Source organism: Dreissena polymorpha, chromosome 5, assembly GCF_020536995.1.
Source record: "Dreissena polymorpha isolate Duluth1 chromosome 5, UMN_Dpol_1.0, whole genome shotgun sequence".
Taxonomy (NCBI): Eukaryota; Metazoa; Mollusca; class Bivalvia; order Myida; family Dreissenidae; genus Dreissena; species Dreissena polymorpha.
The window spans coordinates 28,674,992-28,819,170 of record NC_068359.1 but is presented as its reverse complement, the minus strand read 5'-3'; the positions used below and the strand labels follow the sequence as shown (position 1 = coordinate 28,819,170).

At 35.8% G+C, this 144,179-nt stretch overlaps 8 protein-coding genes and 1 long non-coding RNA gene across 13 annotated transcripts in view; 5 read left to right on the top strand and 4 right to left on the bottom strand.

The window, feature by feature from the left end:
• Positions 1-12,190, top strand: part of LOC127882135 (forkhead box protein D3-like) — a 12,571-nt gene extending 381 nt beyond the window's left edge. Inside the window, exons 1-4 of one of the 2 annotated variants that reach the window (XM_052430600.1) lie at positions 1-39; positions 8,716-8,961; positions 9,605-9,794; positions 10,167-12,190. The exon at positions 1-39 is cut by the window's left edge and continues 381 nt beyond it. In XM_052430600.1, the coding sequence (XP_052286560.1) occupies positions 1-39; positions 8,716-8,961; positions 9,605-9,794; positions 10,167-10,833 (1,142 nt within the window). In that variant the 3' untranslated portion in view covers positions 10,834-12,190. Of the gene's footprint in view, positions 40-3,968; positions 4,131-8,715; positions 8,962-9,604; positions 9,795-10,166 lie in introns of those variants that run through there. The other variant, XM_052430601.1, reaches the window with a different exon arrangement.
• Positions 12,191-22,616: 10,426 nt separating this feature from the next.
• LOC127882141 (uncharacterized) lies at positions 22,617-27,755 on the bottom strand. Its single transcript, XM_052430611.1, has 2 exons — positions 27,687-27,755; positions 22,617-25,208 (listed from the first exon to the last, which is right to left on the bottom strand). The coding sequence occupies exon 2, from the start codon at positions 25,113-25,115 to the stop codon at positions 24,159-24,161; it is 957 nt and encodes a 318-aa protein (XP_052286571.1). The 5' UTR covers positions 25,116-25,208; positions 27,687-27,755; the 3' UTR covers positions 22,617-24,158.
• Positions 27,756-40,718: 12,963 nt separating this feature from the next.
• LOC127882151 (uncharacterized) lies at positions 40,719-46,317 on the top strand. Its single transcript, XR_008050426.1, has 3 exons — positions 40,719-40,854; positions 41,997-42,134; positions 42,636-46,317. It is a non-coding gene; the product is annotated as an uncharacterized LOC127882151 (long non-coding RNA).
• Positions 46,318-47,312: 995 nt separating this feature from the next.
• LOC127882129 (GATOR complex protein NPRL2-like) lies at positions 47,313-114,558 on the bottom strand. 2 transcript variants are annotated; one of them, XM_052430591.1, is made up of 16 exons: positions 114,413-114,558; positions 107,497-107,588; positions 104,890-105,058; positions 103,614-103,722; positions 102,750-102,886; positions 101,679-101,776; positions 98,910-98,946; positions 92,616-92,709; positions 89,498-89,615; positions 86,600-86,757; positions 61,426-61,483; positions 58,415-58,602; positions 57,906-58,049; positions 57,497-57,641; positions 49,637-49,718; positions 47,313-48,402 (listed from the first exon to the last, which is right to left on the bottom strand). In XM_052430591.1, the coding sequence occupies exons 1-16, from the start codon at positions 114,494-114,496 to the stop codon at positions 47,740-47,742; spliced, it is 2,376 nt and encodes a 791-aa protein (XP_052286551.1). In that variant the 5' UTR covers positions 114,497-114,558; the 3' UTR covers positions 47,313-47,739. The 2 variants fall into 2 exon arrangements, with proteins under 2 accessions (XP_052286551.1, XP_052286552.1); XM_052430592.1 differs by lacking the exons at positions 47,313-48,402; positions 49,637-49,718; positions 57,497-57,641; ... (1 more) ...; positions 58,415-58,602; positions 61,426-61,483 and adding an exon at positions 81,375-83,853.
• Positions 65,946-67,667, top strand: LOC127882137 (thyrotropin-releasing hormone receptor-like). The gene is made up of 2 exons (XM_052430604.1): positions 65,946-66,094; positions 66,493-67,667. Exon 2 carries the CDS (start codon positions 66,499-66,501, stop codon positions 67,615-67,617), a length of 1,119 nt encoding a protein of 372 aa, XP_052286564.1. The 5' UTR covers positions 65,946-66,094; positions 66,493-66,498; the 3' UTR covers positions 67,618-67,667.
• Positions 70,036-81,133, top strand: LOC127882133 (plasma alpha-L-fucosidase-like). The gene is made up of 8 exons (XM_052430597.1): positions 70,036-70,432; positions 72,221-72,327; positions 72,840-72,970; positions 74,053-74,186; positions 75,869-75,966; positions 76,570-76,702; positions 77,527-77,697; positions 78,352-81,133. Exons 1-8 carry the CDS (start codon positions 70,074-70,076, stop codon positions 78,695-78,697), a joined length of 1,479 nt encoding a protein of 492 aa, XP_052286557.1. The 5' UTR covers positions 70,036-70,073; the 3' UTR covers positions 78,698-81,133.
• A 1,912-nt stretch (positions 114,559-116,470) lies between the features above and the next one.
• On the bottom strand, positions 116,471-122,633 carry LOC127882143 (E3 ubiquitin-protein ligase MARCHF11-like). Its single transcript, XM_052430612.1, has 5 exons — positions 122,455-122,633; positions 121,887-122,073; positions 120,663-120,832; positions 119,980-120,126; positions 116,471-116,936 (listed from the first exon to the last, which is right to left on the bottom strand). Exons 1-5 carry the CDS (start codon positions 122,557-122,559, stop codon positions 116,697-116,699), a joined length of 849 nt encoding a protein of 282 aa, XP_052286572.1. The 5' UTR covers positions 122,560-122,633; the 3' UTR covers positions 116,471-116,696.
• Positions 122,634-129,334: 6,701 nt separating this feature from the next.
• On the top strand, positions 129,335-132,639 carry LOC127882138 (serine protease 23-like). The gene is made up of 2 exons (XM_052430605.1): positions 129,335-129,458; positions 131,464-132,639. Exon 2 carries the CDS (start codon positions 131,490-131,492, stop codon positions 132,585-132,587), a length of 1,098 nt encoding a protein of 365 aa, XP_052286565.1. The 5' UTR covers positions 129,335-129,458; positions 131,464-131,489; the 3' UTR covers positions 132,588-132,639.
• A 9,109-nt stretch (positions 132,640-141,748) lies between these two features.
• The window catches only part of LOC127882131 (F-box only protein 7-like), a 26,002-nt gene continuing 23,571 nt past the window's right edge, over positions 141,749-144,179 (bottom strand). For 2 of the 3 annotated variants that reach the window (XM_052430594.1, XM_052430596.1), the window contains exon 14: positions 141,749-144,179. This exon is cut by the window's right edge and continues 1,216 nt beyond it. The gene's annotated coding sequence lies outside the window, so the exon portion shown is untranslated. The other variant, XM_052430595.1, reaches the window with a different exon arrangement.

Sequence of the window (144,179 nt, the reverse complement as noted above, 5' to 3'; positions counted from 1 at the left end):
CGGACATGCCCAGGAAAGTTACGTGCGACGAAATACCTGGTAAAACACACATTCTACCAACGTTTTTGGTTAAAATTTGTTAACAACAGATGTTATTCTTTGTGTTCTAAATGTAGTATATTTTATTAGAAGTAAATACATGGTGGCTTGTCTCAATTAATGGACATGGCGATTATGTTAGGTAAACAATTACCGAATGCTTTCATCTATTGCTAAAAATACAGTGTTGAAACAAGTCGTTATTGTAGTAGGTCAAATATAATATAATAACGAATAGTTTTAGCAGTCATAGGAATAGAATGAGAGGAAGGAGTAGTCGTAGCAGTAGTAGGATCAGAAGCAATATATGCAATAGTTGTATCAGTTATCAGAATAGAACAAAAAGTATCTGAAGCAGTAGTGTGAGCAGTATAAGGGAAATACAGCAGTTATAGGAATAGCAGTTGGGGTTATTTGTAGCAGCTATAGGGATAGCAGAAGAAGGTATATTATTAGGACTGGTAGCAAAAATAGTAAAAGGAGTAGAACTTTGCATTTTCATGCATAATACCATTTATAATTTAGCCGCCCAAAAATATATTACTTATTACCAAAAATATTATGTTTATATCTTATGAAAAATAACAGCAATATAATACTGTGTCAGTGGTGCTTGGGACAATGAGTTCTTTCAAGAACACATATTATTATTTACCACGATTGGCGTCTACGAATACCGGTATTGATTTCTCCGCGAAAAAAAAAAATCTTGTATATATATTGTAAAGGTGTTATAAATACGAAACGTATATGTTTGTATTTACCATTTACTAAATACTCTCTTATTTTTATGAAACATTAGTGGGATGGGTGGCGCCGGCAAATAGTGCTTGTCTGTCCGCCCGTTAATGTGTCCGTCCTTCCGCCTGTTGTTACGTCCGTCCACCTGTTGTTACGTCCGTCCGCCCGTTCTTATGTCCGTCCTCCCGTATTTTCGTCCGTTCGCCCGTCCGCCCTACCGCCAATCCCATTTTATGTGCGTCGCGTTTAATTCAGAAAGAATCTTTGCAAATGTATCAACATACATTTAAAGACGCGCGCATCCATATTTTGCTTGTGCTGTTTTCAAAATAACTGGATTATCTCTTTTGTCGCAAAATTTACATCTTACACTTATCTTAACTTGAATCGCGTTTGCATGTAACTAAAACAAACGCTGTCAGAGAGCTGAAGTTTTAACAAATAAAGTAAAATAGAAAAAAACTATAATAAATAATTAATATACCGTAATTACTCAATGTTTTCGGACACTTAAAAATAATTATTTTTATTCGTGTCCGAAAACTTAGATACAAAAAATATTCTCAAAATACAGGTGTCCGAAAACTTAGAGTCGAAAATTGAAGTGTCCGAAAATAGCGTCCATTGTATCAACGACTACCGGTCATAGCACGCGCTTGTAAACTACCATATAGAATAAATTACATTTATGTTTGCATTGCATTTTAAATAATTTTAAATGCTTAATTTATTTGACAGAAAGTTACTACAAGGTTGTACTTTGGCAAACGAGTTCAAAGAAGAGCATGTGATGTACCGATACTCGCTAGTATGAACATGAAATTAACGCAATAAAAAAGCAAACTATAAATTCTTTGTTTGTTCGTTTCCGATAGTTGTTGTCTTACACCTTTTATTGGTCGTAAAACTTGCAATACGGTCATCACACTTTGAAGCGTTTATTATTTGTAACAGCTATTTTACTGAGAATCGGCAATACCATTGCGGTAGATAATTGAACTTGTTAATTGGCACTACCCCTGATAATTGTCATAACGCTTATGCTATCGGGCGAAACCAATGTTTAATACCGGTTTACAAGGTTATTTACCCAATAATGCAAATGTAATGGTCCGTTGCCCTCAGGCATGCACCTGCCACATTTTATGATGTTAATCCGGTTGTAAAACCCCATGATCGAAGTGTCATTAGATATCGAAAACAGGACCGAAATTTGGTAAAATAGCGCAGTAAAATATACTGTCCGAAAACTTAGAGATATTAATTATGGACGAAAACTCGTGTGTCACGAAAAATAATTATTTTTGCTAAGAAAAAGGGGTGTCCGAAAACTTAGAGTGTCCGAAAACATAGAGTAATTACGGTAATATAAAAAAATAGCCAGCATTGTTCTGATATGTTCGATATTACCGGTTTATGGCCCCTATTTTTTTTACTTTAATATGTTGAAAACTGAAACAAAACAAACATATTGATCAGAATGTTATCTTGCGCATACATTTTTAGCTCGTCTATTATATATGAAATATACATGTATATAGTGGAGCTATCCTACTCACACAGGCGTCGGCGTGAGCGTCTGCGTTAGCGTTAGCGTGCAAATGTTAAAGTTTTCGTACTACCCCAATTATTTTCATTGTCCCTTGACATATTGCTTTCATATTTTGCATACTTGTTTACCAACATGACCCCAACCTATAAACAAGAGCAGACAACTCTATCAAGCATTTTGTCATAATTATTGCCCCATTTATAATTAGAATATGCATATTATTATTGATAAATCTATGTTTGCGTACTACCCCAAATATTTCCTATATCATTTGACATATTGCTTTTATATGTTGCATACTTGTTAACCAACATGACCCCAACCCATAAACAAGAGCAGACCACTGTATCAAGCATTTTGACATAATTATGTCCCCTTTTACACTTAGATAATTGAACATTTTGATAAATCTATGTTAAAGTTTGCGTACTACCCCAAATATTTCCTATATCCTTTGACATATTTCTTTTATATGTTGCATACTTGTTTACCAACATGACCCCAACCTATAAACAAGAGCAGACCACTGTATCAAGCATTTTGACATAATTATGGCCCCTTTTACACTTAGATAAATGAACATTTTGCCTAAATTGCCATAACTTCTTTATTTATGATCACATTTTATTATTACTTTGACAAAACAACACTTACCTGAATACCACAATGGATTCCATCCAAACATTACCCCACGTCCTACCCAGAATCCCCCCCCCCCAACCTCCCCCCCCCGCCCCCATAAAATATTGTGTGTTTTTTTTAAACATCATCTAATAAATTACCACACCCCACATTATATCCCCCTCTCACCCCCTACCCCCCCCCCCCCCCAAAAAAAAAAAATCGTCTAATTAATTATTGAATATGAACAATTTCCCCATGATGGCTTACGCTATACTGTCAAGCACTCGAATAGTCGAGCGCGCTGTCCTCTGACAGCCCTTGTTGATTGGGTTGTAAAATTGTGTCCTTTTAAAGCATAAAAAATACATTTTAACTTGTGTCGCGCATAACTCAAAAAGTATTACTGCTAGAGGGCTGAAACTTTACAAATGCATGTTTCTTAGGTATTTGACATAAGTGATAGCCCCTTTTTATATTACAAAGAAATATATGTAAACATTTTACTTGTGTCGCACGTAACTCAAATATTGCTTCTAGAGGGCAAAACATTTTTACCAGCATGTACATGTTCGCACCTCTATAGTTGTTTCCGTATGTTATGACGATAATGAATATTGAAAGTAGCAGCAATTCCCATTTTATAAAAAACATGCAACTAAAAAGTATTGCTGCTTGAAAGATTTAACCAGTATCCGAAGTTGCGTGCTCATTTATTTTTTACACATAAGTTATGGTTGCTGTTTTTTAAATGACATTTAAAGTGCATCGCGCGTATCAGGGTTACAGGGTTAAACATTACAACCTTATAAACCAGAAGGGAAGTGATAGTGATGTCTCGAACCTCTTATTTCGAAACAAATAGTTTTTATTTATGAGCATACAAAAACAATAAGATATTCAATTGTTTCAGGCAAATAATTTCGAAATTAATCTTTCATTTACTCATTTCGGCAATACATTTTAGACCGGTTATGTTCACTTATATTGTGTTTGAAAAAAGTTATAACAAGTAATACATCACGCGCTTATCTAGCTATGGACATGGAGTCGGTGCTTAGCGAAGCCAGACGGGCTTATCTGACGAGTAGCGAGTTTAACGGGGTCCGTTCGGACGGACAGACTGATGAGTTCTTTACGGACATGCCCAGGAAAGTTACGTGCGACGAAATACCTGGTAAAACACACATTCTACCAACGTTTTTGGTTAAAATTTGTTAACAACAGATGTTATTCTTTGTGTTCTAAATATAGTATATTTTATTATAAGTAAATACATGGTGGCTTGTCTCAATTAATGGACATGGCGATTATGTTAGGTAAACAATTACCGAATGCTTTCATCTATTGCTAAAAATACAGTGTTGAAACAAGTCGTAGTTGTAGTAGGTCAAATATAATATAATAACGAATAGTTTTAGCAGTCATAGGAACAGAATGAGAGGAAGGAGTAGTCGTAGCAGTAGTAGGATCAGAAGCAATATATGCAATAGTTGTATCAGTTATCAGAATAGAACAAAAAGTATCTGTAGCAGTAGTATGAGCAGTATAAGGGAAATACAGCAGTTATAGGAATAGCAGTTGGGTTATTTGTAGCAGCTATAGGGATAGCAGAAGAAGGTATATTATTAGGACTGGTAGCAAAAATAGTAAAAGGAGTAGAACTTTGCATTTTCATGCATAATACCATTTATAATATAGCCGCCCAAAAATATATTACTAATTACCAAAAATATTAAGTTTATATCTTATGAAAAATAACAGCAATATAATACTGTGTCAGTGGTGCTTGGGACAATGAGTTCTTTCAAGAACACATATTATTATTTACCACGATTGGCGTCTACGAATACCGGTATTGATTTCTCCGCGAAAAAAATAAAATCTTGTATATATATTGTAAAGGTGTTATAAATACGAAACTTATATGTTTGTATTTACCATTTACTGAATACTCTCTTATTTTTATGAAACATTAGTCATTGTCTGTCCGCCCGTTAATGTGTCCGTCCTTCCGCCTGTTGATACGTCCGTCCACCTGTTGTTACGTCCGTCCGCCCGTTCTTATGTCCGTCCTCCCGTATTTTCGTCCGTTCGCCCGTCCGCCCTACCGCCAATCCCATTTTATGTGCGTCGCGTTTAATTCAGAAAGAAACTTTGCAAATGTATCAACATACATTTAAAGACGCGCGCATCCATATTTTGCTTGTGCTGTTTTCAAAATAACTGGATTATCTCTTTTGTCGCAAAATTTACATCTTACATTTATCTTAACTTGAATCGCGTTTGCATGTAACTAAAACAAACGCTGTCAGAGAGCTGAAGTTTAAACAAATAAAGTAAAATAGAAAAAAAACTATAATAAATAATTAATATAATTAAAAAAAATAGCCAGCATTGTTCTGATATGTTCGATATTACCGGTTTATGGCCCCTATTTTTTTACTTTAATATGTTGAAAACTGAAACAAAACAAACATATTGATCAGAATGTTATCTTGCGCATACATTTTAAGCTCGTCTATTATATATGAAATATACATGTATATAGTGGAGCTATCCTACTCACACAGGCGTCGGCGTGAGCGTCTGCGTTAGCGTTAGCGTGCAAATGTTAAAGTTTTCGTACTACCCCAATTATTTTCATTGTCCCTTGACATATTGCTTTCATATTTTGCATACTTGTTTACCAACACGACCCCAACCTATAAACAAGAGCAGAAAACTCTATCAAGCATTTTGTCATAATTATTGCCCCATTTATACTTAGAATATGCATATTATTGATAAATCTATGTTAAAGTTTGCGAACTACCCCAAATATTTCCTATATCCTTTGACATATTGCTTTTATATGTTGCATACTTGTTAACCAACATGACCCCAACCCATAAACAAGAGCAGACCACTGTATCAAGCATTTTGACATAATTATGGCCCCTTTTACACTTAGATAATTGAACATTTTGATAAATCTATGTTAAAGTTTGCGTACTACCCCAAATATTTCCTATATCCTTTGACATATTTCTTTTATATGTTGCATACTTGTTTACCAACATGACCCCAACCTAAAAACAAGAGCAGACCACTGTATCAAGCATTTTGACATACTTATGGCCCCTTTTACACTTAGATAAATGAACATTTTGCCTAAATTGCCATAACTTCTTTATTTATGATCACATTTTATTATTACTTTGACAAAACAACACTTACCTGAATACCACAATGAATTCCATCCAAACATTACCCCACGCCCTACCCAGAATCCCCCCCCAACCCCCCCCCCCCGCCCCCCAAAAAATATTGTGTTTTTTTTAAACATCATCTAATAAATTACCACACCCCACATTATACCCCCCCTCTCACCCCCCCCCCCAAAAAAAAATTTTTTTTATTTTTATTTTTTTTCCTTTTTTTATTTTTCAAAAATCGTCTAATTAATTATTGAATATGAACAATTTCCCCATGATGGCTTACGTTATACTGTCAAGCACTCGAATAGTCGAGCGCGCTGTCCTCTGACAGCCCTTGTTGATTGGGTTGTAAAATTGTGTCCTTTTAAAGCATAAAAAATACATTTTAACTTGTGTCGCGCATAACTCAAAAAGTATTACTGCTAGAGGGCTGAAATTTACAAATGCATGTTTCTTAGGTATTTGACATAAGTGATAGCCCCTTTTTATATTACAAAGAAATATATGTAAACATTTTACTTGTGTCGCACGTAACTCAAATATTGCTGCTAGAGGGCAAAACATTTTAACCAGCATGTACATGTTCGCACCTCTATAGTTGTTTCTGTATGTTATGACGATAATGAATATTGAAAGTAGCAGCAATTCCCGTTTTATAAAAAAACATGCAACTAAAAAGTATTGCTGCTTGAAAGATTTAACCAGTATCTGAAGTTGCGTGCTCATATATTTTTAACCAGGTTTTCCGAAGGAAAAAACTGGTTATTAGATTGGCGAATGCGGGCGGGCTGGCTGGCTGGCTGGCTGGCGGGCTGGCTGGCTGGCGGGCTGGCGGGCTGGCGGAATAAGCTTGTCCGGGCCATAACTATGTCGTTCATTGTCAGATTTTAAAATCATTTGGCGCATTTGTTACCATCATTGGACGGTGTGTCGCGCGAAATAATTACGTCGATATCTCCAAGGTCAAGGTCACACTTTGAGTTCAAAGGTCAAAAATGGCCATAAATGAGCTTGTCCGAGCCATAACTATGTCGTTCATCGTCAGATTTTAAAATCATTTGGCACATTTGTTCACCATCATTGGACGGTGTGTCGCGCGAAATAATTACGTCGATATCTCCAAGGTCAAGGTCACACTTTGAGTTCAAAGGTCAAAAATGGCCATAAATGAGCTTGTCCTGGCCATAACTATGTCATTCATTGTGAGATTTTAAAATCATTTGGCACATTTGTTCACCATCATGGGACGGTGTGTCCCACGAAAGAATCACGTCAATATCTCCAATGTCAAGGTCGCCACGACTAAAAATAGATTTAAAAAAAAAAAAACTTACAAAGGGGGTTAATTTTTTTGGTCATTTCAAAAGTTCAGTTTGAGTTTTCTCCCTTTATCAGATTTTTTTTTCACAATGAAAACCTGGTTTTGTGACAATTTTGTCCCTTGTTTACACATAAGTTATGGTTGCTGTTTTATAAATGACATTTAAAGTGCATCGCGCGTATCAGGGTTACAGGGTTAAACATTACAACCTTATAAACCAGAAGGGAAGTGATAGTGATGTGCCGAACCTCTTATTTCGAAACAAATAGTTTTTATTTATGAGCATACAAAAACAATAAGATATTCAATTGTTTCAGGCAGTTTTTATTTATGAGCATACAAAAACAATAAGATATTCAATTGTTTCAGGCAAATAATTTCGAAATTAATCTTTCATTTACTCATTTCGGCAATACATTTAAGACCGGTTATGTTCACTTATATTGTGTTTGAAAAAAGTTAAAACGAGTTGTAGTGAAATAATTTATGAATGACGTCATGCCTTTTTTCCCACTGAAGGCCAGGAAACAGGGTGAGTAACGAAATTGCGACAAAAACGTTTGAAAACAGATAATGAAAAAATATTGAGAACAATTCGACGGAAAATAATGACATACTTTGTATGTTTTTTCTTGATGTATATATGAGTCGTGTTCTGAGAAAATTGAGCATAATGCATGTGCGTTAAGTGTCGTCCCAGATATGCCTGTGCAGTCCGCACAGGCTAATCAGGGACGACACTTTCTGTCTAAATTGGACTTCTGCTAAGAAGAGACTTCATTTAAACGAAAAATGTCATAAAAGCGGAAAGTGTCGTCCCTGACTAGCCTTTACGGACTGCAAAGGCTAATCTGGGACGACAAGCATTATGCCCAGTTTTCTCAGAACGCGGCTCATATATACATACGATATTGCATGTGTCGACGTGTGGATCAGTCTCGTTATTTACCTCAAGTAGCATTGCGTCCCTTGCGATAAAACTCGCCTGATATAAGTCGCGTTATGAGAAAACTGGGAATAATGCATGTGCGTAAAGAATTTCTGTTGAAAGAAAGTATCTTCTTAGCAAAAATCTATTTAAGGCGGAAAGTGTCGTCCCTGATAAGCCTGTGCGGACTGCACAGGCTAATCTGGGACGACACTTTACGCACATGCATTAAACCCTTTTCACAGAGCACGGCTCATATAAGTCCCTAAACACAAATATTGCGTTATATTTCTATGTTCAATACTTTATTCAGACAGTTCTGGAAGTTCGGACGACGTGCTTGACGAGCTTCACGACGTCAACAACAACAATAATCTTAACGAAGACGACGCTGTGGTAGTCGATGACGTCACGGGGGAGAAGTCGAAGGCGCGAAGACGGAAACGCCCGATCCCTGCCGGAAAGCCTCCGTACAGTTACATAGCGCTGATTAGTATGGCGATCGCAAACTCTCCAGAGCGGAAGTGCACCCTGAACGACATCTACAAGTTCATTACAGGTTTGTTATTTATTTAATTTAGTTTGTTTATGTGGAGTTACGAGAAAGTTACAATAAATACACTTGAAATTACAAACAGATAATAATTGAGAATAAATCGGAATTAGGATTATCTGTGATCTACCTTTGCCGTTTTACGAATACATGTACCGTAAAGAAAATAAATCATTAAAAAAGTTAAATTTGAAAAATAACTACATCGACAGATTTAAAATAAATATTTTTTTAATTTGTCTTTACTACTTATCGTTCTGGCTGTAGGATGTTTTGCCTTACTTGGTTTTGGATTCCTTGAAAAACATTTAACCAGCCCGTGATCGATTCTATCTGATTCAAACTGCACTTTTGTTTAAAATGCGTTTATATCAATAAACATTCGCGAATAAAATCTTTTCAGATAAGGAACATTGAATTTACTTGAACAAGGAAATAAAAAAATGGCTTCTCACTCATTTGATTTTCTCAATATATTTTGAAAAGTATACATGGCGATGTTTTGTTCAGATTTTGTCATTGTTAATACGTTCGTTGAAAAGTACGGTAAATAATATACCCCCTTAACCGATTGTTGACTTCATTTAATACTGACAAAATTATAGGCCCATATTGACAAAAAATTGTCAACTGTCTTGCATTGTTCCAGACCGGTTCCCATTTTACGCCAAGCACGCGAACCAGAAGGGCTGGCGTGGATCCATCCGGCACAACTTGGCGCTGAACGACTGCTTCATGAAGCTTAGCCGGAAACCAGGGATGAAGGGGCACCACTGGGGAATAGACCCAGACTACGAGGACATGTTCGATCACGGCAGTTTCCTTCGTCGCAGATACAGGTAAAACACTATTATAAACGTATTTTGGGATAATTAAGACTGTATCACTCTCATTATTGCAAACATTAATCTCCCTTTCATATCAGAACTGATCTCAGAAAATCCTCTTTAGACCACGAACATAATGATAAAGCCCTCGTTGTGTAATTAGTAACCACTTATTGCCATTAAATGGCCAGTAAAAACGGCGAAATTACATGTTTTGGAATGTAATATACTTAATAATAAAGACCGGTCTATGGGAACTAAAATGACATGTTATTTTTAAAAACTGGACTTTCATATACAGTTCAAGACTTTTTTTGTTAAAGACAATAAATAAGCAACATACGTTATCTAATGTTTCAACAAAATATTTTTCTGGTTCTACAGATTTAAGAACGGTGCGAAGAAGGAGAAGACATCGAACCCCGCAGTACCGGAAGCTCTTGGGAACCCGCACTTCGGATACGGTAGCGCGCTTGACAACGGTCATCCGATCTTCGCCGGTATTTCCGACTTTCTGCAGTCGACGACCGTCCAGAAGTCTTACAAACCGGATGTGGCGATACCAGATCGTCCTCTGAGTCACGGCGTCGACACCCCGGTGAACGCCTGGCACTACCCGTACATGGCGAACTTCTACCAGCAGCAGTACTTTCAGCAGCATCTGCACCAGGAGCAGCAGCTTCCGTATCCAGGGAAATACGATGAGTCTCTTTCGCCTTTGTCCAGGAACGAGATGTCACCCGAAAGCAGCGAGTGTACGAGTTCACCGGAACTGCACTCGTTCAACTCCGGAAACTTCCGATCTGCTTCTACGGCGTTGCCTCAACATCCGTTTCCGGTCCAGAATTCGTCACAGTTCGCTGCGTTTGGAAGCCAAAGAAGTGATGGACTTCAGGCTTCGCAGATGCCCCCTCCCGCATATCCTCTCTACCTCTGGGGAAACTGCCACGCGTTCGGTGGCAGCTACGCACCGGATGTGAAGCCCAGTGGTTATGACATTCCGGCTCAATCGACGCAGTTTTCGACCCAAGGGTTGTGGAGTGGTGTGTAGTTTCGAAGCAAGTGCGGAGTAAATAAGCAACTTACATTATCGTATTTGTTTAAAAAAATGTGAAGTTTTGAAACTATTGCATTGTTTTACAATTTGTGTATATACAATGTATATTAATTATGTTGCGTTCAAGATAACATTGATTTGTAAAGGGTTCCAATTGTTGAATGATATTTTTTAATTGTATCTGTAAGAAGGTAAAGTAACCTTAATAGTGATTATAATGAAATACTCAATTTGATTAATATCAGCACAATTGTTATTGTTTTCACATTGGACGATTATTCTTTATCAATACAAAAACATTCATCACATTATTCCTCGCAGTTTTCCAAACAGAGAATCCCCAAATCTGCGCTTTATTTTCGATTTCGTTTCGTTATCAAAGAGCATATTAAACGGGTATTCGCCTATTTATGAATGTGCTTGAGAAAACCAAATAATATGTAGGTAAAAACTAGGTGACACATGAAATTCTTTCAAAATTGCATACCGTTTAATAATTTGAAAGCAACTATCATAGGTAGATAAGGTCAGCGTTGCTTGTACCTACATATTAGTTGGGTTTTTCTAAAGTTGATGCCATCCGAATGACAACTATTTTGCTTGTTAACAGCATACCCTCCGTCTTTTATTCAATGAACAATGAATACCTTACTGAATTATTCATGGCGACATAGTATCGCTTATAAATATCCTTAGTCCTATTTCCTTTTATTTCGTTGTCCTAAAAGGAATTATAGGACACTTGGTTAATTATATTTTTTGTCTTTACGATGCTTTAAGTTCTTGTGCTTACTTTCAATGAGTAACATTTGAAACATTGACCCAATCATTTGAACAGATTTGTTAACAAATTTAAATTGATGTTTTAGTGAAAAGAAACAAATGTATGTGTACACTGGAAATGTATATGTTTTAATTAATGTTTCTGCTGTACGATAAAATGTTAATATAATATCATACAATGTTTTATTTAGCTGTTAACCCTTACAGTGCGGGAACCGAGTTGTGAAGGCCTTTGCAAACAGTTTGGATCCAGATGAGACGCCACAGAACGTGGCGTCTCATCTGGATCCAAACTGTTTGCTATTCTGATAGTATTCTTTGAAAAAAAATCGAAGAAAATGCTAATTTTAGAAATTCAGCAGACGACATTTTTGCAGACGACAAATTTCCCAGCATGCAAAGGGTTAATAAGGGTTAAAATACTGCTTCAGCGAGCACAAAAATCGAGCTGCACTGTGACTTGTAGATAACAAACGTTTTGCGGTGAATTGTATTATTATTTGAAAATTATATGGTCATGTATTGATATTATTTATGCAAACGGTGCTAAATATATGTTTAAAGTTAAGTTGTGTTTCATGTTTTATTTGCCAAACTCTGTTCAGCGGTTATCTCCCTGTAGGTTAACAATAACAGCTTTTACAGTAGAATCCGTCCAGATCACGAAGGATTTCGTTTTGGTAGCTGTAGTCTCATTTGATGTAATTCAATGTTATAGTCATTATTCGGATCACAGTAAAAACATTCTCAGCTTATCGACGTATAGTTCAAATACAATTGCCCTTAGAATCCATAAAATCTTCAGGTTTTTTTTTACTCTGCGAAAATTCTATTGCCAAAAGAGCATGTGAAAGTAAAATGTTGTTCGAATTGATTGATTCGTTCAATAAGATCCAAAGTATTGAGTAATTATTAAACATCTAAGTGCACGTTTCACATGACATTTAATAGAATAGCCATAGGCTCTGTAATGCTCATCTGAAACCCAACTACTGTTCCGAGCTGTTCTAAATCATGATAGCAATGTAATGCTGACTGCCTACCCACCCACCACAGATCTTTTCTCAACGGACTAGAGCCGTTTTCTTATTCAGTCCGGCTATCGACGGACTCTAGATGTCAATATACGCTCCGTGGGCTATCATTATGGCCCTATTCCACTACGAAAACAAGCCCACGATTCTCACATTTATTGAATCGGGAAGACTCGTGACAGTCTGCGATTTAGTTACGACAGTGGTACGATTGAGTTACGACGATTCGTGGGGTTCGGTTGAAGTCTTGCGAATAGGGTCGTCACTTCACTACAATGTATAAAAATCTACTGCGACAGTACTACAAACGATGCAGATCGGTCACGACTAAGCTAGGACCTCACCAAACGCACCCATGAATTCGGCGCCAATATCTACTGATATTGATTCTAACACGGCACGAGGCTTGTTTTCTATAGACAAAGAAGGAAATAAAGTGTGGGTTATTCTGCAATAAATTATGGGCGGAGCTTAATGTTTCGAAAATAGTTCCGAATAAATAAAGAAAATATTGCAGTAAAATGCACGTGCTTAAATCCCGCTCTTAAAGAAATGTAAAAAATGTAGCACGTATATAAATGTAATGAAACAACAAATTGTATATTCGGTGATAAGTGGCATGACCACGCCTGCTAAGAATTTGTTTGTTAAGAAACGTAATAAAGAAAACATTTATAGCATGTCAGCTTTTCAGAAGAATTAATACATGTGACGTCATTTAGTTTCTATGAGTGTTGTTCTCAATGAAAGTGACGTAATTTGCAAAATATTTATGAATGAAAACGACGTCAAATGTTTGTACAATTCAATGACGTCACTAAATAGTGAACTTTGTACTAAGAAGGGTGGAGTATTGAAAAATATAGTTCACGTCCAAAAGATTGAAGCAAATCAATCAGAATCGTTTTAGAATAGAAATAATATTTTTCTATGATGGCTTGTTGTCGAATAACCCACAGTAAGGAGTATAGATTCGTGTTATCAAAGCACTCATGCTCCGCATTCGTGATTTAATTCCTACGCATCTATACTCCTTACTGTGGGTTATTCGACAACAAAACATGATGGAAAAATATTATTTCTTTATCATTCTTTACAAAATCGTAACTGTTTCGTAACTAAATCGCGAGAATCTTAGCGGGCTCGCAACTCAATCGGGGTGAACTCTTGAGAGTCTTGACAAAGTCGTAAATGATTCGTAGACAGATCACGTGATCAACGATTCCCCGATTGAGTCACGAATAACCGTACCTAAGATTCCATTACGACGCCCAAGAACGCACTACGACACTGTTTCGAGTCAACTGCGATTAAATTCAGTCTTGGAGGTCTTGGTCAAATTTTAAACACGTTTAAAAACTGGCCGCGATTTTTTGGGAGCTTACGACTCTCCCACGACTAGCTACGAATGAGTTAGGACCCTTGCCGATTGAGTTACGAATGTCCCCGACCTCAAAATATTGGAAATCGGGACAAATCGTGGGGAATCGGGTCGTAGTGGAATGCCCTTATAATTAGAAGACATGTTCCGGGCAATTTTCATCTTGATTGGGCAAAACACGTGACTAATTGAGTGTTCACGTGGTTTCACTTAAGCCATATAACATAACTGCTTCGCTCTCAGGTTTTTCATTTGTATATTCGGCAAAAATATAATTGAAATACATGTTCTGAAAAAAAAACATTACACAAGAATGGGACTTTTTGAATATTAACAAAGCTTCACTAAAGCAAAATACTGAAAAAGGTCATGCACCCATCATGGCCATGTTTTTCAATGGACCTGATCAAACTCGGTCAATGTATTTTTAAACAAATGATCCGAACAAGTTGCACGTTGATTGGGCAAAACATGTTTAAAAGAGTTTTCTTTAGATGTGCAAGGAAAGCCGCGCCGCCCATTTAGCGGCAATGTTTTTCAACGGACCAGAACCACTTTCGAACTCGGTCGAGATATCATGAAAACAAATGTTCGGTATAAGATTAATAATCATTGGAAGCATTTCACTTCTAGATATTCACACGCATTATGTCAGCTCACATAGTGACATAGTTTTTGCTCCCCCCCGCCCCCGACCCAGTTTTAAAATCGGCAGAGAAATCGATTGGACCAATGTTCTGATCAATGTCCAGGTATATTGAGCAATAAATATGGCCTCTAGAATGTTTACAAGGTAAATGTTGTCGACGGACTATGGGCGACGAATAACTGACGAAAGATGATCATAAAAGCAAATCTCGACATGCGAAATTTCTAAGCGGGTCACGAAAATTACAGCTTCCGCTAAGAAATTCGCGACGAGTACAGTCGAGGTAAAGACTAAAGAGCAAATATTAATAAGAATTAAACGCTTATCACTTTCTTGCTGATGTCTGGAGAGTGAACGGCATTTTAACAATTGATAAAAGTAATAAGGAATATAAAACGGCGAAAATTACCTGTCGCCATCTTGTTTGTCACGTGATTACCCCCTCTGTTATATGACTATCATGATAGAGACCAGCTAAGAACAGTAGTTTGGTTTCAGATGAACATGACAGAGCCTATGCAGGGGGGGGGGGGGGAGGAACATGCTTATACGGGAGCTGACTATGTTTAAGTGAGGTTAGCTGGAACGTACTTACAACATGGCGTCGTTTTTCGTGATTTTCGCAAAGGAGAAGCGTGAATTTTCATCCGGTAATCCACTTTATATTTATATTTATTTTTTAATTAATACTCCGTTTCGGCTTTACGGTGTTGGTTACTTGGATTTCGTTCCGACCCAAATGAATTTGTTGGCGTAGCTGTTTAATCACCCGTTGGGCGCCAATGTTACAGTATTTGGTTCTTTTAGGCTGGTCTGACGGCAGGTAAAATACAACTAACTGCAAATATATATTTAAATACTAAATATTTAATGGATATCAAGAATTCCGTTCATCGTACGTATACAACATCAACAAGGCATAGCATCAACGATTGATGTTATATCTTTACCTGACGACAATGTGAACAATGTAAACATAAATAACAATAGCGACGATGGATGTTATGAATACTTGAATATAGGTCGCACAGGTAAATCAATCTAACTTACAGGTTACATAAAATACAAAATGAAACTGGCTAAAACATACAGAAACATAAAACTATGTTACTAAAGCAATTCATCTGCAAATATATATTTAAATACTATATATTTAATGGATATCAAGAATGCCGTTCATCGTACGAATACAACATCAACAAGGCATAGCATCAACGATTGATGTTATATACATACGATTGGTCAGCGCTAGACGGGAATTAGCATAACAAGGAGAGTGGACAGGTGGGCAGGTGAAGATAAATATAGATGTTAGTTTACCTGATACTGTATATGTCTACCTACGCCTGCGTACATCTACGTACATCTACGAATACGATGAACGTGACGGACGGACCTGAACTGTTTATATTAGGTGATGTAAAGTAAAACAAAATCATTTCAAGCATTTATACATTTTATTAATAAATGATTCAATTATCGACCTGTAACATATTTAACCATAAATGACCTAAATATAACGTCAAGAGAATACATTCGACTTTTTAATGGCCGATTCGAAAGAACTCCCCCATAACTTTGGCCACATAACTGCGTCGGTTTACAGCATATAGAACGTTCAGTGTAAGCAATTCCGGACTGTCCACTGTATGTTCATACGACACATAGACACAAATTTTGGCCCAGTTACAATTTTGCGTTAAAATCCTTCTAGCAGAATTTCAGGGTCAGTAATCGGTTACCAAACTGTCAGAAGACATAATCGACGATCGATAAAGTTAATAACAAAGTATTGCTTTCACGATGAAAAAACAAACACTACCAAAATCGTTTAATTATCTTACCACTAATGTTAGCCCTACTCGGTCAGCCCGTCAGAAATATCGTTCCTGAAAGTCTGAATGGGCTGCCAAATTTTGCCATTTATCTATAGATAATGAAGTATGACTTAAATTTTCTATCGGAACGTATTGTGCTTAGATGTTCCGTTTACATGACGCAATGAGAGATTTAAAGACCCGCGTCGTGCGAAACTAGGTCTTATGCTATATGCGTCAAGCATTGCTTAGCTAAGCCTGCGCATCTAGCAGTCTGGCAAGGAAATAACTAATGAAACCATGAAGCCTTGCGAGATTCGAAAATGTTTGGTTAATGTGTTTTACCTGCTGTTTTAATTCGGCTCTGTTGAAGGATTCTCTCTTGTATATTCTACATTCTACATAACTCACGAGGTTCATAAATGGGGAATGTATCTCAGTTGTCCTCTATTTTTATATAGGTTTTAAGTTTTGAAAACGAAAAGAGCAATTAATAAAACGTTCTAACAGTATGAAAAGTGTAGACGACCACACATACAATCTTTGATACGAAAGTCGAATAATGTGCATACACACTCTGTTTTTGTTTTTTTAGGAATACAGATTAACCAACGTTGACATTCAGACAATCTGTGCCTTTTCCTCGCCAATGCCCTGTCTTTAGTTTTAATGATTGTTTTGTGTACCCTTTTCCTCGCCAATGCCCTGTCTTTAGTTTTAATGATTGTTTTGTGTACCCTTTTCCTCGCCAATGCCCTGTCTTTAGTTTTAATGATTGTTTTGTGTACCCTTTTCCTCGCCAATGCCCTGTCTTTAGTTTTAATGATTGTTTTGTGTACCCTTTTCCTCGCCAATGCCCTGTCTTTAGTTTTAATGATTGTTTTGTGTACCCTTTTCCTCGCCAATGCCCTGTCTTTAGTTTTAATGATTGTTTTGTGTACCCTTTTTCACATATGATCCCTTGCCAATATGGCAATCGGCGCAAAATCGCTTTACTCTGTTTTAGAAACGGAACCAAAGAAATGAGCACATGACGGCGAAGGAGTTTCGAATCGCACTTTAAAATTATGTATAGCTACTAAACACAATAAATGTCCATTAAGTTTATATTTAATTTTAATATTTGTTGCATAACACGTTCATTACAATCCTTCAAATGTAAGCGATCAATTAAGTGAAACCCATTTACTCTTGTCTGTTACAGTGACATTGCCCTTGACCCCACTCATCTAATTCGGAATCCCGATGCGGGGCTGTCCTGGTACAAAGTATTAACACATGGAGTTAGATGAAAATATTTTAGCCCGATAATCCATAACCTCTCACTACAACTGTACAAAATGCCCTTTATTATAAAGCATTTCAAAGAAGAGTTATCAAACTTGGCTGATTCGGTCACTTTAATACTGGGAATTTGTTAAGTTTGCATAGTACCCACCAAGACTGTTCTTAGAAAGTAACTTATCGTAAAACGCGAAAGAGTCTATTTTGTATACATGAATTTTCAAATATAACAAGACCCGTGTTTGTGAAACACAATTCCCCCTAGTGCGCTTTGAAGCAGCATCGCAGCTATTTTAGAGAAAATTGTTATTAGTCCTAGGCTCATAACTTCCCCAAATATCAATGCACCAAAACAAAACTCACACTTCGTCTTTAAGCCATGTATGTTGACTCACATACCAAAATTCAGCTCAATATCTGAAAGCGTTGCGTAAAAAACCCTCCGGAAAACGGTTGTTATAGAGAAAAATTCAAAGACCAAGGCCCATTAGGGGAGATAAGCCTGGGTCATGGTTAGTTTAGGGGTCGGGAAAGGGTTAAGGTTAGGGTAAAGGCTAACCCTAACCCAAACCCGACCCCTAACCCTTACCTTAACCCTCTAACCCACATGCGCAATGCAATACCATGCCTAGCTCGTTGTCGTTGTCCTCGTCCTCTTGCCTTGTTAACACACACACACAAACATGACAATAAAACCTTTTATTGTAGTTTCACACTACATGTCAAAAAATTTCAAAATTAAAAGCATAAAAGAAACAGAAACAAACGTTGATGCAGTAACAACAAAAGACACATGAGGTTTAGTGGTAATACAGATATACATAAAGATTCCCCATCTGAAATGTGTCCTTATTCTTAATCAAGACATCACCGGAACTCCAATCGAGTCAGTCACCTGCCAAAAAACGTACGTATCCTATCTGTATACTCTTCACTGAAGTTCCACTTATGTATACCACTTGTGTTAGGTCTTATCAGATGAACATAATAATGCAATTTAGGAATACATTTTTTTTTTCATTTTAACGTGCAAACAAATGACCCCGTAGTTACATTCATGTGATTTTTTTTAAATAAAAACACTATAATGAATGGATGGGTGAATTAATCCCCATGATTTAAATTATATAGTGAAGGCTTATGAATACATGTTGGATTTCAAACTGAGTTTATGAAGATTTTAAAAAACCTACATTTAATGTTATTGCACAATATATGGGTATTCATAGTTAGGCCAAAATAATGTTATAACAAGGGCTGTTTGTAAAACATGCATGCCCCCCATATGGACTGTCAGTTGTAGTGGCAGCCATTGTGTGAATACGATTTTTGTCACTGTGACCTTGACCTTTGACCTAGTGACCTAAAATCAATAGGGGTCATCTGCCAGTCATGATCAATGTACCTATGAAGTTTCATGATCCTAGGCCTAATTATTCTTGAGTTATCATCAGGAAACCATTTTACTGTTTCGAGTCACTGTGACCTTGACCTTTGACCAAGGGACCTGAAAATTAATAGGGGTCATCTGCCAGTCATGATCAATGTACCTATGAAGTTTCATGATCCTAGGCGTAAGCATTCTTGAGTAATCATCCGGAAACCATTTTACTATTTCGAGTCACTGTGACCTTGACCTTTGACCTAGTGACCTGATAATTAATAGGGGTCATCTGCCAGTCATGATCAATGTACCTATGAAGTTTCATGATCCTAGGCGTAAGCATTCTTGAGTTATCATCTGGAAACCATTTTACTATTTCGAGTCACTATGACCTTGACCTTTGACCTAGTGACATGAAAATCAATAGGGGTCATCTGCCAGTAATGATCAATGTACCTATGAAGTTTCATGATCCTAGGCCTAAGCATTCTTGAGATTTCATCCGGAAAACCATCTGGTGGACGGACAGATGGACGGACCTAATGACATTTGCAAAACAATATATCCCAAATTTTTCGAAGGGGGCATAAAAAGCAAACAGACACCATTCAGACATGCTTACATGTAAAGATCCCAATCTGGCACAAAAAAATGTGTAACTAAAGACAGACAAAACCTTGTATGGAGGATAAAGGCCACTAAAATAATAATACCATGAATAAAATTTGCTTAACTAAATGGAATGGAAAATCAAACACACTAAAATACATATTATGTGCACATGCAGAAGTGGATGATAACTGAAAGGGTGACCAATACAAATATTTCTGGAAAATTCAAATAAAAGCTCCACAATGGCTCTGCGTTTTGCTCATTTGAACAAGTTTTGGTCATTAAGAAATAAATTCCATTCTAGTACTAAATACAATAAAACTGACAAAAAATATTATACAGAGTATAAACATTGGTAGAATGTGATTGAGAAAAAATACCACAACTCCTGCTTAAGGTTTAAGCGTAATGGAACATGTTAATTATGACACAAACAAATGCAAGTTCTTCACTCAACATTGACATAGATCTATTAAAATACATAAAATACAAAATGTAAGGCACAAAAAGACAATATTATATGACATGACATGAGCATGTATAAACAAAAAATCATAAACGAACATCATGCAACAAAAACAATACAGTAATGCCATACAAAATGAATAAAACTTGTAGAAAAAATAGTTAGACACGTCTATATAAGAAAAATAAAACAACGCATAAATGGCAGATCATTAAGAGCATATTACACAGTTAAGAACACATATGGTTTTCAAGCAAATGAAAGCGTAAAATTAAACAAATATTTCAAATAAGCATTTTTAGTACAAACGTAAACACAAGGTTAAGAGTAACAGCTAATACACTTTTTAATTATTACTTAGTATTCAAGACACCATTTGCTTTATAAATTTTGAAATAAAAAAGACTGGCAAAACTTAAGGCAAAACTTAAAAAGAACAGATGAAGAAAAACTAAATATGACAATTGACTTGAAGTATTCTTATTTGAATTCCTCGGACATGAACGTTTGTCTGTAACAGTAGGTATATTGGTGGAATTTGAATGTCAGTCTTACTAAATTAAAGTATTTTTTGTTTAATGATTTATACAAATGCTCTTAAATTATTTCAAGTACCAAATTAAATAACTCAATACTCAAATAAACAATGGGGAAATACTCAATCCTGACAAGATCCAGTTGATCTAAGGCTTGATACATGAATATTGCATTGATCTTTTAAAGAACATAAACAAATTACTTAAAAAAAAAGATTTTAGCATTTCAAGTGGTGCACAATGATAATCATGATAAATAGGATATGATATACATTAAAATGTTGACATGTGTATGTTATAATAGTTAGAAACGAACAGGACATGCAACTAGTAATTATTGCACAACAAACTCCATAAAATTAAGATTCTACTTACTGGTATATAGCCTATAGGTACTTAACAACATGACTAACAAGAGCACCGCCTTGCGGGTGCAGACCGCTCATCTATTTTCTTTTTAAAGGTGAAGGGACTCTCATTTTCAATCATTCAATCACAAAGGAGGGAGGGGTGGAGTGAAGAGGGGTGTATAGTGTGGGGGCGTGGACATTTATTACATTATCTTCCAAAAATGCGGAAAAAAAATGCGAAAAGAAAAAAAAATTCGGGGGTTGGGGGGGGATTCTTGGGTGCGATGGTTGGACGGTATTTCAAACATAAAATAATAAAAATAAATATTTGTGTTTTTTAACAGTTTCAAAAAAAAAAAATTTGGGGGGGGTGGGGGGGGGGGGTATAGTGTGAGGGTGTGGTGGTCATTTGTGAGATGATCTTAAAAAAAAAAAAAAAAAAATTAGGGGGGGGGCGAATTCGGGGGGGGGGGGGGGAGGGGGGTATTCTTGGGTGCGATGGTTGGACGGTATTTCAAACATAAAATAATAAAAATAAAAATTTGTGTTTTTTAACTGTTTCAAAAAAAATAAAAAAAATGGGGGGTGGGGTGGGGTGGGGGGGGGTATAGTATAGTGTGAGGGTGTGGTGGTCATTTGTGAGATGATCTTAAAAAAAAAAAAAAAAAAAAAAAATATTTAGGGAGGGGGAATTCGGGGGGGGGGGGGGGAGGGGGGGGGGGTATTCTTGGGTGCGATGGTTGGACGGTATTTAAAACATAAAATAATAAAAATAAATATTTGTGTTTTTTAACCGTTTCAAAAAAAATTGGGGGGGGGGCAGGGGTGGGGGGTATAGTATAGTGTGAGGGTGTGGTGGTCATTTGTGAGATGATCTTAAAAAAAAAAAAAAAAAAAAAAAAAAAAAAATAGGGGAGGGGAATTCGGGGGGGGGGGGGGGGGGGGGGAGGGAGGGGCGGGTGGCGGTATTCTTGGGTGCGATGGTATGACGGTATTTCAAACATAAAATAATAAAAATAAATATTTGTGTTTTTTAACCGTTTCAAAAAAAAAAATTGGGGGGGGGGGGTGGTGTATAGTATAGTGTGAGGGTGTGGTGGTCATTTGTGAGATGATCTTAAAAAAAAAAAAAAAAAAAATTAGGGGGGGGGATTCGAGTGGGGGGATTCGAGGGGGGAGGATATAGTATAGTGTGAGGGTGTGGTGGTCATTTGTGAGATGATCTTAAAAAAAAAAAAATTAGGGCGGGGGGATTCGGGGGGGGGGGGGGGGGGGGGGGAGGGCACGGGGGATGGTTTGGGTGGAGTCTATTGTGGTATGTCAGGTAAGAGTAGTTTTGTCAAAGTATCAATCAAATCTAATCATAAATAAAGAAGTTATGGCATTTTTAGCAAAATTAAATAATTTGACCTTGAGAGTCAAGGTCATTCAAAGGTCAAGGTAAAATTCAACTTGCCAGGTACAGTAACCTCATGATAGCATGAAAGTATTTGAAGTTTGAAAGCAAAAGCCTTGATACTTTAGAAGTAAAGTGGATCGAAACACAAAATTTATCCATATATTCAAAGTTACTAAGTCAAAAAAGGGCCATAATTCCGTAAAAATGACAACCAGAGTTATGCAACTTGTCCTTTTACTGTACCCTTATGATAGTTTGCGAGTGTTCCAAGTATGAAAGCAATATCTATGATACTTTAGGGGTAAAGTGGACCAAAACACAAAACTTAACCAAATTTTCAATTTTCTAAGTATAAAGGGCCCATAATTCCGTCCAAATGCCAGTCAGAGTTACATAACTTTGCCTGCACAGTCCCCTTATGATAGTTAATAAGTGTTGCAAGTATGAAAGCAATAGCTTTGATACTGTAGGAATAAAGTGGACCTAAACACAAAACTTAAACAAATTTTCAAATTTCTAAGTATAAAAAGGGCACATAATTCTGTCAAAATGCCAGTCAGAGTTACATTACTTTGCCTGCACAGTTCCCTTATGATAGTTAGTAAATGTTGCAAGTATGAAAGCAATAGCTTTGATACTTACGTAATAAAATGGACCTAAACACAAAACTTAACCAAAATTTTCAATTTTCTAAGTATAAAAAGGGCACATAATTCTGTCAAAATGCACGCCATAGTTATCTCACTTTGCCTGCCCATTCCCCTCATGATAGTAAGTAAGTGTACCAAGTTTGAATGCAATAGCATTGATACTTTCTGAGAAAAGTGGACCTAAACGCAAAACTTAACCAAAATTTTAAATTTTCTAAGTATAAAAAGGGCACATAATTCTGTCAAAATGCACGCCAGAGTTATCTAACTTTGCCTGCCCAGTCCTCTCATGATAGTAAGTAAGTGTACCAAGTTTGAATGCAATAGCATTGATACTTTCTGAGAAAAGTGGACCTAAACGCAAAACTTAACCGGACGCCGACGCAGACGCCGACGCTAAGGTGATGACAATAGCTCATAATTTTTTTTCAAAAAATAGATGAGCTAACAATATAGAACACATTCCTTCAAGGATGCTGGCAAGGTATATCTCAAGCAATATAAAGTGCCTCCAAATAATATGATTCAGCGCACATTTAACCAGCTGAAGCCACAATTGTTATATCATTGTTAACACAATTGCACTGATGAAACTGATACAGACAGGGAAATATACTGTACATGTACATTGTACTTTATAAGGGTTAAAGAATCCAAGCAATGTCTCTGTTCAGTTCAATCAGTTGGGTCAATTCAGTATGCGCTTCTGAAATCTGTCAATTTAATACAGATAACAATAGGACGTTTAATATTAACACATTATGTTGTTGTTGTATCTTTTTGAAGGACAATATTCTATTTCATTTTGTCAGAATATTATCTAAAAGTTTTTTAATTAAGATGAACATCACTTACACTTAACACATAAAATTTTATAAAGTAGTCCACAAGTTTTGATGAGCAGTACAGTATTGACATAAATAAATACTTTAAATCATAAAAAGAATTGCTAGTATGAGACCAACTCCAGACATTTAGACAGTGCTTCTTAACTGAGATTCTTCTCCAGCTGAAGACTGTACTCCCAGTCTTTCAACTATTTCTATTCCATCAGGGTCGTCTTGTTCGCGCCTTTCCATTTTTTCGACCCGTTTCTCGTACAAGTCGTGACACACAAGGAAAATGACAATGAGATTCTTCACAGGGAATATGGAGATGTCCTCATCCAAACCATGCCAGAGAACAAGACGGATCCCAAGCAAAGGCATATTAACGAAGAACACGAGCATCATTTTGTGCGCCATCGCAATCTGCCGGGGTACTATTTTGTGTCCGAAATGTGCCTGGCTTAGAGTCATCAAAGGCAGGGTGGGGAGTACGAGGTTGACACAAGCGATGATGAGAATTGCTGTGTCAAAATGTCCCGGGAAATCTTTGATGGCTTCCTCATCAAACATAATGTCCAGGGCGTCGATGGAATCCAATACGTCAAATACAACTGTCGCAGTAATCTCAGCTATCATGTGCTTTCTCTCTGAATTCGACTCTGCATTGTGGTGACTGAGAAGTAGTAGAAGGAACACGAATGCTGACATAGATATTGTTATTTTCAACGTGTTCGGTCCGAAGAAGTCTTCCTCGACAAGTTTGTAAGCAAAGTCTTTGTAAATGATGGCAACTCTTGTGGCAAGGATAACACTGTACATGAACCAGGAAAAATAACCTAGTGGTAAGGAGCCAGTCTGGATTGGGGATTGGTTCCTCTGAGATTTTTTAGCCAGCTGCAGATGCCTGTATGATATTATGAAGGTAACTATCATCAGAAGCATGACAGCTATGTCAGCAACAACCCAGGAATACCAGTGGACATTTTTGTGAATTACAAGGTAATAGTTCAAAACACATCCCTGCAAGAATGCCAACAAAATGCATAAAACTCTCAGCGGTATTTGGTTCATGGACTGGCACACTTTCAGGCATATTTCAGCCATGATGTAAAATTTCCGCAGTCTTGTGTTTAAAGTGTGTATTAATACTTGCTCGTATTCAATTCTTCACCGCTGCTTGTGCTTGGAGTATATCATCTGAAATTGAAACCTTAATGTTCAATACATTTAAATCCTTATTATTAACCATTTATTGTACTGATCATTACAATGTATAATCATTAATTACAGCCTGCATAACATCACACCTGATCAATCCAACAGGTTAATTTAGGGACACACTCAGATTTTAAGCCTGTATATCTTATTTGTAAACAAGCTGGATAACTTAAGAATTAAAAAAAAAGCTGGAATTGATTTCAAAAAAAATAATTACAATATCAGAGCTAAAATATGCAAGCCAATTGTATGACCCTTAAGTGAAATTTTAGCTAAAACTTAACATAAAATTGAGTACCTTGTTGAAATGATTACTATTTAAATTGAATTAAAAGGTGTTTTTTTTTAAGTTTGTAAAAAAATTGACATACATTCTAAATTAAATTTATTCAATTTTTTAAAAAGAGCAAAATAACACTCATGGCTAATAAAATGTGTTTCTTTATTGTTAATCATCAATAAGTCATAAAAATTATAAAGCAATAGTTACACTTTTAAACAATAAAACGTGTATGGCAGACATACAGTTTAAACTACATTTTAAAAACCAAAAGCCTGCATTGGTGTTGTGCAAGCTTTTGCTTCTTTATGTCCCGGGTTAGATAAACATGACAGGCACATTTGTATATTACACCTTTTTTCTTGTAAATCAGGCTCGGTTAAAAAAAGTTATCACCACTAAATTTCTAAACTTTAAACAAGATCTGTATTTGTTGATAATGCAACTGTCCATGATTATTTATGATAAAATGCATCATGACTTAGAGTGTAAATTAATAATATTTATATAAAAAAAATCCAGACAAAAATAGCCTGTTTGGCTCTGCTTCCACTCCAAAGGTCAATCTTGTTTTGAAAGTAAACCACCTGTCCAAAAATTATTGTGTATGCTTTTACGTTGTTATTTTTAATTGAAACTTTACATGTTGCAATCAAATAATGATCAAAATAATGCCTAGTTCGAAGAAGTGCCTTACCAATAAAAAAACAGGTGCTGTGATGTTGGAGATAAGCTTTCCGTCTCACACATGATCTTTTCTGCAACAACAGGTTAATTAATGATCTGATTACAAACAATGCCCTTGGGACATGTTTGCACTGGCTTAATCTATTTAAGTAAATGACTGCCATAAACTGGGTGCTAAAATAGAGCTGCTTCTGTTTAGTAGTTTGCTAAGTTCAAAGATAAAATATATCCTGTCTAAAAATTGACAATTTTGAAAAAATAACACCTTTTTTCAATATTGAAGCAATTTGAGATCAAAACTGGGGACCCTGTGACTATATAGTAATAATGTTTCTATAAAATTAAATTTTATTAAATCGCAATTTCACAACCTCGCCAGAACAGTGGGCAGGGCTTTTTTTTCACATCAATGATAGAAAAATTAAAAAGTATTTACCCTATACATATTTACTGCTGCTTAATAATAAAAAATTAAATGAAAGCAAAGTCAACGCACAATACAATTAAGACAGCTTACAATTTTTTTACAATCATGCCGGTTAAAATTCTAGAAAATTATAGCTCTGTATCAATGTTGTATTTCATTTTGAACTTCATAGAAGATGCTTTGCATAAAAGACTACACGAATAATATAACTTTTTTTGCGAGGTGTTGCGGATATATGCAATTTCACAATCATTTAAAAAATACAATTGCATTTTAGGCACTTAAAATCCCTAAATAGTCAAAATGTTTTCAAACTAAGCCAGCAACTTCATAATGAGAATAACTTTATTTATATGCCCAGGTTGAGGACCATAGGCCGTTGAATCAAAACAAGAATCTAAATGATATGTTAAATACAAAGTAAAATGAAATACATTAAAACTGATTTGAGATAAGCGTTTCTTGTGCGAATTAAAATATTTTTTGCTTGTTATGACTTTGATCCTGGGTTAAAGAGGCCACTAAATGACCATATATAATGGCCTAACGGAGGACCAATGACCGAATGTGATAATTTTTTGTGATTGCTAATACAAAATATGCATTCATCCAGATAATCCTTCAAAACGTTTTCACATGTATTAATGAATTGCACATATATTTTTCTTTCTTCAAAATGGCTGTTGTTCACAATCTTGAAGTTTGCAACCAACATTTTCACAATTTTGAGACGTTTTAGTTGTTGTTGTTTTCATTATTTTGAAAGGTTCACAAAGATTTGAAAAGATACATGTTTTGCAGAGAATTTTCATGGATAATAATATCTTACTTTAAAACCAATAACAGAGGATTTTTCATGGATAATTATATCTTACTTTAAAACCAATAACAGAGGATTTGAAAACAATTTTAAATAAATACCAAAGACCTATAGAATCTATAGGTCTTTGTAAATACGAACTGAAAATTATAACTTAAATGATTAACAAAATAACTTAATGAAGATTTTTTTCGTCAGCAAAATAAATGGAATTCTATTAACTATACGCTATTTATTGCATACCATTATTTATACAGTCGGAATTCACAACGTCGTTTATTTTGCGTGTAGATTTTCGAATTTCGATTTAAATATCATGGCATATTTTAATAAAGGGGAAGTAACTTTGTTTATTACTGGGTAGATAAATACTACACCGAATGAGCTTAATCACAGGTGAGGTTAGCATGTGGCTGTGATAATAATTAGTGGAAACATCATTTTGAATGATAAATAATCCCCTCTCTCTCTCTCTCTCTCTCTCTCTCTCTCTCTCTCTCTCTCTCTCTCTCTCTCCTCTCCTCTCCTCTCTCTCTCTTCTCTCTCTCTCTCTCTCTCTCTCTCTCCTCTGCCTCTCTCTCTCATCTCTCTCTCTCTCTCTCTCTCTCTCTCTCTCTCTCTCTCTCTCTCTCTCTCTCTCTCTAATCACAGGTGAGGTTAGCATGTGGCTGTGATAATAATTAGTGGAAACATCATTTTGAATGATAAATAATCCCCTCTCTCTCTCGCTCTCTCTCTCTCTCTCTCTCTCTCTCTCTCTCTCTCTCTCTCTCTCTCTCTCTCTCTCTCTCTCTCTCTCTCTCTCTTCTCTCTCCTCTCTCTCTCTCTCCTCTCTCTCTCTCTCTTTCTCTCTCTTCTCTCTCTCTCTCTCTCGATTCTAGCTCTAACAGAGAAACATCACACATTGGTTCGAGTCAGTCAATGCAAGTACAAGCAAAAAGGAAGGCATCGAATTTACGCTCCCAATTAAGATGCCAACATACATATCTAATAGACGATGATGATGATGATGATGAATAGGCTATATTATATTATAGCCTCGTTATTGTTGATGAATTTGGTTATTTAGGCCTAAAACAACACTACACTGGTAATATATCAAAAGCAATTAAGGCAAATAATGAACAAGCCTTAAAAGCCTACAACCATTTATCGTCCATTTTTAGCAAAGTTAAGCTGGATATCAAAACAAAACTTTCCCTGTTCGACTCCTTAGTGGTACCAATTATTTTATATGCATCTGAAATATGGGGAATTTACAACATTGATGAAGTTGACAAACTTCATTTTAAATTTTGTAAAACTATTCTTGGTGTGCGCTCACAGACTTCTAATGCCGCTGTCTTAGGCAAACTAGGCAGATTTCCTCTCTCTATTATATGCAAACAACGGGCACTTAGTTACTGGGTTAAAATAAAACAAAATCCTGAATCTCTTATGCACACTGTTTATAATGAACAATGTTATCTTTACAATGATTTTTATTAGGGATAATAATAACAATAACAAAACTCTGTGGTGTGCCTTTGTAAAACAACAATTAGAGCATCTAGGACACGGACTTTTATTCAATAATTTTATTTACAATTTTAATTATTTAAATGATATCAACCAACGTTTAAAATACCAATTTATCCAAAATTGGCACGATACAATATTTAACCAACCGAAATTAGAGTACTATAGAATGTTTAAGACTGAATTCGCGTATGATAAATATTTAGATTGCATCAATATTAAAAATCACAAACAAAATTTATCTAGATTTAGACTTAGCGCCCATAAACTTCAAATAGAAACTGGTAGATATAATAACATTCCAAGAGACCAACGCACATGTAGACTATGTAACTCAAACGTTGTTAAATCTGAATATCACTTCTTTCTTACTTGCCCAATCTATAAAGATCTACGAACAAAATATTGTATTCGATCAAACTGGCCAAATTTAATGAAATTTAAAAACATACTATCTTGTCAACATAATAAAGTCATTAAAAATGTTTCCAGATTCATAACTGATGCCATGCAACTTCGCGAGGAAAAATCACAAGCAATTGCTGCTTCTTAAATAAATAGTGTATGTAACCCTAATAATATTGTATATATACTACTTGTTTGCTCTTTTCTTTTTTTGCTGTTATTGTTAATACGTACACGTTTGTACATAATGTCTGAACACTTTCATTGTAGTTTGTGTTTGTTTATTTGCATGATTGTATTTGTATTGTACTGATGCACTTTGATTATGCTTTGTTTACTTGTATGTAAATGGTCAAAGGCGTCTTGCCGATATACCAAATAAAAAACTTGAAACTTGAAAAACTATATTACATGTATATAGGTATCACAATCAAGGTTATTGAACACACACATACACCTACAGCATACATAACCTTCCTGTCTTGAGAATATATGACAAAGGACAGTTTCGCTTCTTAATTGTGTATACAAGTACAAAAAGAAGAGAGAAATAAATAAAATAGTTATTTTTACAATCCGTCATCTTCGTTAGCATCTTCTACGGCGTTTCTGCCATCATCGGCATCATTTAAAATACATATCTGCCTACTACGGCATCTTTTTTTTCGACAGGGTCAGTTTGGACGCCTGTGACATGTTAATGAAACAACTCATTGGGCGGATATTTGGCTTACGTATCCCCAAGGGATAAATGCGTAAGTATATAACACGAAATCCAGTCGTTTATTTCAAACTTTCAAAGATATTTTGAACAAAAATCAGTCATTTTCAATGATGTTTTAGAAACTGTCACTTTTAATTAACTCGTTCACATTTCTTTAAAAACTTGAACAACGAGTCCAAAATTACCTGGTGGCGTCCTCAGTTGATGGACAATATGTTCGTAGCAATGATTTTGGCCTTACTTGCGTGATATAATTATACCGACCGAATTTATAACCTACCTGTTGTTCGCGGTTGAGTCCAACTGTCTGTCTTCGACGGCACACTCTATCATCGACATGACGCGTAGTACGGTGTGAATATGTCCGCGTAAAATAATAAAAGTTTGTGAATCAAATTACTTATTTCCTACTTTCAAGTGATTGAATTGAACATTGACATATGCATTAACTATTATTTGTTAGTAATCATAATACGTATTTAAGTCCCAACGAGGCTCACGTTACTGAGGTTTTGTCATTAAGGTTAGCCATTTTTTATGGCAGAATTGCATGTTCATAATTTGTTTAGTGCGCTGCCGAAACCTTTTTCAAGCGATTGAATTGATATTTGAAATATATGTCAAAACCGTGAAATATCGATATGCATGACACCATTTGCACGCTGTGTGATACTTTAATTCATGAGTGCAATTAAACCTTTCATAGCCATGGCTGTAAAGCCTGTGACAAAGAGCTGTGGAATATTTTCACGTTTGTGACAAAGCTGTAGTTTAGAAATCTGTTAATAATATATTCAACACTGATATTATTTATCGGTAAAAAAAACAGTTTAAGGAATTAAATGAAATTACATTTAAGTTGAAGCTGGTCATCATTTGACTTTCACCATTCTTCAAACATTAAGGTCATTGTACTTAAGAAATAATATTTTTCTATGATGGTTTGTTGTCGAATAACCCACAATACGGAGTATAGATGCGTAGGAATTAAATCACGAGTGCGAAGCACGAGTGATTTGATAACACGCATCTATACTCCTAACTGTGGGTTATTCGACAACAAACCATCATAGAAAAATATTTTTTCGATTCTAACACGATTCTGATTGATTTGGTTCAAGCTTTTGGACGTGAACTATATTTTTCAATACTCCGCCGTTCTTAGTACAAAGTTCACTATTTAGTGACGTCATTGAATTGTACAAACATATGACGTCGTTTTCATTCATAAATATTTTGAAAATGACGTCACTTTCATAGAAAACAACAATCAAAGGAACTAAATGACGTCAAGTTTATTGATGCTACTGAAAAGCTGGCATGCTATTTATGTTTTCTTAAGTACGTTTCCTAACAAATAACATTCTTTGTAGGCGTGGTTATGCCACTTATCACCATTTATACAATTTGTTGTTTCATTACATTTATATTCATGCTACATTTATAACATTTCTTTAAGTGCGGGTTTTAGCATGTGCATTTTACTGCAATATATTATTTGCTTATTCGGAACTATTTTCGAAACATTAAGCTCCGCCCATAAGTTATCGTAGAATAACCTACACTTGATTTCCTTCTTTGGATATAGAAAACAAGTCGCGTGCCGTGTTAGAATTACTAATATAATATTTCTAGCACGTCCGCAACAGTTTAATAAATCGTGATATATTTTTTTAAGTTATCATTATGACCTGAAAATCACCAAATGTCTATATCTATACATACAAAAACAGTTGACGGTATTTGGGGGGGGCATTGCAGTCCTGGACCTCGTGTTCCGTCACGCGTCTCACTTGTACCCGGTCCCGTACCCGCATCTGTGATTTCCCGGCCCCGAAACATGGCGGCACCGACAGTACAGTGCAACAGAACGGCATTGATATGTGTAAACCGCGTGATAATTGCGATGGTATGATACATATACAGAATATTGTCGTAAACTGAAGGACACACGGTTGTTTTTTTTTTATATGTAAATCCGAAAATGAACTTGTACTAAAATTAAAGCAGTTGGGTCCATTAACCATCAATAGGGACGGATATATAAGGCGGATAAATGTGCAATATACATCTGTCAAACAATATGTTGGCATTGGATAAGCTACATATAGGCATTGTAGGCTCTAGCCTCCGACTTTTCTCAGAAATTAAATTATAAATCGCACCAAAATGAAACAAATCTTGAATTCTGAGCTGTGTTGGGGTTGAAATGAACTTAAGAATTAAAGCCTGGCGGACCCGACCAGAAACAACCGGACTAACGTTCAAATGTCACGCTTTGTAAGACCTGGTATTATTATTTGACGTTTGTTATGTTTACATTATTCGTTCGTGAACGTCTTCGAAAGCGTAAATATATACTTTCTTACACAATGACTCAGCGCAATGAAACAATTTCAAAGTTTACGCTTATTGCAAACATATTAATTTCTAAGGGGTACTTTTGAGGTATGTTTTCCTGTGACGAGACCGAAATGATATTAAACTGGGTGATGCAAACACAACGATTTGGTACACAAATTGCCATTCATGCAAAATATGTAGTGTGTAATGTAGTCATAAAAGTTTATTTGCTAGTGCTATTTTGCATGAACATTTCGTTATATATATCATAATATGATTTGATTCGAGTTTGACTCATTTGTCATATATAAACGTGTTACAAAATACAACACATTTTTGCCTCCGCACCCAAAACTTTTTGGGGACGGGAAAAAAGCATACTTGTATTTTTTGAGAAATAAAAAAGATCATCTTAACTTGACTATATTAAAGGGCATACAACCAGAAACTGCCCACGTTAATGGAATTACCTTAAACTTTTGACGAACACGACGCACTATAGCACTTAATAATGAACGAACGTGTGTCCTGTCCATAAGAAACAATAATTGAATACTGCCATTTTTATAATGCATTTACTCGGTAAAACAAATAACAAACCAAATTAAATCAGTATATTGAAAACAGAAAAAACGCAATGGAAAAGGCATGAGACAATTACGAAAAAATACCCAAGCAAAAACGAATCTGGCAAATTTTGAAAATGTTATTAATCCATAATGGCGTTTTCATTTTAATTTGACTCTTTAAACTACCAGTATGTCAAATGACCCCATCTGCAGGTAGGAGTTTTAAATAGCCAATCAATGTCGAAGATGGTCTTTCTGAAACATTCAGGTTGTTAAATTCGGCATTTATTAATTTTTGTTCGAGAAAATGGGAGTAATAACACAACCCAGACACACCGGTTCCTGTTTTAAATGTGCAATATAAACAGGTAATGATTACCGTGTATGCGTTCTTTGCTTTTCACGAAATCTGAAACAACTTTAATTTAAATGTCACCAACCAGAAATGTCCATGCGTGCGCATTAGTATGAATCGTTTAAATGAATATGTTGAAACAAATGGTTCGCCGAACGCTCTGTGACCTGTGGTTAAGGCACCCTATCGCGTATGAAGATGTGTTCTTCTTCCGATCACGACGAGGGCTGTTTGTGATCTGCCTTCGACAATGAGCCTTTGTTCGTGGGGTGTGACATCTCAATGGCACCTCTTTAAAAAGTCGGTTCATATTGGCATGTTAACAGAAATCTCGTTTGCGTCGTTCTAGACATACATTGATCACATGATTTCGCTCCGTTGCGCCCTTGGTCCAAAATAGCTATTATTATACAATGATTACTACTGTTTTATGTTGTTTTGTATTGCCCATTCGGGAATATATTTTGAAACATGTATCCAATCATTGTAGATCTTAGAAAATTGATAAAAAGTACAATATGATAAAGACTACATGTGTAAAATAATAAATCACTACGGAATTTAACACTGTCTTGAAAAGCTTTTAACAAGAAAACACGTTTTGTAATATATTTTAATATAAAACTGAATGTTGTGTACCTGTATATAAATGCATGTTTACACATTATTATAGCTTTGCAATGCACGTTCATTTCAACTGTTAACTACTTTATATATAATATGATTGTGTGTAATAACCTTTGATGAAATAGGAGATGTGCACACATACTCATTGTATAGACTCGTATATTCTTTATTTCTGCCGGATATTTAATTTTGAAAACTCAAGTGGTCGCTAAACATAGACTCAAGTTTGTTTTGCCCAATTCATAAAACATATACCTCGTTTCATGTTTACATGTATCTAGTGACATTGATTTATGAAACACATCAACTTAGATATTGACATCTCAAATAGAAAAAAAATACATGCATTATTTGAACATCTTAGAACGACCATCGTTTATAAAAAAAAATATTTGTTGTTGTTGGTATAATTTAATCATTCTATATTTTATATTTAAAAAATGAGTAACTGCGTGTTCTCATTTTGATACACTCGCTGTTTAATTGCGTAGTTGAAGTTTAAATTAGCAAATCAGGTCGTTCCGCCTCGTTAAACATATCGACCATAGTTGCGGTTGTATTTCATACACTCAGTTGAATCATGAGTACAAAATATGTGCGTGTCTGTGGTTGAGAAAACAACTTTATAGCCTATATTGATTTTACACCAAATTGCATTCGCGCAAAGGAGATGGCTTTCAACCTAAGATGGATGTTGGTTGTTTTGGTAGGAACATGTGTAATATCAGTAGTTCTTTTAAGTGTCGGCGTCTTCACTGATGCATGTAATGTTCTCTCGGTTCCGATTTACGGTGGAAAACTTCACCTAGAGGTGGGGCTGTGGTCGGTCAATACCTGTTTAGAAGCTCCTGCTATGGGATTGCAAATAATATGCAGCAAAACTTCTTGGGACTCGATAACGACAATGATGAAATTAACCTCTACATCAGGTCTGGTTAAACTATCATTTGAATATGAGTTATTTTAACTTTCTTTTCAGGGGATGAACGTAAACGAAGGACCAGTGAGGTGTTAGCAAAATGTTGATGTCTATGTAGTTACAATTGTGGATTGTTGTTTATAAAAAATTAAATAGTAGCAGGTACCTCATGAAGGTAGCATGATATACATTTATTTTGATCATGACCAGTCGATCGCTAGCTTTTTTAAGAAAAACGCCGTGATCACCATGCAATTGAAGTTGTCAGCCAGTGGTCAAAGACATAGTTTGACTGAAGAAAAAACACAGCGTTTGCCATATAATATGGTTTTATGTGGTATAAATGTGTCAAAAAAGGAACTATAAATAACAATTGTGTTCGATTCGATTTAAAGTTCATATGTCCATTTAATGGTTAAATCCGTTGTGAACGCATAATTGGTGATTAAAGGACACATACATGCGCATGTAAATTGCATATTTCACACTAGAATCCGTTAAAGCTTACCAAGAATAGCGTCTGTTTTTGGTCTCCTGTCCATTTTTTGTATATTTCGGTTAACTAGGTTCTGGGTATTTTGTAACATTGCTCGAGAACTTTTTTTGTTTTGTTTATTATAAAAAAGTAATATTTAGTGCATATAAAACATGAGGGAACAAAAAACAATACAGCGCACTCAACGCTAAAAATACCAGAATTTAATATTGAAATACATGTATGTATGATGATGTGAACCCACATTATCGGCAGTTATTGATATTAAAAAATGTAAAAAAAATAATAAGAAAACATAAATACTATATATGGCGTTGAGAGTCCAAGCGAAACCAGAAATATGACAGCATAATATTTCAATATATATTTAAGTGTTGCTTAAACGACCGACAGTTCGTCAATAAAAACACAGGTATTATTGATTCTGAATGTGAGTGTGAAAGCCTATCATCCTAGTAGTTCTTATAATACAGTCGTGTTCACTAGCGCTACTACAAATACTGCAGCAACCAGAACAACGAACTACGACGACAACTAAAACTCACTTAATTTATCACTTCCTTTCAAAATAATGTTATAAGCTCGTAGTTATATTTGACCAAATGCTATATATGTCAGGTAAGATAACCGTGTGTTTCAATCGAGTTCCAAATAAACATTCACATTGAAAAACAAACCACAAGTGTGTGAAATCATTATTGTATTTTCTGACGTGTGGATTACATTTGACTTATATCCTCAGTAGACATAAAACGGGCTTAAAATAGGATTTGTTCGTGAATATGTTGAATAACTGTTATGGACAAGTCAGGTTTGTTTTCGCAAAAGCAAACGTGTTAATATGGACACAATTTAACCATTTTTGAGATTTTAAATATATTTATACATACAAAATAACTGTTTTTCTTTGCATTACAGTTACTTTCAACCTGAAGCCGAAAATCTTTCCCTTCAATAACATTTTGTGAGTGCGTTCTCCTGTTAAAAGAACAGCCATAGCCAAATGATATATTCTGCAGCGAAGCACACACTTGATTGAAATGAACAATATTTAAAAACATCTTTACTACATAGACATCGAAATCTTGCGTTAACCACTCGAATGCATTGTTTACGTCCTTCCCCTTGATTCTTAAAAATTGGCTGTGTTTATCTTTTTAGTGGGGTCAATGGTAAGTTTTAATACTGGGTTTGATGTTTATACACAACCGTTGTTTTAATGAGCAGACAAGAAAATATCAGTGGTCTTAACATATCAGTGGTCTTAAATATCAACCTGCTTGATAGGAGTTATCGTGGCGTCAGTTGTGCTTGCATCACATTACTAGTGACGGCAGTTGTGCTTGCATCACATTACTAGTGACGGCAGTTGTGCTTGCATCACATTACTAGTGACGGCAGTTGTGCTTGAATCACATATCTAGTGACGGCAGTTGTGCTTGCATCACATTACTAGTGACGGCAGTTGTGCTTGCATCACATTACTAGTGACGGCAGTTGTGCTTGCATCACATTACTAGTGACGGCAGTTGTGCTTGCATCACATTACTAGTGACGGCAGTTGTGCTTGCATCACATTACTAGTGACGGCAGTTGTGCTTGCATCACATTACTAGTGACGGCAGTTGTGCTTGCATCACATTACTAGTGACGGCAGTTGTGCTTGCATCACATTACTAGTGACGGCAGTTGTGCTTGCATCACATTACTAGTGACGGCAGTTGTGCTTGCATCACATTACTAGTGACGGCAGTTGTGCTTGCATCACATTACTAGTGACGGCAGTTGTGCATGCATCGCATTACTAGTGACGGCAGTTGTGCTTGCATCGCATTACTAGTGACGGCAGTTGTGCTTGCATCACATTACTAGTGACGGCAGTTGTGCTTGCATCACATTACTAGTGACGGCAGTTGTGCTTGCATCACATTACTAGTGACGGCAGTTGTGCTTGCATCACATTACTAGTGACGGCAGTTGTGCTTGAATCACATTACTAGTGACGGCAGTTGTGCTTGCATCACATTACTAGTGACGGCAGTTGTGCTTGCATCACATTACTAGTGACGGCAGTTGTGCTTGCATCACATTACTAGTGACGGCAGTTGTGCTTGCATCACATTACTAGTGACGGCAGTTGTGCTTGCATCACATTACTAGTGACGGCAGTTGTGCTTGCATCACATTACTAGTGACAAAAGTCACTTCACGTTCAAAAGTTTTTTTTGCTTTAATATTTCATAATGCATAAATTTGTTGAACCACATACATCAAAGGTATTTTGATAAGACGTTATTTAATCAAAACTACGCAGCCATATGTTTTGCAAACTGATTTATAAGTACTTGTATCATCTTTATTTATTTTTAAGCCAACCTGTAAGCGAACAAAACATTAATAAAAAATGCTTATTCAAGACTTCATCAAATCGATCTGATGTTTTATTACAAAATATCTGTTCAGCTATTTCACGTTTAGAAAGCTTTTGGCATAAATGTATGTTATTGATATACCATTGATCAACAGTTTTTAATTTCGTTGTCAACAAAGCACAATCTATTTTGTTGTTCTGTTTTTTAGTTGACGATTTGCCTAACGTAACGCACTATTTACATCTCCATCTTCTGGAAGTGCAGGTAAAGGCAAAACCAACCGGGGTCTTATCGTTAAGAATATTTAAGACAGCTCTCGAACTTAGCCTTAAGGTTCATGGGAGGGATAAATTTATTAAAACTTTGCTTTGTTTTTTTTCTTCATTCAATGTGGTACACTATGGTCAAACTATATATCATTTTAAAGGTAAAGACGGATAGAATAACAATTAACACATTTTTGACATTCAATATTTTTTGCTTTATTCTTTTTTTTTTTTAATCAATACATTTTTACACTGATTTACAAAATCTCAATCTAAAGTTAGGAAGGATATGCACGACCGTAAGTTGAATAAATACAAAGCTATATACATATACAAGGTCAAGTTAGCAACATTTCACAGAAAATTATTGTCGGAAAACAACAAATGAGTTATTATTCAACTGCTTTTTTTGGATAATTTTCCTAAACAAAGTTCTAAAAATAACTAAACTGAACTACTTTTTAAAAATCCAGGTATGGTGGATAATAAGAGTCACCATTCTATTTTAAGGGCTTAATAGTTTTGCTATAACCAAATGGGAAATTTTAAACCATCTCAAATTGAAAGAAATTGCAGACGACATATAAAATTGTAAATAGATAGAAAGAAATAGGTTTGGCTAGGTAGAAATCATTGTGATAAAAGGAGAAATTGCTCATCAATAACAAGGTTTTTATGAGTTTTGTGCAAACGACTCTAGAAAGCATAGTTTTACATAGAAATACACAGCATGTTTTTTTCTTTCTTCCTTCCTGAACAACTACTGTCCTTGTACCGTTTTGAATAATGTGTTCCTTTTGGCAAATCGACTCTTTTTATACATTTGTATATCGATTCTTTCTAGCCATTTTGAAAGCGTGGCACTCGCTGTGCTCCGTAGAAAAACGTGCATTACAAATCGGTCGAAATCACGTGAAGTAGTAAGAACACGTGGTATGTGTATACACATAACTGAGAAAACACATCATTTTTTGACAGTTGGGTCGCGACTAGTAAAACAACTGTTAACATTAATCAGGAAGAGATCGCGCTTAATAACAGAAATGATCACACAGAGATATAATCACTTACCCCATTTCAAATATTTTCCAGCTGAAAATTACCCCCCCCCCCACACACACACGTCTTTTTTTAGTGTATTTGTATTGTTTTTCTGGAGCCGAAGTGCATCTCACAGAATATCCATCCGACTTCCGTTGTTTTCACTTTCGTTATTAAAAACTCCGTTTAAAAGAATTATTTTTACATTTAGGTTGTTGAAGCGAATTATTATTATATATTATCAATAAAATAGTATACCGCGATGAATTGATCGTAGTTTCGTATCGATCTTTCTGTCAGTCTGTAAGCGTACTATTTTGTGCGCAATAATACAAGTGCATGCCATTCGACAACAATTGTAAACATTGGTAAAATGCTTCTTAAGTTATTTTTTGGAGTGTTTATGAGGTCTGATCATGCAGTTTGCAAACATCAACGGAAAGATTACAATTCAATGCATTTGTCATCGTCAACCGTTTGGAATGTCAATGGCGATGAGTGAGTTTTAAGCATGTTTATTTCGATTTTATTAATTTTAAAGGGGCCTTTTCACAGATTTTGGCATTTTTTTAACTTATTCATTAAATGCTTTATATTGATAAATGTAAACATTGGATTTTAAAAGCTCCAGTAAAAAATCAAGAAAAAAAAATAAAAAAAGGAAAAGAACATTGCCCGGAGCAGGTTTCGAACCAGTGACCCCTGGAGTCCTGCCAGAGTCCTGAAGTAAAACGCTTTAGCCTACTGAGCTATTCCGCCGAGTACACATTCTTGACGTATTTTATACATTATATAAGCAATCTTCGTAGTTTCACAAAATTTAACGACAAAAACAGAACTCTCCAAATTATTCAATCGTTTCGCGTTGCAACGCTTTATAATTTTTATGTTTTAAAATCGTCAAAAGATGCATATAATGGTTATATTAGAGCATGGTTAATGTTCAGTATTACTGTTTCCTCACAAATATCATAACTAAAACGAAAACTTACGAATCTGAAACAACTTTTTTCAATTTTGTCAATTTACCAAAGCGTGAAAAGATCCCTTTAAAAATGGCTGCCCCCATCGTCATCGAGTTTTGGTATTTCTAGATATGTAAACTTTTTTTACTATTTAAGCGTAACTTGCCCTCATCAATGTCGATATTATTAACTAGTTATATAATTTTCCGACGAAATACGTTGAATAAACATTATTCAGATTTTTGAAAATAATGTCTATTTTTGTGTTAAAATCGCTTTGTATTTTGATTGATTATGTCGATGGTATGAGACGTTGCTGCACAAAATTGGTAGCACTTTGAAGGAAAACCATCCTTTTAAGCAAATGTATATACATTTTCAATGTGGCACTCTTCGTTTAGTCAAATTTGAGTTCAGTGCTAGGGGTCCCACATTTTTCAAACTGAAGCCTCTACATGAACCTTAATCGTCATGTTTGTTCTAATTGTATGTCCCATTTACTCGAAATTCGTCTTCGCGCTCTCTGATAACATTTGCATGTATCAGCTTATTATAACCTGCTGTTTACTGACATGTATGGCGTGTCAATATTTGCAACATTAAATATTTGTAAATTTGCGTGACTAAGTTGCATATGCGGTATAGTTGCAATTCATATCGTTGTGTTAAAACATACAAACATTTATGTTGCAGGTTTTAGCTATACTGGGCTGGATAGCGGGTGTGTTGGGTCTACTCATGGTGTGCACGATACTGAAAGTCGCCAAGAGACCCGTCGGAATCGCGGCCTTAATCCTATTGGGAATATCTGGTACTAAATGGAGATTGTCTGATTGATATATATTATACATTTAAGACATTTTTCTACAAAACAAATTTTATTTAAAACACCGCAGTGACATCTTCCTATTGTTATAATTTTACATCAAATATGTGACGGTATATATCATAAAAAGGTCAAATATTCAATAGAGTAATGTAAAAGTCCGAATCTTATGTGTAAATATTGTCTGAACTTACCCCCGTCCGAAACTATTGTACTGTACTATTGTTGTTGCAAGTGCGTCATCTCTTAAATGCATTGTTTTAAGCGGGATATCGTTGTAAAAAATGGGTCTTAATAGTTCTACTAACCTCTGGTAAAGGCCATACTATGTTAATTGCTAAAGTGATACTCTATTTTTGCACACAACAAACAATTCCTGAACTTTAAAAAATGGCTGCAGGCGTGAATGCAGTTTACCTCATGCGCAGTAATATCTAAAAACAAATCAATGCATCTATTATAATAAATTTTCTGGATATTAACGATAACGAATATGATTGGCTGCAGCCAAATCTGCAGCATCCGAATGTTATATCAGGTGTTTTTTTTAAATTATTACTAGAGAACTTAGATGATCCGCATAGGGCTATATTGAATTTTGGCTGTCGCCAGTTGAGGTCGACACACGACAATGAACTAGACGCACGGTACGACACTCGACTATTGACACAGAATCTCCACAGTAAACAACGTCTCGCAACAGTGGGGGGGGGGAGCTTCTGAAACCCGGTTTAAACAACTAATGCTTTGCATCGATCGTTCCAAGGCAATGGTCCAGTTGTGTTCTGTTTGGTTTGTTTGTTGTGTACTTCTGTGTACTACATTTGTTTTTCGTCTGACAGTTTGGATATTGTTTGCTTGCCTTACATAAAAGACCGCAGTAAAAGTTACAGTTTGTTGCTATTTCAGCATTTGATTGTCGGACTGTCGCACCAGTACTTAGTACGTTTTAATAATAAAAAATGTATCGATGCTGATTGTCTCGTGTAATTGTTTGTTGTCGAGTGTTGTTGAAGCGACTTCAACGGGCGATGCACACTACAATGCATTTGGCACTTACAGGATTCCATGAAAACTGCACGATAACCTATGTCAGAGAAGTCAATAATTTTATTTTTCCTTTCAAGTTTTGCTGGTGATTGCTGCATTGATTGTGAAAGTTATCTACAACGACAAGTCTAATACGGCGATTGCACAGATATACGAAAAGAAAGATAAAACTGTAACACTGGACACCTCATTTCCGTGGTCCGTTCTTTTGGTCGGTGAGTAAGAGTGTTCTCCTTTTTATGTTTAATTGTTGTGTGCGATGCACTTAGTAGTTTTCGCATTATCGTTTGCTTGCAACAAGGCGACAGGCTGCAAGACTGGTCCACTTTTCTGACTTGTATTTAGTTGTAATCAATACATTTCCTCGCAGCGTGTTTGATATATACTTCATTCGTAACCTATAAAAGACATACACAATACAGCATCGATGAGAAAAGTAGATTGCAATGAAACCGTTTAATTCAAATAAGTCTTTTGCTCGGCGATAATAATGCGGATCGTATTATACGAAAAAAAAAACACATTTCTTTATATAACATTGCAAAGTGTTCTCTAAACACACATGTACATTTTCATTTTCCACCAACAAATTAAAATCCACCAACAAATTAAAATCAATTCCAACACTCTCCCCTAATTAGTACACACAATACTTACTTATGCTTATGACTATGATTGCTACAGCGTATTAATCAGGTGTCATGTGTCCTTTGCAGGTCTAGGTGCTTTTTGCAATCTTGTCGCTGTGGGAATCTTGACACAAAACATCTGCACAAGACCTAATGAGCCAGAGGAGGTCATTACGTCCACCAACGAAAATCTTTAAACATTAACATTCTTTTTTTGTGTTTTAACTCACATGGATACTACGTGCTGAGCTTGAGCATCTGTGATCACCCTTTGTCCTTCGACCTTCGTGGTGCGTAGTGCTTTGTCGTGCGTCGTGAACATTTACCAATTGCAAATTCATGTCCCATTTTAGTCCAATCATCATAAAACTTGCTCAGAACCTGTGTTTAAATGTTATCTGGGCCGAGTTCGAAAATGTTTCCAGCCCATTGTAAAACATGACCGTCAGTGACGGGGAAATTTTCCTAATAAGGCCCTAGTTAAACAAGTGAACACTCTATAGGTCACTGTTTCTGCCCAATAATAATGATTCTTTCTACCTTGAGCGGTTAAAGGCCTTTGGCCGCGTGTGTTTTTGGCGCGAATGGAACACAATGTCAGCACTATGAACAAACGAATTAACTTCTTTAGACGTTACATTTTACAACTATGTTCAGGTGTAATTCTGATACGTTTTCCTTTTTGTACGAGAATTAAAACGAGTGATCGAATCCATTTCAACGTGTACCATTTCGCAATTTCACATTTTATTCTGTATATCTGGCAATCCACCATATACAGGCAATCAAATCTATATATAATTCTTTATCATACATCCACATTGATATCTGCTTGATATCCTGTTGCCTTTTTTTTTATCACGGTCAACAGGAAGTTCATATATCAGTCATGTCTGGAGGCTACTAAGTCTTAAGTACAATGTTTTGTTTTATTGTAAAACTGAATCAGATTTATCAAAACAAACAATTTGATACCAATATGTATTACATTTAATCCACAAACAACAACAAAAACAGAAAAAAGGTATTTTACAAATAGCAATCCTCGCCGTTATTTTATTCTAAGCCTCGCCTGATATATTACAAAACGATCAGGCAGTAACCTGTTATTCTCTATGTATCTTCCTGTGTTAGAGTTAATTCGCATTGAACGGATTGGTTTGAAGAAAAATGTGGTCTAAGACAGGTGTGTATTTTATCCCTTATTCTGTTCAATGTATTCATAAATTATTTTGCATTGTAGTTGAAATCGTTAGATATTGGTGTTAAAATTGATGATGAGATTGTATGATTTATTATATGCTGATGATATTGTACTTCTGGCCGATAATGAGCAAAACCTTCAAACACTATTAAATGTATTAAATGAATGGTGTATTAGAAATAGCATGGATATCAATGTAAGAAAAAGCAATATTGTTCACTTTCGTACAAAATCAATGCCAAGATCTAATGTTGTGTTCACTGTGGTGACTAAGTGATAGAATATGCAAATCAGTATAAATATCTGGGTTTAGTTTTGAATGCGTTTTTGGATCTTGATGTTACTGCTAAGATGGTAGCTCAGAGTTTAGTAGAGTTTAAGGTTTACTTATTGCCAAAGTTAAAATAATTGGTGGTGTACCATACGATGTCTTCACTTTACGACTCAGTTGTTTGGCCAGTCATTGCTTACGGGGCGGCTATATGGGGGCATAAATCCTTTCCATGTGTTACAGCTGTCCAGAACAGGGCAATGCGGTTTTATCTAGGAGTGGGTAAATACACCCCAAACCCTGGTGTTTCTGGAGAAATGGGTTGGACTCCAGTCCCTATCCGCCAATGGAAAGTGGTGGCAAATTACTGGGCCCGTCTTTCCACTACCAATTCCTCTAGATTAAACAAGCGCATAGCACTCTGGGCTAGCACCCAATCAGAAAGATGTAAAAATTGGTTTTACTTTGTGCAAAAGCATCTATCTCATTGCAATCTTAGACATCATTACGATGTTTCTCGACCTATAACCATAGGTGTCATTGTTAAGGACATTGAACAGTTTATGTTAAATGAATATAAAGTAGATTGGCTACATAGAAGTACTAGTAACTCTAGTAATGGTGTATCAGGTAGAGGTGGAAATAAGCTTAGAAGCTACTGTACATTTCAGCAGAACTTTGGTGTTGAGAAATATTGCAAGTTAATACTCACTAAGAGTCATAGATCGGCCCTGTGTATTTAGGTGTGGCGTTGCTCCGATTCGCCTCGAGACAGGCAGGTATGAAGGTCTGCCTGCTGACAGACGCTTCTGTCCATTTTGTAGAGATAATACACTTGAAAATGAATGCCATGTATTATTAGAATGTAGCATGTATAATGATATCAGATTTAATCTTGTTGAAAAAGCTGTTGATTCTACTCCAAATTTTATGAACATGTCGAATATCGATAAGCTGAAATCCCTTTTAATCAATGAAGGATTAACAAGAATCTTAGCCAAAACCTGCTTTTTAATTTTACAAAGAAGACAGTTTTACATGTGTAAATAAGTAGTAGTGTTGCATGTTTTATGTAAATAGCAGCGATAGTATATTTATTATCTTTGATATATAATGTACTTGTATATAGTAAGATATTCTAGTCATAAAATGATAGTATATTGAGCATCTTTGTGTATAGAACCTATTATATAGGATTAAAGATGATAAATTCTCTGTAACGCGCAATTATAGTTATATAGGTTTTAATGAAATTATTTGTATGTTATATAAATGTTTCCTATTATTTTACCATCTGAAATAACTGTTTCATTAAAATACAGAAGGCCACTGTTAACTAGTCCACTTAGGATCTGATCCTAGCTGGTAGTCGCTCTTTTACATCTTTTTTACTTTGCACATTAGTGCCAAGTTTTACAATCACCAGTGTTTTATCAACTTCAATATTTTATTGCAGGTGTTTAACAAAATGTTAACAGGGGCAATTTGGTTTTTATGATGTATGTCAATGAATCATGTATTTGTAAAAAAGGAAATAGTTTTAATTGTAATATTTCATACTTAAAATGTCTATTACAAATCTATAAGATTGGCCATGTTTGTAAATTGTGTTATTTGATGTATTTAATCATTTAGATTATTGTTGTTCATCTTGGTTCCATAATTTAAATAAAGCCCAAACGAAAAAATTACAAATTATGCAAAATTGTGTACAATTAAAAATGTTAAATGTGGAAAACAGAGTGAAACAACTTAAATTAAGTTATATGCATAAAATTTATTATGGAAAATGTCCTTCATATAACTAAGAAAAATCATCAAGATCTGGTTAAAGTAATTTCATAATACCATCTGTGACAAATGCTTATTTCAAAAAGACGTTCAAATACGTTCAAATCTACAGACTTGTTTTCCCTTCCAGAGGACATCAAACAAGTGAAAAATATTGACAAATTTAAAAGAATGGTTAAGAAACATCAACAAGACAGACAAACTGAGAGAAGTGATGACATATATATGTATTATTGATATAAGAATATAACTGTGATATAGAAACAATTTGAATCTGTGATATATAGCATTTGAATTGAAATGTTTCCATATTTGAAATAATATTTATTTAGTAAAGCCTCATGTTTGGTAATTTTATACATTTTTTGTTAAGATTGGTTTTGTTTTCGGATTGAGACAAAACGGTAGGTTATTCACATGTTTTCTCTCAATCAAACACCAAAGTATATGTGTGTAAGTAAGATCATATAACAACTTGATCATTTTTTTCTCGTACTTTTAATGGACCCCATTGGAAATAAGCTTTTAGCTTAATGGATTATCCATAGGTCAAATATAGTATTTCAATTGATAACAACTAATTTTTATAACTGTTATAATATATAGATTTAATTTATTTTAATATTTATATATTATTTAATAATTACAGCTGTAAGAATGAAATTGGTGTAACTGTGTTTTTATGTTTTAATATACAGTGTATTGTGATATTTTTATATGCATTTGACCTAGAATGTAAAATAAATAAATACAAATATTGTACATGTCATGGATTAGACAATAAACTTTGAAACTCTCAAACTTTGAAACTCTATCTGGCTCTGTAAATGTAACAATAAACAAATTAATTACGAAGATAAATCGCTTCTAATTGACAATACAACACCTTTGCTGCTCAACTATTTTTAGATTACGAGTTTCTTTGTGTGTGTGTGTGTTCAATTAATAAGAAAAATGTAACACGTTTGGGGCACTACATTTTAATAGCACATTTATACGGTGAATGTAAAACCCTTATCACATCTTTCACGATGTATAGTTTTGACAGAACGAGCAATTCACTAAAACAGGACATCATATGAATAAGCAATTATAACACGAATGTTATGTTTTGGAGCCTTTGCCAGCGGTCGTGTTCATAACCCATTCCGTGCGCATGAATAAAATAAATGAAGAAATAAAGAATACTAGGTGAGCTTTCAAAATACGTTGGTACCTATGTTGCCTAACATAATGTCATTAAATAAATCCTGATTAATAAATCATGTTCAAATTACAAATTTCAAGTTATGTGAAAATCGTAAGAAACTAAACGTGTTCCAATATTAATTAATATTACGAATATGCAGGTCGTAGGATAACGCATTCTCTCTCTCTTCACTTAAGACCGTATTTAATGTAATTTTTCGGTGTTATGACGCTTATATACGGTTGACAAAAACGCAATCATGTTGGATGCGCTAACCGGATTCGCAGCTCAAGAGTCTGATAAAATACGAAGGTGACAAATATTTTATTAATTTTAGCTCGATTAAAAATAAATTGTCTCCGAAAATAGTGTGACCAAAAATAAATATTTCAGCCACAAATGACCATTGGTGGTAAGGCTTAGAATGCAAATTGGAATGAGATAACGTACCGTTTGCCAATGTGCACAAATCACCTGAGTGAACATTGAACGTACATGTACAAACACATTGGCATTGTTTGTTCTAAATAGTTTCTTGTCTAGAAAGAATGAACATCCAACTATTGTTTAATTATGTTTTATACACAAACTTGTAATTTTCAATAGTTGTAATTACAGTTCAAAAGTTTAATTACGTTAATATTGTCCTTAAAATAAGCGGCTTAAGAGCAAGTTCTCGCATCCATGCCATGCGACCGTTATAGTTTCATCGACCCTTGCCAATGCCATGCGACCGTTATAGTTTCATCGACCCTTGCCAAAGGTCTTCTTCTGTCGGCTCGATGGCGTGCATTTCCAGGCCAACATCTTCCTCCTCACTATCCTCACTCTCTTGCCCCGTCTCCTCTTGTCCACCCACCTTTGATTCTGTGCTATCCGCGGCAATGTCCGTTAGCTTCCTCGGAGGACATGCAACATTTGATTGGCCATAGCCAGCAACGTCAGAAGAAACATTTCTATTATGATCTTTAACAGCTGGCTGAACGACTTCCGCTGCGACAGGAGCATAGGCTTTTTGTGGGACCGAATATACCACGTCGTTTCTTTTGAATTCCAACGCGGCTGACGTGTCAGGATTTGTAAGTGACTGGTCTAACTCGTTGTTCATTTTCTTTTGCTGACGGGCAGGTGAGGATGGCATATCAAGGTGTTCGGAGAGCTCCAAAATGACGTTAAGATCGCTGGGGATCTTGGTCAAGACGCCCTTTTTATTCAACTTCTCTATATTGACGTATGCATTGTCATTAGGCTTAGTGCTAGACTTTCTGCGAGCTAATATCTCCTCGTAAATGCGATCGTGCTCTTGAAGGACGCTATCTAGGATCTCGGTAGGGGAAATAACTTGCTCGTAGTTTGGATTTGATGCCGAAAGGTTGGTTCCCTTGTTACCATAAAACGCCTGTAAAAAGATGCGTGGAGATTGTAAACAGATGATAAAGAAATGCAAAATAATGGCAATATCATGGTGCATGATCACGTGACGTTCTGGGGTTTACAATTAAACGTTAATTGAAGTAAGCATACAGGTAAATGGTGCTTTTTTTAACTTTTAAAAAATCTTGATAATTTCAACTAGAGCATAAAAGTTGATATGCTGCTTATGGCAATGTGAAATACATCAAAATTACTTTACTAAATAAGCCTGTGTTTTTTTGCCAAATATTCGATGTGAACACCATGTTCATGGTTATGCTGCACGCAAAGTAAAATTTTGGCACCGATTTCAGACGCATTCAATAATTTATTCTTAGATCTTAAGATATCGGCACAAACAGCAAGAACAACTGATTAAAGATTTTTGCAACTGTATTTACATAACTTGAGATATTTGCAAAAATAAAGTTTTTATCGGTGTGTTAGCATTCTGTCCAGCTCGTGTGTAAACCCCATGTGAACCCCGTTGATTCTGCAAGCTGAATATATGTATTTTACATTTATCTCTAGACGCCGATTGTGTCACGTGAATTTAGCGACAGTTATGTCTGACAATATCATGCATATTATGTTATTATTTACACTTTTGTAGTGTCGACTATAAATGAACATTTACTTAATTGCCTAGTGTGTATGCAAACACACAATAAGTTTATATAGGGAGCCATATAGTTGCAGTAAGATATATGTTTGTCTCAAGATATTTGTAACATAATACATCAAATCAACAATCGCATTTTACCTTGCTGAGGGATTTCATTGATAATTAATTAAGCTATCCAGACTGCTTTGACTAATTGTTTGCTTCATCTGTCTTATAAGAACACTCACACGCAGTCATCGGGGACAGATGGGCATTGACCAAAGAAGGCGTCGATTATTGTACGGTTTTAAATTGCAATAAGATTACTTCACATATTCCACCTAAAGTGCACGCTTTGAGGATTTTAATAAAACCGTCAATAACTAAAACGATGATAAAAGTGTTAGACTAAAGTAACATCTTATATGCATTGTGGCAGAAAAGCATCAATTTTGTTAAGTGGATTCGTCGATTTGATACATATGTAGATCATATTATATGCAAGTCTACAAATCATTTATATTCGCATAGACATTGTCCAATATTTTGATGGTACTGATTATTTACGCGCCACACAAATGACGTCATGGGTACTCTAGAAAGTGACGTCACTTACCGCGGCTATCTGGGTGATGGCGTGAAGGGCGGCTGTACGCCTGGCGTCCTGATGTGCCATCTCCATCGACTTTCTGGAGTTCCTGATATGCATTATACAAACATAAATTACTACGGTTTGTTAACCATAGACGAGGTATGTTCAAACATGGATGCATGTTTCAAGCGTTATCTCAGATGATATTGCGAAATTCACGACGAACGTGAAAGAATTTGGTAGATATAGATGCTCCATTACATTGATAACACTCTAGTAAAATTCAGTTCAGTTAATCTCCGTTTATCAAGCAAAACATTGCCTACATAAATAGTTACTTGGTGATCACAGTACGGCATTGAAATACGTTCCTATATGAATGATAGTTTTATTTATTGCATAGGGAGTACATAATTTTTTTATTAAATATATTCTATTAATGGACATAACGAAATATATTTTTGATAGTAATTTTCTGGTTTCAGACATGCACATGCGGGTTAGTTTCAATACAAGATTCCCCACATTGCCGGTGGACGTAAACAGTAACGTCTGTAAAGACGGTTGAAGAAAGAAAGACATAATTACGTCTGATGCAATATGCAATCCAGCAAAATGAATCAAATGTCGGTCACTTTTTACTGCATACAAGACAGATTGAAAAGAAAATATGGACAACAAGTCTGGCAAAAGACCTTGCATTGGAAGGTGATCATTTAATGTCAAGAAGACTAAGTACGTCACATTCTTTACAAATCATGGTTCCACCATGTAGGTTGTTGTATCTAAAAAAAAAAGTCCGTAAATGCAAAGTTTATTTGACTTGCTTAATTATTTAGTATACATACCCTGATAACGACACGGGTCGAGTGATTTTGTTTCATCTCTTTGATAACAAATTGGTATGTGTAATACGGAAACGTATATGGTACACCCCAATAATGTGGTCATGCCGGAATAATCTATATCGACTTACTGTGAAATAACATGGTATGTCGACATAGTTTTGTAGCTTTCCCCACCTTAATTTTACTCGTCATAACGACATTAAGTTGAAGTCTCGACGTAAATGTTTCCGGCTTTTCCCGAAAATATATTTGGTCGACATGATCTAAGTCGACAAATCTACATAACTTCTAGCGTCATGCTCTTGTGAAAATGACTTGCCATCATAGTTTTAGTCGACACGATGAGTTATTTTTTACGCCATGACACCTTTTTCATATCATGTCGTTGTAGAATTTTGACATCATCACATTATTGCAATATTGGTTCATGACTTCCGGCGTCGAACAAGTTTTTAGTTTCTGGTATATTCTTTCGAAACACGCAAGACCTCAGACAGTCCATTTTTACAGCAGGAATGCTTGGTATAAATGTTAAAATAACATACACTGTTTGCAAACAATAAATATTAATGTGTTCGTTGGGTTTTATGAGCATTTAGAGAGCTTAAATCTCGATTGATTCATTTAGATATTTTTCTTTATCTAATACATGCAAAACGTGTGTTTAACGACTCACAACTTTTTTATATTGCAGATTTGTGTCTTAGTGGCACTGATATATGTTGACTCATCATTAGCTGTACTTTCAGGATATGAAATTACCCAACTGTTATGAAGAATAGCCTGCACCTCCTTGCTATATAAATAGTTTGAAAAAGCAATATGTATATTTGATTGCAGATTTTAAATCTGCAGTAATCATTACGACACTTATGGAGGAGTATTTGACTTTTGAATAAGAGGAAAACAGAAAAATGTTACTACGCGTGAGACTCATTTTGCGCCTCAAAGAGGAAATATTTCTTAAGCCTATGTTTGAAAGTGGTGAGAGTGAGAGATTGGCGAATACTAACCGGTATGTGGTTCCATATTTCCATACCAGAGTAACTTAACGACTTTTTTAAAAGGTTTGAGTGAGGTGTTTTATGCGTCAAATCATTGTTTGATATCGATCTTAAATTGTAATTATTGTTTTTCACCAGTTTTATCAAGTCGTCAATATATGTGGGCGTTAAATTATGAAGAGATTTGTAAATAATTATACCTGTGAAATATTTACATCTGTTTTCAAACGAAAGCCATTGTATTTTTTGTGATTAATCATAATAATTTATATTTAAGTCATTACGTAATATTACTCTTAAAAACCTTCTTTGCAGTTTTGATATTCTGTTTATGTCTCTAGTATTTGCATTTTGCCATGTGACACATCCATAATCAATAATTGGTGTTACATACGCATTATAGAACATAATTTTCATCTCAGGTGTTAGAAAATATTGTATTCGCCTGAATAGTGATAATTTCGATACAAGTTTTGAACAAGTTATATCAACATGGGCCTTCCAATTAAAATGTTTATCAATATGGATACCTAGAAGTTTTTGGGTTGCAACATGTTTTATTTTTGAGTTATTTACAAACAAATTTAGATCTTCTGAATGTTTAAGTTTTTGGCGTGATCCTATAGTCATGCAAGTAGTTTTATCTGGGTTGACTGCCATATTATTTATCATACACCAGTTTTGTGACCTTAGTAAGTCGTCTTGAAGTGTGCAATTTATCATAGTTATATTATTCCCTTTACAGTGGATTGTTACATCATCAGCATACATGTCAGATTCTGATGTTAGTTTTAAGGGTAGATCATTCACGTAAAGTAAAAATAACACAGGTCCTAAAATGGAGCCTTGTGGTACACCGGAACTTATCATGCAGGTGTCTGATGTTACTCCATCTGCCCGAATTAGTTGCAAACGGTTTTGTAGATATGATTCAAAAAACTTCAAAGACGAATCCGAAAAATGATATAATTTCAACTTGTGCAGAAGAATGGTGTGGTCTACTAAGTCGAATGCTTTTTTGAAATCTACAAAAACAGTTCCTATCATATAACCATCGTCCATACAATTTAACCATGAATCAACGAGTCTGATTAAAGCAGTTTGGCATGAGTGGTTTTGTCTAAAACCCGATTGGTGTTCATTTAGTATACAGGTTTCTTTTAAATATTTATTTAATTGAATGGCTACATGTCTTTCAATTATTTTAGAAATTGTAGGTAATAAAGAGATAGGTCTAAAATTATTTGGATCATGTTTATCTCCTCCTTTATGGAGAGGTACAACACTTGCTAATTTAAGTAAGTCTGGAAAGATTCCAGTTGAAATTGAAGTATTTATTAATGTCGTAAGTGGTTGTACGATATAATCTTTGCAAAGTTTAAGGATATCAGGTCCTATTCTGTCTAAGCCACTACTTTTATTAGGATTAAGTTTATCAATTAATGTAAGAACTTCCATAGGCGATATATATTCTAATTTGAACTCTCGATTACCCAATTTTTCATCTAAGAAAATTTTTAAATATTCAAAATTTTCAGGTTTGAAAACTGTTTTCTTAATTATATGAGATATGTTAACAAAATGTTTGTTAAGTTCATTAGCCACAAGCTGTCTTCCACTAACATTAACATTGTTTATGTTTAATGTATAAGGTAAAATTGCTCTTTGATTTTCATTATCATTTGATATGCTTTTGATAGATCGCCACAATTGTCTAATATCTTTCTTCTCTTTTACATAATTACAAGTACCCTATGTTTCACTAGTGTACATTATTCTGATTGGCTATAGTATATCATTTGACTGGGCTTTAATATTCAATGAAGCGAGTTGCCTCCACGAAGCGCACGAGGAAATCAAGCGTGGGACTACTTGGATTAATTATGCCATTTGCGACATGTACACAGTCGAAACTGCGAATTGGAAAAGGAGGCGCTTACTAAATTCATGCACGAATAAATCCCAAATTATATTGTCTTTTAGCCAAACCATTGAAAACATATGCACATGCAGAATGATATTGCAATTACATGTATAAGAATTGAAACGCTCTTTTTTTCGCTTCATCGATGTAAGTAGGTTAGTTTTGGTATTTAATTCGGCTTTATGCAAATTAGTTCCTCACAAAAAAACATGCACATTTTCAACTAGAGACAACTTAACATCTTACATTTAAAAGACCGAAAAGCGCGTTCAAGATAACACTTCAATAGATACAGTGAAGTATCAATCAGATACTATAATGTTGAGCATTAAAATCCGATTCAATAAAAGCTTTATTCAGATTTAACAAAAGTTGAGCTTCAAATCTTCGCATAGAAGCTGATAATTTAAATTATAAATCTTTTATTCTAAATGTCAAATTTAAAAAGATGAGTTATAAAACAACATAACAGCTAATGAGTTTCAAACCGTTCTTCAGTATTTATTCAGAAAAAGTAAGACAAATGAAAACAAAGTTAAGGACATATGAAATGGTCAGAAGTTGGTGGACCAGTTCTAATGAAAACTTTCAAAAAAAGTAAATAATAACATGTTTTCACCTTATAAACCACTTACTTCTTGGGCTTTGGAAGTCCTTATTTTCATGTTTTGTTCATAAATCTATTGACACCAGCTGGAACCTACAATTTATAGCCATGTCCGGAAAACTGTCCCGCCCCCTGGCGGCCATGTTTTTTCAACCGACCAAAACCATTTTCAAACTCAAGAAGTGACATATCCTTTACACAAACATTTTGGAAAAGTCAATGCGACTTCTAGTGTATTCACAAGGTCTTTATTTTTTGACCTAGTTTTCGACCCCACATGACCAGTTTAGAACTCAGTTGAGGTATGATTTGGGCAAATGTCCTGACAAAGTTTCATGAAGATCGGACAAGAAATGCGGTCTCTAGTGTTCATAATGCAAAGGTTCACGACGGACACAGGTCAATCAAATATCACCATGAGCACTAAAGTGCTTATGTGAGCTAAGCACTGGGCAGCCAATTTGTTGACATAGGCATTGAAAGGACAAATAGCTGTTGAAGGACGAGGCGCTGCATGCATGCATGCATGCATGGCATGTCTGTCTGTATGCATGTATGCATGCATGCATGCATGTATGCATGTATGCATGTATGCATGTATGTATGCATGTATGCATGTATGCATGTATGTATGAATGTATGCATGTATGCATGTATGCATGTATGTATGTATGTATGTATGTATGTATGTATGTATGTATGTATGTATGTATGTATGTATGTATGTATGTATGTATGCATGCATGCATGCATGCATTCATGCATGCATGTATGTATGTATGTATGTATGTATGTATGTATGTATGTATGCATGCATGCATGCATGGTTGTATGTGTGTATGTGACCATATGCGCATCTTGGTACTTCTATATTTTTAATATAAATTCAATTAGTGGCTGCTGAGTGCAGAAACCGTAAAGGTTATACCTTGTAGTGCCTATGGCATCAAGGGCAATAACTCATCGAATCAGAATGATTAACATTGACATGAATAACATTGTTTTGTAGTTTCATTCAAATGTTTTGAGAATTATAGAAATGGTTAAAGTTGAAAAAAACAACAACATTTGAACGTCCATCATTGGGAGAAAAATATATCATAAACATACAAACATTATGGAAAATAACTCATCGAATCAGAATGATTACATTGGCATGAATAACAGTGTTTTGTACTTTCATTCAAATGTTTTGAGAATTATAGAAATGGTTAAAGTTGAATAAAGAAGAGTTGTCTCCATGGAATGACATATGCCCCTGAAAAATGCTTTGATAGAGTTATGAGCATTTTTCGAAACCTAAACGCTGATTTTGAAACCTTAGCGCGGACCGTAAGTTCAAGGTCAAGGTAAAAGGGGTCAAAAATTGTGTGCGTATGGTAAGGTCTTGTTCATATACGCATGCTTACCAAATATGAAGGTTACATCTGAAGCGACATAGAAGTTATGAGCATTTTTTGAAATCCTACCGCAGATTTTAAAACCCAAACGCGGACTCTTAGCTCAAGGTCAAGGACAAAGGGGTCAAAATTTGTGTGCGTATGGAAATGCCTTGTTCATATACACATGCATACCAAATATAAAGGTTACATCTGAAGTGACATAGAAGTAATGAGCATTTTTCAAAAAAGTATGACGGACAGTCCGATCACTATATGCCCTCCTTCGGGGCATAAAAAACAAAAACATTTGACCTCCATCATTTGAAAAATAATATATCATAACCATACTAACATTAAGATAACAAGCAAATTCCTTGAATTGATATCCCTGCCAAATAAATTGTGTTTATGGATGGGTGTAGAACTAAAAGAAAAGATATAAGTGAAGGGTTGTGCCTTTTCTCAATTATTTTTTATAACTCATTTGATGGGTTTGCAGACAATAAAATGCAGTTATTACAAAATCCTTTGATGCATAGTAAATGAATAACCTAATAATGAATCAAATTTGTGACCTTTGACCTCAATGTGTGACCTTGACCTTAGACCCTAGGATTATGGGTGTTGAATGTGAACACCCCCTGATGATTGAGATCAACTATGGCAAGTTTCATGGCTCTGACTCTTGTGTTAATGGAGATAAAGCTCTAAGCTTATATTAAAAAGCATTTTTTTTTCAAGATATAAAGGGCCATAATTCCATTATTTACAGATGGTGTACAGTGCCATTTTGCGTGCATCATCCTCTTATCCATATATATACTCATACCAAGTTTCAATAAAATCCGCCACAGCACTTCCAAGGTATGGCTCCGGACACAAAAGTGCCGGTAGGACGGACGGATGGACAACGCCAAAACAAAATCCCTCCGCCTATGGCGGGGAATAACAAAATCAAGATTAACAACAGACATATCATGTTTAAACTTAAAAAAGTGTCCCTCAATTAGGTTTATCTGAAAGAACTGAACAAAAGTGTCACTATCTATGTAAAAGCCATACAGCACTAGTTAGTGTATGGATGAATCGTATTGAAAGTACTGAAGTACGCTCAATAGAACATTTGCGATAAAAACTGAACTAAAAATGAGCAAAAATAAATAAAACAATATAGCACAATAAAAACTGAACTAAAAATGTTATTTCACAGTAAGCCGATATAAACTAATCCGGCATGACCATATTATTTGGGCACCATATACGCTTCCATCATTTTTAAACAACGACCTTTGTCCACATAAATTATATCGACTCCTGCAGTTATATCGCCATGTCAACATTATGTTTCTTGCAAGTCATCAAGATATATGCCGTCATACAGTAAACAACACAGAAATAGTTAAATTTACAAGACGGCTAAAGGTTAAAATATCGTCAGAGATTTAGGCTCTTATGTCAACATGCGGGTTGTTTAAGTCTTGACAACTTATTTTATGTCGACAAATCAACATAATTTTAGGCGTCATGCTCTTTTGAAAATGACTTGCCATCGTAGTTATAGTCGACACGATGAGTTATATTTGACGACATGACACCTTTTTCATATCATGCCGTCATATAATGTTAACATCATCACAGTATAAGGGTGTACCATATACGTTTCCATATGTAAATGCTTTTCTGCATTTGATCAAATGTTGTTTTCAACTCGTGTATCATATGCTAATGATGAGTTGTTTGCTTTAGTTTCCTTTCGTAAGACTTATTGAAAATCGCATAATTATTGCGTTTGTCATTTAAATGGCATAATGTAGACGTGTGCTAAAATAATTTATTACATGTAAGATACAGACGTCGGTTAATAGCAGTGTCCAAATCGTCCAATTAACGATTCGGTTATGCACAACAATACTGTCGTATAGTAAACCGTTTGATGCGTTTTGTTAAAGTCTGTGGTGCAGTGTCAGCTACGGGTTTATGTGTTTCTAATTATTATTATCCTTAATGCAGAGACAGTATGCAAAATTTTGTAATACACAAAAAGCACGTCATTTCTCTGTATAGCTATTAAAGGTTTGCTATGTGTATGAATGTTAATGTGACTGCACATGAAACTTACAGATAGAAATGCCTACAGCGCCAGACTACAAGCACCACTAGGGCAAGCATGGTCGCTCCAGCAATAAAGGACACCAACACAGCCAGTGCCATCTGCTTCATAGTGAAGTACCCTTCATCCGGGTCAAATCTTGGCACGTTCACGTCTTTAAATAAACATTTCAATCGTATGCAATTAAATTTAGGTTTTTACTAAATGATTGCACATTATGTGTTTAAGTGTTGACAACGAACGTGTTAAACATTATATATACTTTTATTTTATTTCCATCAGCATTATTATTATTATTATTATCATTATTATTATTATTATTATTATTATTATTATTATTATAGTATTAGTAGTAGAAGTAGTAGTAGTAGAAGTGGTAGTAGTAGAAGTAGAAGTAGGTGTATTAGCATATACAAACCCGCAGAAGATTGTGTCTTTGCCGTAAACTCCGCTTTAGCTCTACGTAATCCTTGACCTCGAGATTTTCGTGTACCGGTTTCCTTGGTTACATGACCAGTGCCTTCGTTAAGTTGAAGCGACTTGCATATTGTAGCCAGAGATTCTGAATTAATTATGCAAAAATAACGGTAGCATCAACAAACCGTACTATTATAGGAATACAAAAAAACTTATTTAGATAAAGAATGGTGGAAAAGGCGTACGCCCCCACCCCCAGAAATGTTTTAGTGATAATATTTTTCTGTTGTACGTCACTTTCGTAAATATTCCAGCGTGACCCTTATCAGCTGTGATGCGATGAAACAGTACATACAGTAATAACAATTGATAGGTAAGCTAAGAGGAAAATATTATATAAAGATAAGAGATTGTATAATAAATCATTAAACTGACTGGAATATACCATGAAGGGGTCAGATATTCCTTAAACTAGGCCTTCTATATTGAATCTGATTGGTGTGGCCTTACTGCAGTCCCATTCTCCTCGCGCTGTACACGTCATCAGTTGTCCGTAGTTCTTCCCAGAGCAGTGGTTGATAAATGACGCCATCCGGTCGACGTCTGATGACGTACATTGTTGGCTCGTCTGTGTAGTTAGCACTTCCTGTCTTAAACTGTGGTTCTCATTGGATTGTGCCTCCAGAAACCACGTGCATCTACAGGAAATAATGCCATTCAATATTTGTAATCCGGTTTCTTACACCTTTAGTAAACCATATCTAACACCCGTAGTTACACAGGACGCTGACAATTGTATGTACCAAGGGTGATTTCATTTAAATGTTAACAGTTTACATGGTATGTGATTTTTGAAAGCCGTTTGAGTGGTTCAGCTTCGTTTTACCCACATATTAATGCTTTCGTCAAAAATCAAGGACCATTCCGGAGTAGATCTGTTTTTGTTAAATTATTAATGAATTATAAAAGAAGCAGTTGCTTTTCTTCAACCATCGAAACGTACAATGTTATCTTTAATCATACCAAATTAACGTTAATTTAATAATGTCAGATGTTATATTTTTGTAAAATTATTGATATCCATTTCAACGCAATATTCTTAAAGTTTATTGACCTGCTGTCATGGTTTTCTTGACCTGTATTCAGGGGTTACTTGATCTGCCGTCAAGGTCCCTTTACCTTCTGTCAGGTTTAACTTGACCTACAGCCAGCGGCTTATGACATGAATTCAACTCGCCCATAGACCAAGCCACTGTGTATGATTGTTTATTAAAATGTATAACAATTAGGTTAATCGTTTACGCATTTTTAAATTGCAATTCACTACTTGTATGGTGTGCGTTTTCCAATTATCAGCTCGAATCGTCAATTAATGAATCACATTTACATTTCGAAACTTGCATGCACAATTCCTGATTTAAAAAAAATACTGCTCTTGTAAGCTTTAATTGATCTTGCAATTCCCGCAGCCAGGGGGTGCGTTGGGAACTTTTTTTGGCGAGTAAAAAAATGTACTATAAGTTGCACCTATCTTTATTTGACGCAAAAACGGTTATTTTTATTTTCCAGGATCCCAGTGAGTCTTCGTATTTAAGCGTTAAAATAATGTTGTATTCAATAAGCAACCGACAGGTCACCATATAATTAACTTCTCGATGAAATTATTTCAAAGATAAATCGTGATTTTATTTTCATTTTTTTACCTTAGAATTGTTGAAATGAACAGAAGTTTCGACAGCAAAACTTGAGAAGATCAAAGAAGCCGGTCCCCGCAACATGGATTTGGAATCTTTGTTATAAATAGATATTTGTATTCTGTATGATTATTAACCTGGCACTCTTATCCGTATAAAATCGATACTTATTTATATATATTTGATACTAAATGATTGTTTTGTAACTTTTGTCGTCGTTATTAATGTCTGTTAAAGCTATAAATGTAACATATAACATAACATAACAAAATTATGCAGCCTACTTATTGTGGGTTGAAATCCCAGTCCAATAACCTTTTTCGACAAGTATCTAAATGGCTGGAAAACAATTTGATTAACTTGAATAAATACTCTTTAAAAAAAGAAATTACATTTTAGATGATTATTAACGGAATGTTATGCCAGCTTCCTCAAATTACTGAAATAAAAGGACACCCTGTCGACTATTGCCGAAGACTAATGAGTCATTGGTAAATATTTTTTGCACTATACCACGATTTAAAACAATTACCCATTGTGCACAGCATTTTCGACAGGCTGCGTTGTCTTTTTATTATATCCGCGTACAACCATTTTTGGATCCCCTGAAGGGTTTTCCAGCAAAAAATATCAGCTATGCTTAAGGTAGGCTATGTTTTTTGTTGAATGACAAGAAAACAAATCAGTTCTTCAAAGCAATATAGCTGTTTTGTAGTTTACCAACACTTAATGACATCTTTTTGCTCCACATACAGAACTTTCCACAATGTTTTAATTATGTCAAACTTGACACTAGGAAATATGTCTTACTCTTAAACAGTTGTTATAATGAATTTAAAACGTGGACATTAACGTTTAATGTTTATTAACTGTGACCAATCTTGAGCATAATGGGCAAATAAATCCATCTTTTTCTTAAACGTCCTGGTATAAATTGTTCAGGACTTTGAGACCGTAGGGCCAGTAGTTTGTGGTTATAGGGTCTTAATGAAGCCTTAAGTGTTATATGTTTCTATAAATTTGGTGTTGCATATGTAAACAAAGTGTGTGCGCATACTAGTGTCGAGTTTAATACCGTATAATTCCCGTGACTGATAGAAAAAGGTGGTTATTGAAAAACGGTAGTGGGGAATGTTAATGTATATATTATCATATTCATGGCAATCAGTCACTGAGTATGGTCAATGAGATTGAAATTTCATATGAAATGCTCTATAACTTTAGTCTCTAAATACAGTTTAAAGTGACCAGAATGCAGGAGTTTACGTTTAATTTTTAAAATTTTCTAGAGGGACCTCCAAAGCCCCCGATTGCAGGAGGGGGACATCCCCTCCCGCACCTACCCCCTTCACCACTTGGTTGCTCAATAACAATTGTCGATGGGTAAATTCGCACCCCCCTTTTCAAAACCCTGGCTACGGACCTGAATTCTATGATGGTATGTTTCTTCAAAAATGTGAAACAGACGCGTTTATTTAAGTCATATACATAAGATTTTTTTTTCCCCCAAAAAAAGATTTTTTCGGTTCAGGTTTTCTTAGCTCGTGTGTCAGATTTTATGACCAAGAATATACATTTGATGGAATTAGCGCCTTGAAAAAAAAGTATGTGTGCTTTCTGAATGTTGGTCGAAGTTTTTCTCTGGAAAGAAACGTATTATAATAAACAGTGCCAAACATAACTAAATTTAAGTTATTTCCAACATTCCAACGGCCAGACTAAATCAGTTTTACATCGAACTGATACACGCTGATATCGACACAAAGGCGATCAGTAAAGGCGAAAGAAAGCTATTATGAACAAGATAGAGAAACATTAGGGCAATACTTGTAGTATCCCGGTCTGCCATCCTCGATCGCGTTGAACTGGATCCCTCGAGCACCCACTGTACAAGAAGAAAGGCAGAGATGATATATTTGTTGTGTCCGTTGGTTCGTTCAATGTTTGTCGTTTAAAACAGTATTTGGACAAGACAATACGTCGTTCGGTCAACCAACACACTCTTTTCTGTGATAAGTTTAGTATTTGAAAGTGTTTGATAATTACAAAGGTGCACACTTATGACAGAAACGGCACTTCATAGAAATCAGACCATGTTGAATCTCCACACAATTTACACCAGCATTCAAATTAAAGGGGCCTTTTCACGTTTGGGTAAATTGACAAAATTTAAAAAAAAATTGTTTCAGATTCGCAAAATTTCGTTTTAGTTATGCTATTTGTGTGGAAATAGTAATACTGAACATTTAACATGCTCTAAAATAGCCATTATATGCATCCTTTGATGATTTTAAAACCCGAAAATTATAAAGAGATGCAACGCGAAACGAATTAATAATTTGGAGAGTTTTGTTGTTGTCGTTATATTTTGTGAAACTACGAGGATTGCTTATATTAAGTATAAAATACATATGGCTTTGTATCCCGAAGGATGGCCGAGTGATCTAATTGGTATACCTTCTACTCCAGGGGTCAGTGGTTCGAGCCCTGCTGAGGGTTACCTTTTTTTCTTTTTTTTTAATTGTATTATTGATTTTTTACTGGAGCTTTTTATATCCAATTTTAACATTAATCAATATAAAGCATTTAATGACAAACTTCAAAACATGCCAAAATCTGTGAAAGGCCCCTTTAACATGCTCCGGTCAAAAATAGAATAATTATTGAGACAAAAACGGCCGTTGCGTTGATGTTTTGGGCATTGCTTTGTTAATAGTTAGCTAAACGATTATTTGTAATGGAAAATAATCTAGACGTGGCGAAATAACAACTTTTCTTTTCTACATATTCACTGTCAAACATAATTATATAGTATATCAGAAACTTCTGCTAAAGGAGAGAAACCTTATAAAAAACGTGTTTTTTTATTTATGGCAAAGAACGAATCGCCAACCAGTATGACACGACCCCCCCCCCCCCCTTGAAGTTATATTGCTATAGATTGCAATCAGTAATTTATTTACAGGGATCTTTTCAAATATTCTGGCATGTGTTGAAGTTTGTTAAATGCTAAAACTTGATAAATGTAAATATTGACAAAAAAAATACATCCAGTAAAAACAAAATTTAAAAACAAAAGAAAAAATGTCATCCTTTACTGGGCTCAAACCACTGATCCAAGTACAAGTCAAGCGCTGAAACCTCTCGGCCATCCGTGCTCACATAGTGAGTGGTGTATTTGACACTTAATATAAGCAATCCTCGTTATGTCAAAAAATATAACTCTCTTAATTATTTGATCGTTTCGCGTTTGTAACGCTTAATAGTTTTCAGGGTTTTTTTAAATTGTCAAAAGATGCATATAGTGGATATTTTAGAGCATGGTAAATTATCAGTATTAATGTTTCCTCGCAAATATCATCACTGCAACGGAAATATGCAAATTTGAAACATTTGTTTTCAATTTGTCAGTTGTGTTAATTTACCAATGTCCCTTTCATAAATGCATTCTTCATATCAATAATAGGTCTTTAAATAGACAGTATTCCTTGCAGAACTCACAATAGACGAACGCACAAGTATACTTAGAAAATGTTTTGAAAAATCTAGAAAGGTTTCTATATAAGACAAAAAGGCGTAACCCCTGCTGAAAACTGCGTCTGAAGACTTGAAATGAGACTACATTGAATATATCGACGGGGATTTGAACAATTGCAAATAAATATTGAAATGTTCTGTTATTAGTTATCATTTCGTGTTCATGTTACGTCACTTGCATATTTTGTATTTATTTATAAACTTATTAACGATATTCTATGAAAAATGTCAAAATGTAAATATAAGTTTTCGAAAATAAAAAATACCTCGTGTTAACTCCAATAATATCATTAAAAACAACATAATTGTTCATTGGCAATCTTAACCCAAAGAACAAAAGACCAGTTACAAGCTATCTGACTTTCATTTGTCCTTTCACCTATTCTGAACTGTTGTTTTCGTGATAAAAATTCATTGAGTTGTCAAACTTTATTGATTTCTTCTTTGTTATCCATCACCTAAACGGTTGCTGTCAAAAGAGCTGTCAATGGACCGCACGACCATAACGCCCACTAAGATAGTCAGTATTCTTGTATACTGCAGAAATAGTTATGATGTGGTTATTATGATAGACATGCTAAAAATTAACAATAAAACAAACACAAATTGATTATGTTATTATTGTTTACGTCCATTCAAGAAAACTCGCAGACATTTATTGAAAACATGAGGACACGTGCATGCATATATAGTATCTAATAACTCAATAAAAGAGTATCAGTCGTTTAATTATGTAATTTATTATCCATACATCATTGACGAGACAGACGTTCAAAGATAAAACTATGCGTGATTTACAATCGATACATAATGACAACAGTTCGTTATTAATGTACAAAACTCTTTTACTATTTCGTAAGTGTACCAAAACATTTAACAATGTTTACAGTTGTAGTAGTACAACGTTGCATATGAAAACGTTAATCGGGAAGATAATACGTTTTGGTATATTTAAACATCAAATACATTCATTCTAACTCCCATGCATCCGTGTTCCGATAAACAATAAAGGGAATGTCATTTCTGACGTTTATATTAAAATCATTTGCATTTATGATATAGGTATATTTTCCGAGCATGGTTAAATGGCTGTGTTTTTAATTTGATTCATTATTTCACTAGTTATACGAATTATTTTGTTAGTATTCGCACTGTTCTTTTCCTACTGTTGTTTGATGTTGTGTTTTGTTTAGTATTTTAAGTGAGTATGAGACGTTTCATGTTTCATAAGATCACGTTTCAGTTTTATTGTAGGAAGACATGATACATATTACTTTAAAATATGTACCTTACATGGAATCCAATATGCCATTTTGATTATAATCGATATTAACCGAAGCGACCGACGTAATAGCCACGAAAATTTTCAACCTAATAAAGTGTACGAGTGTGTGTGTGTGTTAAAACAAAACGGTGCCATATGTGGGCAGGACTTGAAGCAATTCTTAACATTTTCCAAAGCTGTCTGATGGCAACAAACAACACGGCAAGAAAACTGAAGTCTTGCAATACCGTTTAAGTATACGCTTAAACTTTATCCCCTTTATCCAGATCCAATATGTCTGCGTTCAAGAGGACGATCGTATATTCTAGGAATTCTTAGCTCGAAGGAAGCTCGGTGCTAAGTCGAACGACAATCTATACGTCACTACTCATGGAGAGTAGCGGCTTTAGTATGATCCCAAAGGATCTTAATCGAATTTTTATGTAGATCGTAAGTTTCAGAAAGGTCCCGGTCGTTGTTGTTTGTAAAATAAGAATGTGTACTTGGTCCGCAAAAGGTCCTCAATTCTGTATCTAGGTAATCAAAAAGTCATCCAAAGTGCACTTGTAAGAACGTTGCAAATGTTTTCTCCGGCGTTGCCGAGGAATATAATTCACTTGTACTGTAATAAATCGTGATTTTCGATGTAACGATGTATTTAAACAAAGTAAAATCATTTGGTTTACAAAGCCAACAAACTCAACAGAATAAGGACGTTTAAAATATTGCTGAAGGGTCACAAAACGAATATTTGTTTAAAAATATACGTTGATAAAATATGTTTGGTTTCCGAAGTGTTCAATCTTGCCTTCACAAAAATGACATGAACTCCAGACGACCGCGTTAATTCGTGTAATTCAAAGCAATCAGAAGACATTTGGCACAGTCCCACCCAAGAAGTTTTTTGTTAAGTATGTCATAGCGTCACCCATGTAGTCGTACAGGTCAACCTCCAAGAGCCGAATGTTAACATGTACCCTATTTATGACAGGTACAAACGACATCGAAATGCCACGCTCTTAACAACCACCCCATTTAGCAACAAGCAACCCGATAAAGAAATATACACCTTGACTACAAATACATTTGTTACAGTATGGTATCAAATCTGCAAGTCAAGCTTTCAGTTTGTTGTTGTCGATTTTCTATGTTGATGCAAAAATCATACGTATCGTAGCAACTGTAGATGAGTGCATTCTTTTTTAAATAAACAGCAACTGTCTTCTGAATTTGTACAAATTGTACGTTTAGTCGAGAACCAGCCACTTTAGGCAACTCTTTATACATAATGTTCAAATAACAATAACATCTGTTTGGAAATTATTTATTTAAAAATATCGGATCAAACGTGGTTTTCAACGTATGTGGTATGTATGGTTCTCGTGGGAAACGTGAGTTCATATTGCCTTTTAAAGACACTACACTTGAAAAGTCAACAACTCATATGGATAATCATAATACTTAATTGAAACACTGTGAAATTCATAGATAACTAAGCTATTGTTCCGGCTGACACTTCCTGTATGAAACTGTCAAGAGGAGGCGCGATTGTAAGTGTGCAAGTACACTTCTGAGTTAGTTTCATTCCAAACGAGCGACCTATACAAACAGGTCCCTGCCAAAACACGGTTGAATTATACTTCTCTATTGCATTTATCGTTGAACATATATCAGGAATAAGACGAATTGTTCTAGGTATGTATTTACTTTTATACGCACAAATTTGCCAACTGACAAAAGGCCAAATAATCGTTCTTAAACTACCTTATAAATTGTTATATTCTATTAGCTAGATTATGTCAGCTTCACGCTTGTTTTCATCGTATCATCTGCAACGACGTTTTCTGATGCCTAGATATAAATTCATATAACAATAGTGGTTCACAACGTTCGTAGTCGGGAAATCAAAATTCATACCTGTATCGGTTTCAGCAACAGTGCATATATAAGTGTATGAGTTCTGAACACAACATTTAAATACGCACTATCACATTCAAAGAAACCCCTATTGTTAAATTTATTTTACAAATAAAAGCGTCACGTTTTAATATTACGTAATTTGTTACAAATTACCATTGTGTTGATCTTTATAGGCATCAATGGAAATTTTCCACAACACTACTGGAAGTTCCAACGAAACTTTAGAAGACGGTGTCATACTGGAACGTATCCACAGAGACTTGGTCGCCGATTTCATCCCTTTAATGGTATGGCTGGGAGTCGCAAGCGTAATCGGCATTGTGGGAAACATAGTGACAATCATCTTCCACGGGTGGAAATCGCGGCCCTCTTCCACCATGGTGTTCATTACCTGGCTGGCGGCTGCGGACCTACTTGTTTGTTTACTTATGATAGAACAAATACTTGATTTACATTTAAACGTTTACTTTACTAGCCCCGTGCACTGCAAGGCAAAATATTTCTTCATTTATGTTGGTGTTTATTGGTCCTGCATGTCGCTAACGCTTATATCAGTTGATCGCTTTAAGAAGGTTTGTAGGCCGATAAGCAAACAGTTTTCCGAGAAGTCATCAAGATATGCATCCATGATAGTTGTTTTAATCTCTATCATTGTAAGTCTGCGCATAGTATTTGCTCTTGACATTTCGGAGGTCGAAGTTATTACCACAGATGGATCTGGGCAAACTGCAGTTGGCCACGATTGTTACTTTACAAATGACATCGACCTTAAAACGTTTGTGTCGGTTTGCCACGCAATAGACTTTTTGTTTCTCCTTTTCTGTCTGACAACGATGCTAATCTGTTACGGACGCTTGTTCGTTCACATAAAAAAGCACACTGAACAAATGGCTGACTGGAACGGTGGAGCTGCCATTGTTTCATCAACATCTCACAAAGCAGATTCGGCGCTTGAAAATGCAGACCGGAGAATAACAATTATGATGGCATTAATAACCGTGTGGTTTATTATATGCTATATTCCATACGTCGCAATTAACCTGTACTTCAAGTTTAACAGCAGTTCAATCCATAGAGACGTGCTCAATATGGGCATACAGTTCGCATTGCGACTGCCATATTTAAACAGTGTGATTAACCCTATCGTGTTTATTTGTCTGAATCCGAAATACCGTTATTTTGTTAAACACCAACTCTGTAAATGCAAAGAAATGTCAACGTCCAATAATGAACAAAATGAAATGTCTGGCAATACATTACTGAGTCTGTCAAACCAAACAACATTTAATTTGAGATAATGTATTTTATCTTATCGCCTATATATGTGTCTTGTTCTGAGAAAACTGGTCATAATGCATGTGCGTAAAGTGTCGTCCCAGATTAGCCTGTGCAGTTCGCACAGGCTAATCAGGGACGACAATTTCCGCTTAAACTAGATTTTCGGTAAAAAGGGACTTCCTTTAAACGGAAAATACCATTTAAGCGGAAAGTGTCGTCCCAGATTAGCCTGTGCGAACTGCACAGGCTAATCTGGGACGACACTTTACGCATATGCATTATGACCAGCTTTCACACAACAAGACACATATATAAATCCAGATTTAAATCACAGCATGTAAACTTGTTAATGAAATAGACGAATAAAATATACGGTACACACCGTTTGTTAGAACTTATATCGTAACTAATCTGTATTCGTAGTGACCAAATTTAGTTCCATGATCAGAGTCCATCGGAGAGTTGAAATCTATCATTAAAATAGGTTCTGTCAAACCAGGTGTCTGTTGACAGCAGGTAAAATAAGCTCACGAGGCTAGTCGATGTCCCCGGGGGGGGGGGGTAACTTCCGAAATTTTAGGGTAGGGGTTTCCCACTGAGACTTCCGAAATGTGACCCATTTTTATACCGAAACTCTGATAAAGTGGACCCATTTTTATACAAGATTTTTGAGAGAAAAAAAGTCCCATTTGTATACAATACCATTGAGAAAGTGGACCAATTTCAATACAAGAGTTTTGATAATCTGGATCCATTTCAGTGCTAGAATTTGATAAAGTGGACACATTTCATACTAGAATTTTAATCTCTATCATATCAATACAGTATACTTATTGAATCTCTATGTTTATTTGTAAATTTATATACAATAATGAAATTTATCATACCCATTTTGATACTGATTCTTTTAAATCTATATGCATTTATATACAAGCAAATTTCTGATTTCCATACCCATATCTATACTTAGATGCTCAAAACCATACCCATATCTATAATTTTAGTCAAAAAACCCACCCCATATTTTCGGCATATCCCTATATAGGAAGTTAACCCCCCCCCCCCCCTCCGTGGTCGATGTCCTTATATAATGCAGATATAGTTATCTTGTGGTTAATAATATGTACGTGCTAAAAAAAACACGTATACATTTCAAATTTAGTCCTATCAAGTATGTTTACGTGTGTTAAAAACATGAAAACACGAACGTGGTGAAACTCGTATTACTCGATACAGAGTAGCAATGTTGTATTTTGCGTATTATTGATAATTGTTATTTATTTACTTAAATAATAGCAAAACATGCATTCACTCTATCCTCACCCCTAAGAGCAGCCAGGTCGTGAAAATCGAAAGGGTTTCTTCATTCTAGCCAGCTGCAGAATGCCACCGACCGCCTAAACAGGTGCAAAGCAATATAACCTAGATCTACTTATTCGGGGGCTTTATTATGAAGTATATATCAATACAATAAAATAAGGTGTGATAACGCCGTTAAAGTTAACACAAGTATCGACATAAACCTACAATGGCAATCCTTTTGTTCCTCGTAGTAGTTTATAATCCATTGACCTTTGAAGCTATAATGGACTATCCAACTTTACCAAGTTAAAGGTATATTATGTCGAAATTGTGTGGGGCGATGACAATATATACATGTATAACCTTCATATAATATGGGGACAGTCGTACGCGTGCCGATTTGCTATACGGTTTTTGTTCTCCATGCATCAGGAAGAACACTGATCGAAATGTACATTCCATCCGGGACTAAGAATGTCTAGTTAAGATCTGGACACTTGTAATGTTATTAGTATTGCTCGATGTGATTCAAAACAATTCACGTGCTCACTTATGTGGCTTCCGATTGTATATTTCAAAATCGATTGACTAACTAGGAAGTTATATGTTTGGTGTGGTTGACACGTTTCTACTTGCACATTACTTTGATGGTGTTTTCCCATGAAAATGGACAACCAACCCAAAGCGGTCTTTGCCCAAGCGGTTAACACTTCAATAACGAATAGAATATTCATCGATTTGATAGGATTATCAAATCGCCTTTTTTCTATTCAAATGATAATGAGTGTAAAAAACTTTTATTTCAAAATATGTAAGTTTTGCCGTAAAAAAGAACAGTTAATAGAAAATAATGGATGGACACAATATAATTTATCATTATAACAATCGTATTTGAATCGACCATCATTTACTGTTTTATAATTGCGACAAGTATAGGGCTTTAAAGAGAAACTGAGCTCGGAATCAGTCAAATCTGTGTGTTATTCAATGCTTTAAGTTCTTTTTCGTCTTTACGACGTCATTTAAAGAGGACTCCAAAATTATCGTCTGCATTCATATTACGGTAAAAGCGCTCGTTTTCGTACTTGAATCCTTTTCATGTTGTTGGTTTCTTACCTTAAGGCCACGTGACATTCAAGAGATTATCATGTGACTCCGTTTCACAACAGACAAAATGGCGGCTGTACACAATTATCACAACATTGGGTTTTGTATTGCATTTATTTGCGCGATTTATCCATTGCATGCGAAATATAGCCCAACCTGGAAAAGTATTGATTCCCGACCGCTTCCCTCGTGGTATGACGAAGCAAAACTGGGCATTTTTGTCCACTGGGGTGTTTTCTCTGTCCCGAGTTATTCGTCCGAATGGTTCTGGCAAAACTGGATTCAGCAGAGACTGCCGGGTCTAGAAGCGTTTATGCAGGAGAATTACAAGCCTGATTTCACCTACCAGGATTTTGCGAAGGATTTTTCTGCTGAGTTTTTCAACGCTGACCAGTGGGCCAATATATTCAATTCTTCTGGCGCAAGGTTTGGCAGTAAATAAATTGCTGCTCAGTTTCATGTTATATGTGCCTTCCCCAGGACTGTTTTCAGTGCCCCATTCCTCAAATAGAGTGATTAACAGAGGCATACTCTCCAATATTTAAACTGTTGGTTCAGTTGAGCAAGCAATCATATAGTTTATTTAAAATGATAGCATAAGTATGTTGAATAACAAAGTTAAAAATAATAAATTGTGTACATAAAAAATGCATTCCAAAGTAAAATCCCATTCATGCTCATTGACCAGGAAGGGACTGTGAGACAACCCGGGAAAGGCACTGTAAGAGTCAACTGCAAAATGCTTGTTCTCTAAATCAGATAATTAAATAAGTAATACCGCATATTCCCTGCTATACCCAGTGCTCCAGCTAGCAATAAATAGAGGGGCGCAGCGCCCCTCTAAAATTTTCCCTCTTGAAAAGCGCCCCTCTATTTTTCTGTCAAATGCCCTTTTGGTCTCTTAAGTTCCTGTTTTCAGGCTGTATAAATCGCCAGAAACATCGACATGAATACACAGATAACACCTTTCCGGTACATGACTGCCTAGGGCATATTAAGTCAACACATTGTGAACAAACAAGCCCCAAGGGCATGGTTTGTTATCAGATCACTAATTAGTCTTTTGTTGCAGACGATAGTAACATGCTGTGAGAGATTATCTCTGGGGTCACGCTTGGTTAGGCACAATCACACTCTAATGAAATCAAACTCAGCACTATTGATTTTTTAATTTCTGAATTCTTTGGCTATGAATTTTTTCCCAAAATAGTGATTTTTAATTCAAAATACCTATTAAAATTTGAAAATTAATCATCTTTTTTTAATGCGAATTTTCGGTTAATTTTTAGTCCGAAATTACGGCATGGAAAAACATATACGTGTTTGGATTTTATTTCTGAACTTTAAAACCCTGTCTGTCCTCAATCATGATTAATTTTAACATGAATAGGGGCAGACAGTTGTTATTTCAACAAATAAAGAGCTTGTTTGGAAGGAGGATTTATCACTCTGCAAGTAAAATGTGATTTTGATATTATATATTTTCGCGACCTAACAAAACTGTCAACGTTGTTGACATTAGTTGAAATAATGTGTTGTAAAATAAATATATAATATTTTTAACAATAACAATGTTTCATTTTAATCTCCAGACTGGATGCTACTTTATGGTGACATTGATCATTGTTCAGACTTAAAATTTGTCAATATAGATTTTTGTTTTAATTAATATTATTATTGTGGACAAACATTGGCTCAAAGTTATTTAAAGCAATGAATTTAAGAGTTGACAGTCACAACGTTTTTTTGACCCAGTGAAACCCCTGAATTTATTTCATGTTTTCTTCGTTTCTCTAATATGTGAAGTCGGATGCTAGCCCAAGGCCAATTAAGTTGCTTATGAAATTGGCTACTAAGCGCCATGTAAATAGTAATATATTTATTATAATTTCATTACACAAAATGAGGAACAGCATACAATTGGTGAAATCATTCAATGCACAAATGTTTACAATTCAGTATAAAGTATGACCAAAAAATATACTTAAGTATATTTTTAACCAAATGCCCTATTTTCCAAAATTACGCGTGAAATGTGCCCTTTTTGGGGAAGCTCCCCTCTATTTTGAAAAGCTGGCTGGAGCACTGTATACCAACAAATGCCCTTAGGGATCTAGCAAGGTTCAAACTTTAGGGAGAAGTCATGGCTTTAAGATGTTAACAAATGATACCTGGAGTTGCCCTGTGTTGATAAATGTATTGACTTCCTTTTAGATACATTGTGTTCACAAGTAAGCACCATGAGGGCTACTCTAACTATGCCTCCAAGTATTCTTTTGGCTGGAATTCAGTGGATGTTGGCCCGAGTAGAGACATCATAGGTGAGTGTATTTCACTTGATTGAATGACTGACATTTTAGGGTATTAACATACATATAGCTATTAGTTGATAACAAATAACACTATCAAAATTATGATTTTTTATAAAGATGATGTACAAGGTAGGTATTAAGCAGTAGTCTTTTTGTTGTAATAGCATTCAACATTGGTCGTCTGGCTGTTGACTCAAAGTCAGGGAAAAATTGCTAGAGCAAACTAATATTTAAATATTTAATACGTAATTTAATGTGTGAAAAGTCAAGGAATTTGAATCACATTTCGAAGTCCTGACTTGCAAATTTGTTTATAAGTGCAGGTCTTAGTGCACATCTTATTTGTGGTACCAAGCTTGCAACAAACAAGTTATTTTGTCTTATTACATATTATTTGAGTTACTCGTATTCACTGCAACAGTATATTAACAGTTGCTAAAAATGATATTTAAAAACCAAGGAAATACACTTTTATGAAATGTCTTCCGACTCTTGCACAAACAAACTTCTGTTTATTTTAGGTGAACTTGTTGCCTCAGTTCGAGCCAATACACAAATGCATTTTGGTCTTTATCATTCACAATATGAATGGTTCAACCCACTGTTCCTTCAAGACAAGGCAAATAATCTCAGCACAGATAATTTCGTTCAGGTATACATTTACTAGTTTGTTAGAAACTTTGTTAAGATATGACAAAAAGTGACTACATTGTATTCTACAAAAAGTTACTAATCTAGATTAGTAAATTTAAAATTATTTTATCATAAAATAATTATATCATTTTCATTGTGTTTTTCTCATTAATAGTCTCAAGTTTCTTTATACACAACATTGAAATACATTTTGGATCATTCTGATCATGGGCATAAGGTTCAACAATAATCAATATTAGTTACTTAGTTTAAACTTTTTAAATTAAGCTCACTTGCACCAAAAGCCAAAGGCTTATTGAAACGCTCTTGAGTTGGAAACATTATGAATGCAGTTGTGTGTATAACTATTTAGAGTTTGAAACATTATGAATGCAGTTGTGTGTATAACTATTTAGAGTTTGAAACATTATGAATGCAGTTGTGTGTATAACGATAGTTGGAAACATTATGAATGCAGTTGTGTGTATAACTATTTAGAGTTGGAAACATTATGAATGAATTTGTGTGTATAACTATTTAGAGTTGGAAACATTATGAATGCAGTTGTGTGTATAACTATTTTTCAAACTAAAATAAGTTTTTTGATGGTTGGAATCCACTTTGGTTGCAGTAGCGTGAAATACATTAAGCTATTTTGCTGCATGTGCAAGCTATAGAGTGTTAAGCATGGCGCTAAGTGGTCTCCGGTTGATCCCCATTGCAGCTTCGATATTTGTCAGCATCTTTGCTACGCAATGTAAATACTTCGTTGTGTTCTACATTCAAAAGAATTATTTCAGGACAGATATATGTTTGTAGAAAAAAAGTTTGAGGAGTATGGGATATTTTGACAAAAATTGTAAATGGGACGCTTTTCCTGCTTTGGTTATGTGCCAGCTTTAGAGCATTAACCTTGGAACTAAAAGGTAGGGTCTGATCATTTTTATTGCTGAAGTATTTTTGCTACCATTGTTTAAATTGTGACATTTTTTGCAGAAGGGCAACTTATTGAAGTGAGTTTTACCAATCAAATGTCACACCAAAACAAAACTTGCACCATTTATGTACAGTCATTGATAGAATTGAGATTGCCTGTTGCAGTTCAAGACGTTACCAGAGTGGTATGAGATTGTGAACCAGTACAAGCCGGACATCCTGTGGTCTGATGGAGACTGGGAGGGCACAGACGAATATTGGAAGGCAAAGGAGTTCATAGCCTGGCTTTACAATGACAGGTAAGAAAGGAGTTCATAGCCTGGCTCTACAATGACAGGTAAGAAAGGAGTTCATAGCCTGGCTCTACAATGACAAAGGAGAAAGGAGTTCATAGCCTGGCTCTAGAATGACTTAGGAGAAAATAGGTCATAGACCGGCTTTACAGTGACGTGGGAGAAAAAAGTTCATAGCCTAGCTCTACAATGACATTGGAGAAAAGAGTTCATAGTCTGGATCTACAATGAAATTGGAGAAAGGAGATCATAGACTGGCTTTAAAATGACTTAGTAGAAGAGTTCATATCCTGGCTTTATAGTGACATAGGAGAGAGGAGATCATAACCTGGCTTTAGGAAGACTTAGAAGAAAGAGTTCATAGCCTGGCTTTACAAAGACATAGGAGAAAGGAGATCATAACCTGGCTTTAGAATGACTTAGGAGAAGAGTTCATAGCCTGGCTTTACAATGACAAGTGATACAGTGACTTTGTATATGTGCCAAGTTCTGGGAAAACAGGGCCAAATACATGTGCATAAGGTGTCGTCCCAGCTTAGCCTGTGAAGTCTGCACAGGCTAATTGGTGACCACACATTCCACTTTTATGGAATTTTACCCTCCAAGGAAGTCTCTCCTTAGCAAAAATCCACTTCTTTATATAAGCCGAGATATTAGTCAGAAAGCCTGTCTTAACAAAAACAGGGGATACTTGGTTGTTACAGGTTGTTCATTGTTTATGGTTGTTGTCCCCTACCGGTTTCACCGGAGGGGACTTATGGTTTGCGCTCAGTCAGTCAGTCTGTCTGTCAGTCTGTCTGTCACACTTTTCTGGATCCTGCGATAACTTTACAAGTTCTTAATATTTTGTCATGAAACTTGAAACATGGATACATGGCAATATGCACATTATGCACGTCATTTCATTTTGTTCCTACATCAAAAATTCTGATTGCCATGGCAACAAATAGACTAGAAATACTGCTAAAAATGGTGGTTTTCTGGATCCTGCGATAACTTTTAAAGTTCTTCATATTTTTTCATGAAACTTGAAACATGGATAGATGGCAATATGGACATTATGCACGTCATTTCATTTTGTTCCTACGTCAAAAATTCTGGTTGCTATGGCAATTTTTTTTTTTTTAATCTGACAATGGTGGAATTTCTGACAATGGTGGAGCCGGTAGGGGACCATATTGCTTGGCAATCTCTTGTTTAACCTACATTTTTGTATATTGCTTTATAGCCTAGTCATTTGTAAATGGCTATATTGCCTAGTCATTTGTAAATGGCTATATTGCCTAGACATTTGTTTTAAAGACCATGTGAAATGAGTTTACATTCTTGCTCTATTTTGACAGATGAGTGAGGTAACAGCATAAGGTTATATAGTAGAAACAATTACGTATAAGTGCACAATTAATGAGTGATATTTTTTCTATTTGATGTGATGCAGAGTAACAAAGATAAATAAAAGATAAAATTGTTACATGTATTTTGCTGTGTTTGGTCCCAATTTAATATAAATGTTGATTTCTTTCTTTAGTTAAGCTAGCACATCTTAATACCTATTAACTACATGTTGCTGCATGTTGCTGCATGTTGCTGCATGTTGCTGCATGTTGCTGCATGTTCATATGTATATTTGTCAAAAAATGACAAAAGTACTGATTACATGTTGGTTTTCGGTCTCTCTGTTTCTCTAGCCCAGTGAAGGACACCGTGGTGATTAACGACAGATGGGGCTATGGTATAGGATGTGTGCATGGGGGCTTCTACACATGTGGTGACAGATACAACCCAGGTAGACCCGAGAATGTTTATTGGTATAAAATGGAGGCTAAGTTCTATAAAGAACCCAATCAAATTATTTATACAATAATATTATTTATTTATTAAAAAAAGATAAATTTGTTTTTACTCTCATAACTTACACAGTTTTCATCGAATCTTTAACAATTTTTCTGCAAATGTTTGTTGACATAAAATGTAGGTGAAGTTTCATAATCAGCCAAGTCACTGTCTGCACTTTAGAGGCATTGCCTTTATTAAGACAATATATGCAAATTTCATCGTTTGAGCTGTCTTCACTCATTCTCTTTTCAAGGAACCTTCACCAAACTGTAAGATATGGGGTCCATTTTTTTAGTCTGTTGTGTATTTCTGTCCATGACCGTCTTGTATTTTATACTCACAATTTCAAGAGAAATAATTCAAGAGTGTAAAGTTAGCTTGGTTTAGAAAGTTCACCCTTGTTAGATAACGGGTTATCACACATGAGGAGGTATAAAATTCATGCAATTTTCAGATCAAGAGATGTGTGTTATTGGACAGCAACAAAATATAATGATTGTACAATATTTGGTTTGCTTTTTCTCACTCTAAATACTATCCATCAAATGTTCAGGTCACTTGATTGAACACAAATGGGAGAACGCCATGACGATAGACAAGTATTCTTGGGGTTACCGTAGAAACGCAAGACTCTCTGATTATCTCACCATGGACCAGCTGATAGCCACTTTCGTGAAGACTGTCAGGTCAGTAAAACATTCGGACCAACAGGTTGTGGCGAGGTTGTAACAAGTTTTAAATATAACAGACATGTGCGGCATGAAAACAAGCTGTTCACAGCCACACTGCATTTTTTGTCTCAGTTTGATTTTGCTCAGGAATAAGAAAAATAATCTGATCTCAGTTTGTTTTACATTATGCTATGATAATTTATTTGGTTAATTATATCTCCCTTTGAATTTTACCCCAAAAAGATTGCTTGTGTTTATTTTGGTTTAATAGAAGGTAGTCAATAGGATATAAACTTCTTTAAAATAAAAAGAATAGAGAAAAGTTTTTGTGTCTTATATATTTTTCTGTTGATCTTAATTGGTACTGCTACTTTTCATTAATAATACTTGAACGCCAAATATATATATTATTTGGCTGATGAACAATACATGTATTGATTATTGTAGCCATTATTTAGAAAATGTTTATCTTGTAAATGTGTACATTTTTTAAGAAATATTATTTTTGAATCATAGTTTGATAATAAACTATGGTCAGGAGTATAGATGTGAAGCAATTAAGTCACAAGTGGGATTACATGTGTCAATACTCCTAACAGAGGATTATCCAACAACAAATTATCAGTGAAAAATATTATGAAGCTTCAAACACGATTTTATTTTTCATATCTGTCTTTTAAAAGGTAATGCTGGAGAACTATAAATACCGTTATCCTCCTCCATATTTTGATTGAATCTACACATAATTGTCATCTCACCATAACAACACAGTATGGCATCAATTCCATATTAGAACAAGCTCAAAATATTACAAATATTAATTTCATGATGTCTTATAGCTGTGGAGGAAACATGTTGCTGAACGTTGGACCACGTCACGATGGAATCATAGACCAGCTGATGCAGGACCGACTGGCGCAGATGGGAGACTGGTTGGCCGTCAATGGGGAGGCCATATTCCAAACCAGGCCCTGGACATACCAGAACGACTCTGTCAACGGGGATGTGTGGTAAGAAAGCATTTGCTTAGGCGTGGTTTATCATGCTGTTATGATATAATGTACCACAAATGTTCATGTTTGGGACTAAGTATGTCACTACTATCAATAATCTCCCAAACGATGTGGCCATGGTTACACTTAGAGGGCAAAGGTCAATGTGTGCATTCAACTTCAACATTCATTTTGCAAGATTATAACTATAAATGTTAACCATATAGGCAAGCCTTGTTCCTCCTTAGTAAAACTTGTTTTAATGTAACATCATTTTAAAGAACTCATGCGAATGTACAGCATGTGGAGATGACAAATCACATGCAAAACCTGTGTCTCGATCTCAAAGGTCAAAGTTTAAATTGAAGGTCAATTTTGAAAATATTAGCAGGATTAAGCTGATGAAGACTTATTACTTAGTATATTTATTTTCCTAACACATCTTGTTTAAGTAGAGCTTCACATTTGTTCGATGAAATATTAAGACTTAACACAAATTTGCAGAGATTGATAGATGTACCAACCTGATAAGCTTTCATAAAGTTCTTGCCACATAGGAATAAGTACATATTATATAATTTTTTATTTTTTTTTAAATTCATACAAAATAAATATACATTTGTATATACAATGTGGAACTTGTACACAAAGTTTAAATCCTTATCATTTCAGGTATACAAACAGAACAACCACAGAGAGCACAACTGTGTACGCTATCACACTGTCCTGGCCTAGAAACAACTCGGTGTATCTTGGTTCCCCTTTTCCTTCCAAACAAACTACAGTTGTCTCCCTTTTGGGCTATGAACACAAGCTGAACTGGGAACCAGCAGGCGACAATGGCATGATTATCTCCCTTCCTCAGTTGTCGCAGAGTGAGTACCCATGCCAGTGGGCTTGGACTTTGAAACTGGAGGGGCTCATTCAAAAGCAGCGCACGTGGCCAATGAAAATGCCCAAATTTAATATTAATAAGCCTGCCCATCCGTATTACTGGCCAACTGTCATTTATACTTAGAATATTGTACGTTATATAACAAGAGAATATGTTATAACTTATAAGAGTAGTCTTTGTTACATTAACATGTAGAATTTTTTGAAACAAATTTGTTAACCCGTAGCAGATGACCAGGTTGGGTGCAAAATAATGTGCCTTATTTAACTATATCTTTTATTTTTCAGAAAATATTTTTATGTCCCCCACCACTATAGTTTTTGCCCTGTCTGTTGGTTTGTTTGTTTGCCCCAACTTTAACATTTGCAATAACTTTTGCAATATTGAAGATAGCAACTTGATATTTGGCATGCATGTGTATCTCATGGAGCTGCACATATTGAGTAGGGCTGTCACGATACGCCGTGAGCGTACCGCGGTATATCGTGGTACGGCAACACTGTATCGCGGTACGTACCGCGATATTTTACAGAATATGTATCTGTGAAGAAAACAGCAGAATAACAAGTTTTACAAACTTTATTAAACTCAATAATCAGAAAACACTGGTATCATAGTATGACTAGAAACTGTAAAAGAAACTGTAATAAACTTGATAGAAGTAGTCATTGTTATTGTTCGCGTCTTTTTCTCAAATGTCCGCCATGTTGTTTACAATAGCTGTGACTACGATCTGTGTAAATCGAACGCTTCAAGGGCATGTTCAAAATGCGGAGTCAGCGGGCCCAGTATTGAAAATCCGTAGCGTTCTGACTCTTCCTCGACTTTCAGAATCTTAAGATAACATGATTCGGAAGTGCCATGCTTTGAACGATCGATATACTAAAGAAAAAAAAAAAGAAATAAAATAAACATCTTTTGGATAATTATGAACTTATTTGCAAAGGAAATCTGTCCCTAATTCCAAAAAAGGTATGGACCCATACATCGCCGTATTTTAAACGTGAAAGTTAAACATCTACAAGTGGAAGCGCTTGCTTGACCTGGATATTAACGGATTATTTATTTAGCCCTTTTGAACCGCTTCTACAATTTTCAAAACGATATCTATATCAAAATAATTATGTAATGTATTTATATATGTGCTAATATAATAATATTAAAAAAACCGGTGCGGCAACGCCGTACCGCGGTGCGATTTTTTTCACGACATGCACCGCGATATACCGGTATACCGGTGAATCGTGACAGCCCTAATATTGAGTGGTGAAAGGTCAAGGTCATCCTTCAAGGTCAAAGGTCAAATATATAGCTTCAAAGCGGCGCAAAAGGGGACATAGTGTAGGTCATCCTTCAACTTAAAGGTCAAAGGTCAAATATATAGCTTCAAAGCGGCGCAAAAGGGGACATTGTGTTTCTGACAAACACATATCTTGTTTCTTTTTTTTATTCTTGGGAAGTGATTGTAATTGGTCTTAAATGTTTTGAATTGGAATATCTTCACATTCTTAGTTCATGTATTTTGTTTTAGTTACATGCAGACATAAAACAGGTTTTCTATGATTTTGTTCCCGTAAAACTCTTTTTTGAAGATACTGAATTATGTATGACGGTAATGTTTGTCTTTTATTTGTAGTAAATGCAAAACTCTGTATGAATATACAAATCTCCACACAATAAACAAGCTTTCATTAAGCTATGCATTGCAAAAAATGTACATATAACTGACTCAGAAAAACACATCTATATAAATTGTTTTACTTTATCTTAATGAAAATTATTTGTTGAGCAGGATATTTTTAACTGTATCCACGAACGGAAGCGCTGCTGTATATATATGCTATATTTTTTTTTAAACTTTTGCAGTATATTTTATGGAAACAACTGTGATATTATGAACTAAAATCAAGAATATCATGTACACTTTTGTCAAAACCTTTCTATTTTATTAGAAACAAAATGTCTATTTTATGTTGTGTATACTTTTTTCCTATTTTATTTAATGTTGAGTATACTTTTTTCCTTATATATAACCCTTCAATCATTGCATACTTTGTTAACAGTCTTGAGGCAAAAGATCCATATACCTATGCCATAACTTCTAAATGAAATGTAGCTTTGAAATTTATCATATTTAGTCTTTTGGTAAAAAAGTGCAATATTATTTTGATTTTGTGCAATAACTTCATAACTTGTTTGTATACAAGGAATAGGGATTTTTTGGGGAAAAAAGTTTATTGATACTGTATAATTAAAATACTTTCAACATTTCTAAGTAAGCAAGTTATGTAGTTTTATTATAAACCAAAATATCAAAATATCACAAAAAAATATTAATGCATAAAAAAAAAATGCAAAAAAAAGAAATTGCCTGTCAAAAGCTTAAATCTTTTGTTGTTTTTTTTATATTTGCACATTGCACATCTTTTCCAAATGTGTGTTGTTTTATTATCACTGGTATTATTCTTGTGTTTCTTGTTTTCTCTAAGTCTTCTCCAAACTACTTTTTAACATTCCAATATAACCTTTTGCTTTCTTGATTAAATAATTATGCAATTATCATGCTGCTTGTTCATTTACTTATGTGCCACAATAGGTAAAGTTTAAATGGTCTGTCATAATTCACAATTTGTATATTGTCACACAAAGATAACATCATATACATATCAAAGATAATTGGGAAGTAAATACTGCAATCAAGGACAGTGATATGGACATAACTCGTCAATGCTGCAATATTTACTTTACCCTTAAAAACATCTATTATATCAAATATGTTTTACTTAAAATAACAAACAACTCACACATGCAGATTTTTATATACAAATCTAGCACTTACCATCACAGAGTTTTTAAACTGAACATTTTAACAGCAAATTTTATTTCTAAACAAGAGCACTGCATAACATGTGCCAACGCTCGGCTGCGGGTGCAGTTTTGAATAAATAAAAGCTTGTCAGAATTTTTTATTTTAGAGGTCACAGTTACCTTGCCTTTGACCTAGTAACCCAAAAATGAGTGTGGCGTAGAGAACTCCTCAAGGTGCATCTACACATGATGTTTCAGAGTTGTAGGTGGAAGCACTTTGATTTTAGAGCAAAATGTCATGGTTTTAGCACAACGCGGACGATAGGACTAGCTGGCTATGACAATACCTCGGGTTTTCTCCAAAAACAGCCGAGCAAAAAATGGGGAAAACAAGAGCTGTATTTGTGAAACACAATGCCCCGAACTTCGCTTTGAAGCCACATGGCAACATCATGGAAAACAAGGCCGATAACTTAGCTAAAAATTCATGGACCGAAACAAATTTCACACTAAATCTGCAAGTCCAATACCAAAAAACAGCTCAATCTCTGAAAGCGTTGCATAAAAAACTCCTGAAAAAGGTCATAATAGATCTGTAGGTCATTTAGGTAGACTCACATACCAAAAATTACCTCAATTTCTGAAAGATATGCATTAAAAACCTCCGGAAAACGGTTATTATTTTAACAATTTCGAAGTCCAACGCCCATAACTACGCCAAAATTCAACAGACCGAAATTAATGTCACACTGCATCTGTAAATCATGTAGCTAGACTAAGATATCAAAAATCAGTTCAATATCTGAAAGTGTTGCATAAAAAACCCTCAGGAAAACAGTTATTATAGAGAAAAGTCCAAGACCCACACCTCATGTATGTGGACTCACATACCAAAAAGCAGCTCAATATCTGAAAGCCTTGTGTTAAAAAACTCCGGAAAACAGTTATTATAGATAATTTCTGTATCCACTTTTGTCTCAAATCTCCATGCCTTTTCTTTCTATTTATAAAACGTCCTCCCTTGGATTATATCCCTTTAAAAATATTACTTCCCTTGTTGAAAATAGACATTGTACCTGCCAAATGAAATATCTGCCTTTAAAGCTTATTGCTTCCCTTGGCAAAACTTTAGATCAGTCACATGCCCGTCTTCTTCATCAAAAATCAACAGAATGGAATGAATTTTACACTTCATCTGAAGGTCATGTGTGTTAACTTACATACCAAACATCAGCTCAATATCTTAAGCCTTGCATAAAAAAAAACTCTAGAAAATGTAATGCTGGACAGACGGACAGATGGACAGACAAACATACTAACACTACCGTACTGGCTTTACACACCTCAAATGTTCATTTTTTCAAAAATGAATTTCTTTGAAATTTACAGATATTTTGAAGCATTATTACATTGTCATTAGGTATTAACATTTAAACAACATTAAAAAATACTTTTACTCCATGAAATAAAATAATAAAACACATGAATTAAAAATAAATATCTGAACAACTAACAAAACAACATATTGCACAGTTTAAAACATAAAATAACATTGTATATGTATATCACTTCTGTATTCTTTGGAGGGCATTCTCTACTGACCAAAGTAAATTGTGGAATCTTCATTTCAACACTAACAGACACATGTAATTGTCTATAATCTATCAAAAATATCTTTACAAAGTTCATTTAACAGGGAAAAGAATGTCCCTAACCGTTTCAGAAGTCTTTTCAAATAACAATTTGTTGAATAACAAAATCTTTATAACAAATTAAGAATTGTTCCCTTTTGTACATCGGATTCATTGGATTTCACAGAGATAATTTGGTCTGCAAATTTCACTGCAGTACATTCTTATTACGAGTACACAAATAATTGTATGAAATCAGCACTGAACAGTATACATGTCCCTGCTTAACACAAGTATTTGTGAAACCTTTTTTCCTGCCCTAGGTCACTTCAAGTACTGCTAATTGGTCCCAAATTAGAACACCAGGCATCATACATCCATTCATAAGCCACCACTGGTCACTTCAGCAGAGACCACAACTGACCACATTGTCAGCACCAAAAATGTCCAGTGGTCCCCTGCATTCACTGGGCCATCAACAAAACCAATGGACTTTTACAGCAAGTCACTTCCAATCAACAGTTTGAAGTGAATCCAGCTACTGGTAACTTCTGTCACTTCAACTTCTGGTAAATGACATATGCTACTGGTCAATTCAATCAAACCACTGGTCACTTCAGCGTCTGATACTTCCAGATGACCACTGGTTGAATCCAGTATTACACTGGTCACTTCAGCATATTACTGGTCTCTTCCACCACACGGCTGTTCACTTCCCTCAAACCACTGGTCACTTCCAGCAAACCACTGGTCACTTCCAGCATACCACTGGTCACTTCCAGCAAACCACTATACTTAGATCATTCTCAATGATCTCTTCAAGATCTTTGAAGGTTAAACCTGGAAAAGCATTTCCATTTAAAACTGATTTACTTTTGAGTCGTTTTCATTAAAAGATGTACATAAACAACAAGCTACCTTGGAATATGGTTCTTGACCTTTCGTCAGAGGATTGTAAAACAATTTACTATATAAGAGCATTTTCAAGTGCCCACTGAACAAAGAACCTGGAATTAACATGCTTGTCTCTAGCCAATAGAGCTATAAACTCACATAGTGGCACATAGGTGTTACATTGTACATGTTTATTTACTAAATGGGGCAACAACAGTCATGGCATAAAGCAACTGTGTGAAGGACTCACAGGGCAACACCAGTCATGGCATAAAGCAACTGTGTAAAGGACTCACAGGGCAACACCAGTCATGGCATAAGGCAACTGTGTGAAGGACTCGCAGGGCTACACCAGTCATGGCATAAGGCAACTGTGTAAAGGACTCACAGGGCAACACCAGTCATGGCATAAGGCAACTGTGTAAAGGACTCACAGGGCAACACCAGTCATGGCATAAGGCAACTGTGTAAAGGACTCACAGGGCTACACCAGTCATGGCATACAGCAACTGTGTGAAGGACTCACAGGGCAACACCAGTCATGGCATAAGGCAACTGTGTAAAGGACTCACAGGGCAACACCAGTAATGGCATAAGGCAACTGTGTGAAGGACTCACAGGGCAACACCAGTCATGGCATAAGGCAACTGTGTAAAGGACTCACAGGGCAACACCAGTCATGGCATAAGGCAACTGTGTAAAGGACTCACAGGGCAACACCAGTCATGGCATAAGGCAACTGTGTGAAGGACTCACAGGGCTACACCAGTCATGGCATAAGGCAACTGTGTAAAGGACTCACAGGGCAACACCAGTCATGGCATAAGGCAACTGTGTAAAGGACTCACAGGGCAACACCAGTCATGGCATAAGGCAACTGTGTAAAGGACTCACAGGGCAACACCAGTCATGGCATAAGGCAACTGTGTAAAGGACTCACGGGGCTACACCAGTCATGGCATAAGGCAACTGTGTGAAGGACTCACAGGGCTACACCAGTCATGGCATAAAGCAACTGTGTAAAGGACTCACAGGGCTACACCAGTCATGGCATAAGGCAACTGTGTAAAGGACTCACAGGGCAACACCAGTAATGGCATAAAGCAACTGTGTAAAGGACTTACAGGGCTACACCAGTCATGGCATAAAGCAACTGTGTAAAGGACTCACAGGGCTACACCAGTCATGGCATAAGGCAACTGTGTGAAGGACTCACAGGGCTACACCAGTCATGGCATACAGCAACTGTGTGAAGGACTCACAGGGCAACACCAGTCATGGCAAAAGGCAACTGTGTGAAGGACTCACAGGGCAACACCAGTCATGGCATAAGGCAACTGTGTGAAGGACTCACAGGGCAACACCAGTAATGGCATAAGGCAACTGTGTGAAGGACTCACAGGGCTACACCAGTCATGGCATAAGGCAACTGTGTGAAGGACTCACAGGGCTACACCAGTCATGGCATACAGCAACTGTGTGAAGGACTCACAGGGCAACACCAGTCATGGCATAAGGCAACTGTGTAAAGGACTCACAGGGCAACACCAGTAATGGCATAAGGCAACTGTGTGAAGGACTCACAGGGCAACACCAGTCATGGCATAAGGCAACTGTGTGAAGGACTCACAGGGCAACACCAGTCATGGCATAAGGCAACTGTGTGAAGGACTCACAGGGCTACACCAGTCATGGCATAAGGCAACTGTGTGAAGGACTCACAGGGCTACACCAGTCATTGCATACAGCAACTGTGTGAATGCTTATTGAAAATTATTTCTTTAACATGTTGCGGTCAATCCACATTTTGTTTTTAATGATTATTTGAACAATTGATTAAAAAGACCAAACCTTTCCTCTTCAAATACCCGTAATTGTTTAGTAAAGTACCCCAACAAATTTAAAACATGAATCCCATGTGATGCATTATTTGTCTGTTTAGTTGATACTGCTCAAATAGGGATGTCAACAAACATTTTGATATCAGAATATCTGGACAAGAATTTCCATAGTCATTAAGTATCTGAATAAACATACAGACTCAGATATTTTTTGTTTCAGGCAAACAAATACCCTATTTTGAACTTAAATCAATAAAATTTACAGGCAGCCTTTCACGCAGATGTGTCATAAATGTTGGGGGTTATTCACTTTTTATAACAGAAGATATATTCGAGCCACACATTGATGGATTGGTTAAATAAAAAACTTTTGATTATAATTAAGTGTGAACCACTGTCAAAATCTTCGATCTGCTCATTTATCTGTGCTCCAAGAAACGTCTATTTTGAAGGAGCCAAAATAAAATACACATGTTTTGCACATACAATGCACATGATTTAAATTTTAACCTTCTTTTCTGCAAGCAAAGCGCCAATTAATCATATGGACATGTTAAACAGTATGTTATCCGTTTTGGACCTCTGTTCATTTGTATATAAATAATTTGTAGCAAACGATTAAATAATTTGGAGAGTTCTGTTGTTGTCGTTATATTTTGTGACATTACAATTGCTTATATGAAGTATAAAATACATCATGCATTGTATGACCATGGATGGCCGAGTGGTCTAAGCGTTAGAGTTTTACTCCAGGAATCAGAGGTGCGAGCCCAGTTGATTGTTACTTACTCTTGTGTTTAACTGGATTTTTTACTGAAGTTAGCCACACAATGTCTCTGCGTCCCACCTACCTTCCTTGCAGCAGATCTCATCCATACTGTGCATGCCGTTGAGCCACTTGGACACTGCGGTCACCTTGGGCCCACTGCGGCCCTCACTGGGCAGTCTGACTGGGTAACCGTGGACACGCCGGATTAGCTGCCGCTTCAGCCCAAACTGTATGAACTTCCTGAAAAGATTGAGATGGGTGTGCAAAGTTGATATATGACGTCTTATACAGGCAAGTTGTGGCATAGTGGATACTTTTTATGGTGTCTGCCTTGAATCTGGATAGTCATGGGTTTGATCCCCACTGTGAGAGCTTTCTACAGACTTCCACCAAAGACACCAGGTACTGGTTCTTTCCAGGAAAATGACTCAAAAGCGCTTCAATACGCCTCAGGCTTTGATGCAATTGACCTAAAATTAAATAGGTTTAACCTTTAGGCTAACATTATGACCGATAGACTTGCGATTCATGCAAATAAAGTCCTTCCCTATCTGCTGGTGGCGTGGTATAAGTAAAGTCTGTGATCAACCAAATTATATTCAAGTTTAATAAACATTGCACTGCATGTTGAGATGTTTAATGTGAAAAACTAGTCTAACCGACTTCCAACGAGAAAAGATTCACTGTTAATCGCATAACATTCCATTTTTTAACAAGACTAGCACCCATTTAATATGCAAACATATCCCATACCAAAGATAAACGAGATCTTAGTAACAAGCGTGACCAGTAAACCGACAATTCTTTGTTAGATATGTTCACAGGAAAATAACTCACAAATGCGAGGAGACTGAACGGTTGACCAACAGAAAGATTCCAATATATTTCCCCTCCATGTACTGGCATAATTAAAACAAGAGCTGTGTTTGTGAAACACAATGCCCCCTACTGCGCCGCTTTGAAGCCATATATTTAACCTTTGGCCTTGAAGGATGACCTTAAGCTTTCACCACTCAAAATGTGAAGCTCCATGAGATACACATGCATGCCAAAAATCAAGTTGCTATCTTCAATATTGCAAAAGTTATGACAAAGGTTAACGTTTTGGGACAGACAGACAGACACACACATACAATGACAGAGAGACAGGCCAAAAACAATATACCCCTGATAATTCAATCCGGGGGCATACAAATCAAAAACCTTTCAGACATAATACTTCAATAATGGTGATGATTATTCCTTTTTGTCAAGCTGGCTTGCAGAGCTTTATATAGCAGTCACAACAATCGAGTGTATGCGAGTGAACTTCTAAGCTTTTCTGACTAACTTTGTCATTAATTTTGCGATGTTTAAATAGTTCAACCCTAATATTCCCAGCGAGTATCTCCTTACCTCACAGATCTAGGTCACACTTCGAGGTAAAAAGGTCAAATTTGGTTATGAAACATTTTGTCAAGACTGTATCTTTGTCATTCATACAAATGTAAAACAAGTGTTTGACAGAAACACAATGCCCCTTTCTGCGCCGCTTTATAGCTATATATTTGACCTTTGACCTTGAACGATGACCTTGACCTTAGCCTTTTACCACTCAAAATGTGCAGCTATATGAGTTACACATGCAAGCCAAATATCAAGTTGCTATCTGAAGCAACATAGAAGTTATGAGCATTTTCGAAACCTAAACGCAAAGTGTGACAGAAAGACAGATGGACAGACAGACGGACGGACGGATGGTCCGATCACTATATGCCCTCCTTTGGGGCATAAAAACTTACTACAAATGACCACCATTAGGAGTAAAAGTGTTGCATATAACAACAGTCTCCCTAACTCAAGGTAAAGGTTACAATCAGAGGTTAATGGTCAAAGATGGCCATACAACTTCTTGTCCAGACTGTAACTTAGTCATTCATTGAGCAATTTTAAATATTTTACCAAAACGTGCCGCTTTGACGAGACAGCATGTCCCAAGTAACAGACGACTCCCTCCCTAAAATGTGAAAATCACATTTTGTGGTCAAAGGTTGAAGTTGGGAATGAAATGGCTCATCTTGATAGTAATTTTGTGATTCATCATGAAAAAAATAATAATTCACAACAAATGTTCAGATTGTGTTTCATGAGTGAAGACAGTTTCCCTACCTCAAAGGTCAACTTCTCAGATAAAGGTCAAAAGTTAAATTGTGCCATAAAGACAACTTGTCGAGACTTCAACTTCATTACACATCATGCAAATTCAAAATACAAAGGAAAATGGCTGGTGTGAAATCAAAACAAAGATGTAATGGTTCATGTTATCGGCTTAGATAAACAATCAACACTGATTTGTCCCTGAACGATCAACAGATTTACCACTTTTACCTTAAAGCGGTTGCTTAATTCAAGACTCGGGCATCAAAATACACTAAATCAGCGGTCGCTGGTCGCGTAAGACAAAAGTCGCTAAATACAATATGAAAATATAGTTAAAACGCTCGGGCGGGATTAAAAGTGGTCGCATAAGACAAAAGTCGCTTAATTCAAGTGGTCGCAAGCACAAGATTGACTGTAGTTTACAAACAAATGTTAACACATAGGGAGAAGGTGTGTCATCAATTGGTCATAGGTCATGGTCAAACTAAAGGTCAATGGTCAAACGTGTGCATGGTTCAGCTTCTTGAATAATTACAAGAATTATTGACAATGGACCTCACATGTTGCCAGCAGGTTCCTAGCTAGTTTCCAAACAAACCTCTACAGAACCTTAACCCATTTATGCCTAGTGGACTCTCCTAAATTTCTAAATTGGATCAATTTATTTCCAAAATTAGGAATGTCTACTATATTGATAATATTTCCTACAGAAATTCCTTTAAGCAAACAGCGCAGAACCTGATGAGACGCCGCATCATGCGGCATCTCATCTGGGTCTACGCTGTTTGCCAAGGCCTTTTTTCCAGACGCTAGGCAAAAAATGGGTTACTAGGCAACCCACTTCTCATCAATCTTCATGGCGTGTGGGCTGAACCTCAGGCACAGATCCCTCACCGTCAGACCCTGCGTCAGGCTGCAGTACAGCATGAACACATCACGAAATAAGGGCTTCACGTGACCTGAAGTTCAACATGACATGTTACTGAATGATTAACCCTTTAGCACTTAGATATAAGATACGTATTTTTCTGCATTCATAGTCCCTTAGAAAGTTACATTTAATTAAGGACATGATATGTTACTGAATGATTATCCCTTTACCACTTAGATTACATATTTTGACGCATTTGTAGTTCCTTAGAAAGTACCATTTGATTAAAGACCTTTCTTACTTAATGCAAGCTTTAATGGCTTCATTTCCAACCCTGAGATACTGACAAGCAGCAAACAGCATAAAAACTGAACAGACTGTGAGTAACTCGCAGGCTGTTCTGGTTTTATGCTGTTTGCACATAGCCATTTTCACTGTGGGAAAGGGTTGATACATATACATCTACGTATTCTGTGGATTGAAATTTACAGATAATCAGTTCCCCATATGATGACTCAAAAGTTAACAAGTTAGACAATACTTTTAGGTTATAACACAACAATCTGAAGATGATTGATAACTATTTCACCTCACATAAAATGTGTTCATGTAGACATATTTATTTTTCCAAAGAGGATTGATAAAGCGCCATGTAAATTACGGTAATTTCTCGAAGTTTTCGGCAATAATTTCAAAAAATGTGGGTGCACAAAATTTAGATACTAAAAATTATTCCAAAAATACTGAGTCCTAAAATTTAGAGACACGCTGACAATACAACTTATTCATGGGATGTTCTGATATTCATATGCATAACATCAACTAGAATAATGGGATGTGTTTGTATATACAGTACCACAACATTTAGTATTCATTACCAGCTATGTATGCAATGAATTTAAAATAATTATCCCCACGCTTTTCGGAGAAAAAGTGGGGATATTGTGGTGATGTTTGTCTGTCCGTCCGTCCATCCGTCCTGGCCACCTGCTCCTCCTACACTATTAGCACTAGAACCTTGAAACTTACATACATGGTAGCTATGAGCATATGTGCGACAGTAACAGAATTTTGATCTGACCCCTGGGTCAAAAGTTATGGGGGTTGGGGCGGGGCCGGGTCAGTGATTTTCCTGCGACCGCGATTCGAAAAAGGCTCATAACTACTGTGTCCCTTCAGATTTTAATATATCTAGACAACACCTATCCATGCACATTAAATTTTTGACCCCTGTGACCTTGACCTTGAACTTTGGGTCAGTTTTCAGGTTTCGAAATATGCGACCGCGATTCAAAAAAGGCTCACAACTACTGTGTCCCTTCAGATATTGCTTTCATATTTGGTATGCTAGTGTTTCTAGACAACACCTATCCATGTGCATACAATTTTTTACCCCTGTGACCTTGACCTTGAACTTTGGGTCAGTTTTCAGGTTTCGAAATCAGCGACCGTGATTTGAAAAAGGCTCATTACGACTGTGTCCCTTCAGATATTGCTTTCATATTTGGTATGCATGTGTATCTGGACAACACTTTTCCATGCGCATACAAATTTTGACCCCTGTGACCTTGATCTTGAACTTGGGGTCAGTTTTCAGGTTTCGAAATCTGCGACCGCGATTCAAAAAAGGCTCACAACTACTGTGTCCCTTCAGATATTGCTTTCATATTTGGTATGCTAGTGTTTCTAGACAACACCTATCCATGTGCATACAATTTTTTACCCCTGTGACCTTGACCTTGAACTTTGGGTCAGTTTTCAGGTTTCGAAATCAGCGACCGTGATTTGAAAAAGGCTCATTACGACTGTGTCCCTTCAGATATTGCTTTCATATTTGGTATGCATGTGTATCTGGACAACACTTTTCCATGCGCATACAAATTTTGACCCCTGTGACCTTGATCTTGAACTTGGGGTCAGTTTTCAGGTTTCGAAATCTGCGACCGCGATTCGAAAAAGGCTCATAACTTCTGTGTCCCTTCAGATATTGATTTCATATTTGGTATGCATGTGTATCTGGACAACACCTTTCCATGCGCCTAAAAAAATTTACCCCTGTGACCTTGACCTTAAACTAAGGGTCCGCATTTAGATTTTGAAATCTATTTTGTGGTTATCTCCGCCGTCTGTCCGTCCATGCCACTATCTCCTCCTACACTATTAGCACTACAACCTTGAAACTTACACACATGGTAGCTATGAGCATACCGCATGTGCCACAATGCACTATTTGAAATTTTGATGTAACCCCTGGGTCAAAAGTTATGGGGGTTGGGGTGGGGCCGGGTCAGAGATTTTCACTCATTTTTTTAGGTTATTTTACATTAACTTCTTTATTTCTACACCCATTTACTTCAAATTGATACTGAACATCTGTTATGACGATACGGTCAATCTTAACAATGCATGGCCCTATTACCAACCCTGGGGCGCCCCTGGGTCAAACATGTGGCGTGGGGATACGCGTCGGCCTCTGCCGCGCCATTTCTAGTTTCATTTTGTTTTACCAAAAGATATTCCAAGGCTGTTCTTTGACTACTGAGTATGATGACTAGCATTTGATTAACTGTAGAAACAATTGTTTTATTTGCACCCAAACAAACTGTAGAAGTTTTGATTTCGTTGTCTTTAAAACATTAAAATATGCCCCAGTAAAAAACAATCCAGTTTGTCATTCTTAAGAAGGAAATATAGTTGTAGATACTTCAATTGTGAATTGACACTAATAAATGCATCACTAATTTGCATAAGCAATTGAATGAATCTATTTTGTACAAATTGACATCATACAGTTGTTTCAGAAGTGATGTACAGCAAAAAAAGTGTGCAAGAATTAATGATAAGTAATGTTTCCTTATTATGTTCACTTCATTAATTGTCAGGTGAGATGATTGTCCATAAGCGGTATGCATACCTTTTCAACCAAATAAACACAAATGTAACGGTCCAGTTACTTCTCACATTTATCTGCCTGATATTTTTACTGTTTTAAGGATGTAAACACATGTGTGCTGTGTCACAAGATGAATGCCAATAGGTTCATCTCTGATAACAAAGCAAATGTCCAAAATTGTTTATTGTGGCTTACTGTTGGTGGCCACAGCTTGGAGACACTCTGCCTGCAGACAGGGGTTCTCTATCAGCTGTTGTAGATTGCTTGTGGTTGTAAACATGTTCGAGTACTGAAACACAGTGAATAGATCAGTACTGAAACACAGTGAATAGATCAGTACTGAAACACAGTGAATAGATCAGTACTGAAACACAGTGAATAGATCAGTACTGAAACACGGTGAATAGATCAGTACTGAAACACAGCAAATAGATCAGTACTGAAACACAGCAATTAGATCAGTACTGAAACACAGTGAATAGATCAGTACTGAAACACAGCAAATAGATCAGTACTGAAACACAGCAAATAGATCAGTACTGAAACACAGTGAATAGATCAGTACCGAACCACAGCAAAAAGATCAGTACTGAAACACAGCAAATAGATCAGTACTGAAACACAGCCAATAGATCAGTACTGAAAACAGCAAATAAATCAGTACTGAAACACAGCAAATAGATCAGTACTGAAAACAGCAAATAGATCAGTACTGAAACACAGGGAATAGATCAGTACTGAAACACAGCAAATAGATCAGTACTGAAACACAGCAAAAAGATCAGTACTGAAACACAGCAAAAAGGTCAGTACTGAAACACAGCAAAAAGATCAGTACTGAAACACAGCAAATAGGTCAGTACTGAAACACAGCAAATAGATCAGTACTGAAACACAGCAAATAGATCAGTACTGAAACACAGTGAATAGATCAGAACTGAAACACAGCAAATAGATCAGTACTGAAACAAAGTGAATAGATCAGTACTGAAACACAGCAAATAGATCAGTACTGAAACACAGCAAATAGATCAGTACTAAAACATAGTGAATAGATCAGAACTGAAACACAACAAATATATCAGTACTGAACCACAGCAAATAGATAAGTACTGAAACACAGCAAATATATCAGTACTGATAACAGCAAAAAGAACAGCTACTGAAACACAGCAAATAGATCAGAACTGAAACACAGCATATAGATCAGTACTGAAACACAGCCCATGGATCAGTACTGAAACACAGCACATACATGTAGCTCAGTAATGAAACACAGCAAATAGATCAGTACTGAAACACAGCAAATAGATCAGTAATGAAACACAGCAAATAGATTAGTACTGAAACACAGCAAATAGATCAGAACTGAAACACAGCAAATAGATCAGTACTGAAACACAGTGAATAAATCAGTACTGAAACACATCAAATAGGTCAGTACTGAAACACAGAGAATAGATCAGTACTGAAACACAGTGAATAGATCAGTACTGAAACACAGCAAATAGATCAGTATTGAAACACAGCAAATAGATCAGTACTGAAACACAGCAAATAGATCAGAACTGAAACACAGTGAATAGATTAGTACAAAAAAAACACAGCTTATAGATCAGTACTGAAACACAGTAAATAGATCAGTACTGAAACACAGCAAATAGATCAGAACTGAAACACCGCAAATAGATCAGTACTGAAACACAGTGAATAGATCAGTACTGAAACACAGCAAATAGACCAGTACTGAAACACAACCAAAACACAGTAAATATATCAGTACTGAAACACAGCCCATGGATCAGTACTGAAACACAGGAAATAGATCAGTACTGAAACACAGCAAATAGATCAGTACTGAAACACAGCCCATGGCTCAGTACTGAAACACAGCAAATAGATCAGTACTAAAACACAGCCCATGGCTCAGTACTGAAACACAGCAAATAGATCAGTACTGAAACACAACAAAAATGTCAGTACTGAAACACAGCAAATATATCAGTACTGAATCACAGCAAATAGGTAAGTACTGAAACACAGCAAAAAGATCAGTACTGAAACACAGCAAATAGGTCAGTACTGAAACACAGCAAATAGATCAGTACTGAAACACAGTGAAAAGATCAGTACTGAAACAGAGCCAATAGATCAGTACTGAAACACTGCAAATAGATCAGTACTGAAACACAGTGAATAGATCAGTACTGAAACACGGCATATAGATAAGTACTGAAACACAGCAAATAGATCAGTACTTAAACACAGCAAATAGTCAGCACTGAAACACAGTGAATAGATCAGTACTGAAACACAGTGAAAAGATCAGTACTGAAACACAGTGAATTGATCAGAACTGAAACACAGCAAATAGATCAGTACTGAAACACAGTAAATAGATCAGTACTGAAACACAGTAATGAGATCAGTACTGAAACACAGCAAATAGATCAGAAATGAAACACAGTAAATAGGTCAGTACTGAAACACAGTGAATAGATCAGTACTGATACACAGCATATAGATCAGTACTGAAACACAGCCCATGGATCAGTACTGAAACACAGCACATAGATCAGTACTGAAACACAGCAAAAGTACTGAAACCCAGTGAATAGATCAGTACTGAAACACAGTGAATAGATCAGTACTGAAACACAGCAAATAGATCAGTACTGAAACACAGCAAATAGATCAGTACTGAAACACAGCAAATAGATCAGTACTGAAACACAGTGAATAGATCAGTACTGAAACACAGCATATAGATCAGTATTGAAACACAGTGAATAGATCAGTACTGAAACACAGCAAATAGATCAGTACTGAAACACAGCAAATAGATCAGTACTGAAACACAGTAAATAGATCAGTACTGAAACATAGCAAATAGATCAGTACTGAAACACAGCAAATAGATCAGTACTGAAACACAGCAAATAGGTGAGTACTGAAACACAGTAAATATATCAGTACTGAAACACAGCCCATGGATCAGTACTGAAACACAGCAAATAGATCAGTACTGAAACACAGCAAATAGATCAGTACTGAAACACAGCCCATGGATCAGTACAGAAACACAGCAAAAAAACAGTACTGAAACACAGCAAAAAGGTCAGTACTGAAACACAGTGAATAGATCAGTACTGAAACACAGCAAATAGATCAGTACTGAAACACAGCAAATAGATCAGTACTGAAACACAGTAAATAGATCAGTACTGAAACACAGCAAATAGATCAGTACTGAAACACAGCAAATAGATCAGTACTGAAACACAGCAAATAGGTCAGTACTGAAACACAGTAAATATATCAGTACTGAAACACAGCCCATGGATCAGTACTGAAACACAGCAAATAGATCAGTACTGAAACACAGCAAATAGATCAGTACTGAAACACAGCCCATGGATCAGTACAGAAACACAGCAAAAAGATCAGTACTGAAACACAGTAAATAGGTCAGTACTGAAACACAGCAAATAGATCAGTACTGAAACACAACAAATAGGTCAGTACTGAAAGACGGCAAAAAGATCAGTACTGAAACACAGCAAATAGATCAGAACTGAAACACAGCAAATAGATCAGTACTGAAACACAGCATATAGATCAGTACTGAAACACAGCCAATTGATCAGTACTGAAACACTGCAAATAGATCAGTACTGAAACACAGTGAATAGATCAGTACTGAAACACAGCATATAGATAAGAACTGAAACACAGCAAATAGATCAGTACTAAAACACAGCAAATAGATCAGTACTGAAACACAGTGAATAGATCAGTACTGAAACATAGTGAATAGATCAGTTCTGAAACACAGTGAATTGATCAGAACTGAAACACAGCAAATAGATCAGTACTGAAACAAAGCAAATAGATCAGTACTGAAACACAGCAAATAGATCAGTACTGAAACACAGCAAATAGATCAGTAATGAAACACAGCAAATTGGTCAGTACTGAAACACAGTGAATAGATCAGTACTGAAACACAGCAAATAGATCAGTACTGAAACACAGTAAATAGATCAGTACTGAAACACAGTGAATAGATCAGAACTGAAACACAACAAATATATCAGTACTGAACCACAGCAAATTTATCAGTACTGAAACACAGCAAATAGATCAGTACTGAAACACAGCAAAAAGAACAGTACTGAATCACAGCAAATAGGTCAATACTGAAACACAGTGAATAGATCAGTACTGAAACACAGCATATAGATCAGTACTGAAACACAGCCCATGGATCAGTACTGAAACACAGCACATACATGTAGCTCAGTAATGAAACACAGCAAATAGATCAGTACTGAAACACAGCAAATAGATCAGTAATGAAACACAGCAAATAGATTAGTACTGAAACACAGCAAATAGATCAGAACTGAAACACAGCAAATAGATCAGTACTGAAACACAGTGAATAGATCAGTACTGAAACACATCAAATAGATCAGTATTGAAACACAGCAAATAGATCAGTACTGAAACACAGCAAATAGATCAGTACTGAAACACAGCAAATAGGTCAGTACTGAAACATAGCAAATAGATCAGTACTGAATGACAGCAAAAAGATCAGCAAGTGCAGCGATTTGTGCACTACGTTTAGTAATTCGACAAATACCCATTTAAGTGGGAATTTGTGTCGATGGAATTGTGCAATTTAAGAAATATAGTCCATGGAATTATTTGAATTGATAATAAGGTAATGTGAGAAAAGGCTTACATTCTAACTTTTCATGATTCTTTTGTACATAACTATACTGGCACTTTATAATTTTCATCCAGGGCTTTTTTTCCTTCTTTGCGATTGGCCGTGGATGGACATTTCACAATTTTCACACGGCCAATTCACAAACCTGACATGGCCGTGAATATTTTCAAAAACGGCCGTTTTAAATCGTGAAAAACGGACTTTTTGTGCTCAAAACAGTCAAAAACGGCCATTTCGGAAACAGAAGTATAAGTTTCATAATCTCGTTTTGAATTCCGAATTTGCGAAAAATTGTCGACTCGCGTTACCGATGTTTGCTTGTTTTAATCGATTTTAAAGTGTTGTGTAACCGGTGAAACCGGCGTCAATAGTAAAAGCTCTGCCTAGCAATGTCACTATAAAAAAATGGCGACGCGGAACGCTCGTTACTACATGAAGAAAATTAAAACAAACCGCAAAATAATCCCGATTTATTGAAATTTGTGATAACAGTGAAGAAACAACAGCTTTATACTGAAGGGTAAGTTTTGAAACATGCACATTGATAGCATTATAAGGAAAGTCATTTGATAAAAGTGAAAGCATCTGCCGCCGCTTATGTACTGATGGAAACTAGTCAAAACGGCCCCTAGCCAAAACGTCCCCTAGTATTGATGACCGAGACTTGTTATTCGTATCTGTTTACGATTGTAAATCTTGGTTAAAGTAAATAATGTGGTCCCTTCATATATTTGTTTTTAATTTAAATGCAAATTCATGAGGCATATTCATGATTCAAACTTTCTATGTAGTCTATTTATGTTTTGTGAAAAAATGTGAAAAATAAAATAACTCGTTTACATTTCTTACAAAAGTACTGTTGTTCAATGTATACCTAATGCTTCAGATCAAATGACAACCTCCCAGGGAGATCATCATGCACTGGCGAGAGAATTATTGACATTTTCAAGAGTAAAAAGAACAGAGTTCTAAAGCTGTAAAGTCCAGAACATGTCTGAGTTATGTGTCCTTGAAATGTTCTATGTTTATAAATGTTATTCCTGTGGTAAAGAAGTGTTGGGACCAGGTATTTTAGTTGCATTTGGTACATGAATGTTTTGCAAATCAGATAAATGTATATGTGTTGTTATTGTATCAAATACAGTATTCATAGAAGGAAAATATGCCTTTATTGCATTATTTAAGGAAATTTTGATAATATTCAAGTGTTTAACATGCTTTAACTATACTTATGCATTGAACTTTGAATTTCACAATTTAAAGAAGTTCGCGACTCATTTTTTCACAATTTTAAGAAGTTTGCGACTCAATTTTTCACAATTTTGAAAAGTTCGCGACTCAATTTTTCACAAAGTGAGGGGCCAGGGCCGCTTCACAAAGTCAGGAAAAAAAGCCCTGACATCCATCAATTCCTATTAACTATGTATGAAGGATATTGTCACTTCTGATTCCAATTCTTATTCAAAACAATATCCTGTTTATGATGTTAGCAATAGAACTTTTGAATCATGATATTTTTTATAAAATGGGAAAATAACTTTATTTCACTAACTAAGGAATTAACTTTTAAATACATCAATTAGGTGAACAAAGTTTTTAGTCATTGAAACATTTAACAGGTTACAAATCTATTTTACTGTCAAGAATGGTAACATGATAGTGTTATAATTTATATTGATGATCTCGCTCTTAAACCTTTAATTCAAGATTAAAATAAAGCTTTAAAAAATCAAGATAAAAAAAACACTCACTTGAAACACAGATATCACTGTTATCACATCAATGTGCCTGGAATTAGAGAAAAAGATGAAATTCAAACATTGTAAAGTGTACAGATTAATGTGCTTTCTGGACTTTAAGAAACTGTCACTAAATTAGGCAATTTTTTTTACTACTTTGTTAGCAGAAATATTTCATTTAACCTCAACGTCAACACAGTTTGTGTAAGAAGCAATACTTGAAAACACAATCAAGACGCAGTGTTGTTTTTTTGTTCAAAATGGGGGCCGGTATCTGGCCCCATTCCCAATGGAATAAAGTACATATTTTTCCCAAATTGGACCAAACAATTTCCAATTGAAGGTTTCAAAAAAAAATGTTCATCACCATTTAGTAAATCTACCATCCATTTCTCAAAGTTACACTTTATTAAATCTAATATTCAAAACACTTTAATTCTCATTTTTGAAGCATTTGTTAGAAGAAAAAACAAGAACACTAATTTCTCAATTTTGGTCTAAAAACCGTGATATTTCCCTTCTCCTATCAGTAACTCTCATGGTTTGACAGCCTAAAAGTTGTGTGTATTTAACTGGCTATAATATGGCTTCTTGTTATTAACAAGTGCACAGGAGGGAAGCCCATAGTATTATTTTTTAGGGCTGGTATCAAAATACTGCTGGATCAATGGTACTGATATTAATTTTTCCTGATAAATTATTTTATTAGCTTTCGAAAACAACCGGTGTGTAGTTGATTCGTTAAAAATTGTTCCAGTTACATGGTTTACAGTAAAGATGTTGTAGTTTTACGGAAAATGAAGTTGCACTCCTTGTTTCTATTATAGCATATGTATATATATGAAAAAAACAACACTATGGGCTTCCCTCCTGTGAACAAGAGGGCCATGTCAGCCCTTAATCGCTTACCTGTGTCTAAGATAACCATTTGCTAAAGACTAAACCTGATAGAAGGTACAAACTAAGTAAGAGAACAACAGGCTATACCTACATGAAGAAGACATGTGTTTATATGGCATTGATGCATCCACCTGCCACTATTGTCTCAAAACTCTGATTATGTTGACACCAGCTTTTTGACGTTTGACCTATAAGTGTGACCTTGACCTTTGAGCTTATGAGATAGGTGATACATGCGTCATTGAGTCTCCTCATGGTACTCATATGTGGTAAGATGGCTTAAAATTAAATGATGAATAAACAAGAGTGCCAAACTGTCACAAGATAAGCCCGTTCGAAGGTTATGGACAATGCTTGAAATGCACTTAGTGACCTCGAGACCTAGTTATTGACCCGGCATGACCCATATTTGAACTTGACCTAGATATCATTTTGATGTAACATCTGACTAAATTTGTGAAGATTAGATGAAAACTACTTCAATTAGAGAGCAGACACCATGCTAAATGCTTGAAATGCACTAAGTAACCTCGTGACCTAGTTTTTGACCCGGCATGACCCATATTCGAACTTGACCTACATATCATCTAGACACAACTTCTGACCAAATTTGGTGAAGATCGGGTGAAAACTACTTCAATTAGAGAGCGGACACCATGCTTAATCCTTGAAATGCACTAAGTGACCCCGTGACCATGTTTTTGACCCGGCATGACTCATATTCGAACAGGACCTAGATATTGTCTAGACACAACTTCTGACCAAGTTTGGTGAAGATCAGATAAAAACTATTTGAATTAGAGAGCGGACACTGCTGTGGACGCCGCCCGTTTTCTACTAAGAGTTGATCTGGTGACCTAGTTTTTTAATGCAACAGACCCACAATTAAATTCACCTTGATATTTCTCAATAAACAAATTACAAAGTTTCATAAAGATTGAGTCATCACAGGTTTTTTCAGATTTGCTTTGTGATCTACTTTTTTGATGCAGATTTGAATTCAGCCTAGATATTGTCCAAATAAACATTCTTACCAAGTTTCATCAAGATTGGATAAACAAATTAAGCCTCAAGAGAGATAAAAAAGGTATAAGTGGACAATGCACACGACACACTGTATGATGTCAGACATAGTGTGATCACTAGACATAGTGTGATCACCAGACATAGTGTGATCACTAGACATAGTGTGATCACCAGACATAGTGTGATCACTAGACATAGTGTGATCACTAGACATAGTGTGATCACAAGACATAGTGTGATCACCAGACATAGTTTATCACTAGACATAGTGTGATCACCAGACATAGTGTGATCACTAGACATAGTGTGGTCACTAGACATAGTGTGATCACTAGACATAGTGTGATCACTAGACATAGTGTGATCACTAGACATAGTGTGATCACTAGACATAGTGTGATCACTAGACATAGTGTGATCACAATAGCTCACCTTGAACACCTCATACTGGTCTGTGCTAAAAATGGCAACAATTTGTATAAGATAGGGAAATCCAAATGAGCCGAGCTCTGTGAAAAGGGGGTTTAATGCATATGCATAAAGTTTTGTCACAGATAAGTCTGTGCTGTTTGCACAGGCTAATCAGGGACGACACTTTCCTCCTAAACTGAATTTTTGCTAAGAAGAGACTCTTGAAACGAAAAATATCATAAAGGGGGAAAGTGTCATCCCTGATTAGCCTGTGCGGACTGCACAGGCTAATCTGGGACGACACTTTATGCTCACGCATTCAACCCTCTTTTCACAGAGCGTCAGCCCAAATACTTTCCAGTGAGACCCCAGGTTATTTGTAATCTTGCATGATTATTGGCGAAAAGTGATAATTAAATGCAATAAATTTCATATGGTACTTACAAGAGATTTTGCAGGCAAGCTTTGACCAGGTTGATCTCAATATCTGCCTCGGCCGCTATTTTGGCTGCATGGTTATAGCCGTCTATGAACTGTAAAATCTGCATCATGGGAAGAAGATAACTCTGTCTGTTACAACTGATGGGTCATTTTATGTATATGGCTGTAGCTTTTAAAAAACATAGATTTCCACATAGTCATAAACATTTGTTGTTGTTTTTTCCTTAATCTTAAAACGTCATAAAACCATTACTTTTTGTATTTATAACTGTAAAATAGTTTTTGGATAAAAACATTGCATGCCCCCCCCCCCCCACCATGAATTGATGGCATTATAAAACTGATCATGTTGAAGAGATGTGCTAAGTTATTATTTATGTCATAAAGCAGTTCACATGTACGTACCTAAATCAATCCATCAATATCATAGACATGTATAAACTTCTATTCCACATTGTGAGGATTTAAAAACATCAGCAAATACAGAATTTTCATTAGATAAGGTTACTTACTTGTGTGTTGATTTTTTCAGGCTTAATTTGCTATTTGATACATAACATCGATGATACAAATACCACATGCGCTTATGTAAATCCTTAAGATTTGTGTAATCCTAAAAGCAACCATGAGAATATTGAAATAACAGTGTAAAGGTTGGTATAGAAACATAACAGCCAGGCGGAGTCTGTCTTTGGTGGTTCTGTTTTCTATCATATGAGCCGCGTTCTGAGAAAACTGGGCCTAATGCATGTGCGTAAAGTGTTGTCCCTGATTAACCTGTGCAGTCTGCACAGGCTAATCAGGGGCGACACTTTCCGCTTTTATGACATTTTTCGTTTAAATGAAGTCTCTTCTTAGGAAAAATCCAATTTAGGCGGAAAGTGACATCCCAAATTAGGACGAAACTTAACGCACTAATCTGGGACGACACTTTACGCACATGCATTATGCCTAATTTTTTTCAGAACACGACTCATATATTATTGATTATCCAAATGCACAGTAACTTGTCTAAAGACAAATGAATTTTGTATGCCAAGCAATACTCCCAGAGTGATGAATTTGGGCCCCTACCTGCTGAGTAGTAAGGTCCCAGCGTGCGGGGTTCACACGGGGCCTGTCAGACAGGAACACGGGGACATCATGGTCCTGCACGGGCTTTGGGTCCTCAATCAGGGGAGACAACTTCAGGCTGATGGTGCAACTGTCGTCTGCAAGTGTGCAAAGAGGACTCGTGAACAAAGATTTCATGACTGTCATTTAATACAATATATTAAAATGAAATATATAGTCGTACAAAAAGAGTACATCTAATAATGTATGTAATGGTATCAATAAAAGTATTTATGTCATGAGATTGTTCAAGTATAAGCAACAAGAATTAATATTTCATAAAACTATCTGCACACCTGACAAGAAATGTTGGAAATTATTCTTTATTTTAGCAGATAAAACCACAATTACTTTATGGATTAAATTTGATAGAAATTTTATTAAGAAAAGTTCATTTGGTCTCAATGGCTTCCACCATACTTATGCTACAGGTAAAAAAATACATACCCGGTATTTAAACGCTAACTAAAGAATATAAAAATCGTGCGCCTTATATTGTTATGTGAATCAGTGAACACTGGTTGGTCTGCTAATTTACATATGGTACAAATAAACTGAACTCAATCCATGAGGTTATGTATTGAGGTTACAATTGCAATGACATTAACACTTGTGTCAATATGTGAATTTTGATGTGAATTGTGATACCACTGCACATTGCATAACAGTAAACAGTTGTTTGTTCATAGGGATAAGTTGAGTTCTGAAAAAGGGCTACTCACAATAATGTTGCATCAACAACCAGGGTAGATTAAAAAAACAAATTTTAATTTCAATCAGGTCACAATTATGATGTGTTTTTTTCAAAGGCTGGTTGGTACTTACTGACATCCATGCTGCAACTTCCCGACTTGTTTAAATTCTGCAATATCTGTGACAGGAGGGATGGAATATTGCTCTTCTTTTCTTCATCTGACAAAAAACTGCTCTCCAGCTGTAACAGGTTTAATATACAAGTTTGATCTTTGTAATTGCTCAATACAGGGTATTGAAATGAATAGTTTTAACTAATTTACAGCCTAAGTTTAAACAAAATTTTCACTCAAACATTATCAGGCTTTGTGGAAAATAACAAACCAAATTTATGTGCTCATATGCATAAACTAGTACAATTAGATACCTACAAAAAATAATGAAACTATAATTTAATATACCATCAGACATTTCAATCAATATACCAACAGACATTGCGATCAACATACCAACTGATATTGTAATCAATATACCAACAGACATTGCAATCAACATACCAACAGACATTGCGATCAACATTCCAACAGATATTGCAATCAATATACCAACAGAAATTGCAGTCAATATACCAACAGACATTGCAGTCAATATACCAACAGATATTGCAATCAATATACCAACAGACAGTGCGATCAATATACCAACAAACATAGGGATCATTATACCAACAGACAAAGCAATCACAGACAGGGTTGTCTAACTATAGATTTATACTGAAAGTCTGAAACACTGGTACATTGTTGCATTATCATTCCACAAAATACCAACCTTGGCAAACTGTCAGTCTGCTAGTTAATATAGTATGCAGGACTTTGTGAATTTGTCATAAAAAGAAGTTTAAACTACCTGGATATTGGATTTCATAAGTTTTCCTATTCTAACATTATTGGGGTTTTTACAGTGTTGACAAGCATGTACATTTCAATCTTCACAAAACAATATTACTTCTTTATTATGTAAAGCTATAGAGATAAAGTGAAGCTCAGCCTTTTACCTTTTCCCAGAGTGTACTGAAAGTAGTTTGTTCTTAGAAATACTGACACTTTTCGAGTTAATTACGGCTTTCACTGAGAAGAACTTAACAATTTGGACTCTACAGTTCCAAGTTTGGATGCTTCCATGGCTGCAGTTCAAAAGCCTTATGACAAAACTTGGATTTTAATCCAATACTTCTGTCACAATGGAAGCCCTGGCACAGCATAGTATTATCATTCAAGAATGCAAGGAAGGTAAGTACTTGTCATAGGCCCAGGAAACGGACTCGAGAGCGTTTATATAAGCATGAGGCTTTCGATGCAATCAAGCTAAAATAAATAGGTTAAACTAAACTAAGGCAAGGACCAACAACCTCCAGTTGAGTAAAGTATGCAGCCAGCTTTTTCACGACAGGCTCATAACGGGCTGTGCGGGTGTCGCAGTCAAACAGGAAACAGCAGTTGAAGATCAGGGCATTCCGGTCGTATTTCTTGTTGTCAATGTACACTGGGCAGCCTACTATCTTGTGTCCAAGCGTATTCCTGCATTCATGGAACATTTGAGTAAAAAATATATATGAGCCGTGCTCTGGGAAAATAGGGTTTAATGCATGAGAAAAGTGTCATCCCATATTAGCCTTTGCAGTCCGCACAGGCTTATTAGGGAAGCCATTTTCCGCTTTTATGGAATTCGGAAAATATTCTTCCTAACAAAAATCCAGTTAAGACAAAATGATTTATGCCTGATTGGCATGTGTGGACAGCACAGGCTAATCTGGGACAACACTTTACACATATGCATTAAGCTCCATTTTCCCACAGTGAGCCTCATATATATTACAATGACTTAAGCTTTTATTTAAGAATTATTTTGGTGGTCCCAGATTATGCATTCAAACCTTTAGGTCCAGCAAGCAATCTGTTAGGTGACAGTTCTGTATCCAGATTCAGATATTTTATGACACTGAAAACAATCTTTAATATATGTGAACATTCACTTTGTTATTAACAAAATATTTAGAAAATTCACAGGAAATTTTTATTCTATAACATTCTGATTAATTATTGGACACCTATCAACAAATTATGCATTATAATGTCAGTATTTAACTGTTTTATATTATCATAAGTAACTGCCTTTTAAGCAACTGAAAGCGCCCAAGTGTTGTTATCTACAACATTTAAAGTCAATCCCTACCTGGCAACATTTAAATAATCTCACTCAATACATTTATTTTATTGTCTTTTCATTTCTTAGAAAATGGAACCAAAGTTCCCTATTATGCATATGACGAAAAAGACAAAATACATACTTCAAACAATTAAAACAGCTTTCAAAAGACAGCGCACTCAACTTTTCTTTGGCTTTATTAGTGCAATGGACATTTTCTGTCAGTTAACTGATATAACAATTCTGAAACTAAATTTCAGCAAAATCCCTCAGAACAAAATTTAGTCAGTTAGTGGAAACATTTTATTCCATTTTTAGTAACAGTGACCTTGACCTGACTTGCTTTAAATGAAATGTTTGGCTGCATATACATTAAATTCACACAAAATTGCAGCAAAACAACTCAGTGCAAACTAAAGTTAGTGATAAAAGTGTGTTTTTCTTTTTTGGTAACATTGACCTTGAGCCAAATGGCCATGAAATGCAATCCCTATCCTATAATCAAAGTTTCATCAAGGTTGGTCCATCCAAACTAGTCACATGCCGCATTGACACAGAATATTTTTCATGTTGTCATCACAAAAAACAGCAGACACCATGCTCAATATTTAAAACGCACTAAGCAACCCCGTGACCTAGTTTTTGATCCGGCATGACCCATGTTCGAACTTGACATAGAGATCATCTAGATAAAAATTCTGACCAAGTTTGGTGAAGGTATTGGATGAAAACTACTTGAATTAGAGAGCGGACAACATGCTGAATGTTTGAAACGCACTAAGTGACCCCATGACCTAGTTTTTGACCCGGCATGGCCCATATTCAAACTTGACCTAGACATCATCTACATACAACTTCTGACTAAGTTTGGTGAAGATTGGATGAAAACTTCTTAATTAGAGAGCTGACACCATGCTCAATGTTTAAAACCCACTAAGTGACCCTGTGACCTAGTTTTTGACCCCCCATGACCCATGTTCGATCTTGGCCTAGACATCATCTAGATACAACTTCTGACCAAGTTTGGTGAAGCTCGGATTTAAATTACTTGAATAAGAGAGCGGACACTTAATACGGACCGACCGACAGACAGACCGACAAGTTCACTCCTTTATACGCCCCTAAACTTCGTTTGTTGGGGTATATTTATTGATTAGCAAACACAGACCTTTGCATAAATTGTTTTAGTACAAAAGGGATTCAGCAACATGGCAGGTCATAGTTGGGGTCCTTAGTAAGTCACCATAATGATATACAACCAGTTTTTGCACGCAAATATTAACCTGAATTTTCTAAGTTCAAAAAGGGGCAACTTGGCAATTGCCCTTACACAATGAAACTTAACACAGGTGTGAAGTTCAAATTTAATATCTCTGTAGCAGAAACAGTCATACAAAGATTTTACACAATACAAAAAGGGATGTAATTGTGATAAAGTGTAGGTCAGAGTTAAAGAACTTGGTCAGTGGCTTCAAACAATGACCTCTAATACATATGGTTAGTTTCAATTGAATATCTTTAGCAGAAACAATCATAAGGGGATGTTGCACGTTTTCTAGAGGCTAGAGCATTACACAGAGTGTCAGTGCACATGTCTAGGTGAGTAGCAAATGTCTGACAATTCCTTGAATAGTCAACATGAACTGTCCTTGATTGATTCTAAGCTCAAAAGCTGAAGAAAGCATGAGGGGTAACAGATTCCAGGCACAGTATTTGAACCCACAACAGCTGGAGAGCTGTACAATCTAAGCTTACAGCTGAGCTGGTTCTTACCTACACACCACAAAACAGCTGCACTGAATATACTTACACAGTGATCAGTCTTGTCTTCAACTCTGGCTTTGTGATGATGTAAATCTGGATGGCATCAAACAAGTCTTTAGAGATGATCTCCTCTGGAACCTATAAATAGGTTAAAGCAAAAATGCCCGATCAATAAAAATAAAAGTGTTAAACACTGAAAGACTGCAGCTGGTCACAAATAAAAATTTAGGTCACTTCAAGAAAGCTGTTTCTTCATGTTTAAATTTCAGTCACTGGACATTTATTGATGATTTATAAGTTCTCTGATTTGATTGTCTTTTTTTAAAGGAACTTGTTCACAGTTTTTAAAACTGAAATACAAAAATGTCAAAAAGTGCAAAAAAATGCCATAGATTCAAAAAAAAAAGGCATGCATTATTTTCAAATAATCAAAATACAACTTCTGATAAAAAGGTTTAAAGGGATCTATTCACGTTTTAGTACATTGACAAAATTTAAACAAAAGGGCCAAGATGGCCCTAGTTCGCACACCTGAGAGGAGTCCGTTAATTCAATCTTTTCCAAATGTCAAACTTGACCTAGATATTGTCCAGACAAACATCCTGGTCAAGTTTCATCATTATTTCATCTGCGAGTCATGATCAATGTACCTATGAAGTTTCATGATCCTAGGCGTAAGCATACTTGAGTTATCATCCGAAAACCATTTTTCTAAGTTGAGTCACCGTGACCTTGACAGCCATTGTGTGAATACGTTTTTTGGCACTGTGACCTTGACCTTTCACCTAGTGACCTGATAATCTATAAGGGTCATCTGCGAGTTATGATCAATATACCTATGAAGTTTCATGAAACTAGGCATAAGCGTTCTTGAGTTATCATCCAGAAACCATTTTACTATTTCAGGTCAACCTGACCTTGACCTTTGACCTAGTGACCTGAAAATCAATAGGGGTCATCTGCGAGTCATGATCAATGTACCTATGAAATTTCATGATCCTAGGCATACGCGTTCTTGAGTTATCATCCAGAAACCATATTACTATTTCACGTCACCGTGACCTGGACCTTTGACCTAGTGACCTGAAAATCAATAGGGGTCATCTGCGAGTCATGATCAATGTACCTATGAAGTTACATGATCCTAGGCATAAGCGTTCTTGAGTTATCATCTGGAAACCATTTTACTATTTCTGGTCACTGTGACCTTGACCTTTGACCTTGTGACCTGAAAATCAATAGGGGTCATCTACGATTCATGATCAATGTACCTATGAAGTTTCATGATCCTAGGCCTAAGCGTTCTTCAGTTATCATCCCGAAACCATTTTACTATTTCGGGTCATCGCTACCTTGACCTTTGACCTTGTGACCTGAAAATCAATAGGGGTCATCTGCGAGTCATGATCAATGTACCTATGAAGTTTCATGATCCTTGGCATAAGCGCTCTTGAGTTATCATCCAAAAAACATCTGGTGGACGGACAAACCGACATGAGCAAAACAATATAACCCCTCTTCTTCAAAAGGGGGGGGGGGGCATAATGAGAAAACTGCCCCCCTCCCAGCAGCCATGTTATTCAACTGACCGAAACCATATTTTAACTCAACTCTCGTATCAAGGAAACAAATGTTCTGAGCAAATTTCATGAAAATTGGGCCAAAAATGTGACTTCTACTGTGTTCACATGTTTTCACTATATACATATAGAGAAAAATGCCCCGCCCACTGGCGGCCATGTTTTTTCACCGATCCCTACCATTATCAAACTCGTCCGAGATATCAATAAAACCAATGTTTTTACCAACTTTTGTGATGATTGGGCAAACATTGTGACTCTAGAGTGTTTACAAGGTTTCTCTTTAGCCAAATAGGGAAAACTGCCACTATATACATATAGAGAAAAATGCCACGCCCACTGGCGGCCATGTTTTTTCACCGATCTTGACCATTTTTTGAAATCATCCGAGACATCAATTAAACCAATGTTTGGACCAACTTTCATGATGATTTGGTAAAAATTGTGACTTCTAGAGTGTTTACAAGGTTTCTCTATAGCCAAATAAGGAAAACTACCCCGCCCTATGGCGGCCATGTTTTTCAACGGATCGGAACCACTTTTGAACTCAACCAAGATATCATTAAGACAAACATTTTGACAAAGTTACATGAAGATTGGGCATGAAAAGTGACTTCTACAGTGTTTACAAGGTTTTTCTTTTTTTTGACCTAGTGACCAAGTTTTGACCCGGCACAACCCAGTTTCGAACTCGGCCGAGATTTCATTGATACAAAGCTTCTGACCAAGTTTCATGAAGATGGGACAAGAAATGTGGCCTCTAGAGTGTTTACGAGCAAATGTTAACGGACGGACGGACATACGACGGACAAAGACTGGTCACAAAAGCTCACCTGAGCAATCAGGTGAGCTAAAATAATTTCAGATTAGCAAATTTTCGTTGTAGTTATGATATTTGTGAGGAAACAGTTATACTGAACATTTACCATGCTCTAAAATATCCATTATATGCATCTTTTAACGATTTAAAACCCTGAAAATGATAAAGTGTTGCAAAGCAAAACAATTAATAATTTGGAGAGTTTTGTTGTTGTCTTTAAATTTTGTGACACTACTAGGATTGCTTATATAAAGTATAAAATACAACAATCATAGCATGATCACGGATGGCTGAGTGGTCTAAGTGATAGACTTTACTCCATGGGTCTGTGGTTCGAGGCCCAGTGGAGGGTTACTTTTTTTCTTTCTTTAATTTTATTCTTGTTTTTTACTAGAGTTTTTTTAGATCCAATGTTTACATTTATCAATATAAAGCATTTAATGACAAGCTTAAATACATGCCAAAATCTGTGAAAAGGCCCCTTTAACATATGTTTTTAATTTTTTATTTTATGCTTTCTGGTGCTTTATAGAGAAATATCAGTGAAATAAAACTGGCATTTCACTGTTTTAAAATGACGTCATTTTTTTACGAAATGGCGTCATAAATCCAGCAAAATTATCCAGTTAAACTCTTTAACAATGTAAATTAACGTTTAAAAAAGCATAAAATAAAAAGAAAATTTGTTGGATTTGATGGAATATCGATTTTAATTCACTCGTGATCATAAAAAATACATATTTTCATCATTCGTGGCTGCGCCACTCGTGAAAATTTTATTTTATATGATCACTTGTGAAATAAAATCGATATTCCATCAAATCCAACAAATATCCTCTATATAATCATCAATCACAATAAGAAACATTGAAACAACAATAAAGCATGTGTAGTGCATTTCATAAATAACTTTGTAAAACCTTATATAACTAATATAGAGTTGAAGCTGCCTTCCTAAATTTAAAACCTTGCATGGAGTAGTGGTAGTGTACTAGCTTTTGCTCTGGAAGTTAATACCATCACTTGTAAATGTGCACAACCTGGTCTCTGTATCAAGTCTATCCTTCCAATGCCATCAGAAAGACATGAAATAAAACTCATCCCATGCCATTGTAAAACAAGAGCACCGCTTTGCGGGTGCAGACCGCTCATCTATTTTCTTTTTAAAGGTGAAGGGACTCTCAATTTAAATCTCAAAGGAGGGAGAGGTGGCGTGAAGAGGGGTGTATAGTGTGGGGGTGTGGACATTTATTACATAATCCTCCAAAAATGAGGAAAAAATGAAAAAAAAAAACAATTCGGGGGGGGGGGGGGGGGGAATTCTTGGATGCGATGGTTGGACCGTATTTCAAAAATAAAATAAAAATAAATATTTGTGTTTTTTAACCGCTTCAAAAAAAAAAAAATTGGGGAGGTGGGGTGGGGGGGGTATAGTGTGAGGGTGTGGTGGTCAATCGTGAGATGATCTTAAAAATAAAAAAATAAACAAGGGACAAAATTGTCACAAAACCAGGTTTTCATTGTGAAAAAAAATCTGATTAAGGGAGACAACTCAAACTGAACTTTTGAAATGAACAAACAAAATTAACCCCCTTTGTAAGTTTGTTTCAAAATAAATCTATTTTAAGTTGTGGTGACCTTGACATTGGAGATATTGACGTGATTCTTTCGTGTGACACACCGCCCCATGATGGTGAACAAATGTGCCAAATAATTGTAAAATCTCACAATGAATGACATAGTTATGGCCCAGACAAGCTCATTTATTGCCAATTTTGACCTTTGAACTCAAAGTGCGACCTTGACCTTGGAGATATCAACGTAATTATTTCGCGCGCCACACCGTCCAATGATGGTGAACAAATGTGCCAAATGATTTTAAAATATGACAATGAACGACATAGTTATGGGCCGGACAAGCTTGTTCCACCCGCCCGCCAGCCAGCCAGCCCGCCCGCATTCGCCAATCTAATAACCAGTTTTTTCCTTCGGAAAACCTGGTTAAAAATAAAAAAAAAATTTGGGGGGGGATTCGGGGCTGGGGAGGGGGGGAGGGCATGGGGGATGGTTTGGGTGGAGTCACATTGTGGTATGTCAGGTAAGAGTAGTTTTGTCAAAAAATCAATCAAATCTAATCATAAATAAAGAAGTTATGGCCATTTTAGCAAAATTTAATAATTTTACCTTGAGTCAAGGTCATTCAAAGGTCGAGGTTAAATTCAACTTGCCAGGTACAGTAACCTCATGATAGCATGAAAGTATTTGAAGTTTGAAAGCAATAGCCTTGATACTTTAGAAGTAAAGTGGATTGAAACACAAAATTTAACCATATATTCAAAGTTACTAAGTCAAAAAAGGGCCATAATTCTGTAAAAATGAAAACCAGAGTTATGCAACTTGTCCTTTTACTGTCCCCTTATGATAGTTTGCGAGTGTTCCAAGTATGAAAGCAATATCTATGATACTTTAGGGGTAAAGTGGACCAAAACACAAAACTTAACCAAATTTTCAATTTTCTAAGTATAAAGGGCCCATAATTCCGTCCAAATGCCAGTCAGAGTTACATAACTTTGCCTGCACAGTCCCCTTATGATAGTTAATAAGTGTTGCAAGTATGAAAACAATAGCTTTGATACTGTAGGAATAAAGTGGACCAAAACACAAAACTTAACCAAATTTTCAATTTTCTAAGTATAAAAAGGGCACATAATTCTGTCAAAATGCCAGTCAGAGTTACATAACTTTGCCTGCACAGTCCCCTTATGATAGTTAGTAAGTGTTGCAAGTATGAAAGCAATAGCTTTGATACTTAAGGAATAAAATGGACCTAAACACAAAACTTAACCAAAATTTTCAATTTTCTAAGTATAAAAAGGGCACATAATTCTGTCAAAATGCAAGCCAGAGTTACCTAACTTTGCCTGCCCAGTCCCTTCATGATAGTAAGTAAGTGTACCAAGTTTGAATGCAATAGCATTGATACTTTCTGAGAAAAGTGGACCTAAACGCAAAACTTAACCGGACGCCGACGCCAACGCCGACGCCAACGCCGACGCCGATGCTAAGGTGATGACAATAGCTCATAATTTTTTTTCAAAAAAAAGATGAGCTAATAAGAGTCTACCAACGTTCACTCTTTTCAAGCGTAATTATGCCATAGAAAAGTTTACCTGAAGCTGTCATAATCTTAAGCACAGTGGTCAACTTCAAGACTTTCCTACTGCGAATTGTGAGGTGCAAGTTGCAACTAGTGACATTAAATAGTGTGCAATGTAAATACATGTTGGACTTTTAATTGCACACTCCTCTTTGGTGGACGTCAGACCTCACACATGTATCAGTGCCCATTTGGAAAAAGTACTGGTACTGCGACAGTTTGTAAACAAGAGCACGCATAACTGGTGCCAACGCTCGACTGCGGGTGCAGTTGTTTTTTTTAGAGGTAACAGTGACCTTGACCTTTGACCTAGTGACCCAAAAATGGGTGTGACATGTAGAACTCATCAAGGTGCATCTACATTTGAAGTTTCAAAGTTGTTGGTAGAAGCACTTTGATTTTAGAGCCAACGTTAAGGTTTTAGCACGGCGGACAGCGGACAAGCTAGCTATGACAAAACCTCGGGTTTTCTCCGAAAACAGCCGAGCTAAAAATGCACAAGAAACTTGAAATTTGGGACACTTGCGTTCTAAAATCATTGTTTTGCTAGCCCAATAGTAGCTAAAGAAACTTCAGCGTACAGTTTATATAGTATTGACAGACCTAAATAAGGTCTGTCATTGGCTTAAAGGGATCTTTTCACGGTTAGGTAAATTGACAAAATGGAAAAAAGTTGTTTCAGATTCGCAAATTTTCTGTTTAGTTATGATATTTGTGAGGAAACAGTATTACTGAACATTTGCCATGGTCTAATATAGCCATTATATGCATCTTTTCACGATTTAAAAACCTAAAAATTATAAAGCGTTGCAACGTGAAACGATTGAATAATTCGGAGAGTGCTGTTGTTGTCGTTTAAATTTGTGAAAATACAAAGATTATTTATATAATGTATAAAATATGCATCCTATGTATGCATGGCAGGATAGCTCAGTTGGCTTATGCGTTTTTACTTCAGGATTCCGGGGGTCACTGGTTCGAGCCCTGCTGCTGGCTACTTTTTTTTCCTTTTTTAAATTTTATTTTTGATTTTTTACTGGAGCTTTTACAATTTAATGTTTATCGTTATCAATATAAAGCATTTAATGACAAACTTCAAAACATCTGTGAAAAGGCCCCTTTAAAGTCGCGCCAGTCAAAAATCATAAAAAGAGACATTCAAAGACAAAGTTATGGTACAGAACTTGTCCAATGCCGAAAAGTGAATTGTGATGAAAAAACATATTATGCAAAATAACAAAAATGGCAATTTCATACATCTCAATTTCGCCTCAATAATTGTCACATTATTTAATATTGCGAAATTAATTAGGAAATAGCACGGAAAAGGTACGAATATGTGAGGGTTCGAAACAAACCAAAATTGGCAAATTTATGGTACTCGAATCATAATATAGATATTTACCTGAAATGCTATTTTAGGGCCTGCCGTTGGATGGAACTCGCTGAAAAATATGCATTTGATTTTCCCAGCGTTTGGCGAGGCCATTTCTGTAAACGAATTTGTTCTTTGCTGTATGTCGTCGAACAACAACTTCGTGCATTGTAACCTCTGAATAATTTGTGTAATTTGCGGCCTCGTTTGATTCTTAAATTGTACGAAATTGTACGAAAAAGCAATTAACTTCAGTTCAGTCTACCTTACCTTCCATTCGTCTGTCCGTCTCGTAAACATATCAAATGTTTGGGAATCAATTTACGAGTTCAAAGAACAAACGTTGAATAAACATAATCATTTCAATAAAAAACGCGATCTTATTGTCCATGGGCTGTTTTCTACATGAGAACTATATTTTATATCTATAAATCAGCACATATTGCTACAAAATATTACATTCAAAAGAAAGTCATCTCATCATAGCATGGCGTCATTTTAACTAATCACGATGCGCAGAGGGTTTGTCATTTTCATACGATCATTCAAAGTATATGCTAGAGGTGGGAGTGGAGGCAGGTCAATTTGATACAATCAAAGATTCAATATGTGATGGCATTTTAATCGGTACGAACGCGAATTAAACATGTAATAGTGCAGTCTTTAATGGTACACACACGACATAGACATTACAAATGAAGCAACCCGTGGTAAGTACTTGTCAGTAGCCGAATGGTCTCAGGCCGATCCGGTCCTCACCGAACCGAACCCCTTCGCAAAAACGTGCACACAACAGTTCTACCAGAAGCTCTAAAAAGACTCAAACCATGGAATTTCGTTTTCAATTCGGATATGCAACAGCTAGAAATTGCCCATCACTTCCTTCTTAAGCGCGCATAAGTTAGGCCTCCCGCACCTTACTCATTCAAAAATGGCGAATGGTCTCTATGAGACCATTCACCTCTATGGAGTGGTATATTGACCGACAAAACTAGTAGTCCTGTGACCATGACGCCTACCTCCCCTGTCGGAGCATTTTGTTTATTGCGATTCATGTATATCGAACATGCACGGGTAAGATGCAACCTCCCGTGGGTGTTACTTTGTTGCTGTTGTTTTTAACGGGATTTTTTTTAATAAAAATACGGCACTAAGTATTAAAAAACATTGATCGTGTACATACATGTAATTACATGCACACTCCCCATTGCGTGACTAGCGCCTCTCTGTGTCGTACCATTGCTATATATATTACAGTAATAGTCCTCCCTATTTTTAACAGCAATTATTTTTAATAAAGGAACATTTTCCTGAAGCGAAATTTGCCTTAAAAAAATTCAGCGAATTCTAATTTTGTATGAAGTCACACTCTCTCTCTCTCTCTCTCTCTCTCTCTCTCTCTCTCTCTCTCTCTCTCTCTCTCTCTCTCTCTCTCTCTCTCTCTCTCTCTCTCACCTCTTCTCTCTCTCTGTCTCTCTCTGTCTCTCTGTCTCTCTCTCTCTCTCTCTCTCTCTCTCTCTCTCTCTCTCTCTCTCTCTCTCTCTCTCTCTCTCTCTCTCTCTCTCTAATATATATATATATATATTTATTTATTTATTTATTTTTCTTTCCATATATGCGCTCAAAGTCACTTTATGTTTGATTTGATTGCATTCCGTACTTTGACGAAATCTGTTGAAAAACAATCTAGAAATAAAAAAATTAGTGTCGCATTACAAGTGTCTGTGAGTGTATTAATTATATTGCCTATTGCCGTCTCTTACATCTAGTATCGCTGAGAAGAGCAAAACAAGTAAAGCTCTTAAATTCTTAGCAAATATTATGCTACTTTTTATATTGGTATAAATGACAGATAAAGTTAAAATAATCAAGTGTTCATATATCTCAAAGTCAAAACAGTTCAAAACATAGAAGGAGCAAACAAAAACAGTGTAATATCACTATCATCACTGTCAACATTTCTTTGTGTATAAGTCAAAGACCGAAACAGGACAGATAAAAAAACATGTTTACTATTTGAAAGTTCAAATTTTGTTTGAGCGCCAGTTTTAAAGGCCTGTTAAGCACCACACAATTTAAAACAATGGCTTCAGTATAGAGATTTATTCAGGGACAAATTAAAATAAAATATAAAAGTCTTTGTGCAACTGTCCAATGCCAATTAAATGTTATATGACAAAAAATGTCTGATAAAAAATAATAATATATTTCATCCCTCAACGTAAAAAATGTTTAAATGGAAAGGAAGGACGGAAAGTGTCGGATAAAACTAATATAGCCATGAAAATTTCAAAAACATAACATGAGCTCCATTTTAAACGACGGTCGAGCGCCACATTTCGGAACGCCTGCGTGCCTCCGTCAGCATCTGCCAAGCGGTGTTCCGGTAAACCCGACGTCTGTTGACGTAGAAGTAGAGCTCCAGCAAAAACCACGCCAGCGTCAGTCCAATCGTCAGCGTGAGGCAGAAGAATAGGAACGCTAGGCATATGGAGAACATAACGTGCGTCTTTTTCACCTCGGCCTCCGATGCGTACGGATCGCTGTTGACGGTCTGGAAAACAATTAACATGAGACGCGCTCTGGGAAAATAGGGCTAAATGCATGAGCGTAAAGTATTGTCTTGGATAAGCCTGAGCAATGCGCGCAGGTTAATTATGGACGACACTTTCCGCTTTTATGGAATTATCCGCTTCAAATATCCTACCGCAACCCAAATTCGACGACACCTAAATTCGACGATTGATTAAATGGATGATTATTGTCTTGGAATCATTTCAACGTAATACATCCGAGTTTAAAATTATTATTTTGCGCTATTAAACATTTCATTATTTCTTTCATGATTTGCTAAATATTGCTTCATGTAACCGTTACATCGTCGAATTTGGGTCACATTGGGATATGTCTCTTCTAAACAAAAGTCGTGTCTATGCGAGAGTGTCGTTCCTGATTTTCCTGTGCATACTTCACAGGCTGATCTGGGACGTCACTTTATGCACCTGCCTTAAGCCCGGTTTTCCCATTTTTTATGATAATTATTTATTGACGAAAACTATCAGCTAATATTTCCATTTCAGCATGACGTCGATGATCTCGCTTAGTTCAAAGCGCATCTGACATTAATATTTATTATAAAGGTCAATGTTAACGCTCTTTAAAGAAGTACAATACGATCGAACGATATATCGAATATTATTTTGACAGTTCAAGCATGATATCGCAAGAGAATATAATACAAGCTATGTAAGCTATTAACAAGAGCTGAATTTGTAACTGAGTTTTTTAATAACACATTCTTGTAAATGTGGCTTTGTCTTTGCTCCTGCGAACCTTTTCCCAATTAAGCTTTTATATGTTACATTTAATCTGTGAAGGGGATAACGTTGCGATTCCGATACCCGTAGTTGATAGAGGCAGAGGTGATCCTAGAAACATTCTTGATGTTATTGTTGGCCAGGATGAGAATGACATGTACAGAATTGACGTGAAGTCATGTGTTTTAAGTACAAGATAATCCAGGAACAAATTTGAACTCTGCCCGCAACACCTTCTTACTAATTTGGATTCAGACACAGAAATAACTATAACACTTCGTGAAGCTGTCAGGAAGACAGAGTCGGGTGGTCAAGGATTCTTTCATTGCGACTGTAGCCTTGGGAAGAGACAGTGCCAGACTAAGAGATGCAAGTGGTTTAAGGCCCAGAGACTTTGTAATAGTAGATGCCATAACACATAAAACAAATAAAATGTTAAGAAATGTACCAAGTGACATGTGGAATTTCACAAGAGTGTACTTAAACACATACAAGTTTTATAGTTCCTAGATGATACAAAATATGTAGCAAACATTCATTTACAAGTATTCTATTTTTGTTTCACTGACATGTGTCCATTTACAAGTATTCTATTTTTGTTTCACTGACATGTGTCCATTTACAAGTATTCTATTTTTGTTTCACTGACATGTGTCCATTTACAAGTATTCTATTTTTGTTTCACTGACATGTGTCCATTTACAAGTGTTCTATTTTTGTTTCACTGACATGTGTCCATTTACAAGTATTCTATTTTTGTTTCACTGACATGTGTCCATTTACAAGTATTCTATTTTTGTTTCACTGACATGTGTCCATTTACAAGTATTCTATTTTTGTTTCACTGACATGTGTCCATTTACAAGTATTCTATTTTTGTTTCACTGACATGTGTCCATTTACAAGTATTCTATTTTGTTTCACTGACATGTGTCCATTTACAAGTATTCTATTTTTGTTTCACTGACATGTGTCCATTTACAAGTATTCTATTTTTGTTTCACTGACATGTGTCCATTTACAAGTATTCTATTTTTGTTTCACTGACATGTGTCCATTTACAAGTATTCTATTTTTGTTTCACTGACATGTGTCCATTTACAAGTATTCTATTTTTGTTTCACTGACATGTGTCCATTTACAAGTATTCTATTTTTGTTTCACTGACATGTGTCCATTTACAAGTATTCTATTTTTGTTTCACTGACATGTGTCCATTTACAAGTATTCTATTTTTGTTTCACTGACATGTGTCCATTTACAAGTATTCTATTTTTGTTTCACTGACATGGGTCCATTTACAAGTATTCTATTTTTGTTTCACTGACATGTGTCCATTTACAAGTATTCTATTTTTGTTTCACTGACATGTGTCCATTTACAAGTATTCTATTTTTGTTTCACTGACATGTGTCCATTTACAAGTATTCTATTTTTGTTTCACTGACATGTGTCCATTTACAAGTATTCTATTTTTGTTTCACTGACATGTGTCCATTTACAAGTGTTCTATTTTTGTTTCACTGACATGTGTCCATTTACAAGTGTTCTATTTTTGTTTCACTGACATGTGTCCATTTCGAAAATGAGAAGTAAAATGCGATTGATCTTATATAATGGGAACTATCAAATATGTTCAATTTTATTTTGTGAGAAGATATATGAGATTGATTTATATGAGATTTTTTTTTCATCTGTCTCAATATGTGAAGTATGAAAGCAGTGTGAAATATCTTGTTAGAGTTCATATTGATGCAGGTTTTCAAAGATGTACAATTTTCTGAAAATAAATGTTTTAATTTTAGTGGCATTTATTTAATAAAGCAGTTAACAATTGTGAATAAAGCTGAAATCGTTTAAGAAATTTCATGAAATCAGGCATTTCGTGAAGTCCCTAAGTGAAACAGTAATTTCACGAAAATTTTGAATCGATTAGGAATTTCGTGAAATTCCTAGTTTCACAGATTTACTGTAACATATATAAGGATATATTGGAAGTTTTATTGCAATGCCTCAATTTTGGATCGAGTTATTGAATAGAAATCCAAATTGAGCTATATTCTATACTGTGATATTATGCTATGCTATGTCCCTGTGTTTTCTTTGGCGTTTGGCGCTATTTTCATCCATATAATTATCTATATATCTATATATATATATCTAGATATATTCATTTTATATATATATATCGGATAATGTAAAAATTCAGTTAAAATTTTTAGTTTAAAAGTACGGTATACCGTACTACGATTTCACGTAAAACGTTTAGGCAAACGACACCTGAAACTCCTCGTCGGCGCCCACGGTGACCACGCCGATGACGCCGCTGACGACAAACAGGAACAGGATCACGCCGGCGATAGTGGAGCGCTTCCGGCGGGAAAGCGGTTGGTACTGGGCCAACTCTCGCTGAAGCGCCTCTGTTGTCTGTCCATTCATGAAAGCAGTGTTATAATGCAGAATCATTTGGCCTTTAAAGGGACATTGCGTGCGTATTACACAAATCGCAAATGCCAACAAATTGTTTCTTCGAAAGAGGCATTTCATATTATCAGTTTGTACCGGTAGTCTTTAAAGCGACTTCGCTCTTGATCAGAAAAAGACTTTTAAATAGGCACTGTAGCGAGTTCATTACGCTATGTATATCAGAAATTCATTATGGAATGTGAACTTCAGTTTATTAGATAGATATCTCCACCGGACAGTAAACATACGCAAACTGCTCAATAAGCAATTAATTTCATAACCATCATGCTTTAAATAGACAGTCATTACACGTTTTGGGCTATATTCAGAAAGAACATTACATATATAATTAGCAAGTTGCATTTAAAACGGAATTCAAACATTATGCCTTATAGTCATAAAAAAAATTAAAGAAGGTCTAAATGTCATCCGTTTGTAAACATAAACGAGTTCTCAAAGACGGTAATGCCCATTTGGCTCCTTCACATGACACCTACGTCAAGCTGGCTGAGTCCGAACCCCAGGGCTGGCGCCGGGACGCACCTGAAGTTGGCGGCGCAAATCTCGCAGCGGTTGGATCCCCTGTACCGCACCCACTCTACCAAACAGCTGCGGTGTACCAGAGAGAGCTGGCCCTTGCAGCCACACTCTGTACATGATATGGGCTCTGAAGTCAAACGAAAGACGAAGTCTCTTGCACTCCGGCTGCTCTCCCTTCGCATCTTATAGTTGTACGTGTATATACGTTATCACGAAGGGAACAACGAAGTTTGTTTATATTTCCGTATTTACAGACCATGTTAGAAGATATTATGTAATGTACAAATGAATCGTATTTTATAGGCAAACAAAAACCCTCTTTATAATACCCCCGTTCTCACATAGCTGCGACTTTACGACGATCATCCCGATCAAGCCACGATCTGAAAAAAGGATCGAGGCCGATCGGAGTCGAAATCGAGCAATTTTGAAAATTATGGTCTTCATTTCGACCGTTCTGCGATGCCCCTACGTCAAACGCTTACTGCGTTTACTGCCGCGACATTCAAGATCATACTACGACGCTACGCAGAGCTTTTACTGCGCTTTTACTACGATCATGGAGATCTCTCCACGATGCTTCCGCGCTGCCTGTACGATAACGGCGCTTCTACTACGCTCTTTTTACGACTTTACACCGATTCTTGTTGAACACGATCCCGCTTCGCTTGTTTTGAGCATGTTCAAAATTAGCGTGGCGATAGTGTAGAGATCTCCGATCATGAAGACTCTACCGCGATCATACTACGCTTATGAAGACTCCACTACGTTTCTCCTGCGATTCGTCACGATCGGCAACGTTTTCGGCCATGCTTTGATCGTAGTAGAAGCGGCGTCTATGTGTGAACGGAGGGTAACTAACGGATGAAAAACTTTTCAACTTTTGACTTATTTTATGGAACGCGGTGCAATTGTGGCGTAATTTGACGTCCTATAAATAATGATGATAATGTATGAATGGAAAGAAGAAATAATTAAAACCGGAATTAATTACTTACTACATAAAGAACATTTCTCTCCGATCATGGGTACCGGTTATCTGTTTTGTTATGACGGCTTTGATTTTATCCAACACAATGTTTGAATCATTTATAAAAGGACTGATTGAAACCGTCATATTGGAACAAAATAATATTGTTATAAATACGAAAATCTCTGAACAATTCTTTGTTACTGCCTACCTTGTGTTGTTTCGTTGTCCTGGCATATGCGACAGAAGGACGCACTCTCGCTCGGCCTGCACATGGCTTCTGTGTCCGGTACATCCGGTGGAGCTATAAAGTCCTGCTGCGGGGTCCCCGGAGTACCGGAAGTCGTCGTCTCTGAATTATCGTTCTTGTCGTCCTTGATCAGCATTTCCAGGTCCGTCTAATTGATTTGAAAATAAATTATAATCTTAACTGTTTCTACTGTACTGTCTGCACTGTACGTGTTTTAAAATTAAGACATTAAATCTTACTTTAGTCGCAATACAAACAATACCAGACTGCATAACTAAATCGCATTTTATTCTCATTTCAACATCATCAAATCTGGATATGGTATGGGATACACACACACTTTTTAGTCACAGACGACTAAAATGTAAAGTATTTTTATTACCATTAGTTTACATAATAGATTATATTGCCGGTTTGTTATTCAACACAATCCATTCAAAAATGAATACAAAATTAAAATTAATGGAGGAACGTATTCTTTATGGTGTGCAAACATAAAATATATTGCGAGAAAAAAGTAAGTTATCACCTGGTTGTATTCCCAGCCCTGGTCCTCCAGGTCGTCATGGCTGGCCACCTCTGAGCTAGTTCCTGGCGAGACCTTGGGCTCGCCACTGGAAACGTTACAGCTCATGATTTCTCATTTCTTTACGTAACAACGAACCCCTGTTTCACTAGGCGGGAAAAACATAAACATGTGACGTAACTGACGTCACTATACCCGTCAGCGAAGCGCTGTACATTTTGCGGAAAGTGTCATGTTCGCTTCGCAAATTTGCTTGAGTCTACGACAATATCATGAAAAATACGTTTGTTTGGATAAACTCTGGTAAATGATCGACAAATATTTCTTATTTACCTCACTATTTGTATATAAAAAGATTTTCGCAGAGAAATTGTAATTTTATTATTTTCCGTTTATATCCGAAACATTCTGCATGGGGACTTGACGGGTGGTTTTATTTTAGTTACATACGTTACATTCAGGAAATTGCTTATGTTCTTCTGTGTTAAAGTACATGTAGTATAATTTTCGTATTCTCCATTACGGAATTTCGTTTTATGCGACAATGAACACGACACAAAACGTACAAAGCCAAATTACATGAAATCTACACGGATACAGATGCATATTTATTCCTAACAAATACAAATTCCTAACAAATAAAAGGTTTAATGCGCAAAAGATTCTGGAAAATACCATTACGAACATTTTAAAATGTCCCATTAGTTTCACGCAAACAACAAGAAATATAATACCGTGTTGTGGAAGGCAAGTTTAAAACGCTCTGTTACATTTATTCGTGAGGTGTCATTTTTAGCACGCAAAGTTAATCATACATCGATCAAAACCAGGCTACAACATTGCTCGATCGTTTCTCAACGGGTGCGGCAGTTGTTCCTGGAAGAGGAATAAAACCGGCGACCAAAAATGGAGCCAGCAAGACTTGAAGTATATACAACTGTATTTGTTTTATGCTGCATTCCCGCTCATATGTGTATGGTGAAAAAGTGTGTTCTACATTCGGATACAAAAAAAATTATAATATTGGAAATCGTCAACATTAAGATTCAAGAACTTACAATACAAACAATATTGGTAACACCATTTACCTTTTCGAATGGTTGCTTTAGGAGAAAATTACTTATTTAACAAAAGTAAAGATTGCTTAATGTGTTTTTTAATTATTTTAAGATGTTACAAATTCATTCAAATTTTAAAGTGTAACTGCACTTAATACATCGATCATATTATAGGGGCCTTTTCACGTTTTGGTAAATTGACAAAATTAAAAAAAACATGTTTCAGGTGCGCAAATTTTCGTTGAAGTTACGATATTTGTGAGGAAACAGTAATACTGAACTTTTACGATGTTGTAAAATATCCATTATATGCATCTTTTGACGATTTAAAAACCAAAAAATTATAAAGCGTTGCAACGCGAAACGATTGAATAATTTGGAGAGTTCTGTTGTTGTCGTTATATTTTGTGATAATACGAGGATTGCTTATATATAGTTTAAAATACACCACTTAATTAATGAGCACGGATGGCCGATTGGTCTAAGCATTAGAATTTTACTCCTGGGGTCAGTGGTTTGAGCCCAGTTGAGGGTTACTTTTTTTTTCTTTAATTTTATCCTTGTTTTTTACTAGAGCTTTTTTATATCCAATTTTTAATTCATCAATAAAAAGCATTTAATGACAAACTTCAATACATGCCAAAATCTGTGAAAAGGCCCCTTCAAAGTGTTTTTAGATAATTTTAAGATGTTACGAACTCAAGTGTAACTGCCCTTATTACATGGAGCATATTAAATCAAAGCGGGCCTATAGTTGGCGGGTAATAATAGAACAGAGTTCATAATTGGTCGCTTTATTGAATGAAAGTCAGACTGAATATGACACATGTAACGTGCATACGGACCTGTAATTGATGGCGGTCGGTCGGAAAATCATGACTCTAAATTTAGCCGATAAACGTCGCTTTCATTCATGGTTATTCGGTTAATAGACAATAATTGAACGGAATTTGGTTGTCTTTATCAATGGGACGCCAACTGCGTTTGATCTGTGGTTTGATCAACTGCCAAATCACGGCATTATATTGACTTCAATAACGATACATACATGCAAACGCGGCATGCGATATTGTAACTTATTTTACATTAAAGGGGCCTTTTACAGATTTTGGCAGTTATTGAAGTTTGTCATTAAATGCTTTATATTGATAAATGTAAACATGCTTTATTTTGATAAATGTAAACATTGGATCTAAAAAACTCCATTAAAAACAAGGATAAAATTAAAGAAAGAACAAAAAGTAACCCTCATCTCGGCTCGAACCACTGACCACTGGAGTAAAATTCTAATGCGTAGACCAATCGGCCATCCGTGCTCATTAATTAAGTGGTGTATTTTAAACTATATATAAGCAATCCTCGTATTATCACAAAATATAACACTTAGACCAGTCGGCCATCCTTTCTCATGCAATGAATGATGTATTTTATACTGAATACTATAAGCAATCCTCAAAGTGTCAAAAAATATAACGACAACAACAGAACTCTCCAAATTATTCAATCGTTTCGCGTTGGGACGCATTATAATTTTCAGTTCTTTAAATCGTCAAAAGATGCATATTAGGGTTCTTAAAAGCATGGTAACTACAACGAAAATTTGCGAATCTGAAACAATTTTTTTGATTTTGTCAATTAACCAAAACGTGAAAAGGCCCCTTTAAAGAATGATGTACGATACGTAGGATCATTAAAGTGATATAGTTAATGTCTAGATTTTATTGAGAAAACCAGAAAATAAGGAAATCTTTCTCGTAAATATATGTTCATCGCTATTTCGAATACCGGTTTGTACGACTTTGTTAATCAATTTTACATTACTTTCGATGCCCTTCATTTATGATCCCATTGTTGCAGATGCATATATCGTAACAAGTCAGTTATAAGCTTCAACGCATTGTCGTACACTGGTGAGTAAATGTAAATTGCAACACTTCGCTCGAGATGTGCACCGAGTCATACATTCGCATTATTTAGCACACGAAATAACATTATCGTACATCATCATAATTATTATGTGCCTTGTACTTTTAGGTGCAAACAATGTGTAATTATAAACACAGAATAAAGTTCTCTAGTACAAGGAAATACATTTATATATTATATGTTCGTAATATATTCCATCTTCCTTGACTAAATGTCAAATGTTAAAAAATCCATGGATATGTGTCTATCTCGGGCGTATAATTGCTAAGTATTATAATAAGTGCAATTATTCTTTTGTTGATTTCTTTCACGAATACGTATACACTAGCGTTGGTATGTAATAGAGACAATACGGAGGATAGTGTGGTAAAAAAAAAGGAATTTGCTATTAGAAATTAAACGCTTTACTGTTGATGCGCAGGTGTAAAAATAGCTGTATGTACTTCGTTTTTCATGCGAAAAACTAGAACGAAATTGCTACGGAATACCGTTAGGGCCATCGTGGTTACTCATTAAAAACCAGAGGGCGAGAATGCGAGAACGCGATAGTACGATGGCGACAATGCGACAATACGATGACGATAGTGCGACAATACGATGGCGACAATGCGATAGTACTATGGCGAGAATGCGAGAACGCGATAGTACGATGACGACAATGCGACAGTGCGATGACGACAGTGCGACAATACGATGGCGACAGTGCGATAGAACGATTGCGACAATGCGATAGTACGATGGCGAGAATGCGAGGACGCGATAATACGATGACGACAATGCGACAATACGATTACGACAGTGCGACAATACGATGGCAACAGTGCGATAGTACGATGGTGACAATGCGAGAATGCGAGAACGCGATAGTACGATGGTAACAAGGCGACACTACGATGACGACAGTGCGACAATACGATAGCGAGAATGCGATATTACGATGGCGACAATTCGATGATACGATGGCGACAGTACGATATGACTTTCGCATTGTCGCCATCGTACTATCGCACTGTCGCCATCGTATTTTCGCACTGTCGCATTGTCGTCATCGTACTATCGCGTTCTCGCATTCTCGCCATCGTACTATCGCATTGTCGTCATCGAATTGTCGCACTGTCGTCATATTATTGTCGCATTGTCGCCATCGTACTATCGCGTTCTCGCATTCTCGCCCTCTGGATTTTAATGAGTAACCACGATGGCCCTAACGGTATTCCGTAAATTGCAGATCGCAATATTGTACCATCAGCTATTGCATCGTCATGCTGAAGTCATAATGTCGCGTTATGAGAAAATTGTACGTACATTTTTAACTTATCAAATACCGTACTCCCGTTTGGCCAATTTGTACTCCTTTGAGTCCCGATGTAATACGTACAGGTACGGTACGTACAGTACGTACCGTCACCGGGCCATCGTGTCGTGTCATAATGTGATGAGTGGCTTGTTCATATAGTGATGCGTACCATGTCATAGATGGGTGGGTGGTAATGTCATTTCATTATGCGTGTCGTCTCATAGAGCGCGGCTTTCATGTAATAGTGCATGCGTGTCGTGTTATAGATTGATGACTGTCGTGTAATGGATAATGCCTGCCGAGTTATGTTTGTCGTGTTGTAGAGTGTTAACTATCGTGTTCTAGAGATATGACTGATGTGTTATAGAATGATGTATGTCGAGTTAAACATTGATGTATGTCGTGTTATACAGTGATGTATGTCGTGTTATACAGTGGTGTGTGTCATATTACAGAGTGATGTATGTCGTGTTATTCAGTGATTCATGTCGTGTTATACAGTGATGCATGTCGTGTTATACAGTGATGCATGTCGTGTTATACAGTGATGCATGTCGTGTTATACAGTGATGCATGTCGTGTTATACAGTGATTCATGTCGTGTTATACAGTGATGTATGTCGTGTTATACAGTGATTCATGTCGTGTTATACAGTGATGCATGTCGTGTTATACAGTGATGCATGTCGTGTTATACAGTGATTCATGTCGTGTTATACAGTGATTCATGTCGTGTTATACAGTGATGCATGTCGTGTTATACAGTGATGCATGTCGTGTTATACAGTGATTCATGTCGTGTTATACAGTGATTCATGTCGTTTTATACAGTGATGCATGTCTTGTTATACAGTGATGCAGGTCGTAATAAAGAGTGGTGTATGTCTTGTTATACAGTGATGTACATCGTGTTATTGAATTATGTATGTCGTGTCAAACAGTGGTGTATGTCGTGTTATAGAATGATGAATGTCTTGTTATGCCATAGTGTGTCGTGTAAAAATGTATCGTGTCACGTGACTGGGATGATGCGTGTCACGTCATAGATTAAACACAGCGGTTAACGAGGGAAGAAGAATCACGTGACAGTCCCCTCGTTAAGTTTACGTATCTCTACGTTGTACCACGTGTATTACTTTGAGTTTATATGACATAACGTTTTGGTATATTGTGGAAGAACGTTTAACATGTTAAAAACCTGAGAAAACTGCGGTGCATTACAGTCGCGATGAAATACTATTCATCCATATTGCGCAACGTAGTTTAAGGAGTACCTCCCCTCAAGCAGACTCTATCTGGCATTTGCATACATTTAGTTCAACGTGGTCCTGGTGCATCTAAGCGTTTTAAACGTCAGCATAAACGTACATTCAAATAAACGACAAAATATCAACGTAGACATCCGCCTAAATTTGGTTAACACTGTTGAGAGACGGATAAAGACTATCCAACACAATGAAAATTGTATGACGTAATAAAATGGCTTCTTTGAGATTTGTACTGCATACGGAGTTTTAGCTGATACTATTTATTGTTATGTCAACGGTTCAAATGCCCTAATATTGATCCGCAATTTTGTACTATCCAAAACATGAAAGAGTCATGGAAAAGTAGGAGTGGTGGTGTTCTAGATTTATTATCGGTGTCAACGACAGAGTTCCCGACACAATGGGAAGGACAAAGAAGTTATGGTAAAAAGGCCATTCATATTGTATAATTATTTGTTAAAAGGTTAAGCTACAAAATACATACAAAATTGTGAGTGTACATGTATAAAATACTCGGGCCCACATCTTGGACGAACAATTATAAAACAATATAACTAGCATCATTTAAACTTCTAGAGACATGCATAAGGAGTTTCCTTATTATATATATTATTTCAAAGTATTATGTAAAGTAAATACAGTTCAAATACTGACCGTAGCATTTTTCTAAAATTAAAATACCTCATATATGAAACGCGCTCTGGGAAAATGGGATTGAATGCATGTGCGCATGTGCGTAGAGTGTCGTTCCAGACCGCATGTGCGTAGAGTGTCGTTCCAGACCAAATGTGCGTAGAGTGTCGTTCCAGACCGCATGTGCGTAGAGTGTCGTTCCAGACCGCATGTGCGTAGAGTGTCGTTCCAGACCGCATGTGCGTAGAGTGTCGTTCCAGACCGCATGTGCGTAGAGTGTCGTTCCAGACCGCATGTGCGTAGAGTGTCGTTCCAGACCGCATGTGCGTAGAGTGTCGTTCCAGACCGCATGTGCGTAGTGTCGTTCCAGACCGCATGTGCGTAGAGTGTCGTTCCAGACCGCAAAGGCTAATCAGGCACGTTACTTTCCATCCAGTGGATTTTCACTCAAAAGAGACGACTCTTTTGGACGGAAAAAACAATAAAATATGACACTTTAAGTACATGCATTAAGCCCGGTTTTCACAGAGCGTGGTTATAATATAATAAAGGGACTAAAAGAGAGGCGAAACAAACTTAAGAAAATAAATGGTATGATTATTTGTGCAATCTGCGGGGGAGTAATGATTGTTTCCAGAAGTGAGTCTCTTACAGAGATATTTTCTGCCAAATTACCTCGTCATATTTTCGCCATAATAGAGGCAATCGCCACGGTATGGACTACATTCGTATAATACTATCATAAACGGCAATATCGGAATGATTCTAGCTTCAACAAACATCGGTTACTAGGATAAGCTCGGCTATTTGGAATCCGCTAGGAAGGTATGACTGGAGTGTGGTGTAGATGTTTCAAGTTTTATTAACGCATATTTTTTTTATAAATATTATCAACGTGTAACAATTAACATACACGTATATTTTTTGTATAATCAATTTCAAATTGTTCATCAGGTTAACACATGTGTTGTTGTTGTTGTTGCTGTGTTGGTTTCTTTTTAAGCTTTTAACACTGTACATAATTATTCAACGATTTTTTTTTATTTTCATGATTGGTTGTGTGTATACAAGCGTGTTTATTCAATGTTTGTAGTTTACAATTGTTATGCCATACGTGGTCTGATTGTGTTTTAGTTTTTCATTTTACAAGCGTAGTACATATTCAGCCATCGTTAAGCATTACATGTCGCTAGCAAGTACAATAATAATAAAAAAAATATTAATACTAATAATACTAATACTACTAATAATAATAACAAGTTTATTTCATGAAGAATTCACATTAAGAGGTAATTTTTTTTTTCAATGTGGTCTTCAGTTACATTACACAAGTATATATTTTGAAACATGCATACGAACATACACGGGAAAAAATAACTATACAGTTAAATGTTAATAACTTCCTTATCAATTCCGACGACGTGGACGACGACGACGACGAAGACAACGACGACTATGATGATAATCATGATGATGATGATAATACAAAATATGCAAAATATGATACAAAAATCAAAAATCATTCTTTCAAAAATCAATATTTCAAAATAAATCACATCCGACACATCACAACAAAGTAACTGTTGATCGTGAATTCCGGATGGAAGTTTTTCATCACAATATCCTGATAATTGAATCCGTTATAAACCCACTTGCTTAAACAACGAGTTTACATGACAGAAAATAAAAATGAATTAATGGCACTTATAATATCTAAATACCGAAATTTATAAATCGATATGGACAAGTCGCGATCAGGAAAACATTTGTTAACTAGAGTCGAAATTTAAACTCTTTTTAAACCGGTATATTTGTATGATTTAAATGCAAAGAACATCAACTTTGATAACATATTTGATAAATTAATATATTGATATTTGACATGCTTCACACAACGTTTTGTCATTATACGAAAAGCAGGAAGGCACAATAATGCATGTGAAAAATTGAAACTTTTGCCCTTTGGTAATTTACTGTTTGGTTAAATATATACTACTATTATGATTTGCCTTTTTTACTGCGCTATCGGTTTGTGGCCGGAATAAGTAAATGCTTTCTTACTTTCATATATTTTCTTCACGCAGGTGTTTTATTTATTTTTTATAAATACAAAAACAACAACAATATTTCGTTTTGTGTTTTTCTTTTATCTTTAAGAATTATACTCAAACAAATAATGTGAATATAGACATTTGCACGATTGCACCATATGCATATAACAAACAAATTCTGGACGTATATATCAGATATACGCTGTTTTACAATGGATATAAAACAATTTATGTCTCCTACTCCCTGAAAATACCATGCCTTCACCAAAACCTAGACTTTTTAATATATGTTTAACAGATTTTGCACAATAATTTTTTTTCGGGATACAATTCAAGATCATGTAATAACATATTATAAACAATTTTAATATATTTAACATCATCGGATTGTAAGATTTGTAACCAATATTTTAAAACATAAACAATTCTTTTATTTATTAGGGGTTTACGCCCAAGTTCTCCGTAAATGAAATTATTTTGTGTTTGAGATCGGACTTCAAGCACCTGTTTACAATAACGTAGGTGTATTCTTTCAATTTGGATGCTATCGTTTAATTAAGTCGTTATATGACTTTATACAACATATATATCCAATTATACCACACAAACATGGGTATATAAAACATATAATAAATAAATTATATATATATATATATATATATATATATATATATATATATATATATATATATATATATATATATATATATTTATATTTGTATAAATATAATATATATATACGCCATAGTATACATAATTATTGTTGCTATTTTCTGCAGGCTAGCAGCTATCTTCGCATTTGAACATGCGCGGAAAGTTTATACTCATCGTTCTGCTGGTATTTCTGAACTCGCCGTCAAATTCCAAGATTGCACACGCCTTCGAAAAACTTGAAAGCCTTAAAGCCATTTTGAACGAACTTAGGCAATTTCAGGAATCTGTGTCGGAGCCATCTTTGGAAGCTCCCGGGTATATCTCGTTTAATGTAAACCCGTTTCAATATGGCGAATATGGCAAAACGGATCCTTTGGAGAGGAAGCCACATCTATCCAAGTCGCCACGTGCTACAGGTTACAGGGCCGTGTACAATAAGCAAACTAAACGGTATTTCGAACATGTGTCAGAATCGACACTACCTGCTGTCATTTCGAACACGGAAATACGAAAATTTCCCTATTACAACGTTGTAAAGCTCTCTTCCGGATGCACGGGTACGCTTATCACCAATGAGCACGTGTTAACCTCGGCTCACTGTGTACACGATGGGGAAGGGTTCAAAAACAACATGGAGATGCTTAAGGTAAAGGTTCCGAACAAGATCGGCTTCCGGATACACTACATATTGAAGATAAACGTTCCCATCAGGTGGCTTAAAATGCGGTTCCTTCCGGATATCGCGCGCGCCGCGTTCGATTACGCAGTTCTACAACTTGACCTTCCCGTCGGTGGTCGGGACACGTTCATGCAGCTGACGCTGCCTACGACAAAGATTCTCCACTCGGATTTGAATTTCCTTTCGTTTAACACCGCTAACTCGTATTGGTTACAAGAATCCACGTGCCTCGCACGTGACAATTTACTGCTTTTTAGCGGAAGCGTAGCACTTCGCACGTGCGAATCCACGATCGGTAATTCCGGAGCCGCGGTGTTCACCGAAAGCGTTCTCAGCCGAAATAAAATCGTCGGACTGCTGTCGAATACGCTGTCGCCCACTACCGGAAGTTTCCTCGGCGAGAATAAGTCTCTGAACACGATTACGCTACTGACGATGGACAAGTGTGTTGATATCTGTGCAATGATTCACCCATTAGGTGAGAAATACGAGGTGTGCGAGTTGGTAAAGAATTCGAACCAGGAATATCTGCAAGTTGCAACCAGAAGGCTTATGCCCTTTTTTGGGTAGTAATTTCCAGGGGCCATAAACAAATTTCCTAAGATGAATCTAAACTGAGGATTTACGAACTGACTGATACATTTAGATGTTTGAATAAAAGTTCGTCATATTGGTATCAGTCCGCTTCAACACTCTTTTGGATAGTTAGACTCCCAGTGTGAAGTACACTGAGCTCTTTAATATAAATATTTTGAATACGTCGATTTGATTTTAAAATACTGTAAAAATAACCCCGTTATATAAAAATAATTATCTTCAGTAAATTTTGAGAAATCGCTGGATCCGGGTTTTATGAAGGACAGAAGGACGGACGGATAAACGGACGGACCGAGGGCAAACCTTAGGTGTCCTGTGGAATACAGGTGGTGGACTCCTCACTTTTTTCTACATATCGTACGCATGTAATAAGCTATTTAAGAGCTTTCATGAAATAGTATGGTTTGCCCTTAATTGTTTATAGGTTAATACGTTTAGTATGATTTGCCATTAATAGTCTATAGTTGATATATTTAGTATGGTTTGTCCTTAAAAAGTCTATAGGATAATATATTTAGTATAGTTTGTCCTTAATAGTCTATAGGTTAATATGTTTAGTATGGTTTGCCCTGAATAGTCGATATATTAATATGTTTAGTGTGATTTGCCCTTGATAACCTATATGTTAATGTGTTTAACATAGTTTTTCCTAAATAGTCTATAGGTTAATATGTTTAGTATGATTTGCCCTTAATAGTCTATAGTTGATATGTTTAGTACGGATTGTCCTAAAAAATCTATAGGTTAATATGTTTACTATAGTTTTCCGTTCATAGTCTATAGGTTAATATGTTTAGTATGGTTCTCCCTAAATAGTCTATAGGTTAATATGTTTAGTATGGATTGCCCTTACTAGTCTAAAGGTTAATATGTTTAGTATGGTTTGCCCTTACTAGTCTATAGGTTAATATGTTTAGTATGGTTTATCCTTAAATGTCTATAGGTTAATATGTTTAGTATGGTCTGTCCTTAAATGTCTATAGGTTAATATGTTTAGTATGGTTTGTCCTTAAATGTCTATAGGTTAATATGTTTAGTATGGTTTGTCCTTAATAGTCTATAGGTTAATATGTTTAGTATGGGTTGTCCTTAAAAGTCTATAGGTTAATATGTTTAGTATGGGTTGTCCTTAAAAGTCTATAGGTTAATATGTTTAGTATGGTTTGTCCTTAAATGTCTATAGGTTAATATGTTTAGTATGGTTTGTCCTTAAATGTCTATAGGTTAATATGTTTAGTATGGTTTGTCCTTAATAGTCTATAGGTTAATATGTTTAGTATGGTCTGTCCTTAAATGTCTATAGGTTAATATGTTTAGTATGGTCTGTCCTTAAATGTCTATAGGTTAATATGTTTAGTATGGTTTGTCCTTAAATGTCTATAGGTTAATATGTTTAGTATGGTTTGTCCTTAATAGTCTATAGGTTAATATGTTTAGTATAGTTTGTCCTTAATAGTCTATAGGTTAATATGTTTAGTATGGGTTGTCCTTAAAAGTCTATAGGTTAATATATTTAGTATAGTTTGTCCCTAATAGTCTATATGTTAATATGTTTAGTATGGTTTGCCCTGAATAGTCAATATATTAATATGTTTAGTGTGGTTTGCCCTTGATAAACTATATTTTAATGTGTTTAACATAGTTTTTCCTAAATAGTCTATAGGTTAATATGTTTAGTATGATTTGCCCTTAATAGTCTATAGTTGATATGTTTAGTACGGATTGTCCTAAAAAATCTATAGGTTAATATGTTTACTATAGTTTTCCGTTCATAGTCTATAGGTTAATATGTTTAGTATGGTTCTCCCTAAATAGTCTATAGGTTAATATGTTTAGTATGGATTGCCCTTACTAGTCTAAAGGTTAATATGTTTAGTATGGTTTGCCCTTACTAGTCTATAGGTTAATATGTTTAGTATGGTTTATCCTTAAATGTCTATAGGTTAATATGTTTAGTATGGTCTGTCCTTAAATGTCTATAGGTTAATATGTTTAGTATGGTTTGTCCTTAAATGTCTATAGGTTAATATGTTTAGTATGGTTTGTCCTTAAATGTCTATAGGTTAATATGTTTAGTATAGTTTGTCCTTAATAGTCTATAGGTTAATATGTTTAGTATGGGTTGTCCTTAAAAGTCTATAGGTTAATATATTTAGTATAGTTTGTCCCTAATAGTCTATATGTTAATATGCTTAGTATGGTTTGCCCTGAATAGTCAATATATTAATATGTTTAGTGTGGTTTGCCCTTGATAAACTATATTTTAATGTGTTTAACATAGTTTTTCCTAAATAGTCTATAGGTTAATATGTTTAGTATGGTTTCTCCTTAAAAGTCTATTGGTTAATATGTTTAGTATGGTTTGCATTAATAGCCTATAGGTTAATATGTTTAGTATGGTTGGTCCTTAATAGTCTATAGATTCATATGTTTAGTATGAGTTGTCCTTTACAGTCTATAGGTTAATATGTTTAGTATGGCTTTTCCTAAATAGCCTTTAGGATATTATGTTTAGTATAGTTTGCCCTTAATATCCTATAGCCTAAAATGTTTAGTAAGGTTTGTCCTTAATAGTCTATAGGTTAATATGTTTAGCATGGTTTGTTCTTAATAGCCTATAGGTTAATATGTTTAGTATGGTTTGCCCTTGTTAACCTATAGGATATGTTTAGTATTGTTTGCCCTTGATAGCCTTTATATTATTATGTTTAGTATGGTTTGCCATTGATAGCCTATAGGTTAATATGTTTAGTATGGTTTGCCCTTCATAGTCTTAAGGTTAATATGTTAAGTATGGTTTGTCCTTAATAGCCTTTATGTTGATATATTTAGTATGGTTTGTCCTTAATAGTTTATATGTTTGTATGTTTAGTATGGTTTGCCTTTGATAGCATAAAGGTTAATATGTTTAGTATAGTTTTCCCTTCATACATAGTCTATAGGTTAATATGCTTACTATGGTTTGCCCTTAATTGTCTATAGGTTCATATGTTTAGTATGGTTTGCCCTTAATAGTCTATAAGTTCATATGTTAAGTATTGTTTGTCCTTGATAGCCTAAAGGTTAATATGTTTAGTATATTTTTCCCAAAACAGTCTATAGGTTAATATGTTTAGTATGGTTTGCCCTTAATTGTCTATAGGTTCATATGTTTAGTACAGTTTGTCCTAAATAGTCTATAGGTTAATATGTTTAGTATGGTTTGCCCTTAATAGTCAATAGGTTCATAAATTTAGTATGGTTTGTCCTTTATAGCCAATAGTCTATAGGTTAATATGTTTTCTATGGTTTGCCCTGAATATTCTATAGGTTAATATGTTTAGTATGGTTTTTCCTTACTAGTCTACAGGTTACTATGTTTAGTATGGTTTCTCCTTAAAAGTTTATAGATTAATATTTTTAGCATGGTTTGTTGTTAATAGTCTATAGGTTACTATGTTCAGTATGGTTTGCCCTTCATAGTCTATAGGTTAATATGTTTAGTATGGTAGGGTTTGTCCTTAATAGCCTATATGTTGATATGTTTAGTATGGCTTGTCCTTAATAGTCTATATGTATGTATGTTTAGTATTATCTGCCCTTGATAGCCTAAAGGTTAATATGTTTAGCATGGTTTGCCCTTAATAGCTTTTATGTTATTATGTTAAGTATGGTTTGCCCTTTATAGCCTATATGTTAATATGTTTAGTATGGTTTGCCCTTGTTAGCCAATAGATTAATATGTTAAGTATGGTTTGCCCTTCGTAGTCTATATTTTAATTCGTCTTGTATGGTTTGCCCTTCATAATCTTTAGATTAATATGTTTAGTATGGTTTGCCCTTGATAGCCTATAGGTTATTATGTTTAGTATGGTTTGCCCTTAATACTTAAATAGCCTATAGGTTGATATGTTCAGTATGGTTTGTCCTTAATAGCCTAAAGGTTAATATGTTTAGTATGTTTTTACCCTTAATAGTCTGTATGTTTGTATGTTTAGTATGGTTTGCCCTTCATAGTCAATAGGTTAATATGTTTAGTATGGGTTGTCCTTAAAAGAATATAGGTTAATATGTTGAGTATGGTTTGCCCTCGTTTACATATGTTAACCTATTTTACCAACACAATTGTTATGTTTTGTGTATATTAGGGTTTATTAACATACCTATATTTAGTTTAAGTTTAAATGTCTATTTTAAGTGAAGGTGACGTGCACTGTTTGACCTTTGGTTATAAATATAAGACCTGTGTAATTCTCAAATTGCCGTTTTAAAGCTTCGCTCATCGGATACAAACATTTGTTGCATATTAGGCTCCGCCAATAAGTTACCATTCTGACTACACCGTATCGCACGATCAGCTATTAACTAGACTAAAAAATGCAAACTGCAGTTGACGGATATATATGGAGGCATTCCTGTTCCCTTAAGGCACATCCGTTACTATATGTTTACTAATATAATGACGTTTACTTTAGCAAATATTATATTTCTGCTAAAAAGAGAGATTTAGAAGCTTGATAGCATTTATTACCATGCACGCATAAAATCTACACCTGCGCTGTTTAATATATAGGTACAAAAATATAAAAATTTCCTATGAAATAGGATGTTTATGAACGGATGTGATCAATGATTTGGTGTTAGCGCGACACACGTATGCGTGTTGTACGTGTAAATTGGCCGAAGAGTGTTCGACAGCTGTTATAAATAATAAATATATGCCATAAAATGGTAACATCGCATTTTACTTGCGACTTTTTTTAAGTTTAAAATCGTTTTTATTATGAATGGCTAATTGTAACAAGAAATAATTACCCCGCAAACAATATATTTTAAAGGGGCCTTTTCACAGATTTTGGCATGTTTTGAAGTTTTTCATTAAATGCTTTATATTGATAAATGTTAACATTAAAATGTAAAAGCTCCAGTAAAAAATCAAAAATAAAATTTAAAAAGGAAAAAAGTGGCCCTCAGCAGGGCTCGAACCAGTGACCCCCGGAATCATGCAGTAAAAACGCATTAGCCAACTGAGCTATCCTACCAAGCATACATAAGATGCGTATTTTATACTTTATAAAAGCAATCTTCGTAGTTTCACAAATGTAAACGACAACATCAGAACTCTCCAAATTTTTCAATCGTTTCGCGTTGCAACGCTTTATAATTTTTAGTTTTTTAAATCGTCAAAAGATGCATATAATGGCTATATAAGACCATGGCAAATGTTCAGTAATACTGTTTCCTCACAAATATCATAACAAAACCGAAAATTTGCGAATCTGAAACAACTTTTTTCAATTTTGTCAATTAACCAAACCGTGAAAAGATCCCTTAAAAAAATATCCAAGGTTTGTATCTTCGAATAATTTGTTTACATTATACATTAACTGTGTTAAGTTTCTTAACGGATTGTTTATTCGGTATACATGTATTTAATCTGTTTTCATGCAGATATGTCATATGTGTGTCGTATTTGCAAGGTAAGTTTGCATATAAAGGCGCATCTAATCAGGGACGTCACTTTCCGCTTTTATGGATGTTTTCGTTTGAATAAAGTATTTTCTTAGCGAAAATCCTGTTTATGCGGAAAGTGTCGTCTCTAATTAGCCTGCGTAGACTGCAAAGACTAATCTTGGACGACACCTTTAGCACATCCATTATGTTATTAAGTATTGTTTCAACAATGACATTTATTAAAATAATAATTTTCAATATATATATATATATATATATATATATATTGATGCGCATCATCCTTGTTAACATATATCGCTTGTTGCTGCATTAAATAGACCTTTAAAGTGTGAGTGAAAAACAGCTAAAAAACTTATGTTACTTCACAATTCTATACAAATAAAGTGGGATTATGCTTATCGAACTGTAGCTAATTGATAACCACATATTGTTAGGGCATAAAGTAATGTATTGTAAAAACAAAGTGTACCAAAACTTATTTTTTTCTTTTAACACTGAAAAGTTCTTTTTTGCCTTCCCTGTAATGTACCTAAAAACTCCGAAATGTCAGCGTCATTTTCTGCTCCTCTATGGTTAATGTATTTTTTCATTTTTTTTTTCTAATCGGAAATCTTGATAAAAAAGTCAACTTAACCCATTTATGTCTAGCGTCCTGAAAAAAAGGACTTTGCAAACAGCGTAGATCCAGATGAGACGCCGCATGATGCGGCGTCTCATCTGGGTCTGCGCTGTTTGCTTAAATGAATTTCAGTAAGTTATATTCTAAATATAGAAATAAATATACAAGACATCCCTAATTTTGGAAATAAATTGAACCAAACTAGAGTGATGGGAGAGTCCACTAGGCATAAAAGGGTTAATTAAACAACCCACAGCTGATAAAACACTTCGTAAAGCATCCATGTTTATACGTCGGAAATCTCAGGGAAGGCGATAACAAGCAACAACAAAATACCGCAAAAAGGGCGTGAATCCTTTACAATTACAGAAAAAAGGCGATTTGAAATGTATGAGACATTGTTTTTTTTACTTCCTACACTATACAGACTTTATAATTAACTTCACAACAAGACTGAAGACCTCTTTATCACATAATAACAGTTAGCCTTGCGGTTTATTTTCACTACATGCAATTATATACATTTTAGTGAAAGACATAAGATATAACTTAACTTATACTGCAAGTGGGAATCGGCGACCTAATAAAGTTAATTTCAAGAGACGAAGGCGTGTAAACTACGTTTTACTTCGCAGAAAATGAAGCACCACAAATTAATGTTCACTCAAGATGTATGTATGCATTCGTTCCATGGCCCATTCGTCGATATTAAGATAAGGCTTAGTACATGCATATCGACAAAAATATAGTTATACCTATAGGTACATCAGTATGCATGTATGCACACAACAATGCATTTAGACATAAAATAATGCATTTAGGGTCCTTGCTTTCTTTTGTCTACAAGATTTCACTTTTGAAGGTTGACATATCGCCATTTTTCAACAGGAAAATGCAAAAGATCATCACAAAACACTCTTCCACAAAATAAGGTGTAGTTTTGCTGCTTACTCAATAAATGTCAACCCAATACAGCGAAAAATATTACCTTCCACGCTAAATTTATAGTTTGGCCTGCGGTACTTAATTGTATATTATTATCGTGCGATTCCTTTCATAAAGCAATTTTCTTATGATCTAGATCAACATTTAGCCACTATAGCGGCTTATGCATGCGCCTACAAAACACGGAAAATGTCTTTTAGGAGAAAATCGCTTGCAAACTATACTCAAATCGAAATACAAATATTGGTAATTAAATGCTCGAAAATGAAGACGACATTTCATTATTACTCAAGAATATACATGGATGTACACGAATAAACAAAATACGGGCTTATGTTTCAAGTGAATGATAGCTTTTTGAAAACGATAGCATTGTGTTGTATTGTCATTTCTTCTAATTTACAAACGTAAAATCGGAAAATATCGTGAGTCACTTCGTGTATCGCGCAAAATATCGTGTGTCTCTTCGTGTTTCGTGTGTCGCCCTTTGAACGCGAGACACGATATTTTGCGCGATACTCACAGCGACACACGATATTTTGCGCGATACACGAAGCGACCCACGATATTTTGCGCGATACACGATATTTACCACGATATATCGCCTTTTGGTCTACCTACACAAGGGCGATATTTCGTGGTACATTCTCGCGCGTCGCTTCGTGTATCGCGCAAAATATCGCGTGTCGCTTTCGTGTTCCACGCAAAATATCGTGTATCGCTCCGTGTGTCGCACTTGATGAAAGAAGGGCTATTTCTATAATCTCGCCCTTCTTTCATCAAGGGCGACAAACGGAGCGATATGGCTTTATTCGGATTTTGTAGTTGACCGTAAGATTTGCCTTACGTGGGTTGATTGGTATGTGTTGGCACGTATTCCTATTAAAGACAATGGTTATACCCGATACTTAAAAGTATGCATTTGAAATGATCGTTGTAAGTAAATAATAAGATACAATTTTAGTTTTGTATCATTTTCGATATGATGACAGGTAGATCGAATTATTATGATTCGATTGCTTTTTGATATAAGCGTTTGGTTATTTAATTCATCTTAACAAATAACCCGTAGTGATCTAATGCAACAAAACGTATTGAAAATTGGTGGTGACAAACAGGACGCACGTGTATTGCGCCATATTTGAAGATGTAAAAGGCAAAGATTCTAATACAATCAACGGAATAATGATTTCAAGTTTACTCTAGTCCAGTAGGATCAATTCTTTACAAAGGTATATTGCGGATGACTTTAAACACGCGAATATCCAAACGTTAACAAAATCGGTATATAATCATATGTATTGTTCTGAGAAAATTGGGCAAAATGCATGTGCGTAAAGTGTTGTCCCAGATTAGCCTGTGCAGTCTGCACAGGCTAATTAGAGACGAAACTTTCCTCCTAAACATGATTTTCGGTAAGGATGGACTTTCTTGAAACTAAAAATACAATAAAAGCGGAAAGTGTCGTGGCACGACACTTTACGCACATGCATTAAGCCCAGTTTTCTCAGAACGCGACACATATTGTCTCTAAATGTTCCGTTATTGCAGTAGTCTGATTATACAGCCTGCTTCGTTATCGCTCTAAATGTATTGCCTGTTGTTTTCATGGAATAATTATGATCGAGTCGCATTGCTTGAAAGTATGTTTCTTGTTCTGTAAACGCTTTACATTTATTTTTCTCTCCACACAACAATCATTTGCAAATGCCACCCACTCTTTATAATAAGTGATGAAAATCATTAGTCCGTAAACGCGATTGTGTTTGTGCATCATACTTTTTAAATCGTTTAATTTGTTTTTAATTCTCACATACGTCTCTTTTTTCCTGACAAAATATTCAAATGTGCAAATGTAAACGTTATTTTGGTAATTTCCTGTCCATAGTTCATCATGTCGATGCATACACGAGCCTTTCTCTGGTCTGCGTTTTTTCCCTTTTAAAAAGTTTCAACGCCAACCTGTACACTGGCTGCCCACTTGTGAGCCCGAGCAGTAACATCCTAGCGGCGAACGTGTCCATGTGTAAGTGGGGCACAAACTTGGTTGGAACGAATAGTCAAAACCAGAAAAACATTAAATAAATGGTTACATTTTCACAATGTAAGAATGAAAGACAGTTTTGATTTTTTTTATTGATATCCGTTTTGTAAACGTAATGCGAATGTAACAAAACAAACATAAGTTATGTACATGTACATAGAAGGGCATTAAATATAGCATATAGTAAACAAGAGGGCCTGAAAGGCCCAAAGTCGCTCACCTGAAATTCAAAGGAACTGACCTGTTCTGTGCAGCCCAAGATGTCATTAGAACAATATGTTCTTACCAACTTTCATGAAAAGTGAACACCCTGGCAGCCACGTTTTTCAACAGACCAGAACCATTTTCATACACATCCAAGATATCATTTAAACAAATATACTGACGATTCATAAGTCCATATAAGGAAAAATGCCCCGCCCACTGGTGGCCATGTTTTTCAAGCAACTGGAACCAATTTCCAACTTGTCCAAAATTTCATTGCGACAAATCTTCTGACAAAGTTTCATGATGATCGTACAATAAATATCGCTTCTAGAGTGTTAACAAGGTTTAACTATAGCTATATAAGGAAACATGCCACGCCCCCTTGGCGGCCATGTTTTTCCACCAACCGGAACAATTTTCAAACTCATCCAAGATATCATAGGGACAAATCATCTGACAAAGTTTCATGATGATCGGACAATAAATGTGGCCTCTAGAGTGTTAACAAGGTTTTACTAAAGCATGATATATAGCCATATTAGGAAAAATGCCCCGCTCCCTAGTGGCCATGTTTTTTAAGCAACCGAAACCATTTTCGAACTCATCCAAGATATCATTAGAACAAATCTTCTGACCAAGTTTCACGAAGATCTGAAAATAAATGTGGCCTCTAGAGTGTTAACAAGGTTTTACTATAGCCATATAAGGAAAAATGCCCTGCCCCCTGGAAGCCATGTTTTTCAACCAACCAGCATCATTTTTGAACTCGTCCAAGATATTATTGGGGTGAATCTTCTGACCAAGTTTCATGAAGATCGGACAATAAATGTGGCCTCTAGAGTGTTAACAAGATTTTACTATAGCCATATATAGCCATATAAGGATAAATGCCCCGTCCCTTGGCAGCCATGTTTTTCAAGCAAACGTAACCATTTTCGAACTCATCCAATATATCATTGAGACAAAACTTCCGACCAAATTTCATGAAGATTGGACTATATATGTGACCTCTAGAGTGTTACAAGGTTTTACAATACCCATATAAGGAGAACTGCCCTGCCCCCTGGCGGCCATGTTTTTTCACCGATCTGGACCATTTTTGAACTCGTCTAAGATATCAATAAAACCAATGTGTTGACCAAGTTTCATGATGATTGGGCAAAAATTGTGACTTCTAGAGTGTTCACAAGGTTTCTCTATAGCCATATAAGGAATACTGCCCACCCCCTGGCGGCCATGTTTTTCAACGGACCGGAACCATTTTTGAACTCAACCAACATATCATTTAGACAAACATTTTGACAAAGTTAGATGAAGATTGGGCATCAAATGTGACTTCTACAGTGTTCACAAGGTTTTTCTTTTTTTTGACCTAGTGACCTAGTTTTTTACCCAGCATGTACCAGTTTCGAACTCAGTCGAGGTATCAATGGGACAAATGTTCTGACCAAATTTCATTAAGATCAGACAATAAATGTGGCCTCTAGAGTGTTCACAAGGCAAAATGTTGACGACGCACGACGGACGACTCATGACGGACAAAAAGCGATCACAAAAGCTCACCATGAGCACGTTGTGCTCAGGTGAACGTGCTCAGGTGAGCTAAAAAAAACACATGGGTGCTTTGAGCTGACTGACGCTGTGGGCGGTGATTGGTACTGATTTGGAGCATATCTCAGCCATGGTTACAGGTGCAAGGTTTTAATTATGCCGTCGAGTGATATTCTGTAATATATTGAACAGTTTATATGATTTTATAAATAATATATTTGAAACTTGGATATAACACGCTTTTTTAACCCAACAATTTATTCTTTTTTAAGAGCATGGCGAAAGCCATTATTTACACTGAATCATTACATTTGATCTTAACAAAATGCGCAATTATGGGTGTAAATTGAAATAAGAACTAGTTTCCAACCAGCGTTGATGCACAACGTTTATGTGAAATACCTTTACAGAAAATTTAATAGCTTGAAACATGGCAAAATAAACAAGGGCTGTTTGTAAAACATGCATGCCCCCCATATGGGCTGTCCGTTGTAGTGGGAGCCATTGTGTGAATACGATTTTTGTCACTGTGACCTTGACCTTTGACCTAGTGACCTGAAAATCAATAGGGGTCATCTGCGGGTCACGATCAATGTACCTATGAAGTGTCATGATCCTAGGCAAAAGCGTTCTTGAGTTATCATCCGAAAATCATTTTACTATTTCGGGTCACCGTGACCTTGACCTTTGACCTTGTGACCTCAAAATCAATAGGGGTCATCTGCAAGTCATGATCAATCTACCT

What these genes read in the sequence shown, in the direction of transcription:
- LOC127882141 (XM_052430611.1), bottom strand. Translation starts at nt 25,115, where the DNA reads ATGGCTGAAATATGCCTGAAAGTGTGCCAGTCCATGAACCAAATACCG.
- LOC127882137 (XM_052430604.1), top strand. Translation starts at nt 66,499, where the DNA reads ATGGAAATTTTCCACAACACTACTGGAAGTTCCAACGAAACTTTAGAA.
- LOC127882129 (XM_052430591.1), bottom strand. Translation starts at nt 114,496, where the DNA reads ATGGCCTCGCCAAACGCTGGGAAAATCAAATGCATATTTTTCAGCGAG. An exon ending in AAGTTGCAGCATGGATGTCA is followed by an intron (nt 102,887 to 103,613) that starts GTAAGTACCAAC and finishes GCACACTTGCAG; the next exon opens with ACGACAGTTGCACCATCAGC. An exon ending in CCAAGCTGTGGCCACCAACA is followed by an intron (nt 89,616 to 92,615) that starts GTAAGCCACAAT and finishes GTTGAACTTCAG; the next exon opens with GTCACGTGAAGCCCTTATTT.
- LOC127882143 (XM_052430612.1), bottom strand. Translation starts at nt 122,559, where the DNA reads ATGAGCTGTAACGTTTCCAGTGGCGAGCCCAAGGTCTCGCCAGGAACT. An exon ending in AGGGCTGGGAATACAACCAG is followed by an intron (nt 122,074 to 122,454) that starts GTGATAACTTAC and finishes CAAATCAATTAG; the next exon opens with ACGGACCTGGAAATGCTGAT. An exon ending in TCGGACTCAGCCAGCTTGAC is followed by an intron (nt 120,127 to 120,662) that starts GTAGGTGTCATG and finishes ATGAATGGACAG; the next exon opens with ACAACAGAGGCGCTTCAGCG.
- LOC127882133 (XM_052430597.1), top strand. Translation starts at nt 70,074, where the DNA reads ATGGCGGCTGTACACAATTATCACAACATTGGGTTTTGTATTGCATTT. An exon ending in GCCTGGCTTTACAATGACAG is followed by an intron (nt 74,187 to 75,868) that starts GTAAGAAAGGAG and finishes CTGTTTCTCTAG; the next exon opens with CCCAGTGAAGGACACCGTGG. An exon ending in ACTTTCGTGAAGACTGTCAG is followed by an intron (nt 76,703 to 77,526) that starts GTCAGTAAAACA and finishes GATGTCTTATAG; the next exon opens with CTGTGGAGGAAACATGTTGC.
- LOC127882138 (XM_052430605.1), top strand. Translation starts at nt 131,490, where the DNA reads ATGCGCGGAAAGTTTATACTCATCGTTCTGCTGGTATTTCTGAACTCG.